Here is a 128,935-nt window from a genome sequence, read left to right on the forward strand (position 1 = left end):
CAACTAAAATTTATTTATTTGTTTACTGGTTTATTTATTTGTTTATTTGATTGTTAGCCGTTAAAATTTTGTTCTCAATATTTAAATAATATAAGTAAAATAAAATAAATAAACAATATATAAATAATATAAATAATATAAAATGAAATAGTAATCAGAAATAGATAAATAATGCCAATTTATTGTGTAGCGTTACATTTTTGTTTCGTAAAGGTGCTTCAATATTTTTCTAGTTTTCGCTTTTATTTTTATTGATTTTTCGCGAAGGAGTTTTTGAATAAATTACAGAATTTTTTTTGACATGACAACTACTATTTGTTTGTTTATTTATTTATATTGTTTTATTTTCTCCAAAACACCAATAAGTGTGGCGCATAAAACAAAAACAAGTTTTCTTTCTTAATATACGTTTAATTGCGAACCCCCCCCCCCCCAATTAACGTCGTTTATTTGCGTTTTGCCGTCTCGGAGACAATTCGCCGGCCGATCTATGTTTATGTTTACAATGTACAATTTTGGCGGTCATGCGTATCGGGTGCGCGCGCGCGCGAGCGTTGTGGACGGATGGCTCAGCGCCGGCCGGACGGACGATGAACGGCGCGGACGCCGCCGCCCAACCCTCTCCACCCTACCCTACCACCCGCACACCCACCAGTCGTTCAACGGCACCACCACGTCCACGTTCAACCCTCATTCGGAATATCGATCTGCGTTCCGTGCGTCCACCGGGAATTTTTGTGTTCGCTCACCATTGTTCAATGTTCAGTTCATTTTGTTAATTTGAAATCGTATTTGTACATAGTTTGTCGTGTATCCGTTAATTAATCCTCGAAAATTTTCTCTTTTTGAACTATTCAAACTTATTTATTAGTTATTTTAAAATAAAACATTATTAGTTATTAGTTATTTTATTTATTTATTTTATTAGTTATTTTATATTTATATTTATTTATATTTTTATGTTTTTCCTATTTTTATTTTTTCTAGATTTTATATTTTTATCTCAATTTTATATTTGAAAAAAAAAATTGGTACTTCTATGGATATAGGTTTAAAAATTATTTTCTAGTGGAAAAAAGTTTCTAATGGTAGAGTTACAAGATTTTCTTATGATGATGATCACAAACGATTTTCAATCCATCAACCATCACCATGGCTTATTTTTACCTTTTTATTTATTTTTATTATTTCAATAATATTTGCATTCGCTATGAAACTCAAGTTCTATAGCATTGTAGCATTTTTTTTCCTTGGTAGCGGTTTGCATTCGTTCTGAGAGTCCAGTTTCCATCACATTTTTTTTTTCGGAGAACTCTTGGAAATGTTCGATAATTCCAGTATTTCAGAAAACCAGTGCTAAGGATACTTTTCCTCTTGGCAATGGGAAATTTTAAGAACGAAGCATTGAAAGGAATTCTAGGCGACGAAAGCGTATTTGTTTCAGAGTGAAAAGAGTTCTAATCGTCTTAATTCCTAAAAAAAAATTATCGGGGCATTGTTTTGATTACTTTGCTAATGTGACGAAAATCGAGTTTTTGTTGTTTCGAGCTTCTCAAATGTTCACTGATAAGCATCATTTGTTATTCACTGACTACATAGACAACAATGGTTTCCATTATTTTTTTTCTTTAAATCTAAATTTTACACGTGAAATATTTTCCTGGAATGAGTTTAATATTAAAAGTTCTGTTACGGACTGGAATTTTGTCGAGAGAAAGAAAAAAAACCGAACTTAGACATACTATTTGGACGCGGTAAATGTTGATATACCAGGTCCTTGTTTTACTTTTCTCCAATATACCTCTTAGATTTTTTAATGAAAGAAGAAGAGAGTAGAGAGAGAGAGAGAAAAAAAATGAAATAAGCGAATTTGTGAGGTACCGTAAGATATTTTTACGTCCAACTTGTGTAACGTACCTGAGGCCTCGCGAAATGAAGCACTTACATTTCTGAGATAGGGAAAAAAGTGAAGGAAATGAGGAAAAACGAAGTAGGTAAAGAGAATGACATTGTAGATCAATGACGAAGAAGAGAATCAGGATAAAGAGAATATTCCTGGAAAGAAGAGGTGATGAGGGAGGGAAAGACAGAGAGAGAGGAATAGAGAGAGAGAGAGGCAGGTCCGGTTCATACATTTTATAGGTGTATATATTGCGTAGCTCCGATATCTCAATTATTTCCATTGATCTATTTCTTTTTTTTGCCCTGTTTTTGGAATATTTTACTTTTTTCATTTTTTTTTTACATTCATCATTTCATCAAGCCATAATAGTCTTAGGGTTACTTGTTTACTTCTTTTTATCTGCGCCAGAATTTTGGAGGCGAACTCATGTAAAAAGAAAAGATTGACAGAAAAATAGGGAGCAAATGTCAGAAAGCGCAAAAAATGGAACTACTCAAAGGGAAATGCTTGAATTGAAAACGAATTGTGTTCAATGCCACTCTTCCTCTCTATTTTTTTCCGTAGGAAAAAAGTAGGATAGAAGAAAGGGGAGAGAAAGAAAATAAAAAAGAAAGAAAGGAAAAGGGAGGAAAATAAAAGAGAAAAGTGAATGAATAGGAAACGCTTCTCGCCTTCTCGTTGAAATGTCCCGATATTACCGAAGCGAGAAAAAAAACCCTGTAGAGAAAAGATTGTGGGGGTACGTGGACTGAAAGAGATACGCGGAGAAAGCGATAATAATCTGCCTATTTGCTGGGGTGCCGGTGCGTAACAAAAGGTTTAGCGCGTTCGCGACGATTTAGCGCGCTCGCATGAAGGCCATCTGTGTGTGTGTGTGTGTGTGCGATGGACGGACGCTCTCCAGTCGCACCATCGCGGATAGAAATCTCCACAATCTCCTTTGGATTCTCGCATCATTCTTTTTTCCGCTGTTTACACGCTTTTTCCCAACGCTTTCTGTGGAAAATTTCCTCTCATTTTCTCGTGAATTTGAATTTTGACTAAGTTTTTTTTTTGAATTTGAAAATTCCCATCAAAAGAAAATGTAGGAAGTGATTGAGAAAGTTCTGAATGTTATCTTAAGCGACATTTTAGACATTGTTTATTATAATTTTATTATTTTATCTAATTATTCTCTTATTTCTACTTTAAATTATTCTCAATATTTTTATTTAAATAACTGTCCGTACTTTTCCGATTCAATTTGTTCTGGAAAGGCGCTAGAAAGCTGGAAAAATCGCGACATTGAAATAGATTCGAAAATTCCTTCACTTTTGCGGATATTTTACTTTTAAATATGATATTGACGTATTTTTCCCCTCAGATGACCTGATGACTCATCAATGCTGCCGATTTTCCAGTCACCACTTACTAGTTCCAGCGCTGGTCCGCCTTTCACTAATCCAACATCGTTGCTTCAACCAATGATTGGACAAAATCGATGGGGAAAAATCGATTGTGCGCGGTTTTTATCGATTTTTAGTCATCTTTATCGATTCCTCCTCTCTCTCCTCGCCATCTTAGTTCTTAATGTGCTTCGTTCGTCGTCCTTGGCTCCTCTCTGAGGACCTTCTCACCTTCTCCTTTTTCATCGTAACGTCTTCTTGACCTCGTTCGGTCCCTCCTCATCCCTCCGGCCTCGCAATAACTCCCCTCGCCCCCCATATGTGCGTACTCGGCAGCTGCACTTTGCCCGTCCGTTACTACTATAGATGATCTATTTATAAGCGTTCGCGTTCGATCGTTACGAATCCGAGCGGTTACGTACGCATCAACATTGGGGAATGGGGTCACCATCGACGCATTAGCCGATTTTCATCGTGATACCATCGTGATATTTCATTATTTTATTTGAAGGCATCTGAGGTGGTGAAGCGGATTTCAGGTGGAGTATTCGTATACGGTATCGTAAATTGTAGAGAGAAGCGTGATTCCGTCTATTTCTTCTTTAAATTGTGGAGAGAAGGATGATTCCGTCTAATTCTTCCTGATTGCCGTAAAAAAAACGGCCCGGAAGATACGGCTTCGAGCGCTCCGGTGCGCTATTTTCTGCGAAGAGTTCGATTGGAGCGCACCAGCCTTGTGCATGCGCCGCATCTTCCGGACCGTTTTTTTACGGCAATTAAGAAGAAATGGACGGAATCATCCTCCTCTCCATAACCTACGATCCCGTTTAAGAATACTCCACCTGAAATTCCCTACCACCTCAGATTCGTAGGGTTAGTGATGTCTTTAATTATTCTCTTATTTTTGCCTTAAATTATTTTCAATGAATTCTTTTAAATTTCTAATAATACTACATGCACTCGTAAGGATCCTTACCATCCCGAGAACGTTTTCGCCTCCTTCATTCTGGAAATTTATTCCTAGCCTATCGATAGGTTTTTCCTGCCCGAAATATGTCTCTGTGCTTTTTGATTCGATATGTTCTAGAGAGACGCGGAGAACAAGGACAAATTGAGAGCATGAATTAAATTTTTGTGATTTTGTACCTATTTTTCGCCGTACTGGATAATATTATTCAGAATCCGGGGTGCTCATAGTGATTCTCTGATTCCTACTACTTCCATTTCTGCTCTCTTCGCTCTCTCTTTCTTTGCCCTCTCTTTGTTAGGAGATTAATATTGAAGATATCGATTAGTTTTATTTAGATTATTTAGTTTTTTCTCTCTAGTTTTAATCGATTTGTAAAAATTTCTCTAAGAATTGTTAAGCTTTGGGAGAAAGACTTACGCTACTTCCTCACCATTGACATAAAAAGTCTTTTTTTTCTCCTCAGCTATCATCCAATGCTAACGTTTTTTGGTTTCTTTTTATGCATATTATTAGTCTTTTCTTTACATCTTTCCTTACAGTTTTTTTTCTTACATCTTTAGTCGGTTCGTGAACATTTTTTAAATTGTTTTTAAGCTGTTTTTTTTTTCGTGAAGAGGGTTATGCTACCTCCTTGCCACTGACAATGAAAAACGACAAAAAGTCAGTGTTTTTCCGAGTTATTGCCTAAAACTAACATTTTTTTGTTTTTCTTCTTCAATTTTTTAATGTTAGCCACTATGAGACTCTTCTCCACTACTACATTACCGTAGTCAACAAATATTACAGTATGCCTATAGATGTAGCTGTACATCTAACCTTTGTATCGTTTCAAGAAGATCTCGTAATCTTTTCGTATCTGATCCATATCCAGCTAATAGTTGGTTGTATAAGTTCAGCTTAACCACACAATCACACATTGAATACATAAAAAGTTTATTCTTTCCAACAAATCGATAATCGATTAGTTGATTACAAGCTCCGGTTGGGCGCCGCATTTCACTACTATACGAGTGATAAAGTTGGCATCGCTCTTTGCTTGGCGAGCAAAATTGTTCACCTTAAAAATTTGTTATATATAAGTTTTAAAAAAAATTATGAGTCCTTCCAAAACAACATTTTTAGTCAAGTTATCGACGTTTCCCGAAGAGAAATGTATAGTTCAGTATCTCTTTACAAAATATTCTCGTTTCAGCTTTAACGTCTTGTTGTTCCTGGGTTTCTATCCACAGTCCGTCCTACTTTTTTCAAACGAAGAGTTACCGTAATAGAGTATTGCCCTAACATCTCTAAATTTAATCATATTATAGTAATTACAAACTCGTGATATTACAAGAGTCGCATATTGATTAACGTAATTCAGAGAAAGATTTTCAATGAGAAAGGGTCCCACAGTTATTAGCTGAATTTTCGAGGAAAAAAAAGAAAAATTCTCGGCACGTACCGCACCGCAGTCGGCGCCCAGCACAGTGTAGACAACGGCGAACTTGCCATCCTCGTTCTTCACAGTTTCATCCACCAAATCCTCATTGAATGTAATTCCACTGGTTTGTGCATAATCGCTGAACTGAAAGTGAATTGTAACATTTCTTTTCGCTACGTTTCGCCTCACTGAAGTTACCCACCATTGCGCTCAACTCTTGCATGTGTGAGTCGTTCATTTCCGGATCGTAATTCATTTTGGTTAACACCGTCACTTCCACACTTTCAACCTCCCTTTTTCTTCTCCCATTGACGGTAGTCGGAGGAGTAGTAGTAGTTGTTGGTGTCGTTGTCGCTGGAGCTGGGGCGCAAGCCTCCAAGAAGTGATGGGTATTATGATGATATCGCTAAAATTTCCTGGAATTACCTCTGCAGAGCTGAGCAGCGCCGCAACGATGAGGAGGAAGAATGCCATGTGGACGGAAGACGATGTCTCGTATCATGTTCAGCCGCCTTTTATATTCGTGTGCAACGATTGTTGTTTGAAAGAAACGCGTTATGGAATAATTTGTCACAGTTATGATTTTTTAGCGTTGAACAAATTTAAGATAACGTCAATACACCGGAGTCTAGCGATCAACAGTAACCTTCTCCGCTTGCAGAGAAGAAAATTTTTCGATTTTTTTTTTCATCAGTTTTCAGGACATCTTTATGGAAACTGGTGGAAAAACCCTCTTCATTTTGCTAGTAATGCAGAACATGCAGAAAAAAAACCGGCTTTCTTCTTTTTCTCCAATACGTCGCACTCAAAATTATGGACACTGTATGAGGAATCCCCTAAATTCTAGCCATGGAACATTGTGGCGTCCTCACAATAATATGATTAATGAGTAAGAAACAGGGGAGGGGGAATATGGACTGAAAGGGCAGAAAAATATCGATTCGAAAGAACCCAATCAATAATGGTTCTATGTTAGCGGTGCACATATTTTTACATGGGTAATAGTGCAAGAATTAGGGCTATAAGTAAATATATGATGATTAAAGGCTCTGTCACCGGAGTTTTTGTTTGATAAACGTGTTTGGTGACATTTTCCACCGGTAAACGACTTCTTAAAGCTAACTACACGAGAATTGATCCTGATGATCTTTACTGATCATTACTTTACTGATCTTTACTGATTTACTGATCATCAAATTTTAATTTTCAATAATTCCGCATTAAATTTGTTCGACACCAAACGCATTATTGTAAGATAGCCATTCGAGTTCAAATTCATGGATACATGCACAGCTTACTGAACCTGCACTACCATTACCGCAATCTCCAACAACCATTACTAGTCTCTCGCAGTGCTAATGACTAGATGGTCAGGCCAGACTAGAAGGTTGGATGCGAGTATAGTCGGGTCAAAACGACGTGAAGCTGAAGCTAGCACAGCTACAGCAATCGGCTGCGCTCGAAGCGGCGCGGTAAGGCTAGCGGTTGTGGTCGTCGAGATGGGACCATCACGAGCTGCAATGCTGAGTGGTGTTAGCAAAGGTCCATCCCCGATATTAACAACTACGCTGCACCGCTTCGTTTCGAGTGTAACCGCGCTTCGTGTCGTTTTGATCCGACTATACTGTGCGCTTCATTGAGCGGGCACAAGGGAAAGAGATTCCGTTGCGCTCGAGCCGTCGTTGGTTCCGAATTGTCTCAGGCCAACCGAGAGCTTCACCCTATTCGAGATTGAGAAAAAGGTACCGTTGACTCGTATGGGAGGTTAAAAACACCTGGGACCTGATGCTAGCCTCCACAATTCATTGTATAGACATGCACTCCAAAGACTCTCTTTATTTAAAGGCATCACCCCACAAATCTAAGGTGGTACGGATTTCAGGTGGAGTATTTGTATAGGAGATCGTAGATTATGCAGAGAAGGGTGATTCCGTCCATTTATTCCTAATTGCCGTAAAAAAAACGGCCCGAAAGATACGGTTTCAGCCGTTCTGGCGCACTATTTTCTACAGGAGTTCGACTGGAGCGCGCCAGCCTTGTGCTGCGCCGCATCTTCCGGGTCGTTTTTTACGGCAATTAAGAAGAAATGGATGGAATCACCTTCCTCTCCATAATCTACTATCCCTTATAAGAATACTCCACCTGAAATCTGCACTACCTCAGATTCGTGGGGTGATGCCTTCAAGTGGTGGAAGGAATAGTGCAGTGGTAAATGATTAAAACGTGTTTGCGTGGCCGTTAGATCGGCTCGGTTCCTAGCTTAAACGCGCTCGAACGCTGAAAACCGCTATTTTCCCTCGCCATGTTTTTAAAAGGTGGATGTAGTGTAGCGGTTAGGGGTTCCCTTACCTGCACGATCGATCGGAGATTCGAATCCACCCTAGTGCTCACCAACCCTTACCCCTACCCCACTTCACTACGTAAGCCGGTAATAGAGTGCAGCGTCATAAGGGATAAAAGGATAAAGTTTTTGGCGTTAGTCAATCCGCTTGCGATGCGCCACCACGTCCACTTCGATTCACAATCGTTCGAGGTTCACAAACGTGTAACTGGCCTATACAATGACTTGCAGGGGCTAGCCGATATGTCAAGTCAGTGTTTTTATCCTCCCAGACAAGTCTGGTACCAATTTATCGACCCCGGAGGGATGAAAGGCTTGGTGAGCACTAGGGTGGATTCGAACTTCCGGTCGATCGTGCAGGAAGCGGAACCTCTAACCGCTACACTACACCCGCCCTGCAGCGTCATAGCGGAGAAGATTTTGAAGTTAAGACCACGATATTGGCACGAAACTAGCGGTGGCGCAAGAGAGGTGCTAGAAGCGTTTTGGATCCACTCTAGAAGCCCAAAGATAAATAGCAAAGAGAAATGCCTTGCCTCCGCCACGGGGAAAACTTGAGATGGGATTGTAGATTGTGGGATTAGAAATGGTTTCGCTCTTTCGTTTTCCCGCTGTTTCTCACTCATTAATCTTAAAATTTATTGTGAGGTCGCCACAATGTTCCAGGGCTAAACTTTAGGGGATTCCTCATACAGTGTCCATAACTTTAAGTGCGACGTATTGGTTAAAAAAAAGAGCCGGTTTTTTTCTGCATTTTCTGCATTACTAGCAAAGTGAGTAGGGTATTTTCCACCAGTTTCCATGAAGATGTCCTAAAAACTGATGAAAAATAAACCGAAAAATTCTCTTCTCTGCAACCGGAGAAGGTTGTTGTCGCTCGCTAGACGGCGGTGTATCGGCGTCATCTTAAATTTGTTCAACACCAAAAAATCGAAACTGACAATTTATTCCATAATGCGTTTCTTTCAAACAACAATCGTTGCACACGAATATAAAAGGCGCCTGAACATGATACGAGACATCGTCTTCCGTCCACATGGCATTCTTCCTCCTCATCGTTGCGGCGCTGCTCAGCTCTGCAGAGGTAATTCCAGGAAATTTTAGCGATATCATCATAATACCCATCACTTCTTGGAGGCTTGCGCCCCAGCTCCAACGACAACGGCACCAACACCTACTACTACTCCTGCCGCCTGCCACCGCTGGGAAAAGAAAAAGGGAGGTTGAAAGTGTGGAAGTGACGGTGTTAACCAAAATGAATTACGATCCGGAAATGAACGACTCACACATGCAAGAGTTGAGCGCAATGGTGGGTAACTTCAGTGAGGCGAAACGTAGCGAAAAGAAATGTTACAATTCACTTTCAGTTCAGCGATTATGCACAAACCAGTGGAATTACATTCAATGAGGATTTGGTGGATGAAACTGTGAAGAACGAGGATGGCAAGTTCGCCGTTGTCTACACTGTGCTCGGCGCCGACTGCGGTGTGGTACGTGCCGAGAATTCTTCTTTTTTTTCCTCGAAAATTCAGCTAATAACTGTGGGACCCTTTCTCATTGAAAATCTTTCTCTGAATTACGTTAATCACTATGCGACTCTTGTAATATCATAAATTTATTATTACTTGACAAAATTTAGAGATATTAGGAAAATAATCTATTATGGTAACTCCCGGTTTGAGAAAAATAAGAGGAACTATGGATAGAAACCCAAGAACAACATGATTTTAAAGCTATAAGCATTTTTGTAAAGAGGACTGGACTACTGGACTGTACATTTCTCTTCGGGAAACTTCGATAACATGATTTACTCGTATAATCTCAAAAGTTTGTATTTCATAATTACTATAAAGTATCTAAATCCAGCAAAATTAGGAATTTAATCTGATGTAGTTACCGCTTCGGAAAGAACCCAACTAAAAATTGCAAATATTGGATATCAGAGCTGAAAACAACAGAACTTCTGAGGTTCCACGAACTCCACTGGATATTTTCTTGGCCATTAGAAATTGAATTAAAACTGAAACGTGAAATGACTGTTTTTTTTTGTAGGAGAAAAAAAAACCTAAGATGTAGAGTAATCATATCGAATATTTAGGTGGACAAATTTGCTCGTGGAGCAAAGAGCAACTTCAACTTTATCACTCGCATAAAAGTGAAATGCGGTGGCCAGCCGGAAATTGTAATCAACTAATCGATTATCGATTTGCCACAAAGAATAAATTTTTTATTTATTCAAAATGTGATTATGTGGTCACGCTGAACTAGAATATAGATCCGATGCGCGAAATCTTCGTTTTTGTCTTTATTTTTGTTCTTCACAATTTTTGAAGCCTGGATCTTGTTATATTGTGAAAATTCGCTCCGATGGCTAGTTGTGGAAGAGGTGAAGAGAAATTTCATAGTGAGTATCGTACGTTTAGGAAACGAATTATAGAAAATGAATGTAAAAGTGAAAAAAAATATTTTTAACACTAGAAAATAGTCGAATAAAGAAATATTTTATTTAATAATATTTTGTAGATATTTGTTTTCTTCGGTTGAGCCGAGCACGACTTGGTAAAATATTTTATTCTTGGCTGATTTTTTTCGGCTAATTCAATAATTATTTAAATAATTTAGAGAGAGAGAGTAGAGCTCATAAAGCTTTGGAGAAAATTCCCTAATTCCCCGGATAACCCCTGGAGTTTCCAGGGAATATGCTGGCTGGAGATAAAAAATTTTTGAATCCTTTATTATTGGCTGATTAGTTTCGGCGAATTCGCCTTCTTCAGAGCCGGAAAAAGTGAAATTAAAGGACCAGAGGATTTTTCGTTCACTCCTGCTGCTAGATATCCGTAGTAGGAAGACTATCGCTATCAAAAAGCACCTTTAGGGAAAATCACGGAATGGTAGAGCATGTTCAGTAAGCTGTTTACGCATCCATGAATATGAAGTCGAACGGTTTCCCCCTACGGCTACAAACGCTACGGTTGATATTTTTGCGAGAGTACGGTAGTACAGTAGTAATTTTTTACAATTAATTTCACTGTTTGACGACACGCTAAGCAGAATCTCTCTTCAATGCCATTCCACAACTTTATTTTACTAAATGTCAATATTTTAAATGGGGCGGGTGTAGTGTAGCGGTTAGAGGCTCCGCTTCTTGCACGATCGATTGTCGGAGGTTCGTTCGAATCCGCCCTAGTGCATCCCAAGCGGATTGATTAACGCCATAAACTTTATCATTTTACTTTGCTAATTTTTTTTTTCAAAATGTTCGCTATAAGTAACCCAGCTAATCAATCTTGTTTTGTTTTTGTTTTTTTTCCCCTTTGTGAGTCATTCTTTTTTTTCTCTCATTGTTTTGGAGGCATTCTGCATAACGGGTAATTATAATCACATTAGGTTTCAGCATGGCTTGTGTCAAAAACTTTAGAATGCACCTAACTCATGAAATAAATGAAAATAAGAATAAAATAGAAATAATAAAATAAAAGTTTGTTCAGGAAATATTTCACTTAAACAACAACGAAAAAACTGTCTTATCCCCCTTTCACCAATCCTTTCTTTCTGTCCGGAGGCGCAAAGAAAAAAAGAAAAACTCACAGAGAAAACTAGAGCGCGGCGATTCCCTGGAAAAGAAATCCGCCGCGCTTTGGTTTTCTCTGTGGACCGTTCGCATCCCTATCAGGAACATTTTCTGAGTTTCTTCGGTTTTTCTTTTCGTGTTAGGTTTTTTACGGACCAATCTATAAAATTACGGATTATTAATTTTAATTTTATTTTACCGATTATTTTTTACGGACCAATCTATGCTATAAGCAATAAGTGGTTCGGGTTCGTTGGCATTCTTAGAAGTGAAATTAGTGAAAATCCAGGAATGAAGAACACCTGAGCCTGTGCCTTTTCGTAACCGCGACCCCTCAATGCGTCTCCGCGTCTGGAACGTCTTAGATTGTTGTGCGGATAGATTAACTCTTTAAAAAAAAGACTAAGAAGAAGCATGTTTTTTAAAATTTACATGTATTTTCGTTGTTTTTGGTCTCCTCACGTTTACTACGATAATTTTGGATCAGCCTATACCGGGGCTCATTGAACGTAACCCAATACACCGGTAGCGAAGCTAGGACCCGATCTTCATCCTAGAAATATTCCAAAAATATTTATTTTCTTCCTCCAAAAAGAATTTAAACTACAGATTCTAATTTATGTAGATATTCCAGTATAAAGTGATTTTTTTTCAAAAATCAGAAAGAATCAAAAAGAAAAAAATCAAAAAGAAGGACATTTTCCCTACAAAACATACATATGGTCCCCGATCGCATATTTCATATTATTCCTGCATATGAAAAGGATTTTTGTGCCTGATTTAATCATCGTCTTCACTTTTCCTCTCAGCCTAACCCTATTGAAGAGAATAAATTAGGCATAAAGTGGAACTTCTTCGCACTTCTCCTCCTCCCTTAATCGTCGAGGCGCGTTTTACGCGCGAACTGGTTACGTGGCGAAACCAGTTTCCCTACGAAGAGGTCAATGTCATCAGCCTCGTTTTGTGCGAGCCCATGCCTCGATCCTCCCGTTTCCTTCGTTTTCTGGGTTTTTGTTCGATGAAGGTCCGTTTTGATGACGTTGCACCTGAAAAGACTGAAACCAGTGATTCTCGAGTGACTGGCAACCGAACAAAAAAAAAACCGACAACGTCAGCTCAACGAGTAAATGATCGTCGTAGTGAGTTGGTCAATGCGTCCTGGAAATGGTGGACGAGATTTGAGACGATTATCGTATTGCATTTAGAATCTTTCCAATTTCATTTCCACCTTTAAATCCCCGGGAAATTTGCCAGATTTGAATATTATGGACCGTACCATTCAGTCTATTTTGGAGAAAAATCCTGCACTAAAAGGAACACTTCTCTATACCTAAAATCCTCAATGGAATAAGCATGGTAGGAAATTCCACAAATAACCCTACGCACCGCCATACGCAAAGCTCTACCCTGAGTGTCTGAAGACTGTTCTTCCTGCGAAGGGAGGTCATAATCAATTTTTAAAAAACCATTAAAAAAACTATTTTTCTTATTGATTAGATTATTAATAGATTATTATTAAAGTTTTTCTGTTTTCTGATCATTTTCGCGTGAATAATTCGTCTTTTATCGATTGACCATAATTGTACCATATTGTATATAGTAGCCTTGTATATAGTCATTTTCTGGACGGACTGTACTAAACACCTCGGATATTTACAAAATAGTGGTTCCCCCCTCCGCCCCGGAATTTTACAAAATCTCTGGTGTTCTCGCTTTTTCTTCGGGGCCATTTCAACGCGGTCGAAGTCCGTTAAAGACACTTTATGGTGTCTGCTCGACGGATCAATGGCCGGCAGGCACTCAGTGATGTGAAAATCCGGTAACCAAACGAAAAATCTGGTCGTTTTTTTTTCTCTCGCTCTGGCAAACAACACCCGTACAAGGATCTCGACAACGTAGAAATATATGTTCTTTGCGTGTGCTGCTCCATACACCTTGTGAGGAAAATGTCCTTTTTTAGTACCCTTGAAAATATTTTTAAAATCAAAAAAAAAACTCAACAACATTCATCAACAATAAAAAATTAGGTTTAAAATCACTTTTTTTTTAGGAATTTCTACACAATTTAAAATTTGGGATTGAAATTTTTTGGTGGCAAAATAAAGCGATAGAAAAAAAAACAAATAAAAACAAAATAATTACTTCGTATTGGAATACCTACACAAATCAACATCAGATTCGAACTCTAAACTTTTTTGTTGGGTTTGTGAGAACGGAGGGATCCATGAGATCGAGGTTTTTTCTTAGAAATGAACGTTTATCCAAAACTGACCGTGTTGATAATAAAAGTGAGGTTCAGAAAACTGGAAATAGAAGTTTAAGATAGGTTAAATACGTTTCATTCAACTATAACCTTAATTAAATAATTTATTAGTAATTAATTATTTAAATTAAGCATTTCTGGGTTTAAATTTATCCACCGAACCCAGGCATCCGGTGTGGACCCAGGATCTGGTCATATGAACGGGTTAGGAAAGGGGAAAGGGAGTCTTCAACTGTGCTATATGTGACCCAGAGGGAAAGCCAAATGCCTGCCCCACACTGATTGAGGAGGAAAGGAGTGTTTGGGGGCTGGGAGGTGAATATATACGTATCTTTGCGTTGTTGTTAGCACACAATAACTCGTCCGGGCCCATACGGACGAGTTTCTGGCTGTTCCAGGTCCAACAAAACTAGTTTTGACTGTACAAAAATTGCGGTCGGTCTGCTAAGTACATAGCTCCCCGTGGTGTGTTAATCTCGTCCGAAGCCCATATAGTGGAACTAGGTGAGTGGTGGTGGCTTGGAGGTGCTTCCCTCGTTTCAAACTGGTTATTGATTGATTTTATTACATATTTTTCAAAAAAAAAAACCGTTCCTGAACCCACAAGTTCCTCTCTTACTTCGGTCGTACCGTAAAAATAATTGAAATTTGCGATCTGTCACTGTTAAATGTGTCCGATGTCCACCTTTGCTATCGTCTGGTGGGGGGTTAGATTATTAACGGATCTGCGCCAAAAAAGAAGAAAAAGGTGAGACTCATTCGAATAACATTCGAATCTTTCGATTTCGAATTCTCGATCAACAGTGGCACTCGAATGTTCGAATGAATAACTGAAAAAACTGTCTCATTGATCAGATATGTACGTGGTAGGGGTATACAAAGAGGACTGTTCTAATAATATATTCGATCTCCGTATCTAAACGGTCGAATATTCGAGTGAATATTTTCGAATAAAACCTGCAATTCGAAGCACTGACTTTAATCTCCCAATTGTCGCTCAACGATCATTTGGATTCAAATGTGCGTAAATTCAGTCCCGTTTGACATAAAATCGGGGAATTGAATTTGAAAATTAAATTGGAAAATTTTTTGATGCAAAGTTGGTTTTAGTGTTCTATTTTATGGAGCAATATAGATTTTTATAAATGTAGATTTAATTTTTGAAATGGAGAAAAAATTAGAACAATAAAGAAAATAAATAATAAAGAAAACACTCTGTTATTCAACACTTTTCTTGATTAAAAACCTGTTCTTTTTCTATTAATTCTTCTTTTTTCAACATTTTTAGTCGTTTAGATTGTTTCATATCGATCCGATATTGATTTACTTCTTCGAATTCGATATTGATCGTAGATCATGGCCGAAGAAACTGTTAATACGGATGGTTTACATTTCTCTGTCATGTTCTCATGTGTTTCCAATATTTTTTCAATTATTCTCCACTTGTATCCTCTCTCTTCCTTTGCTCCCTTAGAGGTTTCCCGGATTTAGACCCTAGAGGATTTAGAGGACGTCGTTTCTTGGACTATTTTTACAATTTCTCTTTTTTTTCCGAATTTTTCGCCACGAATTTTCTGATTTGCCCGGTTTAATTCCTCTATATTTAACGCGAGAGCGTTTTTTTTCTTGAATAATCTATCAATTCACCAGTTTTCTATAAAAATACACACATACAAATACACATGGAATTGCTTATGAACAAGTCTGCAATTGCAGACTTTTTTCTGTGTCCACTTGAACGACAACACTCACGTCCGATTCCGATTGTTGTTTGTTCGATGACCAGCCGCCGTCAATCATTAACGCCTTTTCCCGCGCCGAATATGCACGCATCGGCGAAATGCAACCCATATCTCTTCGCTTCGTAGAGAAAAAAAAATACTGTGCTACATTGAGAGACGTCGTAGACTGAGACGTTCACAGATTGTCACACGATTGTAATTGATATACATATATGTGGTGCTGTGGAGCGCGTTTTATTCCCCATATTTTACGCCAACGTTTCGTTGGCGAGCGGGCGGGCGTGGTCTAAACGAGAACCTATTCCAGGCGCTGGAGCACACAGACCGTGAGACAGTGTGGTGAAGAACGAAAAGTTCGACGACGACGACGACCACGCCCTCAGGTGGTTGCCGCATCCAACAGCAGCAGCAGCATCAGCAGCAGCACGAACAGCAGCACATTTTACTAGACTACTTTACTGTACTGTTACTCGTCGTCGTCTACATTTTCCCCTGATCATCGTGGATTGCCGACGTAGACGACGTTTATACTCGGCGACGATGAACGCTCGCATGTCGCGATTGCGACGTTCCCTATCGCGTTCCGTACATCAGTTGAGCTTATCGCGTTCGAGCAGCCTGAACGGTTTAATCGAATTACCGACAAGCAGTTACACTACGTTAGTGGACAAATTTGCTGTGAGTTACACATTATTCGAATCAATTGATTGATCCGCCGTTCTCCTTTGATTGATTGATTTTTCGCTTCTCATTCTCATTCGACTCATTCTCCTTTGCCTGATTTCTTGATGTTCTTGTGTTTTTTTCGGCGTTCGTTTACAATATGACAAATCTACAGCTGGCGGTTCGCCAGAAAAACCCTACGACCTTAGCAGGTGCTCGGAAATATCGATTTTCCGGATTTCTCGGATTTCCACGGGGAAAAATATTTAGATAACTTTTTTTTCCTGTGATGCTTTAAGTGATGTTTATACTACACGTTCGTTTTAAAAAAATCTTTTCTTGTCACTTGATACGTGCAAGCGTAAAGTGCACACGAACACACACACACACACACACGTTTTTATTTGAGAAATTTCGGATGAGTGATCTGTGTGTGGCGACGGAGAGTGAATTTGTTCAGGATGGACAATTTTTCTAGCCCTTAGGGCAGAAAAAAAGATGGTGTGATTGCAAGAAATTTTTTTAAAAATGGCATTTGTTTATCGAATATTCTATTTTTCTGATCCGACCTTCCCATATTTTTAGCTTATCAGCTTTTGACGAATTTTGCGGGAAATTATCTCCAGAAAAAAGGTTTAAAATTCCCGGAAACCTCGAAAGCAATACTATATATGCTCATGTAAGGATCCGTATCATCCTGGGATCGTTTTTGCCTCCTTTTTCTGAGGAAAAAAATTGAAAATTTCCCCTAAAATTTTTTCCTCGCTTAGTGACAGGTTTTTGTTTCTCCGATGTGATCTCTCGTATCCATTCCACCAATTTATTCAATTAATTCAATTAATTTATTCAATTCAATTTATTCCTCGTCTATTAACAGATTTTCCCCATCCGAAGTTATCTCTCCCAATAACGTTTCATCCTCTATTATTCTTTCATTTACTTCCTTTTCTCTTTCGACTACATAGTTTTTTTTTAATGTTCGAACGATTACGCTATTTTCCTATGAAGTTTTCAGTGACTGTTTACCTTAGAAGTTTGAAAGTAACTTATAAATTAAATTACATTTACAGTAGGTTTCGAAAAAAGACCGAATTTTTCTTTTCTTGAAAAACTTTTGAAAATTCGAAAAACGGAATTTCTCGGATAATTCCGTCCTTTTCATTTAGGAAAACAAAAATCTTAGACAGATTATTTAACTTCCGTCTCCTTAATTAATTCTTTATTACAACTCAACATCTGTGACGGTAATGTTAACGAAATACCTTATCTTGATGAATAGTTGGTCGTAAACAATCTTTGGGAGAAAAAATCCCTGCTATTTGAAGCAATACCCATGCAAATAAATCAATACGTACTACAATATCGATTCAATCATATCTGTCTATGGAATTTTAAGAACTCCACATTCTATCTTAATTTTCTATTCCATGTTGTGGATTACTGAAATATTCCATAAGCTCACCCTTTATGTTACAACAACAACCACACCACCCGTTGAAAATTATCCGCTTCTTGATCTACGGTTTTTCTTCATTGATCCACTTCTTCTCCTATTTCTTCTTCGGCTTCTGAACCTGCTTCTTCTTCTTCTTCTTCACGAAGAACAAGGCATCCTTAGTAAATTTTCCGTTAGTGCTGGAAAATGTAGGTGGAAAAATTTTTAGAGAAATAGTTTATTCGCTAAAAAAAATTATTTATGTAGCCAGCTTTTTGCACAAAATAAGACTCAGATCGCACATTATTTGACTTCTTGGAAGTTTCCCTCAAGAAATCCCAGTGGTTTCTGTCTAAAATTCAAATTTTCTGTCCATCTGTCTCCGTTCATTTGTTTATTTATTTATTTATTTATTGTCATCGCCTCACTAGTTCATTCTATCATCGTTCATAGCATACAGTGCAGTACTGTACGAATATCCATAACAAGGCACTAAAATTTTTCAAATTTACGACATATTTAGTAGAAAGAAGCAGTTCGTGGTAGCGATAAGAATTTGTCAGAACAAAAAAAAAGATATTCCCTGGAAAATTCCAAACCATGTGTTCAAAAAAGGTCCTAACTTGAAAAAAAACTGAAATTGCATAGCGAAGTGCACAATAACATACATTAACATTACATTATACAGTAACGGATTCGAATCACTCGACTTTTTGAATATTCGAAAATTCGAATAGCAAACGGATTTTTGCACTGTTTGAATTCTGTCAGCATCAGAACCTGACAATTCTTAATCGGGGAACATTTCTCGGGAAATAATCGTTCACGTTTCTCGATGTAACAAATATTTGGGCGAGTTTGGAAAAAAAAGCAGAAAGGATAACGACCACTTTCTGTACACCCGGCCTCAGAGAAACGTTTACAAATTGTTCTTCGTGGAGATCGGACACTGACACTTAACAATCAGTTACGCCCTGGATAGAGAAAAAGAAAAAATATATGGTGGAAGAAAAGAAGATTTTCTCGTTTCTCTCACAAAAATTCTAGGATATGTACATTCTAAGATAATTCTAGGATAGAATTCTAGGATTCTAGGGCAAAAAAGAAAAATATGCTTAATTAGCGCGATTTTTTTTTTCGTTTTATCATTAGTCCTAAAGATTTAGCACGACTGTTCTGATTTCAACCACTAAACACACGGGATTTTTAAGGAAATGTAATCTGGAGCCGTAAAAATTAGTGCTAGTTTAATTAATTTAACTAATTAGGTTAATTAGTCCACCTATTATTTTTTTTTAATTTTTAATTATGCCACTATAGAGTCATAGTCTAATTTTTAATTTATCGTTCATTTTTACTTTGTTTTTTTTCTTACATTTCTCCTTTTTTTCCATAACTTTTATTGTTTTGTTATTTGTTGCTATTTTCAATGTTATTTTAATCTATTATTTTATTATTCTATTATATTATTTTATTGTTTTTATTTTTTAGTATTATTTTTACAACATTTTTCACTTATTTATTCTCATTTTGTTTTTTTTTCATCCAGCCTGAGGTTCTTTATCGACAGCCCAAGATAGAGAAAAAAATATAGAGGAAGAAAAGAAGATTTTCGTGGATGACCCTCTGTTAATGGCCCTGGTGCTTGGCTCACCAACCAATCCATTTCATACGTATCGATCGACGCATCTTTGGAGCGTGGCTACTTCTACCGTACCGTTCTCGTGTAAGTACTCGTGAAAACATCGTTAAATCTAACCTAAACGAACGTACACACAAATTTTGATCAGTGGTTCAGATAATGACCGTAACCGGATCGAATCGGATCGGATCGGATTCCATGCGAACTGCAATTTGCAACCACTTACAATTCCGAATGTGTTGCTCGTTAATTCCGAGGTACCAGTCAGTGTCGGAGATGTAGAGAATGGGGAAAAAAACCTCACACCCCGCTTAAAATGAGCATGACCTGTTTCTAATTCCTAATTGAGTTTACGCCGGCCGGTAATTCCGTTCTTTTCCCTTGATTTTCACGGTTTCCTTATTCCATAGCTATCCATCATCTCCACCTATTCGACAACGAGGAAAATGAGCCTCCTACGGGGGAAAAAAACTGCCCGCCGTTGCACCGTCATATACGCAAAAACTACGAGAGAAAGCTTTCGAAAGCGTACTGTGCTTTTTTTACCGTATGCCAGAAAGAATGATATGAAGAAAAATAAAGATGTTTACAAGTTTTTCCTTGACGAGAAACTTAACTAATTCCTCCTTTTTTAAGGTTTTTTTAGCTTTTATTAAATTCATTTTCTTATTTTATTAAAATTTATTTTGATTTTTCTGTTTTTTCTTTTGATTCGGGTAAAATATGGTTTCCTTTTTTTGGGTGGTGTATGTGAGGAGTAAGTAGATGACTAAATAAGTAAATAAATAAATAAATAAAAGTGCATAATCGTATTTTAGCTACTGTCTGTAACAAACTATGTATGTAGGGCAGTAAGGCACTACTTCTTCCCAATTCTGGTAGTTTTCGGATGGAAATCCTGGAAATTCCCAAGTTTGTTCTCGGATGGAAATCCTGCAAAATCCTAGCCATCTATTCGTGCTCAACTAAGAGGTTCGCTGCGCTTCCCTGCTCTCATTGCGCTTTTTTTTCCAGAAACATCTTGACGTGCCTACATTCTACCGTATAAAAAGAGTAAATAGTGCTCTCTAGTGGCGATCGTCGTTTATCATTTGTCGAAACCAGAAATTATCGAAAATTGACAGGATAATTCAATAACTCACGTGCTAAAGTTTAAATATATGATACATCTACAAATATAATAATAATAATAATAATAATAACAATAATAACAATAATAATAACAATAATAAAATAAAAATAATAATAGTCATTTTTATTGACGAGAAACTTAACTAATTTCTCCTTTTTTAAGCTTTTTTTCAAAGACTTTTATTAAGTTTATTTTTTATTTTTCATTTTGTTAAAATTAATTTTGATTTTTCTGTTTTTTCTTTTGATTCGGACAAAATATGGTTTCCTGTTTTTGGTGGTGTATGTGAGGAGTAAAGAGGTGAATAAATAAGTAAATAAATAGACAAATATGTGATTAGAATTAAAGTTTTTGTTTTTATGAAGTTCCAACAGTGGTAATCTATCCTTATCGACATCTGTGGCTTAGAAATTTCTACTTTGGTGGCGACTATAGCGCAGCGGATAGAAGAATTGCTTGCGACTGCACAGTCGATGGTTCGATACCACACTCGGCCAGCAACCAAGCCCTCTTCAGTGCTTTAGGAGGCGATAAATTAGTGCCGGACTCATCTGCCGGAGGATAAAAACATCAGCTGCGCTCCTTCTCGGCGAATCCTCCGTTGCATATGTAGTTCAGGCACGCGTTCGTAAAACCCAAACGATAGTCGAATGCTGCTGGTGCATCCTGAACGGAATGACGGAATGATTACCAAGCGCCAAACACTTTTCCTTCTCTTTTCCGAGCTCGTAAGCACTGATTTTTTTTTCTGAATTGAACTTGGATTAGATCGGCTAGGAAAAGACATCCGATGATATTCTGGACATCCTCTTCCAGTCGAGTTCTAGGCAGACCCATTGATTCTGCAATCAACCACGGCATCAGCAGAAATTTGACGAGAGTTCTTATAATTGCTCGTGTTGTGGTCTTAAGTAGCCTACACATATATTATTATTCTCTTTTATTTAAAAATTTAAACTTTTTTTCTAGGAAATTTTCCACGTAGAAAATTTATTTTTTAGCGTGGGTAAGAATACATACGGCAATTTCTGCCAGAGTGAGTTTTCTTAGACGAGGCATACGCGATCGTAAACGATGTGAACGACGGCTGTCGAAAATTGAGCAAAATTTTCAAGAATCCATGACGAAAGCTCAAAAAAGGGTACGTAATAGAAAAGAGGAATCTGAGAAATAAAGGTGAAATTAGTTTGTATTTTTGCGAATTCTTAATAATCCAAAAAAATTTCTTTTTTAAATTTTCCCATTTATTCGTGTGCAAGGTCAGCCAGCTGAATTTCCAAAAGAATCCACTAAGAAAGTTGCAAATAATGGTGTGTAATAAAAAAAATAGGCATCTAAAGAATAAAACTGAAACTAGTCTATGTTTTTTCGAGGTCTAAATAACTCATTGAGGAGAAATTTTTTAAAAATTTTCTTATTTATTTTTCAGTTAATCCAGGAGGCTTATTTTCAAAATCCATAGTAAAAACGGCAAATACTGCTATCCATAAAAAATAGGCTTTCATGGAGTGGAAAAATAGTTTATGTTTTTCCAGTGGTTGATCTAAATTTTTTTTTCAAATTTTCCATCTATTTTTGCGATAAGCTCCACCATTCTGCTCCACTTCCGCCCGTATTTTCTTGGATTATGGGGCTATTTTTTAATATAATGATGATTTCAGTTACTAGTAAATAAAAAATGCTAATATGTATTTTACTTGAGAATATTCTACTGAATTGATATTCTAAAAAATAAAATAACACGTAATTAAATAAAAAAAAATAGAAATGAAACAAAAATGCAATGATTTTAAAAACTAAATGGGAAATAAAATATAAAATAAAAAAAGCAAAATTTTTTAAAGTTCTTTAAAAAAAAAACTTCGAAAATATTTTGCTCGTTTTCCTGCAAATTCTTCTCTTTTTTTTTCTTTCTGAAATCTCCTGACTCATTCCTCTATGTACATAGGTGTGAGTTGTCTTCTCCTCATATAGATATGTACATCTTAGCGATGAACAATAAAAAAAAGAAATAATATTTGAGTGTGAATAAAGTAAAGTTTTTGCGGAGATTTTTTTAGCTGATTCATTGCCGAACATTAACAGAAACGGGGGGTGTTTTGCTTTCGATTGGACATACTTCGTGTGGTGGTTCGTTTCGTTGTTTAAAGTGCACTACGTCAGTTGTCAGCTGATCCGTCCTCGCCGTTCTCGCGCGACGACAACGCAGTTCCCGCTAATTGTGTTCATTGAACCGTTTGTTTCACCGTTAGAGATGTTATTCACGGGGCGCGGCACGGCACCGCTACTGTAGGAGTCCGGAGAACGGAACGACCGGAGCAGAGCAATATATTACGACCTTAGTTAGAAAGGCGATAACGGGGGAAGAAGAACAGGTGATAGCGACGATGACAAACAGCGTTGCAGTGGTGAACAACAAGAAGAAGAAGAAGAAGAAAAAACTCGCCTATGGAATGTTCTGGAATTCGCCGATTTTTGCTGAAATGAACTTTTCCGTTGGGCATGGGGATTCTAATTCTTCTTGACAACGAACAGAAAACGATGAATCAGGAGATTTCAGAAAGAAATCGGAAAAAATCAGGAGATTTCAGAAAGATTTCAGAAAAAAATAGAAGACGATTTTTTTCTTTTTAATTATTGTCATTATTGTTATCATTTAATTGTAATTTTCCTTATTCTGTTTTCTTTCCTTTTTTCCCGAAATCACAGAAAATTAGCCTTCGATCGCATAATTTGACCTACGTGAATCGATCTATCAGTAGTGGTCATAGAAATTTTCCTCGTTGAAATTCAGACAGCAGCGTCTCCCTGTAGATCAAATGGAGTGGATTCCGAGAAATTCTCGAATTTTGTTTAGATACAGGGTTAATTAAAAGGATATCGCTGTTGCTGTGACTGTGGCGTGCGTAAAATTTTAAAACGTCGCTAATATCTATCTAATTTTAAAATCTCGCTAATATCTATCTAATTTTAAAAATATTAAGGATAAAATATGAAATATAGTTATATCTTTTTTTTAACCTATAGGATATCGCTAATTCAATAATTCTCTTTTTTTTTAATCTAAAAGAAAACGTGAAAATAGACATAAGATAAGAGAAGAAGAAGAGAGAAAAAAGATGAAAATGGAAACGAAAAAAAATGAAAACGGACAAATGGAGGAGAAAAAATCAAGAAATAAATAAAAACAAATTACAGATAATTTCACATTCAGCATTGAGCAGAGAACTTGTTCTGGATTTTCTTGATTTTTTCTCCAGGAGAAAAATCCAAAAGAAGACATAAGAAGTACGAAAGAGGACTAAAATGCTTTTAAAAAATTGTAAAAAAAAAACTTTTATAGAAAATTAACAAAAAAAAAATGAAAAAGGAGTAACAAAAATAAAATCTAAGAAAAATAAAATCCTTTCAAAGTTTTTTCCATTGAATAAAATACATTCTTCCTAAAGTATTAAGTGAAATTGTGTACGCAACCTGATTTTTCTCAAGTTACTATTGGAAATCTTGTAATTTTTGCTGAAAGGAGGGTTTTCCTTTAGTTCCAGCTATTTCTTAGTTACAGCTTGGTTAGTTACAACTTATTTCTTTGAATATTATTCCTTTTTGAAATTCTTTTTGGAAATCTTGAATCCTCCATAAAATTTTTTCCATTTTCCTGGAAGAATCATATCAACCAGTTTCTTGAGAGGACACGATACGTGAAAGGAAAACAAGGACGAGTCATCCGTCGATGCTATTCACACCTCGTCGCTGAGTTTTTTTCGTCGGCGATAATTCCTAAGCTCTTCAACCACCAGCTGTCAAACACAGCCCCGTGTTCAGCCCCGTATTGAGTCATCCGTACCGGAAGACATCGGCAGAGGTGAGTGACGGCGACGCTGGGAGGGGGCGCGCGTTTCGGGAATCCGGGGACCGCGAAACTGTGTCGATAGGGCCACGGTTTTTCATGGAACTCAAGAAGATCGAGGATTTCTTTCTTTCAAGATTTTTGTTTCGATTTCGAGATTCTCGATTTCTCATGGAACTCATAGAGACATGGCGACGAATTTTTTATTATCATTAGATTTTTGGCAGTAAGACAATTCCAAGCTTTTTTTTTTTGCTCAGCATCATAGATTTATTTTTCTTTGATACTTATTTTCTTTTTTTCTTTAGGCTTCTTTTTTAAAACCATTTAAATGTAGTTCTTATCACCATCTGTCCTTTACTTTTTATTTTGTTTTTTATTTTTTGTTTATTTTTATTGGGGGGTGAAAGGTTTGGTTGGCACTGGGGCGGTCTCGAACCATCGATCGATCACGCAGTCCCAGCGGAACCTTTTACCGACTGCGCTACAACCGCTCCTATTCATGATATAAAAAGTAAATTTCTAAGGAGTTTCGTCACATTTTGCGTTTTCACAAAAACTTGCGTTTCAATATTGGATAATTAATTAAGGGCAAGAAATTAAAAAAATAATTCTCGGAAATTATCGCGACCACTAAGCATCGACAGCTTCTGATTTTTTTTAACTCTAATTTTTTATCTTTATTTTATATGTATGCGGTTTATTTATTTACTTAATATTCCCAAGAAAATTCTTAGTCTACAATCAGCAAAGAATTCCTCCCAAAATTATTATCAACAAAGAATTTTTCTTTTTATAAAAGTTATTATCAGCAAAGAGTTTTTCTTTTTCTAAAATTATTATCACCAAAGTATTGTCACCGGGGAATTATGCCTACTCGACAAATTTGATAACGGATAGTGTTCAGTTTTTTTTTTTCTCTTATGAAACGAAATTTGCAAAATTTGTTATCGTGCTATATCGGCTGTAAATTATTTGCATTTTTCTTGAAGAGTCGTGATTGGATTTGTTTTCTGATGCTATGCCGACCGAGCTACCCTCCAACCGCGGTAAAACGCACGCACGCGCGCACGCGGCGCGATAAACGTCGCGATCCGCGATCGTCTCGAGGGGAGTAATGCAAACTTTAATTTTAAAAAATTAAATAATAATAGTAAGAATGCTATGAATGATAGAGAGATCGAAGTATTTGGGAAATTCCTTTTTCATCATCCCCCGTTACGGTACAGGGTTGTGCAGAGTGCAGTTGCAAACTCCTTTTGCGATTACTCTTCAACCACCGGTCATCAATCGATATTCACCAGTTGGATACGGAAGCGGGTTCGCTGATGAAACTCTGCTAGCGGCCTGAAGTTTTTTCTCTTTTTTTATCTGAACGGCTGTAAACAACTTTATACCTCTAAGAAATCTAGTTTTAATGGAATTTTATTCTCAAGAGAGAATATTCCAAGAAGATAAATAATTTAAATAATAATAAAGAAATAAATAAAAATAAATAAATATAATAAATAAATAACAACAGTAAATAGAACGTTTTCTCCTTATATTTATGCTAACCGTTTGAATTTAAGAAAAAAAGATTCGAAAAGTATGGACTCCTGTTTTCTATAACGATGGAATTTTTATATAAAGGAGTTTTATTTTCAAGAGGGAAGATTCCAAGAAGATAAATAATTTAAATAATAATAATAAATAACAACAATAATAAGTAATAATAATAATAAATAATAGTAAATAATAAATAATGATAGTAAATAGAACTTTTTCTCCTTATATTTAATTTAACCGTTTGAATTTAAGAAAAAAAAAGATTTGGAAAGTATGGAAAGTATGGACTGCTGTCTTCTATAACGTGAAGAAAAAAATTGTCGATAAACAAGGTGTCCACCCAAAATGACATTTATATTGCAATATTTTTATTTTTTTCGGGGAAAAATTACGTGTCCGAATTGAGCTTCTGAGAAAATTCTGAGAAAATAAAAATAACAAGGTAGATAGGTTACTGAAAAAATTTCCTATCCAGTTCAACCATGTAAAATCCACTGGAGAAATTAAAAAGTGACTTAGAGCAGAATCAAATCGGTGAACCTCTTCAGATGAGGAAAATGGTCCTCGTTGGTTACGGTAAAGGCAGTTTTTCTAGTTTAACACTCGTTTCTGTTACTCACTTTTCTAAGAGTTCTGTGGAATTTTTGGAGGTGTTCTGGAACAACCAAAAAAGGAAACGATCAATAATAAAATTATTAGTGAGGATCTTTATTAATCAGTCAAATAATAAGCACATTCCTTCATTAATAGACCAATTTCTCTCTCTCTCTCGCTCCTCGATTTTCAATTTCTGGAATTCAAAGAAAAAAAAAGAACCGAACTTTCTAAATGTTAAGGGAATCATCCTCTACTCTTCCGGAATTGCGAAAGTTCGACTTTCCTTGAATCTTTGCATAGAGATTCTACTCTATTTTGACTATTTTGGATTAATGTTTCTATGATTCCCATATGATTAATGTTTCTAAAACTTGCTACAGTAATCCTCCAGAGAGAAGGCACATTTAGTGCAAATATGTATGTGTGGCTGACTAGTTTCAAGTGATTTCAAAGAGAAACTACTATTTTTTCCTGGACTTCAATGTATGTACGTGTGAGAAATGGGATAGAACAGGTAGAACTTGGTCGGTCGGCGGTCGTTATCCATCCTTATTTCCCGTCATTCTTCAACCTTTTTCTTCTCAGGACCTTCAAACGTGTTTTTCCCCACGCCGCAGGAAAACCGTTGCAGATGCAGATCGTTCTTATTATGTTAAATATATTGACTATGTCCAAGTGCATATTTTTACGATTGCGCATCTGTCGGTTGGGAATTCGAAAAATGTTCGCTTTGTGATTAAGAGATATGTATGCAATGGGTCTTGCATGGAAAACTTTAGCTAAGTAAATACTTCAATAGTATGCTTAATATATCTCTTTCCCCAATATCCTTCGTTTTCTGATGAGATTTGAAATTAAGAGCATTGACTCCAAATAAATGGCTTGCTCTGATTTTAATTTTGTAAAAATAAATAATAAAATTAAAAATATAAAACGAAGCAAAAATATGACAAATAATATAAATATAAAATAAAACTAAATAATAAAACTAAAACTATATCTAAATAAACTAACCATATAGAAAGCTTAGGTAGCTATTTTGTTATTGCAATACTCGAAAAAGGCTCTATTTTTATCTTCCCAGACGAATTTTTAATTTTTTTTTGTTCTACAAATAAGTAGGAAAAATTTATGGGACCACTTTTTTGTTCATACTTGTTGAAAAGTTTGAATTAATTAATATTACCAATTATTATTATGAAAGTACTACCATTTCTTTATTTCTCCGCAAACACTATTATTGATTGATCGGCCACTAACATTATCGATTTGTGATCCGGCACCCGCTTGTATCTAATTTTTTCTAATTCTTCTAATTAATTTCTTTTTCTTTTCAAAAGTAATTCTTAGTTTTAAAAAAATAAATTCGGTAAAAAAAATTCAAATTAATCCTTAAGTTTATTTGCTCACATTTCTCATTTTTGGCAAATTTTTGTTGCTCATTTTACCATATGTACTTTGGTTCCTATTGATTACTTTGAAGATTCTCAGCGTCGATTCACTTATTGATTTTTTCGAACATATTGACGGAAGAACAAATTCCCAGATATATCAAACTATTAGGAAATTTATAAAGCATGGCAACGAAGCTACAAGGAAAATAGACGTTGGTAAAAATGGATGCACTGTCTTCAAAAAAAAGAAAAAAAATAAAGTGAGGAGTCAGTATTTGTTCTAATTTTCTCCACAAAAAAACGAATGCTCAGAAAACATCATTTAAGTACTGTATACCTCTGAAATATTCACGTGTTTGCATAATTTTAACTAGTTTATTTTTTCTTAATTTAGTAAAAGTAAAGTAAAGTAAAGTAAATAAATAAATAAACGTAGAACGAAATAAAATATAAAATAAATAAATAAAGTAAAATAAATGAATAAGTAAATGCAGAACGAAATAAAATATTAAATATTAAATAAATAAATAAATAAGCAAACAAATGTAAAATATTTTCTGCTCCTTGTGGTCGAGAAAGCCTCTTCGTTCCGTCTTCATCGTCACACAATCGAACCTACAACAAACAGCTGTTTCCTCTTCACTCGTCCTATTTTTTTTTCTCCTCTGATCTCTCTAATCCTCTTTATCCATAGACTGAGATCCACTCAAACAAAAAATAAATTTTCCATGGACAAATGCTGCTGCTGCCGTGGTGCTGCGTTAGTTAGTGCATGACAAACAACGCTGTAAACTGCGGCTGCGGTTATCTGTATGCTCATCCAAAAAAATCCGGATATCACGCCCTATACAAGTGTCGGACATAAGCGCAAACATATCTCAAGCACTTATGTATGTAGCGGGCGCTCAAAGATGATCCCAAGAAATTCTCAAAAGAATTTCGGGAAGAAAAATTTGCGGAATCCGAAGGGAATATTCGGAATTTCTGACATATCCACGGACATCGGTGTGTTTCTCTGATGGAAGAAGGGAACTAAGAGGATGGATGGAGATTTTTGCGTTGAAAAAAAAATTCTGTTGTATTTCTGCGCCCTTACTGTACTATTACTGTTTTTATTCTCACAAAATTATTATTATGGTCTCATTGTGTCCAAGCGATTTATTGATCAGAAGGAGATCAAATCAATAACACCAACATTTATTTCCTGTTTTATTTCCAATGGGAATTACATGCTTCAGATTTAATTTTAAAACACGGAGCCGAAAATCGGAAGAAGTACACGAATTTGTGAAATCCATAGCTAAACTACACCTGGATGTTCAAGAACGAATTAAAATCAATAAAAATGTAATGTATTCTCGAAAAAGAGAGAAACTTGCTCGTTTTTTCCTTTGTTTTCTCCAATTTTTTCCTCTTTTCTTAATTACTCAAAGTAAAATTAAAATCATGTTGATTTTTCTTCCAAATTTTTTAAATTTAAAACACTTTCTTCTCTCAAAAGTAGTTGGGTCTAGCTACAACTGTCCTCGGATTTTAGGATTTCCTCTTTTCCTCGCATTCCTCAATAGTGTTTCTTTTTTTCTTTCTTTTCCTCAATAGTGTTCAAGCTTGAACGTAATTTCAACATTGTCTTTACATATTTCCTCATTCTCCTCTTTCTATTTCCTTTCTTATTTTTCCCCCTATTTTTTTCCCTAAACTGCCTTCCCAGTTGGTAAATTAATTAGCAAACTATTTTACACTCACGATCTTTTCTTTTTTATTGTTTTTTGTTTATTTCTTTTCCTTTGTGTTTTCTCTTTTCACAGAAAATCTTCCCTACAATTCCGTTCCTTCTTCTTGGCTATCCACAATCGATATTTTTTTTAGTCACCCGCAAATTTCGAACAACTCCGTCACCTCGTACAGCACAACAATGAGATACTTCGAGAGGTTATTGCCGCATTTGAAGAGAAGTATGGGTTTTTTTTTCATTTCCACATCATGGCAGATTTTACAGCCATTGACGCAAAAGTGGACTTTTATGCGTAGTAAAACGAGTTGCTAGTGGTGGATTTAATCTCAGAAAAAAATTGCGCTACAATTTAAAAAAAATCCCCTGAAATATGTATCGGCACATGGATGAAATTTTTGGTTGAAACCGCCAAACATACAGGCCATCTCTAGTCCTTATGTTAGTCTTATTAAATTTAATAAAAACTATTGATCTCCCAATATGTCTTTTTTTTTTACAAATCTTCGGAAGAACTTGGTTTTTTGTAGCGAATAGGTTGTGTTTTGAAGAATTTCATTCGATCCAATTCGTACACGAAGCGGACCACTACTCTTTTTTTCTACCTCTTCACTACTGTTTACTGTATTTGTTTCCCGTTGGGTCATTGCTACATTCTTTTTAGCAGCTCATAAATAAAAGTAAATAAAGTAAGCAAATAAAGCAATAATAAATAAGTAAACAAACTAAGCAATAATAAATAAGTAAATAAAGTAAATAATAGTAATAAATAGATAAATAAATAAATATTCGACTAATTCGAAACACGATTCGAGACGTGCATAGTCGAATATCGTTCGAAGAATTTTGAATGAGAAGGCTTTTATTGCAACGTTACTGATTGTCATTGATTGGTTGATCTATTTCACAAAGAAAATCTTTAAAAATAGCCAGTCAGGAGAGATTATTTTCTGTACACGATCCATCTCACAAAGAAAATCCTTGAAAATGATCTTTCATAAAAAAATTTTCATACTGTAGAACAAAATTGTAAGAGTATTGGAGTAGAAATTTGATAGATCTCCATTTCGACTCTAACTCTTGGACGGAGTGAGGGATAGGAAGGCACAAGCACGTAGGTAGTAGGTTAAATATGAGGAATTCACTCCTGAGGCTCTTCAGAAGGAGAAGTGAAAAAGAATGACTCAGTGAATGTCTTTAAAAACAGCTTTTTTTAGAGATATGAATAAATAAAAAAATGAATAAATTGATTTTATTTTTTTCACTGTAGTATAGAACTGTAATATTCTGTAGCAGGGGAATGCCCTGTCAGATCATCATCCGTTTATGGTTTGAAGAGCCAGTCTTGTTGTCCGAAATTTAGGCGAAATTCTACATAGTGAGCTCTCTTCCATCTTATTTTTGTTTTATTGCACACCTGAAGGTGTTTTCAGTAAATAAATAAACAAATAAATAATAGTGTAGGAGTAGGAATTTCCGTTTTGCTTCTGCTTTCGAATGGAATGAGGAGTAGAAGCTACAAAGTAAAAGGTTAAAAAAGAAGAATTCACTCCTGAGGGTATCCAGAAAGATGAGCGAATAAGAATGATGCGGAGAAAATCCTCAAAAAAAACATCTTTTTAGACATACAAATAAATAAAAAAAATGTGAATATGCAGATTTTTTACCGTAGAATAGAACCGTAATAGTGTAGGAGTAGGAATTTCCATTTCGCCTCTGCCTTCCATGGTCTGAGTCACAAAGCCACAAATAAGTAATAGGTTAAATAAAAAGAATTCACTTCTGAGCCTCTTTGCAAAGGACTGAATAAGAATGAGGAAATAAAGTAACCTTAGCTACGTATTTATGGATGATATCGATCGTTTCCAGAGCCGCACTCGATTTCCACTATTCGAAGATGTTGAAAAAGATCTCAGCAAATCTACATAAGGCCACTCATCAAGCGGAAAGGTATGAGGTTTTTGGAGGAGAAAAACTCGTCTCGTCATACTCGTCCACTTTTTTTTCTCGTCTACTTCTCTGCCACTTTTCTCTACATTTTTTCCTTTTGCTTTTATTTTCCCTTATTTTACTTTTCCTTCTCTATTACATTAATAGATTAAATGGAAGGTATACATAAAAGGCAGATTGGAACGACGGTTTAGAAATTTCACTTTTTCAATTTTTTTCCAATTTTTTCTTCAATTTCAATTTCAAAGTTTGAGAAAATCGCCGCCTAGTTCTACATACAATCCATTTTCTTCAATTTAAAATTTAAAACTCGAGAAAAACACCGGCTACTTCTACATACAATCCTTTCATTCAATTTTAATTTCAATATTTGAGAAAACTGCCAGATTCATAGTTCTAGTACAATCCCATTAAAATTCTTCAAATGTAGCAATTTGGACTTGAATTGGTTCAGTGCGTTCCTGTTTATTCTATTTCTTTCACTCACCACAACCTCAACAATGTTTTCTTCATCCGAGGAAATGAGTGTTTTCATCTGGGAAATTTTCCTTTTTCTTCCATCCACCTAACGACTTGTTTAAAGATCTAATTAGGGTTATGACTGCTGTAAGAAGACGCCGCTCTCGCAAATTCCAACGCTCAAAGATTGCTTCAACCGATGTAAGATAAGAAATTCGGTCTGGAAAAATACAATAAAACAATAAAACATAAATGACTTAAATAATAACATAATAACCCAGTAAAACTAGTAATGGGAATTTCTGTAAGCCAAATCACAGGAAACTTTACATTGGTCAATTTCTAGGTTAGGTTTTCCCATAGGTTTTTTTCCTACAGGTTTCAGAAAACCTGGATATTTTTTTCTGCTCAGAGAGGCAATCTTCCTTAGCTCTTCTTAGTTAATTCCATCAAAATATTGGGTTTTCCCACAAATTTTCTCCCTACTTTCCTGATATTTTTTGTTTATATTTGTTTTTTATTCAACAACGAACGTACATTCCAATCAATAACGTAGTAATCAGAATAATCAATAATCTCCATCCATCGATGCAACCAATTGATGTTGATTCTTTTGGTTCAAACGGTCAGGATGCTGTGAATTAAAAGTTTTGATGAGATTGTGAAAAAAAACTTACGGGACAACCTAAAAAGGACTTTAGAAGAAGGAGCTCTGGAAAAGAAAAGAAAATTTTTCTCTTAAGAGGTTTTAAGCGATCGTAACGTTTCTCGTTAGATAGGATTAATTTTTTGTGTATTTATTTAGGATTTATTTTTGAAAAAAAGAAAGAGTAACTTAACAGAGAACGTATCTTGATAATCGATGGTGGTCATTAAACATTGTTCCTTAATAAATCCACAGGAAAAGTTCATTTGTGGATTTTCACCATATTTTTCGTTATTTTAGTAGCTTGATACTCTTTTTTTGAGCGAATATGATAGTATTTGGCTTTTTTTTCGCCAAACAAACACACAACAAGAAAATACCGAGCTTAAGATTCTTTTCCTAGGTACTGCAAAAAATTTCATTTTTTCCTACAACGTATAAGAATAGATTATGGTGATTGATTAAATATCTCGTGAAATCTAAGCGGTGAGGGAAACATTGTTCATTCTCTAGGATTTCCTGTGATTTCTCCTGAAAATTTCGCCCGTCATCGATGACGTCATGCAGAGAATTTCATTTCAGTGATATCGACAAAGGATGGACGTCCGTAGCCGAACAATTCGATGTGCAGGCCACTATTCATAGGTACTTTACATTAATAAACGTTATTTCAAAAGAAAAAATTGCTGAAATTTTTCTTCTTAAGTAATTATAAAAATAATAATAGTAATAATAATATTATCTTAATAATAACATCTGGTAATAATGATAATAATAATAATAATAATAATAATAATAATAATAATAATAATAATAATAATAATAATAATAATAATAATAATAAAATTTTAATTAAAGTTGATCAAAACTCTATTATAATTATTACTTTATTAAGTTATATTATATTATTTTATTATTATTATTATTATTATTATTATTATTATTATTATTATTATTATTATTATTATTATTATTATTATTATTATTATTATTATTATTATCAATAGTACAATATTAATAAAACTTTATTGTTTATTTGTTTATTTATTTGTTTAGTATCTACGAATCGTTTTCGCTGTTCAACTTTAGCTCTGCTTTTTTAAACATTTGTTGTTTATTATACTTTGGAATTTTATGTTTTGTAATTGTTATTTTTATTATTTTTTATCATTATTTATGTATATTATTCATTTATTTTATTTATATCTTTATTATCATTATTTTATTAATTTTGTATTTTATAATCGTTATTTTTATTATTTTAATTATTGTTTATGTATATCACTTATTTACTTTATTTATGTTATTATTATTATTTTATTAATTTTGTATTTTGCATGCTTTGTAATTTTGTAACTCGTAAGTACCTAATTAATTCGATTCTTTACTGTGTTAGGTTCTCCCATAGCTTCTTTCTAAGTTTTTTGACATTTTTATTTTTTTTATTCAACAACAAGGATAATCCAACCAACAATGTAGACATCAGAATACTCAGTAAACTCCGTCTATCGATTTTATAAAATTATTGATTGTTTTGGACTAGGACTCAAGCTACTATGAATTAAAATATTGACGACCGTGGAAGGAAATTTATGGGACAAATTAATACTTAATTAATTAATTCTCAGTGGCTAATAGATGTGAAACGTGTTATTTGTCGCTGTCCTCCTCTCTGAAATTCGCCATTCTTCATGCGGCATGAAGGGACAAAGGGCCGCCCACTTAGCTGCGGCACATCTCGCAGTTCTCCCAAGCGTTTTCAACATCCAGAAAGCAGTTACAATTCCTATATCCATCATCTTCCTTAACGGAGAATTCTTAACGGCTTGAATTTGCTGAACGCTTCTAATTGGATACGATTAGTTGTTGATGATGAGCGAACTTTTTCGTTACATTACCACAAATACGAGAAGCATGCGGCATTGAAGGACGAAGGACCGCCCACTCGGTTGCGGCACACTTCCCAGATATGTAGAAACCTCGAAATTTTCCGCTTAGTGCCTAAAGCGATTATCCGCATGAGTTGTAGGTAACATAAAATCTCATTATAACTCTATACAGGACCGTTCAATAACAATCGGCATACGGAACTAATCAATAGCCGTTTTTCCATGGTTGCCTCAATTTTTCATTTCTTTTCTCTACGCAAGTGTTGAGAAAATCAGTAGTATTCCAAGAATTTTCTAGGAATATTAAACGAATAATATATAATTACATAAATTCTACGAATATCTACTTCTATTTAGCAACTTGGGATCAGCGCTAACCGATGACGTCATACAACCGCTTCGATCGATACAGATCAGTGAGGCGAAAACGATCAGAGCCGTGAGTTCCGTGGATTATTTTTTCAACCAACTTCTCTCAATGTGTTCATATCATACGTATTGATTGTAGGCTGCAATATTCGTGGAAAGAGAGGCAAGAAAACTAAAAGAACGAAAAGATGCCACGTCTCGTACGAAACGGTTGTTATACGAGTGCAGTAAACAGCTGGAGAAACTCGAGCAGGCGAATGATCAACAACAGACTGGGGAGAGGGTGAGTACGTGATTGCGGACTGTACCACTGCCAAATAGGATCTGGAATTCATTACTGTCGAGTACAGGATAGACAACATTTTTTTTTACTTTACCGTAATATAGCAATGTGGAAAATGGAGCAAGACGTCAGAAAAAAAGTCTCGAATTTCCTCGACGTTCATTATCATTAACTCTTTGATTGAAGAGATTGCATTAGATTAGTTTCATTCCGATTTGAGAGGTATTGATTGATCAGATAGTGTGAACCTATGTGAAAAATAGGAAAAGGGTGCAATTAAGAGCCTTAAACTAGGTTGAAACATTGGTTTACTGAAACGTAAACGGTGATTCTGTTTCGGTAAAACTTTGGAAATGACCGATTAGTTCTTTTCTTTTATTCGTTCGGTGTGTTATGTATCAAATTAGATGTTCCTCTTTCAAAACCAAGAAGAATAATTTGTATATTGATTCTCGGATTTCTGATTTTTCTGATTTCTTTCTTAACCCTTTTAGCTATTTCAAGTCACATTTTGTAATTCCCACTTAAAAATCAATATCTTTGATTCTGCAAACTTTGATGGTGTTCGGATGGATCTTCGTTAGCATCTTTCTCGCTAATTGGAAATCCTGGAACGTGTCTTAGGTCGTTGTTTGCTTTTTAAGACTTCAATTGACGCTTCACTAAGAGTACAAAGGCTAAAACTAACATGAACTAGTTCCCATGTAGGTTGGAAAAATGAATAAGTACGTTTTTATTGATCTGTTGATTGGCCTGCCTGTTCAGAACCAACTCAAGAAGAGACGAATGGAGGAACAAGTTAAGAAGCAAGAAGAAAGTTACATATGGGAGACGGTCGATCTCGAAAAGCAACGCAGGTGGGCTCGAGAAAAAAATATGTATTGATTTTTTTGTGGAATTTGTCCGTGCTTATTTTCCATCAAAATTTCTCTCTTCTTTACAAAGACTTCTTTCTGAGAAAAAAAAAGTTGGATATCTTTCATAAAGGCTGGCATTCGCATTGGTATAGGTGATCAGAAGTTTCCAGAAGAATTCTAAATTTAAATCCTTGGTAAATTGTTCAATTACTAAATTTTCCTAGCAACTAATCCTATTTCATATGTGTTTATACTTTGCGATTCTATCGTCACGCAATCGATTTTTCAGATTAACGGAAGGTGTGTTGCGAAAAGGTGTTGAAAGTTTGGAGGCGGTGGAACGGCAACGTTTGGCTCATTGCCAAACCGCGCTCGGTCGTTATCAGCGGAAAATCGAGCAGCTCGGTCCGAATTTGCAGCAGGTGAGAGCAATGAGTTTTTCTTTCCAGATTTTTCCATAATACCCTAATTTTGCTGCCTTTTGGTAATGTTCTGAAGAAAAGAAACGCCCACGTTTTTTCTCCTGAGCTATCCGCGCTACTAATTTTATATAAACTACCTTTAGTTACATACTTTTCTCGTGAGATTTTTGTTTTTTGGCTGCTTTGATACAAAAAAAGTTAAGTTTGATGAGATTTTTGTTTTTATCGTTGTTTTGATACAGAAAAAAACGTGAAGACTTCAGCGTTTGGGCTATTTTTAAAGGGGTTACGGAGGGCTTTTGGGGCTTTTTGAATAAAGAAAAAAAAAAAAAAAACGATAACGTGGGGTTATGCCTGATTAAAATAGAACGATTCTTGGTTGCTACCTGATAGGCATGTGAAGACGTGTAGTTAGGCGGAGCCTAATTGGGGAAATCGCTACGATCTCGAAACGAAAAACTATGGACCAAGATAAAAACACCCAAAATTTAGGAGAAAAGATTTTTTTAGTGAAAAAAAATATTGCACAACAATAACAACGACGCAACAATCTCATCTCAACAAAAGTCCTACGAAATTCCAGATGTTCGATAGACATACGAATAATCTGGATGTAGCTGTACAAGCCACCGCAAATGATTATATTGCCGGAATTCATCCATCTACAGCGGCTGTAAATCATGTGATGCTCACGGATCTTTATGTGAGTTTTTTTTTCTTTTTTGCCTAATTTTAGTTAATTTACCATAGTTATTAGTTTTTTTTTTCTCTATCCTTTAGCATAATATTTGTCTTTATTTCTTCTCTCTGTAATTTGGAGTCTTTTTTTTCGCTGTTTCAAACTTTTCGTTGCAAAATTGTAGCTGAGCTACTTCTAGTTGTCGAGTTTTTGAGTTTTCAGAGTTTTTCAAATAACTTCATTATTTTTATGATTTATTTTAATGTTTATATTTATTTTCTTATTTGCATACATTAATTTATTTTACTTAATTAGCGCTGTAATTTTTAATAATATTAGTTTTGTTGCTTGATGTCCTGTTTGGGCAGTGTTTGTAAGCGCGGGAGAAAGCGCGCTCCACGGCCAAGATAGGGCGGTTGTGCGGTGCAATAAGTAACTGGAGTTGAACTCAAAACCAATAAAACCGTTTAATTTAAGAAAGCCTGGACTTTCTTCGGTGATGCACCAGATAACCTCAGAATTGAAATAACTATAGAATTATTCGATCGAAATAACAAATTTGAGCCGAACCGTAAAAAGAAGAAGAAAAGAATAAAATAAATAGATAAATAGCTCGAACAATGATCAAACCCGTTTATTTCTCTAGCAAATGTAACTCCGACAACGTTCGATTCACTCGTCGCTCTAACTCGTCCGCAAATCGATCGATACTGTGATCCCTGACAGTATCCTGTTGCAGTTCCGCACACTCCTTTTGTGCCTCTATTGGACACATCGATTTATAGTGGAGTTTGATGCCAAGTCGTTCTGGCACGTACATAGTTCCGGAGACGTTAGGCATAAGACGATGCAGCGCGAAATGATTGAACACAGTGGCCACGGTGGCTGTGCTAAAAATAGCCGAACTAATTTTTGTCATACTGTATTTACGGATTTGTGCAACTCACTTCGTCAGGCTTTTCCCGTAATTACGGTGATCGCTGGTTTTACGTGACCTCATCGCGTTACGTAGCATGTACATATGCGCGGGTCTTGACATGTCCACTGCTTTGGCGGGAAATTTAAACACATTCGAGAAGGACAGCGAACTGATCTGATCGATTGATTTCGTGGATTCGATAGTGGCTAGAAGTTCCGCGTAGTTCTCATGTTGTAGCGGAACAATCAACTCATCAATGTCCAGTATAAGGATGTAACGATGCGTAGCGATATGCCTGAAACACGTGTCCCATAAGTTGTGCATGGGGCAGCGGCGTCGACGTCGGCGTGCCACTGTGCGCTACGTCGGACTACACGATTGTGCGGTCGATGGTTCAAAACGCCCTAGGTCACCAAACCGTACGCGTTTCCGAGTAAATTTCCATATTGGATATTATTAGAGTTGAAAATCCCCTAATTTCGTGTTTATCTCTAAGTATTGACGTAATGTACCTTAGGATCAATCAATATCCTGCAATAATTGATTAATAATTAATAATTGTCAATAACTACTGTCAATAATTCTGTAAATATCTTGGATATGTTAAAATTGTAACTATGTACTAGTCAGTTTATGAAACTAAATTAATTTTTCATAGGAGAAAAAATTTGAAATAAGATCTTGTTAAAAATAAAGTTGGGTTACGGAATTTGTGGGTTTTCTTTTTTTTCGGGAGGACACAGGTCATAAATGGATTTTACGAGTAGAGACGAAATGACCCACCATTTTAGAAAAATCTAAATTTTATTTTGTTCTTTTCTTTTTTCACATTTTTTCTTTAGGAATATCTAAAAATAAAAATTTTACGTCTGCGCTCTTTCCTTCCTTCATTTAAGGATGATGACGCGACATGCGGACGGCTTAGGCGCGGCTACATGACTTATGCGAACCTTTGGCACACGAATAGCTGATTCTACTGAGGTGCCTTAGGTCACTTAGGTTACGGTATTAATAAGTAAGTAATAAGTATTAATAAGTAGGTAATAAGTATCGTCACCAACCTATAAAGACAATCGTTATACGGTATCAGCTCGTGACGTCTCTTTTGCTGCCGATTCCTCGCTATATATTCGCTTCTCAATAGAGGAAGATTAGGCGAATGACCTGGTAAGGTTAAAGGAATCTGTAAAAATCGATATCGACTCCTATTGATTTATCGGGAATCCGCCCGTCTACAAATTACCTGTACAAGTTTCCCTTGCTGTTCATAGTGGTCCAGGACACGTTGCACCTGATTGGATACGGTATATTTGTAAATGGTTACTGTAGATGCACCGAAAAGATATTGTGCTTCTAACCATTCCGCCAACCTCACGGAAATATCTCCCTGGAAACTATTACGGTTATCGATTACTGGCGATCGATCGATACTGATCATGCGCTGTTTTTATTCACCAATTCAATAGAGGCACTAGTCTCAATGGGACCTTAAGTGCCCGGCTATATTTTAATGGGACGTAAACGCCTCGAGATTTTTCTATTCCATTATTTCGCAAGCAATTACCACGTTCTTTCCTGGATGCTAAAATTTAGTATCACCTGAAAATCCATTCCTTTCACGCATACGGCCACCGCGTCTTTCGTGCGCTCCGATCGATCGATATGCACCTGAAGTGCTACGCGTTGCGCGCGACATGGCGCCGAGGTAATCGATACGTAGAGCTCTTTTGACGAACGTAATCGATTAGGTATTGGGCAGGAGATCAGATTAGAGATGTAGAAATGGTCCCTGGAAGAATTTCTCTGATCAGTCTCCAGAGTGGCAGAGTCGCCCTCGCTCTGCTTCCCTACCCATTCTAACAAAAATAACCTTGGGTCCCATGCACGTTGCCAAATCTCGCGTACATAGCCTTCAACCACAGCATATCGTTCACTGTCGAAGATATTACAGTACACTTTATGATGTATACTACGAAAAGATACGGTAAGCACCTGCAATGTGCTGCAATTCTATTTTTCTTCAAGCTATCAGATCCACAATTTGTGTACCTGAATGACGTCATGCCATGGATACAGTGAGTTTTTTCTCGTGTCCAAATAAGCGTTATATAAGTAGAGATTGTCGTTTTCTGTCCATTCATCAGTACTAACATCATTGAATCGATCGATACGACACCACCAATAGTACTCCACAACCGGTTGTTCCTAAATTCAGTAACTGGTGAATTTGTTGCAAACGCGCCACGTATGCATTCTGCGGCATGGTTTTTATCTGACGAGTCCTCCAACCACGTCAAAATTTCCGAGCGGGGGAGGTTTAAAAGCCAATGTATTGTAACAGATGGAGATTTGTAAATTGTAAAAAAAAATATTTGTAAACAAAAAACATCTAAATCAATCAACAACCGACAGAAATCAATAACGATAATAATGATAGCATTATTTAATCCATTTCATTTTTAAAAAATACGCCTAATTAAAAATCAATAATGATAACAATGGTCGCATTAATTAATCCGGTTAATTAAAAAAATACGCTTCGTTGAAAATCAATAATAGTGGTCGTACTAATTAATCCGGTTCATTAAAAAAAACGTACGCTTCATTAAAAAAATGAAAATTATAATAATGGTTAATTAATCCGTTACATTAAAAAAGTACTTTCTCCGATTATGATAAATGCTTTTAGCAATTAATCCAACTGACTGATAGTTGAGAACGTTACAGAAAATCGATAACACACTTCACAATCGATTAGTTGGGAATAGTTTCGACTAGGTTAAATTCCGCAAAAAAAATGCACAATAGCGCAAATAAAGAAGTATTATGATTTATTATTAGCATAATTAATTGCAAAATTATTAATATGATTATTTTAATGCATATTTTTTCCTTTTTTAAAAAAAGACAGTGGACGCTGTAGAACGTTCTGGAACGCGTTTGCGGCACGTTTTTTACCCGTTTCCGTACATTTGAAAATTATCGCACCTGTTCAACAACCGGACGTATCACAGCCTTGCCGGTCTGCATGTCATGCATATATCTCATCGTCTCCAGAGCGTAATCGATATCAGCGAGAAAATCGCTGCTTTGTCCCTGTATAGTGGAGAAGATGCTTATTGATCGATATCTGACGAATTGTCTGACGAATATGCGGGGTGAACTCACGTGTCTTACGGCTTCTTCCATCTCGATCATTTTCCGTTTTCGATAATCAATAGCTATTATTAGTATGGTGACGACAAAACACATTGCTGCCAATTTTCTACGTGAATGCCATGGTCCTTTAGAGCGCGACATGATCGCGGATCGAGGTGAACGGCCTGACGGTGACGGTGGCGAGAACGTTCCTGCGAAGAAATTCCAGGAAAATACAAGAAAATATAGTATATATAATAGTGCTTGCCGATCGATATTTGGGATTCAATACGATAGAAGCGTAGGAACAACAGCAAAGGAGTTGACTATAACCACGGTGATGGCATCGGGGTTACGGTACGTCACATGCAACGCTAATGAACTGGATAGAAGGTGTACTGTTTATCGACCATTCCGCAATTGTTGTGTTCCCGTCGCAGCCACCGTTCGTTCATTCGTGCGTAGTGCGCGATCGACGCGACATGCGACCTTGGCTCGTTTAGTTTAGGCGATTGAGAGGTGCGCGCGCGGTGTGAGGAACCGAATGAGGTCGTGTGGTGGATTGAATAAGGATCTCACACTACCGGTCTTGCAACAATAAGAGAAATTGAGATTTTTCGCGGAGAATTGACGAATTTATTCCAAAATTCCACCATCTGGAAATTCCACCGGAAAATTCCACGATCTTCCATGTTTTTTGTTCCCTTCGGATCAAATACGTTTGCTTCGGGTCTCGGACATCTACAATGCCCTCAAACCCCATTTCTTTCCGCTCAACGACCTTCCTTCACTGTAGACAACGCTGTGGCAGTTATTGATCGCTTCGTTTGTTTTTCTTCACTAAAAGTATACGTTTTGACCATGAACTCATTATTTATCACATTTGCTGCGAATAGAATTCCTTTCGTGAAGATTCTAGAATTCTAAACACCAAGATTCTATGGCTCGAATGTTCTGTGACATACTTTGATGGTCTGGCTGGTGTGCGGACGCTATATACGTGGATTGAGTGTTACTGTAGAAAGACTAGAGATGATGGTATAAATGCATGGTACACCGGTGTATCATACACCATCAGCGAGTGTGCAGTGCACGCGTGCCTCACCGGTGTATCATCGGCTTTTCTATTTATGCACCTAAATGAAAATAATTCAGAATTCCTGTCTAATCCATGCAATCAATATTTAAACTAACACTTTTGTCAGTGATTGACGTGCGTTAGTTATTATTATTATTATTATTATTATTATTATTATTATTATTATTATTATTATTATTATTATTATTATTATTATTATTATTATTATTATTATTATTTTATTATTATTATTATTTCATTATTTTATTATTATTATTATTATTATTATTATTATTATTATTATTATTATTATTATTATTATTATTATTATTATTATTATTATTATTATTATTATTATTATTATTATTATTGTCAATATTTATCGTTATTGTTATTATTATTATTATTGTTATTATTATTATTATTATTATCACTACTACTGTTGTTTCATATTTTTATGATCCTTACTATTCCTTTATACTTATTTATATCTTTCCTTTTTTTCTTATTTTTTTATTTTCTCAAATATTCGAACTCACTGAACTCATTTTTTTCTACCGTAAAATTTTGGATATGCATTCGGCCAATATGCTTCTTCTTCTTCCCATTTTGCGTCGCAGAATCCTCGAAGAATTTATTTTCCTTCTTTTTTTTCCTTCATCTTTCTATTTTCCAAGTTTTACAGTTTCTCCGCTATTTCCCTGATATGAATAGAATTTTTGATGCAATATGAGCATCATTTTATTTTATTCTATTTTTATATTTATTTTTATACTTATATCTTATTTTTTTAAAAATCTATTTCTTGTTTCAAACAAATGTAATGATTTTTGTAGCACTCATATTTGTTTATGAAGTAGATAAATGGATCTGTAAACAAATAATCAAACATCTGTTTCATGTTATCTATAATTTATAAATAGGATGATTTATTGATAAACTATTCCGCCGTTTTGTTTCTTATACTTTGATATTTATTATTTTTAAATGCAATTTAAGTACTGTTTTACTATTAATTTTTTTGTTATTAACTTATTTTTTTTAAAATTATTTTAAAACGGACTACAAACGGACTACAAAACAGGTTTTTTTTTACATAGCATCCCCTGTAAATCCACACTAATCTATTGGATTTAGGCGGAGAATTTCGGTGAAGTGATGTGTGGAGCACGACGGAGAGCGGCATTAATTCGTGTCTCGAATATTCTCGACGCCGAACTACAACGAATGTATTCGCAAGGTCGAGCGGACACCCAAATCTGTAACACTAGGCAAATAGTGAGTTGTGATATATTAGCGCCGCCAAGTGGACGAGTTTACACGACTACTCCCGTGGACGAGTTTCCTCTTCACTAGCTTAACGCCTGACTATCTTTTCAACGCATATAGGGTGAATATCCCGTTAGGGGTAGTGGTGTACACTCTACAGCAACACTTAGATCTCTAATACTAGGCAAACAGTGAGTTGCGACATGTTAACGATGCCAAGTGGACGAGTTTACATGGCTCCTGCCATGGACGAGTTTCCTCCCCACCGAATTGAACACGTTAACGCTTCATTACCTGGTCATTCTAGCATATAAGATGGATATTCCGTTAAGGGTAGTTATGTAAAATATACAACAACACTTAGATCTCTAATACTAGGCAAATAGTGAGTTGTGACATGTAAACGCCGCCAAGAGGACGAGTTTACTCATTGCTGCTGCCATGGACGAGTTTACTCTTATTTGGCTTAACAGCTTGATCCTATTCATTCTAGACATACAAGGTGAAAATGTCGTTAGGAATAGTCGCGTAAAATTTTCATTAAATTTTTTCCTACCAGTCGGATTTGGACGAGTTTCTTATGACGTCACTGCATGCACACGTGACACACATCACAACTCGTCCAAATCCCTAACGAACCACTGAATGGTTCTATTCCGAGTATCGCCTCCAAGCTATTAGATAGTTAACCTCAATATGGTGTGGATAACCCGTTGAATACTCGAAGTCTGCTACCAATTGACCTTGGAGGGAGGTAAAGTGTGGTTGGCATTGGAGCGGATTCGAACCATCGGCGGTGCAGTTGCAGCCGAACATCTTACTGACTGTGCTACGCCCCACCAAAAAGTAGATACCCATCGCGAAGTGATTTCAAAAACGGTGTTGAGGAGGATTTCCTTTAGGGCTACTCGAATAGTTTGTTTCCTTAAAGGGGTCAGAACATCTGAAATGGTAATAATTTATCCAGTAATAATTTTCTAAAAAAAATGACCTCATCTGACCATAACCACAACCTCATCTATTTCAGACCCTGATTGAGTTCATTGAATACCTTTACTACAAGGTAAACGATGCGATCAACTCGTTGGACGGTGGCCAACATCGTGGTTACCATCGATTAGTACGATTCCAACATAAAACCAAAGATAAAGCGGTAAGCGTTAATCCTAACCGAGTTATCCTCAACCGATCACCGGTGACCCCCGGCAACGAAATGATCCGAGATGATTCCAGGGTCTACCTACCACAGTGTTAACGATACCTCTAGCCGGTGAAGATCAATCATTACCACCGCCATCGATCTGTTCGGGGAATATGATCTACGCGGCGCCGGTAACCACATCACCACGCACGAGTGACGAATACGAGGAGTACGATAAGGTGAGTTCGTCTACAGTTCGCAGTGACGTCATCATTTGTGAATAGGGTTCGGCTAGTGACGTCACAGCAGGCATAACAATTTGTACAGATCTCTGACGAGGGCTTCTATAACTCGTCCTCTCGACAGACTACCGTAATCGATGAACCGGCTACGCATACGACACTCTGTCGTGTATTGTACGATTTCGAACCGAAGCATGAGGATGAAATTCAGGTGAACCTACCGTAATCGATTGAAAATAACAACCTGTTTGGGTTTTCTTCTCATTTTTCTCAAGGAAATGTTGTTTTTTTCCGGAAAAAAATCGGGAAAAAAGTGTCATAAATTCTACCGAAGTTCTCATTCCTCCAAATATCCCCAATCACTGACCTCCTTCCTCATTTAGGTCCGTGCCGGCGAATGCGTTGTGGTAGAGGATCGAATAGGTGACGATTGGCTGATTGGTCATGTGATCAGCGAAAATGGAGTCGACTATAAAACTGGCAGATTTCCAACCTCTTATGTAGCATTTTGAGTGGAATCATGTCCGCGTAGGTGATATTTATGACATTTGTCCGGAAAAACAAGGAAACTGTTGCTGCTGTTAGCGTTATGCCCAATTTTTTTGCTTACATTTGTTAGATGGACAAATCAATAATAGTGTTAGTTGTCCATTGATTGCATGTATGCATAATTTTTGAGACTCAATGAGACTGCCTTGTAACGGTCGCAAATACACACACCACACATATAGCTTTGCTCAGCATCGTTCCATACAGGATTGTTTTTATTTACACATTTTTTTTTTGTTTCCTTAGTGTTTATTTCATTCTATAATATTTCACCGTAGACGAATTATTGTGTTCTAGTGTACATTTTTAGGAGAAGAAAAAAACTCGATTTTAAGAGAAGCAAAGAAAAAACAACCATAGCCTTGTTATAGGTGCTATAATTGTGTATGTATATTTCAGTTTTTTTTTTGTCGCATTATTAATTTTTTGAAGTATAAATAGATATCTACTGTCGGATTGTATTCATTTTTCTCGGCTACGGGTGGTACTTGACTCAAAAAGTATGTGAAATCATTTTAAAATATTTGTAGCGAGTTGTTGCGTTAGGTTCCCAAAGTAGCACTGAACACTCGTACCACTCATTACCTATGACTAAAAAATGAACCAATAGGCTCTGTGGTAAACTCCGCCCACACGACAATTTGTGATTCTTGCAGCGCAACGGATTTAGTGAATGGATGGTCTAATAATTAAGTGGAAAATTAATAAAAAAAATATTACTGGATTAATAATGATAGTGATGAATAATGGGGAATAATAAATTAGTTGAAAATCTGATTTTCCTTGAACTTCTTTCTTTTTTCTTCCTTTCCTAGATTTTCCTAGGACTTTTTTCTCAAAACTTCAGCTCAAAATTTCTACAACTGGACGTGATGGCTTCAAATCGGAAAAAAAGAAACGAGGAAATTCACCGCCAGTGGCAATCTTTGATAATTTCTGCGATCTTGCAAGTTTAGCAAGTTTTTTTTTCCGAGTTTTATGGAATAAGAGGTGTACAATTTCCACAGAGGGAAGGAGTGGGATTTTGCTTTTGATCTCACGTCGATGAGACAAATTCTGCTGTGCGAGTGGACGCGATCGATGTATACCACACCATTTGCTATCGATCCTGATTCCTAAGATTTTCACTTATTTTGTCTGAATTTCCTTTATTCTTCTGGTTTTCGCATCGTTTCTTTCCGCATCTCCCACCATTTCTAAAATTGTCTTAGAAAAATTTTGCTAGTGGTGTGCCATGCCATTAGAAATAATAATAAATAAAAATGAAAAAATACAAATAATATAAATATATAGTAATATAATAATGAATATAAACATAAATAAAGAATAATAATATGATATAAAATAAAATAAATAAATATATTATGAATAAAATGTAAATAATATATAGTGATATATAATATAAATAAAAAAGAACACAAATAATTTAATTACTGAATTTTGTCGTTTTTTTAACGTCGTTTGTCAAATATAGTGAGGTGTGCGGTCGTAACAAAGACGAGAATCTCCTTCAGAAGTCACCCAGAAGCCAACTGTCTGGATTGGAGATCAAAGGGAAAAGTTTGAAAAATCAAAGATCTTCCATGATTTTTTTCCTGAAACTTTCGCTGTTAGTTAATACTAAAATTCAAAGTTACAGTCGAGCATAAGCACTTCCATAATCAATTCCACATTTATTTCCCGATCAATCAATATGTATGTACTCTGCGATCTATGGCCACCTCTTCAAATCAATCCTGTTGTTGTTTTCGTTTCGTTCGTTTCGAAAACAACGGATAGATTAAACTACAGCTTCACCTTGTCACTTGGATGTTTTAAATTTCTGTTTCTGGAATCCGTTTTGACATCATGATGATCTTTGATCTGTGTGTAGCTCGTTCGATGAGCGCTCACCATTCCATGAGTCAATGCGACCATCATTTGATGTTAGTTGATCTCTCAAATTTCCATCCAGACATATAGAGGATAAAGGATAAAGTGCATTTTTTCAACACCGCCGATGGAAAAAAACGTTTATTCATGCCAAGGGACAAAAAAAGACCCCTACAGGCATATCACGAGCCTTATATGCCTTTCTAAATGGTGCAGCAGGGCGGGTGTAGCGCAGTCCGTGAGAGGTTCCGCTTCCTGCACGATCGATCGGAGGTTCGAAACCGCCCTCGCGCGCTCACCAAGCCTTCCATCCCTCCGGGGTCGATAAATTGGTACCAGACCTGTCTGGGAGGATAAAAACACTGACCTCACACATCGGCTAGCTCCCCGTAGGTCATTGTGTAGGCCAGTTACACGTTCGTAAATCTCAAACGATTCTGAATTGAAGGGAACGCGGTGGCGCATGGACCGATACGCCTGTGACTTTATCCTTTTTTTTATTCTTTTATATAAAAAGTTATTTTACCTGTTACGTTTTGCAGAGCATTACCAGCAGGATCATTTTGCTTTTTATCTCTTATTATTATTTAATTCCAATTTTTTGAAATTATAACTTTGCTCGCTCCACTGTTTTCAGCGGGGTTTTTCTCGCAGAGGACATGGAAACGTTCGCAAACCTCAAATTCTGAATTGAAATGAACGTAGTCCCAAGCGGATTGATTAACGCCGGACACTTTATCCTTTATTTATCCTTTAAATGCTACAGGTGGAAAACTTAATATCAATAATGACGCTAACACTCCCTTTTGTTCGTTTAAAGATGTATGAATAACAATTGAGGATACAAAAAAATAGAATACATTAGAATGAGCGATTGACGGTCGCTTGTACAGCAGATATCCTGATGACATCCACAACAACGTTAAATGCATCACCCCACGAATCTGCAGTGGTACGGAATTCAGGCGGAGTATTCGTATACAGGACCGTAGATTATGGAGAGGGCGGTGATTCCGTCCATTTCTTCCTAATTTCCGTAAAAAAAACGGCCCGGAAGACACGGCTTCGAGCACTATTTTCCACAACGAGTTCGATTGGAGCGCGCCAGCTGTGTGCACACGCCGCATCTTTCGTGCCGTTTTTTACACCAATTAGCAAGAAATGGACGGAACCATCCACCTCTCCATAATCTACGATCCCGTATCCTAATACTCCACCTGAAATTCATACTACCTCAGATTTGTAAGGTGATCCGTTTAACCAATCCCCTCAGGGGATCCACCCACGCTTTCGACTTCAATTCAGAATCCTTCCAGGTTTATGAAGCCTTACACATCACATGCGGGCGTTGCCGATGTGACTACTTAGTGCTTTTATACTTCCAAACAACTATGGTACCAATTTATTAATCCAGGAGGAATGGAAGGCTTAGTTCGCTCCAGTGCTGCTTCAAACCATCGAATGTGCAATATCACAGTCATACTTCTTATATTCACTGCGCTATACATACACACGATCCTCTTCCTACTTTCTTCGTTACTTTTATCCACTCATTTCATCCATTCATTCATTTTATTACCTTTTCGAATTCCAGTAATCGTTGATCTTTTAAATCGACTTCGTAAGAACAGGAATCCATGCCACTGGAAAAAAAAACCAGTATCCGTCAAAAATGAAATCTTCTTCGTTGTTGATGTTGTTTGTCATAGCCGGCGAACACAGCAGCGAATTCCCTTCGTATGATTCGATTAATACCCGGAAACATTGTGAAAATGATATAATAAATGAGTTTGATGAACCTCAACGATTACGAATTCCAGTAAAACGCGTTGACGCATCCTACGTGGATTGATACGCCAGTGACTTTGACTTTTAAATGAGTTTGATTATGATAACGGAAAGGATGCATGCTCCTCCAATCATATTCGAACCAACGTAAGTTCCATTTCAATGTGATTCCTAGAAATACGTGGTAGGAATTTTGTGAGTGAAATGTCTTTTCTTTGTTCTTCTATTCTACTCAAACTCGTTCTATTAACAATTCTCGCATAACTTTTCACCTAACCTCAGAACCCATAATCCGATTTTTTTTAGTTTAACCGAAACCTAACTTTTAAATTTTAACGGAAATTGCTATCTAACTTTTAGCCGAAATTCCTTAACGGAAATTGCTATCTAACTTTTAGCCGAAATTCCTTAACGGAAATTGCTCAAATTAACTTACGTGATTCTTTCGTCGTTTTAAAGCTATCACCCCACGAATCTGGCGTAGTATGGATCTTGTGAATGAAATGAATTGCCCATTAGGCAGTCCAAATGACGAATCCAAATTTGACGAATCGCAGGCGGGGGCGGGGCGCAAGTGTGGCGCGTTGCAAATAAGGACGTCATAGAGGTGGGCTGATGCCTTAAAGTCGTCTTTGTTACATAAGGATGCCGGAAGGAACTGTCTTGGGTTCTGTAGTTGAAATGACAAATTGATACAATAATAATAATAATAATAATAATAATAATAATAATAATAATAATAATAATAATAATAATAATAATAATAATAATAATAATAATAATAATAATAATAATAATAATAATAATAATAATAATAATAATAATAATATTAATAATAATAATAATAATAATAATAATAATAATAATAATAATAATAATAATAATAATAATAATAATAATAATAATAATAATAATAATAATAATAATAATAATAATAATAATAATAATAATAATAATAATAATAATAATAATAATAATAATAATAATAATAATAATAATAATAATAATAATAATAATAATAATAATAATAATAATAATAATAATAATAATAATAATAATAATAATAATAATAATAATAATAATAATAATAATAATAATAATAATAATAATAATAATAATAATAATAATAATAATAATAATAATAATAATAATAATAATAATAATAATAATAATAATAATAATAATAATAATAATAATAATAATAATAATAATAATAATAATAATAATAATAATAATAATAATAATAATAATAATAATAATAATAATAATAATAATAATAATAATAATAATAATAATAATAATAATAATAATAATAATAATAATAATAATAATAATAATAATAATAATAATAATAATAATAATAATAATAATAATAATAATAATAATAATAATAATAATAATAATAATAATAATAATAATAATAATAATAATAATAATAATAATAATAATAATAATAATAATAATAATAAAATAAGTTCATAGAACAATAATAATAGTAAATAGAATAGATAATTATGACAAGTTTTAGTAGTAATAGTTTTATTACTGTTTATTTCTTCTATTATTATTATTGTTATCATTACTATTATTATTCCATTATTTTTTTTCTACTATTATTGTTATTATTTCTCTATTGTTTTCCTTTTTATTTTTATTATTGATAGACTTTATCCTTTTTAATTTCATAAACCTTTTGATTGGTATGTTCAGTGTTTCTATTTAATGCAGTCCAAGACTCTAATCATCGTCTTCGATACCGTAATACTCCCCTGATTCATGATATTCAACACTAGCAACTTTCAATTTAGAGTGATGGCATCTAGAAAAAACACACCACCACAAAGCACGAGAAAAATGTTCGCCACACCAACACCGAGCACAAGAAGGACGCCCATAGCACGAAGTACGGCACCATCGACCGCTCGAACACCATCCTCATCCAAGGCGAGGACGCCGATGGAAAGAAGTATCATCGCGTCGACGCCCACGCCCAGGACTCCAGGAAAAGATGTGCTTGACGTGGCTGAGGCGGACGCTATGGAGAAAGAACGTCTGAATGTACTCAAACAAATACATCGTCGGCTTAAATGGTCCAGAAGATTTGGAGTGTATGTGAAAAAATTCCCTAAGGATTAGTTTAATTCTCGAAAACAACCGCGAAATCCGACTTTTTATCCTTCAGATGCTGTCGTTTCATGCTCATATTCACACTGGTGTTATTATTTTGTGTTTTTATACTAAGTTCTACACTTTTACTATTTATAAGCGTTGAAAGTGGTAAAGATCAGGTAAGTAAAATTAGTTATTTCTCATCTGATACACTGGTGTGCAAAATTTAAAGGCATCACCCCGCGAATCTGAAGTGGCACGGATTTCAGGTGATGTATTCTTATACGGGATAGTAGATTAAGGAGAACGGGGTAATTCTGCCCATTTCTTCCTAACTGTCGTAAAAAACAGCCCGGAAGATACAACTTCGAGCGTTCCGGCGCGCTCCTTTTTACAGCGAGTTCGATTGGAGCGCGCCAGCCTTGTGCACGCGCCACATTTTCTGGGCCATTTTTTACGGCAATTAGGAAGAAATGGACGGAATCACCCCCGTCTCCATAATCTATTATCCCGTATACGAATACTCTACCTGAAATCCGTACCACCTCAGATTCGTGGAGTGATGCCTTTAAGTGCTGAGTAACAGAACTCGATGAAACTTGAAAAATACATAAAAACAACTCTGCTACAGTACAAGGTAGTCCACATGAAGTGTGATGCAAAAAAATCACCCACAATTTTGCACCAATTAATCCAAACAAAATTTCTATTCAATAATCACAAAATTCCCCGAAAGGTCTCACAGATCACATACAGAATGACCGCCTTTAGCTTCAATACATGCATCCAATCTCTTCCGGGAAATTTTTGTGGATGCTTTTTTTTAGATCAGTTCCCAACCCCCATGCCTCCTCCAGTGCTCCTTTCAGCAAATTCGGTGACTTGTGCTTAAAAGAGCACGCTTTTGCTCTAGAATCTACCAGTCACCAAAATCCAAAGGATTGAGATCGGACGAGTTTGACGGCCAAACACCTTCGTCAAAGAAATCCGAAAGATTGATCTCGCAGCACTCCAGTGTCTTCCTTGCGCTGTGGGCTGGCGGCCAATTCTGATGGGAGGTCCAGTCAATGGCATTACAGTTTTCTTTGTCCTAAGCAATCGTCGCATCCCTGGATATTCCATAGCCCATCACACTTTATGTCATCCTATATAGTACAGAAGAAGGTTACTGAAAAAAAAACGTAATACGAGGAACAGAAATGACATTTTTATTCAAAAATAATAATTACATTGAAATGATCGCGATTTATGATGATAAGCATGGACACTGCAAAAGTAGGGACATGATTCCTAATAGGGCATCCGAACAGCACGGACGGCAAGGTATGCTCGATGCTCCCATGCTGTCTTCCTCCAGTCCCTTCAACTACTTTCGTGTTCCCGGGATAGCCTCATTTGCCGCTGTAGCCACGCTAACTTCATGTCGAGTTGTCGTTGTCGTGATTGTGAGCTTTCTGTGCACTACTGGAAGACCTCTCACAACATTTTCCTGCAGTTTTATCCATTCCCACCGAATTGTCAATATATTTCTATATAAATAAATAAATAAATAAATATATGTATATATAATAATAGCGACGAATGGATTGATTCTGTGCAAGCTCTCGCAGAAGTTCGAGAAGGTTGGGCAGAGCTATGTTCAAAGACGGCACACCTCGGCGAAGATGCGGGTAATCGCTTCAGGCGATGACATCAGCCTGCCGATTAAGTCAATAAAGTCATATGTATATAATGTTGGGGCGGAGTCGGTTACAGGTCCGCTATACCCGCACGGTCGATGGTTCGAAACCGCGCTGGTGCAAACCAAACTTTCATCCCTCCGAGGTCGATAAATTGGTACCAGACTTGTCTGGGAGGATAAAAACACTGACTTGATACATCGGCTAGCCCACGCAAGTCATGGTAAAGGCCAGTTACACGTTCATAAACCTCAAACGATTCTGAATTGAAGTGAACGAGGTGGTGGATCCCGAGCGGATTGATACGTCAGTGACCTCTTCCTTTTTTATCTTTTTATATGTAATGTTAGTTCATCTATTACGTCCTTACCTTCTGCAGAACATTATCAGCAGTATCATTTTGCTTTTTATCTTTTATTATTGTTTTATTTTCAAATTTACCAGTCCGCTCCTTCCATTGTTTTCAAAAAAAAAAAAAAATTTTCTCACAGAGGATATGGAAACTTCATCCACGACCATTATCGTACGAATTTCAAGAATTCGCTGTATCATCCAATTCTGAGACGTGCAATGAACTTGGGAGGTGGGTTTTTCCTGGATTTTTTCTCTGTTTGCTCGTTTATTTAAAATAATGTGCGCTAGTATGAAACAAAATATTGAAATATTGCCGAAAGTATTGAAACCACCTTCATCTAACCACATATTCGGAATATAAACAAAAGCAACGAAATAAAAAAATAACTGATCCGGCTGTTCTCGTATCGATTGGTTCGTTGAAATGGAAAAAATGAGCGATAACTTTGTTTCTTTCCTTAAAATTTTCTATTTTGAGCGAGTGGAGAGGCCACCTTCATAGTTACTTCCAAAAAAATCCATTTCTCTCCAAAATGATGGTAGTAGATATGCGAAACAGTGATCGCAGAGGCGCTAGAAGTGGTTGCAGAAATTCTTCTTCCGAAGCGGTTGGAATCAGGCGGAGCTTAGCAAAAAAAGGTTTAAACAGCTGATGAAAACTTACTCTTTTCCTCATAGGGTTGGTCCCAAAACTTTTTATTTGCTATTATTTACGTTTTACGTATCAACGATAATCGTTCGACTGGAAAAGGGTCTCGAGCAAAAAAGGATATGTCAGAAAAATACTGACCTAATACTAATATAATACTGACCTCCATGGGATCCCCCCACGTTGCATCTACCAACATGAGTCATAGGTGTTCAATTCTAGCGACATGAACATTAGCACTTATTGGTCGTACAAAATGCAAAACATGAGGGGGCACCCGGATTTGAACCGGGGACCTCTCGATCTGCAGTCGAATGCTCTGCCACTGAGCTATACCCCCACATGGTGCTTTCGACCGAGAACTGTTTTATTTGTGCGCACCATTTATTCCGATCCTTCTTCGACTGATCAAACAATTCGCTGCGCACCTCATTGGCTCATTATTTGCATGGAATCAATCCAGACCAGGTCACTGCAAAACAAGCCCTAAAAAAATTTAATCTCAAAACCGAATTTTCACAAATTTCAAGATAAAAAACCTTTTTTCTCCTTCTTTTCCTTCTCTTTTTATCTTGAATGAACTCCGCGTTCGATGTTTTTTTTCAACACATTGAAGACATTTGAGGCTCATGTGAAGTGAGTTGCATACGACAGTACGCAATTACGTACATAATCCAATTCGCGTACTGTTATACCAGAAAAACACCAAAAAGTACCAGATAAATAAATCTATAAATGAATACTAACTATGAAATAACAAAATAACAAACAAATAAATACCAACACCAAAAAATTCAAAAAAAAACTATCGAAAAAAGGAAAAGAACTGATTTTAAAAAAAACCGAGAACAATGTAATCCTCAGATGATCCTCATATATAAGAGATCAGGAACGACCTTCTGGTGTTTCCTAACCCCATGGGTGTATATTTTTTTATTTCAGAGATTTTTTGAACTGCATTTTTTTTCTAGCGGGGCAGCTGTCGGGAAGATTTTTTTCTACGTTATAACTTTCGCTACCGATTCTTGTGCGACTGTGAAAAATTCCATTTCTTAAGTTTGTTATACTAGTTTTTTTTTTTTAATCGGAAGAAACCGAAGGATGGAATTCTTCACACTTTCAAAAATAAAGAACACTTTTCATTCTCATCCTTCTTCAATCATCCTCACTCATTTTTTTCCTCTTTAGATCACTTTTCATCGAAGGACACAGTATATTTGGTGTTGCCGCTGGAATCGCTCGATGCTTGGCGACCACAGAACCATATAAGAACGATATTAATGGATATAATGTTGCTATTTTCCTAAATTTTAGGTATATAAAAGTCAAGTTCACTATTTTTCTTTAATAAATCGTTTTGAAAAAATTCTAGTTATGAGAGAAATTCCACAAATTGCCAACAGAGCGTAAAGCGAACAAAAACGTATGAGATTAGCGGTGAAAATACGACCGTCACGGAGGATTTCTCGTTAGAAGGTGACGTTCATTTGTTTTTTTTTTCGTGCTCCACTGAAATTCTTAGAAATTCCTTTAATGTTATTCAATAATAATATAAGAAACATTACAAAAGTGCTGATTTTTTTTTTTGGGAATGAGATGTAGAAGATATATTTTTACTTTGACGCAATAATTTCCCTTTTTGGGCCGCCTTTAGTGTATTTAACTTACCCTGTGCAAATATCCAATGGTACTAAAAGGGGTGTGTAACGTTAGCGCTAATTGGTTGCGTTGTAATCAATAAAACATAGGTTACTGTAGGTCACAAAATTTCTCCTCCTTTGCTATCACTACGTTTCCTTTTCCTGCTAGAATCTCACGGAAGTTGCACCCCAATTAATGGTGAAATTTTTTGCCGGAGACCGGATATTTTGTCTACTGTAGGCAACAGTTACTGTAACGTACCATTAATATAAGCAATGATTAATTGAGAAGCATTCAGCAGTAAAAAAAAAACACAATTAACAATCAATTTCAGATGCATAACCAATTCCTGTTAAAGTCTTTCTTTTAGGGGCTTACAGGGCTTTACTAGAAAAAATGAACCGCAGCGAGATAGACGTGCTGGACCTAAAATTAAGTAGGTGGGTGTTTTCATCTAGGAAACTTTTCCCGTTCAATTCCATGTCTGAACAGAGCAATTTCCAGAGGTTTACGTACTTATCCTATGAGCAAAAGTTTTGCTGAATATCTCAGCATAATAGGAAGCGAACAGGTGTTACAGGAGGAGTGCAGGTGGGTAGTATTGTTGTCAAATCCTTGAATATTTATCGCTTATTATTTATTTATTTGTTCTAGTACTCTTTATTCCCTTTTAGTCAATGGTTTCAATTTTAGCAATACTTTCGATGAAGATTTTAAATCAGCAACATACGTCGAAGGTGATATTATCCAAGCATTACCATGGCCAAATTTCTCGTCGCTACGAAATGTAACTTCGACTATGTCCACTTCGAGTAGCGAGGAAATCAACAGTAAGTCGCAAACAGATGAAATCCCGCATTTTCACTATGTCTTCATACTGCTTATAGTTATAGTGTTGATTATAGTTGCTCCCAAAACTTCTGTTCCGTTACCCGTCGCATTGCGGCCTCGCTCGAGGCGCAGCCGCAACGCGATCCACTCCAATCGATCGATACGCGGCGTGGTTCAGCTACAACTCTTCCAAACTCACTATTCCAAGTTATATTCGTGTTAAAACGACATAAAGCTCGGTACATAAGGTACATACGTACTCGGTACATACGTTGCATAAGCGGCTGCACTAGCGAATGCGAGCACAGACACGGACTACAGAGACGTGTGGAGCTCACAAGGGTCCCACCACAATCAGAGCCCCCAGCTTTATCGCGCGGCTTACGCGAATGTACGGTGTATTTACGTCCTTTTGACCCGACTTTAACACTGTTTTCCAAAAATAGATACTAATGTGAGAATACAAGTGTGCTTGAAAATACTTGAAGGCATCACCCCACGAATCTGAGGTGGTGCAAATTTCAGGTGGAGTATTCGTATACGGTATGGGAGACTACGGAGAGGGAGGTGATTCCGTCCATTTCCTGCTAATTGCCTGATAAAAAAATTGACGAGATATTAGTCCGTTTACCAAGGGGGGATGCAGGCGTCCAATCAAGACTGGCACGCTCCAATCGAACCTCTTGTACAAAATTGTGCGCCAAAATGAATGAAGCCGTATCTTCCGGGCCGGATGCAGGATCCTAAAAACAATTCCAAAAAACGGGGAGAGAGAGAGGAACGGATTGCGAATGTCGGTATACGGTGGGAAGTGCTTTCAGGCATTTACTGATATTTTTATGTTGAGGTTTTTTGCTTACTTTTATTACTTTATTGCTTTATTTTTGCTATATAGACGCTTTTTATATGCAGCTTTTTTATATGCACTGACTACAACCGGAATTGCGCACGAAACTGATCCGAGCTCGTTGTTTCGTTGTTTTGTGTCTTTTCACGAAGTATTTACTGTATTTCTTCTGTACTTGTCTTTTCTACATCTTTTCGGCAAGTCTTTAAGCGTCATAAAAAAATAAATAGGTTTTTACCATAAAACTTTCGAGATTTCTAGGATAACATAGAGGATTTTTCTAAACGTTCATTTAACTGTTTTATGAGCACGCGTAGCTTTCCCTACATTAATATCAGTGTTAAAAAAAATAGTGACATCAACGCACGAGGCAAACGAAGCAGGAAGCAGCTTGGGACAGTAATAAATTTATTTTTATTTTTTTAAAATTTTCCTTCAGTTACGCGCCGGGCGATACAATAACTATCTTTTTCAGCACAGGAAAACTTCACTACATACTCAATTGAAGAAGATATCATATGGATGGATATACCAGTCATTAAACTTGCAACCAATCAGAGCGTATGTAGACCTAACATTAGTGGAAATACCCCAAATGTTATAGATCTTTTCACGGGCAAAGGTGTGTCCAATTGATTATTGTCGCAAAAAAAGTAGTGCACAACTCTGTTAAATACAACGTAGCACGGAACTGACGATGTTCAGGTCATTATGGGCAAATATAGAATTCGGGGTTTAGATGGCAAGATGAGCAATTTTCTTTTTCTTTATGGGCAAATATAGAATTCGGATTCTGGTTTGTTAGTGCGAGCGTAGACACGCTCAATCTCCTGAAAATCCTCCTAAAAAACAGCGTGGGAAACGGCGTTTTTTCCTACTGGACACTTTAGAACACGCCACCTTTGCGCATGTACCGCGTCCACTAGCGAGCACTCGAAAATCATTGAGGACCTGGTCGTGATCTAAACTCCGAACTCTACAATTGCCCACAAAGATCTCAACATTGTCAGTTTCGTGATACGTTGCCTTTAAGCGCACACTCAACTGCAAGCGGCATAAAACCGCGCCGCACTGAGCGTAACTGCGCAGACTGCGACTATAAACTATGGGTCTTTGACTTTGGACAATAAATTCAAGTTTTTCCAAGTGAACTTCAATCCAATAGGATCGTTGTATTTCTTGCAGTACTAAGAAATATTTAAATGCACAAAATATTCATTTTAGAAGGATCGTCATTGCTAAAATCATCTAATATTGGTCGTGTCACGGGTTCTGAGATGTCAACTACAACATTCTATTTTCAAGCATACAGTCGAATATGGTAAGAGATTGCTAAAAAAAAAGTTCTTGCTCCATTTTATTATTTAGTACATTTTAGTACATTTTCTTTATGAATTTAAAAATTAACTTCCTTTCAAGTGAATTCAGTCCAATTTGCAGTATGGTTTGAGACAAAATATCAGTGTTCGGAAAGATATTCGAAAAAGTCGACCATTCGAATGTTCAATACTTATGTATCGATTATATTCGCTCAATCCATGCTTGTGGATTTATATACTATAAACAAATTTGAACCAAATATTTGAGCATACCCGAACACATTTTGAAAATCTTCAACTGTTCGAACCTAAAAAAGTCCAACAGTCGATCATTCGAGTGTTCGAACTACATTGTCACGAGTATTCAAGTTTAAGTACTTTTATAACATAAAAATCGATTATTTGCTACTCATTCATTCGAATATTTTTCACAATTTCCAATTTCTACTCAAAATCACTCCTCCAATGCCTCTACTTATAAGTTTTAGGTCTTTTCTAAAAGATCATTCTTTTAAAACAACAAAAAAGAAGATGGATGGGATTCGTAAGAAAAAAGTAGGATTTTCGGGAATTTTCCTGAAATTCTCAGCAACAATCACTATTATCACTACTATATTCGAAAACGTTCCAGAACCCTCCATATTCGGGGAATTTCTTCACTGTTTTGGATAAAAGAAATCAATTGGCAATTGCATACAGTGGAATTCCTGGTTTAAGGTTTGATTTTTTCCTCTTTCTTTTTTTTCAAAAAAAAAGCGTGAGTCATCGAAGAAAATATAGCTCCGTCAGTTCGACAAGCTCACAACAGATTAGGATCGATATGGATCAAGTCACACTTCAACCGCTTATACTTTTCGACAATGAGGTTTTTATTTCTTTTTCCGGCATCATATGGAGGAAAATTTGTGCTAATTTTAAGATCAAATTGGTGCTGGCTGGTCCTGGAGGTGACATGACACAATCGTTAGAAATTCCTCGAATCATTCATACACTTCTATACTATTTTGCACATGGAACGTCCTTCATAAGAGCCATAACTACACCAACTTTATTCCCGCATTCATATAACTTAATCTACTACAATGACGGCGTACCGCAGGTAACTAGAGCTCTTTTTTTTTGCTGGCGATTTCAGGATAATAAAAATTGAGACCGTGTTCCAGAGTATAGTCAACGCGTTTGGCCGATTTGAACAAAATGTTGGTAGATATGTGAGGAAGCTTAAAAAGATTGGTCCACTATCTATGAAAGACACATTATCGGGTATTGAAGTTCGTAATGGTGAGCCTCTTCGAAATCGTATGGCGATCTCTCGTAATTGAACTGAAGCGCACGCGATTTTGCGCTTTCTGTTGGAGTTCATGCGTAGGCGATGGGAACACGCCTAGATTCAGGTCGCATGAACTTAGTCGTATGATTACATTTGTGCACATTTCGAAATGTACGGAGATCGGAGACTTGGGCGGCACCGTCTACAGTGATGGAGAGGCTTGATTGCACGGAAAGGAAGCTGCTTAGACCGTTGCTTGGTTACTTTTGGCCTAGGATATGCCACAGTGAAGATCTGTACGCAGAAATTGATGTGATGTACCAGTGAATGAGAGGAGGGTATCAACGTCTTGCACCGTCATAGAAAGTGGCCACAGAGAATCGTCTTCGCATCTTTGGTCATATATTAAGGAGAATAGCAGTCTGTTTCAACGAGTTCTGAGGAGTTTCTCAGGTTTAAGCTGGAAGAGGCCTTCAGGCCCAAAACGGAAGTTCTGGACTGAGGTGGAAAAAGAGGACCGAAGGACACCCTGCGTGGATAGGTGGTCCCAAGCAAGACGTAAGGTTCCGCAGGACACGGAATAACAACGAATGTCTGTGCGAGCTCTTACTGAAGGTCGAGAAAGTTGGTCAGAGCTATTCTCAAGAACGGCACTCTTCGGCGAAGATCTGGGTAACCGCATCAGGCGATAATGTCAGCCCAATAACATCACCGATAAAGTCAAGCAAGTAAATAAGAAGATTTCGCAAATGACTTTTGAAGCCCTCATGCTCCGTTAAACGGCTTAAATACTGCAACAAACCCTAGAAATTAGAAAAGGAAAATTAATATTCCCTTGTTTTGCTACCAGGGTTTTTGTGAAACTTTACTTTTGGCCTGACGTTTCGACAACCTCGTCTTTATCAAAATAATAACTTCTAAGCGATCAAAAAAAATCCTCCTCCGTCCCAATCCCCGATATAATTCCAACTACACCAAATGAATCCATGCCAGTCCTGGATGTTATTTCAACTACACCAAAATGAGTCCCAAACAAACAGATCAGTCTCACCGTGGAGCGGAGATGGTGAACCACCACCTTCTTACAGATTATCATCCAAGGCGAATGAGTTCTACACACTGTATCGTTAAGTACTGGTGTCTGGGTAATATTAAGGAGCTCCGTGTGGGACAATCATGTATTGAAGAACGGAATAAAGAAAAAAAAAGAAGAAAAGAAAGAACAGAATAAAGCCTTTAGTAGTTGATAAGCACTCATTTTTGTTATTCCCGACGGAGATCCAGAACGCTTTTAATGCCGTCCTAGCAGACTTTTCTTTCCCGTGGTTTAAAATCGTACATTTTATTTCAAACTCATTCCCACTGTATTTCTCTTCCTTGTGCCGCCTTAACCTCTTAAGTGGCGCGCGCCTGAACACAAAATGCACTCCACATTGACGGCATGTTGTACGGAAACACGTGCCCGGTGCATCGAAAGACGACGAAAATTAGCACACGTTACCCGCAGGAAGACGTACACCACACTGATCCGATTGAACAATAACCAATGCACATATACAACGCTGCAGGACAAACACAATGAAAACACAAACATAAAACAAATACGGCATTTGCCACTTTTCGCTTTCGCTCACTTTTCTACGATGCGTATAAATACGGTAGGGTCAAAACGACACGAAGCACGGTGCAGTTGCGATGTGCTAGAAGGGGTGCAGTTCAGCGTAGCGGTTAGGATCGAAAGGGAGGACCTTGTTAGCACCATTCCTTGCTGCAGTTCATGATGGTCCCACATCGATTCGAACCCCGAGCTCGACCGCACCGCTTCCAGCGCAGCCGCTTACGCAACTCCACCGCGCTTTATGTGTTTTGGCTCTGCTATAGTCGGGTCAGAACGACATGAAACACGGACATTTGCGCAAGCGGCTGCGCTCAAAGCGGAGCGGTGGAGAGTAGCGGTTGGGATCGTGTAAGGATCCACGCTACCACCACAAACCTCTGCAGTTCGCCGCCACACATCTCTGCAGTTTGGTCCCACCTCGATTCCAACCTCTGTCTCCACCGCACCGCTTCCGAGCGCGGCCGCTTGCGCAACGGTCCGTGCTTCATGTCATTTTGACCCAACTATATACAGTTCTTTAGCACTATCCAGACACCAGTACTTAAGGATACCGGGCGGTGTGCTGCACTCATTCGCCTTGAATGATAATCTGTAAGAAGGTGGTGGTTCACCAGCCCCGCTCCTCGGTGAGACTGATCAGTTTGTTTGGGGTTGTTGTGGTGTTGTAGTAGTTATATTGGGGATTGGTATGGAGGCATGGTTGCCATACTATACGTCATTAGCGCTATGGTAGTCAACTGACCATGATGTATATATATATACGTCATAAGCGCTAAAGGGGTTAACGGTGTCATCAAACTTCCACTTCCTTTCCTAGACGTTCTTTGATTCCCCAAATATTATTCTTGTGTGGACTACTGCCCAAGAACAAGCAAACAAACAAACAACAGAACAAACATATTAATAAAATGTCAAGAATTTCTATGCCCCATTTAAAATCAACTATTTTCTCTGTTAACGTATCATCTACACGGATATGATTTCAGCAATACGATAATGAATACTGACAGGAGTGCGTTTCTATTTTCAGCAAGTGCGATTCCCATTTTGTTCAACCTAGATGGGACCTCTATTGTTACCAATGGATTATGAGTAGGCAAGAAACAGATCTACAAGTATGCGGACTGTACGTGTGAAAGAAAATAATACTAATTGTTTTCCGAACAAACATATTAATAAAATGTTAAACTTCGTTTTAGTGTGTATTCAAATATTTTGGAAAAAAAAGTACCAACTGTTACCATTTTGGCAAATTGTTTCTTCTCGGAACGTATACCTTATGATAGTTGGGTACATAGTTAAAACAAATGTTTTTTCTTCACAATAAATAAATAAACAAATAAGAGAAGGAAGAAACGAGGAAAATCTCCGCTGGAAGCAATCTATGGTAATTCTTGCAAATTTGCAAATGAAGGAAACTGTAACTTCTCGAAAAGTATAATTGATATAATAATTGATTAAGTATTCGGTGTTAAGCAGCCCGTTTGGAATAAGCAAACGCGTTCAACTTCGTTTCAGAACCGTTTGATGGTTATGAACGTGAGTTTTGCCCATAATCTCTTGAATGGGACTTGCTGACGTATTATTTCAGTGTTTTTGTCCCCCTTCCAACTCTCAGACAAGTCTAGCACGAATTCATCGACCCCTAAGGAATGAAGGACTTCGTTGACGGTTTAGAGCACCATCAACTGTGCTGTTACCGCGGAAGTTTTTACAAACCGCGCTAAACTCAGCCCTGTTTTCGAACTGACGACTAAAATGTGCTCAATACCGCGTTTTTTACACGTACATAAGGCTAGATAGTCAAAATTACTGAACAGCGCTTTGCATCATTGCAGCGCTGACCGCTTCGATGACTACTATATGGATATTGCAACGAGACACATGGATACAACAACTGTTTATCAGATGATGAATGATTTTCTTTTTCTCATTGACTTATTTGTTTACGTAATGCCCCTTCATCGAAAGTTCCGCACTTATCTTGCCCTGTGCCAGAAAGTACTGGGCGACTAGAAAAACTCACCGCGAATATCGCGCTGCATTACAACAACATGGATTAAAACAATTAATAAATCTGAGAATAAAATGTGGCGACAATGCTAACGTATTTTTATTCAATAAACTAACAAAGAAAATATACATGCTCTTATCTACATTCTCTACATCCTATGGAGCACCAGCACCAAGCACAGCACCAATACGACTAGAATTTGCTAATTACAAAGTAAAAAAGATTTGAACTTGTAAGACAGTTCTGCTGTCATGCGACGCAGAACTTGTGAGGGAGTTCCTTCAGAAAATGCCAAAAAATATATATATCAAAATAAAAATACGACTAGTGTCTACAGTAGTAATAAATGCGTACAAAAAAAAGGAGTGTAGAGAGCATTTCTAACTCTATAATCAAACTAAAGCTTACAACACCGGTCAACTAAGCGATTTCCCAGCAGGACCATATTCGGTGCAGGAAAAAATCGCAATAAATACATCGATTTTGAGCAAGAAATGACAAAATGAAAAACATCGAACCCATCATTTGTTATATACCTATTGATAACAACTTGCTGGCAAGAATAAACTGACTATAATGAATAAAAAAAAAGAACTGCATCGATGGCGCTTGACTCGTAATCGTTGTCATGAAGGTACAGTAATAAAATGAGCTTCCCACATTTGTTTTTTTTTAATCTTGAGCAACTCATGTGAACAAATTGATCATTGCCTTGATGATGTAATGACTAGTACCATACTCTCCTGCTGGAGCCGAATCGTAGAGATGGCGACAAAGTCCTCGAGCACCATCGCATTGCTTCCCGGAGGCGCAACACTCCAGAACAATGGTACCCATTTCGCGCTGAAAACAATTTGGCGAGCTTTCAAACAACTCTGCTCGAAGTAAACATAAACGTAAGTGAAAACTTTGAAAGAACAATTTTACACCAACGTAAATGACTGAAATACTCACATTGTGCTGGACAAAAAGAGCATTTGCTGCTCTGAGAAGGGCATCGACATCTAGTGGCCGATCTCTAGGAATATTTGGTTCCTCACTTTGTACAAGTTTATCCAGTCTGCCCAGCAACCATAACGCTTCAACCACCTTTGAAAAAACCAGATTTCAGAGATTAAAAAATCTATAGAAGAAAAAATAGCGGATTTCCCACCATTTCCCGATACTCTGGTTCAGCAATTCGATTCAGCGCTTGCTCCACTTCCAAAGCAAATTTCATTTCACGTCGTGTCATTTCTTGCGTCAATCCCCAATGTAGTATAGTGTCATTAATTCGAACCCCGTGAGGTAGACGGTTGACGGTATCCCAAAGCGACTGCAACAAAAACAAACTTCTAATAATCTTTAGAAAGAAAAAGAGCAAACTCACAGCATAGAAATTATTCGGAACTCTGTTAAGTGCCCCGTCAATTCGCCGATGTCGCAACCAGATTCCGAATTGAAAATCATCTTCCGAAAGTTCATCCTCTTCTTCATTCGCTGTACATTCAGGTATTGGTGGTGGTACGTCACCGCTCACGCTGCGTGTTGACTTACGCACCGACTAAAAGAAAGAGGAAAATATGAAAGGATTTCAGAGATAAAAATTTCTTACAAATTACAGTACAACACGAAGCAACTGTGCTTCAACATCTCTAAATATAAAAAAAAAACTAGCTTACTTTTCTTTCCTCAATGTGACGTCTGAAGCTTCCTATACCGGTACGTGTTTCCTTTGCAGCTTCACCATCATCCACAAACCTTAGAAAAAGCAAATTAATCGTAATTGTCACTATTACAACATCAGACACTTAAATCCACTAACTCTTCAAGCAGTCGTCCGCTCAGCAACGAGAAAAGCATCGATTTCAGCTCAAAAGGGCTAATCGTCATCAAATTCTCAGCAGCATCCACCGCTGAGAGTTTTTTGATACGCGCTAATTCCGAAGCAAGCACCTTCAAAGTGGAACAATGTAAAAAGAGTCTTTTTTCCGAAAAAGTTACCGATAGCATCTTTTAAAATAGTCAATACCTGAATAATCAGGCCAATTCTGAGGCGGAACATCTCCACGAATAGTTTGGGCTCTGTTCGAACAAGCGAACCCAACGCAACGATAATTTCCTTGGAGAAAAGAAAGATATAGTAATTTTATTGAAAATATGGAAATAATAAACAATAATTCGGAAACATGGATCTCCTTAGTACCTGACTAAGCATGAAAGCATTCGGATCATCTGAATAAGCGCGGTGCATGATTTCCTTCAATTCTTCATTAGTTTTCGGGCTCGTTATCGCTTCTTCCTTCTTTGAGGGCATTCCAACCTAAGAAAATTATCCAATTACTACTAGCCTATGATACTAGAGAGTACACATACGCACAGTGATCTGTTTTTGTCGCACAAGAAGATGCGTAACTGCCTTTCCTAGCTCCTCCAAGCGCTTGTCCAACAACCCAGCTGTTAATCGTACCAAAGCCCACATACGACCTTCGCACGACTAAAGAATACTTTTTTGACTCATTCACTTCAAAATAACGTTTGAAAATACTTTCGAATACCTTCGTATACACCTCTTCCATGAGCATTTTTACTGTGACATATTGACCATTTAGACTAGTGTTGTACTCTGGTCCGCTGCAATACGGTATATATTATAAAAACTATTATTTTTACTAAAGCGGTGTGTGTGTAGAAAGTTGAATCGCCTAAACAAACCAGTTTAACAGCGAATATTAATTTGCATCTGGTTCTGTTCATCTCAGTCACCCCTCTACTTCTCTTCTCTAACTCCTTAACGAAATGCCTGTAGTCGACCCCCATCACCAACGAAGTCAAACTGCGAGTCTACCTATCCGCAATTCGCCCCGGAGACTTGGGCAGCACCATCAACGGTTATGGAGAGGCTTGATTGCACGGAACGAAAGCTGGTTAGACGGCTACTTGGCTACTTCTGGCCTAGGGTATGCCACAATGATGATTTTTACGCAGAAATTGATGTGGTATACCGGCGGATGACACGTGGAAGATATCAACATCTTGCACCGCCTTCGAAAGCGGCTAAAGTAAATCGTCTTCGCTTTTTTGATCGTATATTGAGGAAACCGGCAGATCGCCTTGTTCAACGAGTTCTGAGGAGTTCGTCGGGTTCGAGCTGGAAGAAGTCACCTGGCCGAAAACGGAAGTTCTGGGCTGAGGTGGTGAAAGAGGACCTGAGGACACTCGGCGTGGATAGGCAGTTCAGGCGAGACGTAAGGTTTCGCAGAATATGGAATAGCGACGAATGGATTAATTCTGTGCAAGTTCTCGCAGAAGATCGAGAAGGTTGGGCAGAGCTATGTTCAAGGTCGGCACACCTCGGCGAAGATGCGGGTAATCGCGTCAGGCGATGACATCAGCCCGCCGATTAAGTCAAGTAAGTCATACGGATCCGGACATTTGAGACGTCATCGCAGGACCTACTTTACAAAACGGGTTTGGTCAGCGCTCTGTGCGTCGCTAGCGAAATATCGTTTCTGTCCTATATCTGTACTCTATTAAAACATCTAAATGAATCAATAAAGAGATAGCTAGTTCCTGTCGCGAAACTAGATGTCATCAAAAGTAACATTATCAACTTCGTTTTGTCGTAGGAACTAAATTAATCTTTGTTGGGTGGACCGGGCGTTTGAGCGGATAAATCACGTTCGTTTTCACCCATCCGTGCTCTGATGATGAAGGTGATCTCGCCGAAACGTTAGTCACAAATAAAGGATTATAACAACTTCAGGTCCGGCTGACTTTAAGAAAGCAAATCCTAAGATAGTTGCACGGTACTAAATAATAAACAACAACTGTTACATCCTACAAGATACAACTCACTGTTTCATCCATAAACAATGTACAATTGATGCTTGTTCCTCGAGTACGGTCGTCTCTAACAACATTTCCACCAAATCATCAACCTTCATCGCATTCATTTGCGAAAGTGTAACATCCTTTCGGCTCGATAAGCTAAAAATTCAACGAAAAAAGAACTCAAGTGGAACAACTCCTCCGTAACTCAAATTCAACCTACTTCGCATCCAAATCGGCGTTCCTACTAATAGTTTTTAACATGTTTCTCGATTGGATTGCGTTGTTTTCTGCTCCTCTTGTAGAGCTACTTGGGCTTACCCCTGGAACAGTGTTGGATGATCCCATGTGTATTATCCGCATATCTGCAGAACTAACCTCTTGCGCTCCCAGCGGGAACATCAAGAGTGTTGGATTTGTAAGCGAGTCGCAGCTGAACAAGGTCTGAAAATAGAAATCCGGTCAAACTGAAAACAAGAGAGAAGATTAAAAAGGGATTTATTGTGTGCCACTCAGAGACAATAATTTCATATAGGATATATTTGCCAGCCGCCTATTTTCAAGGGAACGACAGATGGTAATTTACACGAGGTAACAAACCCGATCACATGTATTAGTGACGAATAACGCGGATGATTGACCTTTTAGGATCTCGAAAGGTGAATTTATGAACACTTGTGATGAAAGAAAAACCAAAAATATCCAAAACATTAAGGGAAATGCCCAAAAACAAACTAACCACTATCGTTGCTATCGAGTGCAATAGATCGATGACGCATAGAAGTCTTGTGGATAATATTATACGAATTGCGATCTCTTACAGATTCACCACGGCGCAATGTGCCTTTTGGTGAGAAGGACATATCTATACATTGTTACTAACAAACATAGACTATTGACTATGAAATACCACAACAAGCACTTACTGAGCTTATCGTTCATGTTAACGTCACTAGGAAGAGAGAATTGAATCTTTGTTTCATGATCACCAAGAAGCAAGTCGCCTGTTTCATCGGTGAACTCCAACTTGCTGACAGCAGTGGTACGAAAAAAATCGGATAAATTTTTCATGACTATCCTGAAAACACGGGGGAATATGTTAAGAGATAAAACATGAGGTAAGCATGTTTTCGGTCTTGAAATGAACATGACTCGCCTTGCGCCACCTAGATATCCTGTATTGATCTTCTTGATAGTTCCTAACACAGTAGATTTCATAAATCGATTGAGAGAAATGTTCGAAAAATTCGATAAACCGTCCTAAAAATAAAATCGGGAGTAATTAAAGTGAGGAAAAAAAGATTCACTAATTGATGTAACATTAAAGCAAATGTACAGCTCATGGCGAATTCAAAAGCGAGAACACTGATGGCCATCAAAAATCCACCAAAGTTCAAATAAAAATGAATACTCATTGAGAGATTTGAAAAATCACGAGAATTCCATAATAAAATGACCGATAGCAAGAATAGCAATTGAGAATTTAATATGATAGTTGTTAAGAGTCTGAGAATTACTACCCCCTACTTAAACATTGAAAAAAAAAACTTTTTTACCCGCCTCAAGATAGTATCAAAGGTAAAATTTCCTGAATTTCTCACCGTCGTGAGCATATCACCGCTGACAACAAGGACCACCAACGGTCGTCCACTTATACTGACAGAATTCCATGACGCGTATATATACTGTAGCTCCGAACTCCATTCATCCATCAATATTCGAATATCGTACATTAGATGAGAACGACGACTATCCATGAACTACAAATTGGAAAAGAATGTAGCTACGTAGAGCAAATTTTCATCTTTGAGAGAACAACCCACCTGAGGAGTAAAAATTACGAATTTCTGTCCTATCTGGTATAGACGACTTGTGCTCAGCAATCCAACATCCCTATCCAAAGGTCGTCCGCTCAAATTAAGTTTTTTAGACTGTCCAATCCTAAAAGATCAATTTGCACAGGACAAAACTGTATCCAGCCAAAGTATTCTGATCACCTTGAATGTATCTCCGCCAAAGATGATGCAGGAAGAATTGTGAAAACTGGATCAACTTCATCTATAAGTTGTACCTCAATCCCATTTAGTCGCAGTTCCCTTTGAACTTCTCTAGTTGCTGCCAAAATAGTAACTAAAATAGTAGAATTTGCTGAATGTTCAGAAGTTTGCAAGGAAATAATTTGTTTTTCTCCACGCAGTCAAGAGGAGCATAAATTACCTTGAACTTCACAAGGTGGACGCTTCTCGTGAGATGACAGTCTTCTACTAAGTGGATCGAGTTCAGCAGGTGTTAAGAATCCTTCGTATAGAAGACAGCAAATGACATACAGCGATTGTGCCCATAGATGTGGCCTGTAACGTTGTCATCGGAGAAGAACTCTAATTTTATAAAAGTGGGGTAGGTAGGTGTTGACGATGAAGCACATGTGTGTGGAACATCTAAGAACTACTGGTCTCGGCGCTTACTGCGCTGCAGTGAAACTTAACAGATGGTAGATGTATACTTAAGCTATTCACTACCGCAGGCGGAGAACACGAAAACTAATGAAATCATACATGGCGTGCATGGAGAAGGCTACTCTGTGAGATACTCTACATATGAAATTGAACTCAGATCGATAAAAAAATAGCACTCAATTCGATCACTGGATAGAACTCAAATCGAAAGAAAAATTAGCATTCAATTTCACCATCGAATGGTGGTAAAAATAGTCCCTGAATCCTTTTTCACAATAAAAAATACAGTAATGTTCAAAGAGAAAACTGTTCCAAAACGGAAAACTCACGTTGCACCTGATGGAACTCTCGGTTGTGATCCTCGTTCGCTTTTTTCACCTGCCACATGTTCTCTTTCAACTTTGTAAAGTTCAGGAATAAGTCGGAATCCTTTCTCAGATAGAACCACTATCTGAAAGGTCATCACTTCGGTGTTGAACAAAGAACAAAAACCAACGACTGTTTGCTCACACTCTCTAACTGTTGCCAGTAATCCTCAACTGCCTCATCATTTTTGTTGTACATGGCGTCCAACATCAAAAAACAAAGGAATAATGGCCATTCGCACTCAATATTTTCAAACTGCTGTAGTTCGGACTTGTTGTAATAAAGTCGGTACGGATCCTAGAACAACGAATGAGGATTAGATCGAGGTTGTCGCCTAGATATTCTTCACAAGAACTTTAATCTATATCGGAAGAAAGTATAAGAACAGAAAATACTTTAGAGTGTCGAGGAAAGCAAGCGCACCAGGAAACCAAGAAAAAAAAAGGAAAAGTGTAAGAAACAATAACAATGAAGTACCGCACCTCTAACGCAGTCTTGTAGCCATCACGTAGGAACCGCCGACACCCATATTTTCCCAATAACATCGAAGTGATCGTATCTCGCGTACGATCAACCAATTCCTGATCTTCGACAGCAAACCCAGGATACGAAATAATGGTCATTAGTGCAGCATCAGTTTCCTAAAGAAAGGCGAACAGTGCAGAGCAATTTTCTCTTTTCCTACTCAATTTTTATACCAACTTTACTGAACGACTCCCTTGGCAACATACTGCTAAGAACAGCAGAACATTGTTCGATTTCATCAGGTAGAACGTGGATGGCTGATCTTCGTGATCCATCTCCGAAAAGGTCGCCGACATCGTTCAAAGCCTAGACGAAGAGAAAAAAAGCAATAGACGAAAAGGTATTTTATGACCATGCAAAGAAAAATCTTTCAACACCTGTAACGCTGCCTTTACCATGCCAATGGAACTGGCGTTAAGTTCCCTAATACCTTGATTTGTTTTGTCACCTCTCTCCCAAATTCCAAAGTCCTAGAAAAGAATTTGTTCGTTAGAAGAAAATGATTTATGTAATCCTATAGCAAATACTCACGGGTGTACGGTAGCCAGTTTCAATGTAGTAAACTAGGTTTTGAATGAACGCTACTTCGTCGATGTTTCGCACGACTTGGAGGCCTTTAAGAAAAAAAGAATTGGAGTGGTTTTCTGAGCAAATAGATGAAAAAAAAAACCGTTGACGAGTAAGCCACTTCAGAATTTCAAAAATTATGATTTTTTGGCGTAAATACTTCAATACGAACGTTTTAAACTGTTTCTCTGCAAACGATACTTTTTCCGACGTTTCGCATAACTTGGTGGCTTTAATACGTCACATGAAATGCAGCAAAGCCCCACATGCAGCACTTCATGTGACTTCCACGTGACTTAAACAAACGTAGAGCCGAAAAATGTCAATCAGTAACTAGAACAAACATTGCTGCTAAGTCACACATCATAAAATTAAAACAACGAATTCATAACCGAACCTGAAGCAGTTATTTGAGCGAGTGTAAGGAGAAATAACGACGTTGCATCTATCTGAAGGTGTCCCCATTCTGTATCACCACACACCTAAAATAGAATAAGAATAAATGGGACAGAAAAGAATAGAATAATAATAATAACAATAACAATAATAGAATGGATGAAATAGCTACTGCTAGATAGGGGATAGAAGTAAGCGATAGAACGCACCGAATTTTTCGTGGATACAGAATATTTCGCATGAAGCGAATCGGCTGGCCGTTGGAACTTCTTGAACATCTCTACCTTATCCGCTTGACGCATCATACATTCCAATAATGACTGCATCATTTTAACACTGTAAGATACTCGGAAAAATTGACACGGGCACGGAAGCGAGTTATAGGGCACTCACCAGGTGAAGCCTAGTTCGTTAGCTTTTGTGAGGTCTTCGTCGAATTCGGCACATTTCATATATGCCCGGTATAAGGCCCAAAGCGAGTGGATCACATAGACATTGTCACGAACCCATGAATGATCTGTAACCAGATTACGGTAGGAAACATCAAACAGAAAACAAACTGACATGTAAGCTAAAGTTACTAAGGAAAAAAAATAAGTTGAAGCATCGAGAAATAAGGGCGCCACTAAGTGTCCCCAACTAAACCATTTTCCCAAAATCTTCTTGTCACTATTCCTTTTTCCTTTTCTTTTTTCTTTGCAATGTTAAAGATCGATAGAGGCAGGAAAGATGTCACTGACTGATGTCGACGATGCAAAGCTACCTGGGAACTCCTTTTTGTTGGGGAATAGTGCCGTAATAGCATTCTGATAGGTGCATATGGTTTGATCTACCATGAAAAGGATCCGATCCAGTCGGACACCGGAGCCAGTCCGTGAGCGCATGTTTCTGTACGCTAGTGTGACACGCTGGAAAGTAACCGAGATATGTAAAATGTTCATAGGAACACCACGAACAGTAGAACCGGAGCGAACCACAATCAAATCAATAAATAGTACACGATATGATAAATTGCATCTAAAATTTGCCTACTAACATCTAAAATCACTAACGAACAAAAAGGAATCCGTGCAGAAGTGCTGAAGGAACCAGGAAATCCTGGCAGGCAAGCTATACTCTCCTGCTATACACTGCAGCTGACACCCAAGTGATCCCCGATCACTGAGGCGTGAACTTCATGGATTTCTACGCGATTACGGACTTGTTAATTAACCGCTTTGGATTTAAGCCAGCGAAAACATCAAATCTATTCTTCAGGAGTGATTCTTACTAGTAAACTTTAGCGAGCACCTGGGATAACCCATCATTTGTGTTCTTCGATAATTAGGGGCTCATCTATCTTAGGGCACGTTGAGGAAATATGTGGAGGACATCTAAGGAATGCTTTTCACGAATTTTTTCAATTTGCTTTGCTTACATTATCTATTGATTTCCATTTTTTAGTATTCCTACGTTGAAACTTCTAGAACATCTCCGATAGTCATTGCTGATAGTTTCTTTACCTGCGTCTCTTTTTCTTTTATTTTCTTTTCTTTTCTATTTTCTGACACTTTCGCTCTGAAACTAAATAAACAACGGGTCGAAGCACTTCTCATACTTTTCTCAACTTGAAAATCGCAACTTAATCTACATATGACTGAAGCAAGATGAAGAATAAGTTTATTGCATAGGACAGAATTCCTTGAAATGGATGGATATAGTGGACTAAACATTTGTTTCCGTAGCTTATCAAATCCTAATCACTTCCATAAGATCCGCAAAGATGCGAATATGAAGTTTTCATCGTAGCGGAAGCGAAATGGAGCGGATTATGAAGTTCTCTTCTATTGCTTTCGATGAAGGTCTCAAGAGCTTTTGGAATTACAATTCCCTAAATTCCAAATAACTTTGAATTTGTAAAGGACAAAGGACTGCACAAATACCAACAAAAAAATCCTCGTGATTTTTTCAAGTGATCTGATAACGTGAGGTTAGTTAGGCCAAATACCAATGATAAATCACTCAGCAACAAGAAATGTAATCGATGAGACCGTGTTGAGCGAAAATGTCGTTGGGGGGAGGGGTGTACTTAGTGGCGCCCTTATTTCACCACTGATCCCCCCGCCCAACGACACTTTACCCCCGTGTTGTTCTATTTCACATCTTCCTCCTAGTTGTCCTTATTCACTTTTTCTTCTTTAAAGGAACAACTATGGGAGCGGAATGGTTCAAAAAGTGTTTACCGTTGGAATTCTATGATCAATTCATAAAGGAAGGAATTTATCCCGATGGTCGATCAATTTCTGCTTTTACACCACTTTCTTTTAAGGTGAGCGAACTTTCCTTGTACCATAATATTGACCTAACTTCCTCATTTAGTTTTGTAGTTAGGTGATTGGGGAGGTGTTGGATCAGCTCTGATCCGACAAGGAGGTGTTGCCGTCTCATGCAGTGTTCAAGCCTCATTGGCACTTGTCCACGATGGACCGCTTATGACTCTGGAAATCGAAGCGTGTTCATCAGTTTCCCAGGTATCCTAGGTATAAACTTCAGTTTTTTCTTTGGCAGCACTGTTTCTGAAGCGAAACCCCATGATGCTATGTTTAGATGGAGATTAACGACATCACAGACATTTTAAACAGATTATTCGCTAATAAAGCGATCTTTCCGCGTTCTGCCTTCGAAGTGAAAGGAACTGAGGACTCTATTCCAATGACATGGGAACTCAAACTTCACATTCAGGTCCGCTTGAATAGTTCGACACTCATTTTTGATGTTTTGCTGTAGCTACTTGTATTGTTCTTGACTTCATAGTATGGGTATAGTCGGGTCAAAACGACATGAAGCAAGGTGCAGCTGCGCTGTGAGACGTAGCGGTTAGGATCGTGCTGGGACCCTTGCTAGCACCACCCTTCGCTTCATTTCCCGATGGTCCCGCCTCGATTCCAACTGCTGTTTCAACCGCGCCGTTTCGAGCGCGTACTCAGATGCACTGTGCTTCATGTCGTTTTGACCTGACTATACGAACACATCCGGCGCCGCCTATAAATATAAAAAGAATAGATAAAAGGAGACACGGTGATCCTCCTTTCGCTATCCTTTGCTAGCTAAGAAATGGAAAGGTTTTTGCGGCAATCAGCAAGAAATGGACGGTGATTCCGTCCATTTCTTGCTGATTGCCGCAAAAAACGGCCCAGAAGACTCGCAAGGCTGGCGCGCTCCAGTTCAACTCCTTGTAGAAGAAAGTGCGCCAGAACGTATCTTCCAGGACGTTTTTTGCGGCAATTAGGAAGAAATGGACGGAATCACTCTCCTCCCCATAATCTACTATGCCGTATACGAATACTCCACTTAAAATCCGTACCACCTCAGATTCGTGGAGTAATGCCTTTAAAGCAGATTTTCTTTTGCCGGGAAGTAAAGCTCTATCTTTCTATTTTTATGACCTCACATTTGAAAAACACATCCATTTCTCGAATTCTGGGCTCACCTTCGTCACTTTCTGTTGTCGGACCCGTTTGCTTTCGTTGGTTTTCTTCCAGCACTCAAAAACCCTCTTGCTCTTGTTTTTCTATTTCTTTTTTTTTCATGCTATGCACAAACTAAAGAACTCTTGGAACCATGTTTTTTTTGAGAACTAGAATTTCATACATCCACTGTGTTATTGCTACATCTACATAGATGTTCTTTACAGATTTTGAATTCTGATGGTTCCATCCCTGAAGCGGTTGTTTGTGCTACTTCAGCTGCTTTATCAAATGTTCGATTACCAGCCGTTAAATTAGCGCATGCGAAAGAAGATGAGTCTCCCATTCAACGGGACGAAATCTCTGTTTTAGAAGAGGTGTGGTGCTCTCATATATACACAACCCTTCTCTTACATATTCAAAATCTATTCAGACAACACCACTAAACTTGGCAACGCTCCCGTTTGCGGTCAGTTTCCATATCTTCCGGAATTCGAAGCAGGATAAGGTAGAATGATACGAATCAGTTATGCTTGCCATCTTTTTTCTTGGTATTCTCTGTGGGCTTGGTTTGTAGACGAAATAACAGTTCCTAGTATTCCAGATACTCGTGGATCCACCGCAAGAGCTTGTACAATATTGTGCTGCAAAAGTTTTTATGGTGGTAGATGGAAAAAATGTGCTCTTTATGCGAACTCGTGGTGTTATCAGAGACGACCAATTTCTTTCTACTATGTCTGCTTTGGCAGAACGGCGACATCAAGACATAGTGGATGCAATCCGTGACGATGGTAGTCGTTCGGCGCTGTAAAATTTCTCGTTGTCTATCTGTTTGTTGTTATTGTTTGAAAGTCTTTGTTATATCCATTGCTTATGGTTCATAAATTGTGATATCTGAAGGATTATATCTTACCAATGTGTACGACGCAGATACCTAGACGTATCGGTAATTAGTATTAGTTTGTGGATTAGCATATTGTTCAGGCTAAGACGAAAATGTCCACTGAGGTGGAGGATATCCTTAAAAATGCTCAAGCGGCTGAGTTCAATCAGGCAGTATTTGAGGAGGATCTGGAGAATTTGTCATTGCTAGAAGATAGCAGAGACAGTTTCGTATTCAACGCTACATTGGATGAGTCGCAACCGGGGTATGCCATATAGTGTTAGTGTTCGGCTACTAATAACTCATCATTATTTCTTGAACTGGAGTGCTCTAGAGTCTAGGACTTTGACTTTGAATTTTGTGACCTCACAGTGTTTTGATGCTTCTGCACTCAGTGGCGCCCTTATTTCTCGAAGTAAATAATCAAATCAATCGTGTACCTAAGGCCTAAGCATTAGTCTTAGAGGATCTATGACATGTAAACTAAAGTTACTAGGAGAAAAAAGTAAGCAAGTAAAAAAGTGGTGAAAAGCGGCGGGAAATAAGGGCGCCACTGAGTGCCCCCCAACTACATTTTTCCCCTACTTCATCTCTTACATATTTCCTTGCATCCGTGTTGAAGATCCCCAACTTTATCAGTGGAGCTGTCTCATATTCTCTAGCCCGGTCAAAGCGTCTTATTTTAAGATAGTATTTGTGAATCTTTTTGAAGTCGTTTTCGGGTCAATCACCATTAGCTTCTCTTCCTTCTACAAAGATGAAATTTCCTCGTGAAATTCACGAAAATTAGAGCAGAAGGTCTATGTGTTGTGCTTAATAAATTGTTCAGGATCTACATATTGGAACCTCTCTTATGCTTGTTTTTCTGTCCTCAGATTCCTTCCTCCGTCCTTTGTTTTTCACGCTTCTAGAAATATCTTTGCATCACATTCCTTCCTTTCCAGAACGTTCATCTACCGGAGATTCTCGCAAAAATATTGAGAGAGTTATGAGTTTAAAAGCGCCTATTTCCAGTTTATTTTTCTAATTTTAACAAGTCCTTGCAGAACTTCCGATCGAGACTCTCCTTACGGTTGTCGAAATATTAGGAGAACGATAAAGTCTGCCAAAGATTTTATGGCTAGTGATGCGTTCAAGACAATTTCCAACGATAAAGTTACTGTTGATGGGAAAAGGGAGAAATTAAACATTTTTTGCACCACACCCGAACGTATGTTTCAATTAACGATATCGAATTTCGCCATAATTTTTTTCGAAGTGCATTGCTTTCTTTTGAAGATTATGCTTTGACGGATGCGGATGGTCTCTCACTTTTGTGCGGGCGCTTATGTTCCATGGATTTAGCGTTGTTAGGCTCCAAGGGCTATCTCATGAATGGTATCATTATTTTCTCAATAGAAACCTTTGTATTAGCCGTAGCCTTCATTTTAGATGTGTTTGAACGGTGTTTGAGAGGTGTCGTTCAAGCAAGAAGAAGCACCAGATCAGAACATAGCGGAGTTGGTCCTGCCATGCATGTTGTGAGATTTTAAGATGCTTTTTTTTTTTAGAAAAATTAAGTTTTCGCAATAGTCGCTCATTTATAGTGTCTTGCTTGGTTATGTCATGCTGCTCAGTGCTCAATTAGAGATGTCGTACCAGGGGGTGAAGTTTTCCCTCACGCGGAAAGTTATATTCGTGAGCGATTAGAACAAAGGAAGCTGCCTACAGTACCTGAAAGCGAGCGTACCGAACTGGCTGTATTGCAGGTTTGATAAAGTTTGAATCCGTTTAGTGATTAATGCAAACTGATGCAAATCATGACGACTATACACTAAAAATAATCGCATAATCTCTTAAATTTCTCAGCTTAGTGCTTCCTGGCGAAATTTATGCACCTGTAGATACATCGAGTGCATTTCAGAGCTTGATTTTAAGGTTTGCCGTGTTCTCGAGTTACTGTCTGTGTGCGATCTACGCTCCCAATCTCCAGTCGACCGTTCGATACTCATATTCGTCATATGCCGCCTAATTCTAGACAAGAACTCGTGTTGTACTATGCATCATAAAGCGAGTTTAGCTATTGAAAATGTTGGTTCACTAGTTTCTCCTTGGTACGGTACGATTATTTTGGATAAGGACGTGTTAAGATTCTTAACGCTTCCTCGCTAACCACAAGGGCAACCTTAGTCGAATTCTCTAACATTTTCTCGCTAATTTCAGGTAAGGTCAACTAGATTGGTTGAATTATTGATGTGTTTGGTGAATTTATTTCGAGTTGTTTCAGATGATCTCCCGAATTTGAAACTATGCCATGATTGCGTTCGCCTTTCGTTTCTTGATCCGTCATGTTGTCTATCATTATTCAGCTCTTTGCTTATTCATCTCTCTGAAAGAGCAGAATGTGAGCCTGCTAACTTGGTAAGCACAATAGGGTCAAAAAGACATGAAGCACGATGCAGCTGCATAAGCGGTTGCGCTCGAAGCGGCGCGGAGCGTAGCGGTTGGGATCGAGGGGGACCCTTACTAGTACCACCCAGCAGTTTGGGATTATCCCACATCGATTCTAACCGCCATCTCTACAGCGCCGCTCCGAGCGCAACCGCTTACGCATTTGCGCTGAGCTTCATGTCGTTTTGACCCGACTATATACAGCTTGAATCTCCAGTGCAGACTGCTAGGAATGGTCCATTTTTAGGACAAACTTTCAGAGAAGGATTTTGTCAATGCTCATCTGGAAGTGGTTGTTGACGTTTTTGAGGATGTTATGGATCTTTACGAAAATGTGAGTTCAAAATGTTCATTTGTTCAAAATGTAAGAAGGAATTTCGAACAAACTTGGCCATTTTCTTGCAATAGCAAATTTCTAGTTGCTTTTATCAATAAAACATTTGTTTACTAATACAGATTATTTGAAGGGTGAATTTGAAAAGTGAAGCAACAAAAAATAAGAATTTGAGTCTGAGGAGAAGCCGACAGAATTTTCTCCTTTTTTTTTTTTTTTGGGGGGGGGGGGGGGGGGGGGCAGAGAACTTGTGGATGACCTAATGATTGATGATTTAGCCAAGATTTTGATTATTCAATCAATGGGAACTGCTTACTTCCTGGATTTTGTGAGGATTCCGACTATAATAATAAAAGCATAGAACTGTTCCGGGTTAAACGTGATTGATGCGGTTACCACCTCTATCATTAATACATTTATCATTAATACTCTTATCTCACACCTTTCGATCAAGTAACCTGCCTTTAAATCTGTCAGCAAGAGTATTTTTTAGGACAATAAACAGAAATGTGTCGTGATTGCAATGCTTGACACGACTCTATGTCCTTTACTGACTAATAAGATCACACCAGAACTGAATGAACAACTCATGGAAATGTTCCGTCGGTTGAAACGAGATATGGTGAGAAAAACACATGTTAAAGTTCCTCCAGAACTTTGTAGTTCAGTTGCACAACCTTTACAATGTTTCTATCTTCTCAGACGTCACTTTTTTTAAAATTACTTCTTGTGACTTATAGGTTGTATATGTTTGCACGTGCATGTTGCAGGGTGCATCCACATGTCCGGATGGGGCGCTCTCCTATCGCCTTCTTCGCAATTTGATCGATCGCTTTGAAATTCAATCCAGTGACAGTGCAGTGGGACTCGCGGATGGCTGAAAATGCACTTTGTTTGATCTCTTTATTCGATATCTGCTCGTGCTATTGATTTGTAAACTGATTACTCACCCGGTCTTGATACTGATTGTTCTTCGGTTATTATTGTTTGTTTTAGCTAGATTCACGGTGTATGAATCGGTTCATACTCACTTACATGGAGAAATTGCTCACTTTGTAGTTGTACATTAGTTCTTATCTTCTATATGTAATCAGTCAAGAACATTTGAAAACCGATCCCATTGAATACTCCGTCTAAGAAGAATGGTAGAAATAGTTGAGAAGTGGAAAATCTCTTGCTTTTGCTTCGTTCGTTTAATCTGGCATTTTATTGTCCAATACAGCAATATTTTACGATATATACTAATAAAAGTAGAACTCAGTCAAGAAAATGTAGGAGTACTCCAACTTTCCAAAACGAAGTGTGAATGATCACTTCATTATCTGCAAATTGTGCTTGACGGAGAAAAGCGTACGGATTCTAAATAGGTTGCTTGGATTAGTATGGTTCCAACAAGAAAATAGATCCCTAACTATCAAAGGTCGCATTCTGATTGTGCTGTATTCAAAGAGAAAGAAATTGACCGCGAAGCAGAGATTTGATTCTGCATTGCAATGGAAATTCCGTTCATTTGCAGTATTTCAACTACTACTATACTTGGGACTTTGGTTTATAGGTTGAGGTTTCCAGAAAGCACCCAACTGACACTAATGGAGCATGGTTATCATCGATTTGTTCGGAGTAACTTAGCTATGAGATCTCATATGTCGTTTCATTCCTTTGTGTCTACTCACATTTTTTTGTTTTGTTCTCTTTTTTGAGGTAAATCCCATAGAAGCACAGAGATTGGAGAATTATGTTTTGCACATCAAATCTCCTTGTTTCTAAGGTTCATTCTGCATTATTTAATCGGTAAAAGCAAAGATTTTAGCTATCCCAGAGATCTTTAAGGGAACCTTATCGAATTACGTGCATAAATACGTGTAAACGATTAATTTCTGTTACTGATATTGCACGGAAAGGATTTTTGTGTTTGTTCAGTTCATCGAAGAGGAGTGATGATGAACGAACGGTGTGACGTCGCACGTGCACAACTTGCTTCTTCCCGTTTGCTTTCTGTTTGTTTTCTGGTACCAGCAAACGTACAGCACATGTCAGCTGCAAAACGACGTATTCTATATAACATAGCCGAAAAGCTATCTCTCTTGCATGTTTCTCTGCATGTGGATAGCAATAAGAGAGCAGTTAATCCGGAAAGAAGTCCGGTCTATGACTTAAATAAGCTGTAAGGGTCTATTACTTAAATGAACTATAAGAATGACTTGAGATTTTTTTACGAATAGTTGGGTTCAAGATCCAATTTGTTTCGTGGATTTTGTTCGAGCAAGCTATCCTGCGTGATTTTATTCCTCCCGAAATCGTCTAATTTCTTCAGTCGTCAGAGCTTTCGCTTGAACATCCATGTATTCACCTGCTACTAGAACGTGGAGCATTTTAAGGCGAAGATTTATTTCTGAGATTATTGTAGGCACTATTTTAGACTTAAATTTGCAGTTTTACGCTGAAAAGAAATAGAAGAGAACGATTCGGAAAGGTTTAGGCGTGACAAACAGGGTTCCAGGGCTCGGATTAGTTGTGTGGGTTATGTTTTCGATGCTTTGATGCGAATTGGAAATAAACGGCTAGTAAATTATGAACTTGTTACGTTCACAGGGAGCCAGTACAGGAGGCTGATGGTAATTTTTAGGAACCAGTAAGGTACGGTTTTTATGGTAAATCCCTTTCACCTTTTGATCCTCTCACTTGTTTTCATCTGACACCGAAACATTCCAACATGTAGAACATATGACTGATCCGGAAACTTCTCAACATTTTTTCAAGCCTCTTCGATGGTGGAAACTGTTCTGGTAAACGCTCGTTTCAACGAGTCTTTCCAAAAAAAAAAATCCACACTGCTGCTGCTGGTGCTTACCACGCTTATATTACAGCTCCTCATATTTATTATTGTTGTTTGTTTATATTACCTCTCCACTGAATGGTCGCATTGTAAATTGTTAGGGTAATAAACTAAACTAATGCACCTCACACGTCAACAAGTCAATAATGCATCCACAAGACAACAAAGTTCCTTTTTTTTCTTCACGAACCACAAAATTAGATGGCTGAGGTTTTTTCCGCCGATTTTTGTTCCTCTCCTGCGAATCTTTGGAATGAATCATAGAAAATCTTTGTCCGCAAAACTATGACGTGTGCGGTTTGGTGTTTGACCAACAACAAATGGTGCCAGTGCGTAGTTTTTTCGCCTTGAACGGTTTCATCTGTCTCCATGGATTCAGCGCTATCTCACGGTCGCTGTAACCAACTGCGTCGCGGTTTCTCTCGTCGATTGCGGACCATTGCGAAAGATTGTGCAATAGTGGGCGTGGCGATACGAGAGGCTCGGGTACGTGTACTCACTCGCATTTTCATCAGCTGCTGTTGTACGTTCTAGTGCCTTCTTTGGTTTTGGCAGTTTAGAATTACTTTAGGAAAGTAGTACACCCAACGTACGGTAATTTGGTAGATGGAAACCGCTCTAAACGAACTCTTTCTGCGCTCATTTCGTCGCTACACGTATGTTCGGATGGTTACGTGACCCATAGTCTTCCCTTTTCTGTCCCTGGATACATCCCAGCCATCCTGAGTACTGGCGTTTAGCACACTTTAGGGACTAAACCCACTATTTCTTTCCATTTCTGTGCCCAAACTTTTAACAAATTTTGGAAATTACCGCTGCCTCTCAGGTGCGCCTTATTCCATTGGGGTTTTTTTTTTGTAAAAGTCTAAGAACATCCAAAAAATGTGGCATAGTTGCAAACTTTGTTTGGAATTTATTCACCTTTTATGTTCAAATTGTTGGGAAATATTGGAAATTACTTTTGGTGTTCAGGTGCACCTCGTTACCATGGTTTTCGATGAAAAATGGAGAACAGCAGAAAAAGGTCGCGTAGTAACGAGCTTTGATGGGATCTATTCACCGTTCCTACTTTATACTAACGTCCGGAAGTTGAAGTACTTTCTTCGCTAAAGGTTGAGACTTGTTTTCAGCTAGTTACAATAGCCAGCTAACTACGTTAAATAATAGGGCTCGTCTGAAGTTTACCAGCGAACGTTGGGGTAAAATTAGTTGAGAAGGGGGGTGGGATAGTGAACCTCAATGGCGCCTATATTTCTGGAAGTAAAGAACCAAATCAATCGAGGCCCTAAGACCTAAGCATTAGTCTTAGAGGATCTATGACATGTAAGCTACAATTACAAAGAGAAAAAAGTAAGATAGAGCATCCAGAAATAAGGGCGCCAGTGCCGAACCCTCCCCCCCCAATCCCAAGTGGATGGATTATTCCCGAGTTCAACGATTTATGCCTCGAAAACTAAGATCTAGTCAGGAATTCATCTATCGAAAACAAGCAAAATCTTCTTAGTGCGAGTTTTTATGTGTTTTCGTGAATGATTCACAAAGCGCTTTCACGCTTTCAGATTTATGAGACGATTTCCATTTATCGTTTAACTTTTTTTTGCACCTATTCGTCAAAGTGCGCCAGCGCGGATCGATAGGAGGCAGGGCAGCCGGCGACGAGTTCGTTGAGTCATTCACTCGCTATCTTCTTTCTGAGCGTCGTTCGTTTATCGGCGCTCTTAAATCGGAAGGTTTCTGCGTGCGTATCGCATCACTCGTTCTTTGCAGGTACATTTGTATCATGGAAACTTGAAAGTTCCTTTTGCAGGTTTTTGGGATCGCCTTTAAGGTCCCGAGTTATCGAGTAACTTTCAAAGGTCGTAGGTTCGCCTTCGAGCGCACCGTATCGTCGCGTACCGCTAACCAGGTTAGTGATGGTTCGAGACTTGTTCAAAGGGCCACGATATCTAGATCTAGCATTAGAGGATAAAATCGCAGCTGTAGTTGACTTAGTTAAGTAGTGTGGGGTGTAGAGGTGTGGAGAATCTGTCTGTCAAAATCTCTTCTCCATTCTTTTAGTTGTGATAAATCGGTAGCGTTAAGAGATAACGCGAATTTAAATCGGGAGATGGTAAGAGTAGTGGGAATCCTACTATTCAGTCCCTTCCTTTATATTGCAGTCGCCAACAGGATCTTCGTTCCCTAAGGAAGAGGGTTGACTCGAGGTGGAAACTGTCAAACTGCAGTAGTTATGGGGTATTTATCTGAGATGGGTGGGTTAGCGCCAGGCTCGACAGTGATTGCACAATCGATCGATGGTTCAAAACTGCCCCAGTCCCAACTAAGCTCATCACCCCCGTGGAGTCGATAAATTGGTGCCAGGCTCGTCCGGGAGGATGAAAACACTGGGGCACATCGGCTCAGCAATTCATTATAAGGGTGTGCTCGCGTTCATAAACCTCATACTATTCTGAAGAGCAACATGTAGATGCACCCCGAGCGGTTTCCATGGGATTTCGGACCAATACGTCGTTTTAGCCGCCCTAACCTGACTATAACTCTTTAGTTTGGATTTTCTACATATTACCCCTACATATTACCAAGGTTGGTTCATTTAGTCATAACAGTTCTAAGCTAGGGTCGCTGACAGTTAAAAAGTAGGTGCAATTGCAATAAACATGATAGTCTTACTAATGAACATTTTTCAGGTACTTTAGCTGTTCGCGTAGCCGCAAGCGCGCGTTTTGTCCTACGAACCAACCGAGGATCAGTTCTTCGTCTATCCTTCAGAATGTACAATATGGTCTCCGTCAGACGTCAGTTCACCACATCCGCCCTCGTGGCGGATGTCTTCCAATCTGGCGACTCCTGTCGCCTTTTCGACCGGGCATCCTTCAACGGATCCTGCAGTCCATATTTGCGAGTTGCAAGAAGACACGCAAATAGAAAAGCACCAGCCAAAGCCTCCGTACGACAAGCATCACAGGTTAGTGTTTTAAGGGTGATGCATTCTACCTATTTCGGAAGTCGTAAGAGGAGGCATTGGTGGATGTTTAGTTGTATCTGTCGCTGCGAACAGTGGACAGATCTGTCAAGTATCGAGTTAATTGTGAGCTCGACGAACTTGGTGACAATGAACGAATCTTCAGACCACACGTCGAAAATGAACGGTGAGTGGGGAAGAAAAATTAGTGTATCGATAGCTATCCCTGCTCTTTGGGTTTTTTTTTTGTAAAGAAAGAGCTAGAAAGGTTGAAAAAAAGATTATTCAAATATCTTCAGTTCTGCATAACGTATTTTTAGACGATGTGGCAGCGAACTTCTTTCCGGATGCGGACTGGCAGTTTGATGCAACAGACTGGCCGCATGCCGAAAATCGCACTTACGAATCGCCTCCGTACTCCCACGATATTTATGCCGGCTGCTCGCCGAGCATTGGTTATCCTATTGATCTTAACGATATAGACGCGGCATTTGACTGCGACATAAGTACGCTGGACGCGTATCTGCACACCCCGCCTTCCTGCTCCGCTAGTACCGAACTACCGCCGCACTCGCAGCCAAGCACAAATAGTCCGACTACCACCGAACCGCCTGTTCATCAGCCCTCTTCAACGCTGGACACTGGTCCGATTGAGGAGTTCTTCCCTGATCTTTGCGATGTCCCTGTACCATCCACCTCTCGGAGAGAAAATCGGCGACGTAATGTCTCAGCTGGTGAGTTTTTTCTCCCGTACATCATTTTGTTCTGAACTGCTGCCCCTCGGAGCTATCGAAAAAAAGACTTTTCGCTTTTAGGTAGTACTCGCTCGTCGTCCTCTCGTTACTCACCATACTCCATCGACTCATCTACGCTAGACGCAGATGTTGCTTATAGTGAGTATCGTATCAGGCGCGACAAGAACAACCTCGCATCGCAACGATCACGGCAAAAACGCGTCGAGAAAGTCCGACAAATGAAAGATGAGAAAGAAACTTTGGAACGACGGAACATAGAATTGAAAACGCTGTTGAGCTCACTTGAGGTTCAAGTTGCTGATTACAAACGTATGGTTCTGATGGTAGTATCTAAATCGGCTAATTAATTGAATGTGCTGGCTATGTTCGGTGTAAATATGTAACGATTTGCGGGGTCCATTGTTATTCTCACGTGTTGTAAACGGTTTGGTATTTATTTGTACATTTATTCCTTTGTATTGTTAGGTTTTAGTTTGTATATGTGTGTGTTTCCATGTAGATTGTATAATATTATATATATGTAGGAATTAGATGGGAAACGAATAAAAGTTATTAAAAAAAATTGACAAATTCTTGGTAAGGTGTGGTGTAGTACGTCTTATTGTACTTTGTCCGCAAACACACTTTATCGACTCATCTACGCCAGACGCAGATGCTGATTACGGTGTGTGCACCAAAATTTTCGCTAATAATGAAACACATGATGCTATGTAGAAAAAGGTATGCAGAACTCTTGAATGAGAGCCCAGTGGATTTTTCTTGTGGTTAATTTTCCCACACTTTTCTTAAGCTTCGCTTTCTCAGGAAAGGAAAAATATAGAATTGACAGACATCAAATTAGATTCCTATCCTGTTTGTCAAGTTCAAAGGGGGGTTGAATAATTATTTCAGAGAAACTACAAGCTGGAACCCCATCGTTGTAGGAGGATTAGTTGTGGCTTTGACTTATACTGAGCTACACCCGCTCTTGACTTAAACCATGGTGGACCAATCTAAGGTAGTAGGATTAAAACGACTTCATGCTTGGTGCGGTTGCGTACTGCGGTCGGTGCGGAGAGAGTGGAATTCAACCGTGCCATCGAGGTGGAACCACCGCTAAATTCAATCCGACTGCGGAGATGAGTGATACTACAAGGGGTCCTGCCCCGGTGGCAACCGCTGGTTTCACCGCGTCCCTCGGATCGCAGCCGCCTACCAGATGCACCAGGCTTCGGGTCGTTCGGACATAGTAACAATATTATTGTTAGTCCCAAAGGATTTATAATAGCATGCTAGAGTTCCTCATAATACAGTTGAATCCAAACTACTCGACTTGTGGTGCATTTGCGTACGCGGTTGAAGTGCGCAGTGAGACTCCGCCCACCCTCCCACTCCGATTGGAGCTAGAGACGGTCCCAATGCGAGCCGAAGCGCTTAAGCAGTTACACCACAGGTGAGTTGGTCATGATCCAACTGTAGTTGCGTTCATGTTGGGACCATCGTGAACTGGCTCGGTGAATGATGCTAGGCAGGATCCTTCCTCAGACCTAACCTCTTCGCTCCACCGTACTGCCTTGAGCGCAGCCGCTTAAAGGCATAACCCCACGAATCTGAGGTGGTACGGATTTCAGGTGGAGTATTCGTATATCGTAGATTAAGGAGAGGGGAGTGATTCCGTCCATTTCTTCCTAATTGCAGTAAAAAACGGCCCGGAAGATGCGTTCGAGCGTTCCGGCGCGTTATTTTCTACAACGAGTTCCATTGGAGCGTTAAAAAAACGAAAAAAACGTAAGCGCAGGTGACACAGGTGAATGCTGCAGAGGAAGATATTGGTCCCTATGTAGGCCCTGAAGAGTTTTGTGAGTGGAATCACTTCGGTTGGAGAATGGCAGACCGCAGTTAAAGTGCTGGGAGGGAAAAGTGCTAGAGTTACTGCGAAAGCGTCGTTCTCTCTTCCAAAGCTGAGTGAGAAGTGACTACACCAGCGTATAGTCGGAAACGGCCTGAAACACGGAGCAATTGCGTAAGCAACTGCGCTCGAAGTGGTGCGCTGGAGTGCAGCGGATAAGATAGAGGGGAAACGATTGCTAACACCACTAGTCGATGACAGTTGGCGACGGTCCCACCTGGATCCTACCCGGTTCGCCCAATTAGAGAGCCGCTTTAAGCGCATCCGCTTGCGCAACTTCACCGGGTTTCACGACGTTTTGACCAAACTATACATCAGGGTGAACTTGAGACGTAAGCTAATAGGTTTAGCTGTCTGCACGATCGATCGGAGGTTCAAATCCGCCGAGGCGCTCACCAAGCCTTTCATCCCTCTGGGGTCGATAAATTGATAGCGGACTGTCTGGGAGGATAAAAACACTGACTTGACACGTCGGCTAGCCACCACAAGTGATTGTGTAGGCTAGTTACACGTCCGTAAACCCCAAGCGATTCAGAATTGAAGTGAACGTGGTGGCGCATCCCAAGTGGATTTATTAACGCCAGACACTTTATCCTCTATCCTTTTGTGCACTTTACAGTCGCTTTTGATCCGATTTTGAAATATAGGAGCTCCGACGATTACCGCACTTGGTATCCAACACAAGTGCAGTTGCACCGACGTCTGCGATAGTTGTATAGCGTTTGAGCGCCGTATGTTACGGACGCTGTGGTTGCACGGTTACTATGGTTTGGAAATGAGAGTAAATCATTGACTTTTGTAGGTAACCGTAGCCATAGCAACTGGAGAAAAAAAATTCGATGGCAAACGCTAATGAGATCGGTTAAAGCTTGCTGGAGGGAAATTCTATATTCGATTGTAACGTGAGTTGCACTTTACTTTACGCTAAAAAGAACTGTGTTCGTACTCGAGGAAAATGAATCATTTTCCTATAGGAACTCGGTCAGTAAAGGAAGAAATCTGGTCGTGTTTACCGGTACATAATACTAAATCGAGAAGAAAACTCGAAACAAGCACTTCAAAAATAAGAAAGTGAGCATAGTCGGGTCAAAACGACATCAAGCACTGACCGTTGCGTAAGCGGCTGCGCTCGAAGCGGCGTGGTGGAGCGTAGCGGTTGGGGTCGCGTAACGACCCTCGTTACCGCCACGCATCTCTGCAGTTCGCCATGCTCCCACCACGATTCCAACCGCTGTATCCATCGCACCGCTTCGAGCGCAGCCGCTTACGCAACTGGAGCGTGCTTAATGTCGTTCTGACCCAACTATAGCCGTTGGAATCGAGGTATGACCATCGCAACTGCAACGAAAAATGATCTTAGCGAAGGTCCTCCCTCGATCCTAACCGCTACGCTCCACCGCACTGCTTCGAGCGCAGCCGTTTACGCAACTGGAGCATGCTTCACGTTGTTTTGACCGTACAATGGTACAACTTGACGGCGAGCGTGATCAGATAATAAGAATGGAAGGGTCTATGTGTGTCATCTGTTCATATTTTTCTTTATTCCTTCTTTCTTTTCTTCATTCGCTTAACTTCACATCATAGTTCAGCCGAGTCAAAACAACCTGACTTGTGGTGCAGTTATGTAAGAGGCTTTCGTTTGGACCATTACTGACACTGGCTCTAGATATAGTGAAGAGCTGAGCAAGGGTTCCATTGTGTCACTTCAAGCGCAACCGCTTACAGACTTGAACCAGAAGTAAGGTTGTTTGGTTAGACTCTAAATACAGTTTCGAAAAATAAGGTTCAGAATCTTCTGATAATCCAGGTAATTCTTAGGAAAGCCAATGGGTCCGGAAAGTAACATATCGGTAACATTTAGAGTTAGAATCTATACTCATTCGCAACGGTTAAAGGCATTACCCCAATCTGAAGTGAGGAATCTGAGGTGGTGCGGATTTCAGGTGGAGTATCCGTATACTGGGTCGTAGATCATGGAGACGGGGGTAGTTCCGCTCATCTGTCCCTACATCACTCCAAACAGCCGCCTTCAGAATGCTGTTTTGTACGACGCCATCTATTGCAACGCTCCACCCCTTGCGCCGCCTCCGCCCTGCGATTCGTCGAAAATCAATTCGGACTGCCCCGATAGGCAGTAAGGATCGCTACGAGTGCAAGGGTGGCGCGCTGCAACTGAAGGCATTGTACAAAACAGCATTCAGGGGCCGGCTGTCTCCAGTGATTCAGGGAGGGATGAGCGGAACCACTCCGGTCTCCATAATCTACGACCCCATATACGGATACTTCGCCTGAAATCCATACCACCTCAGATTCCTAGTATGCTGCCTTTAACACTGACGAAATTCACACTTTTACGCCTCAAATAGAGTAAGCGTTATGCATTCGACCATTGTTTAACGATAAATTGCGCGGCATTGATCAGTCCCTGAGGGAATGCGCATACACGTACGACTCAAGTTTCAGAATCCTTTGTGGTTTGTGAATATCAGTACAGCCTTCTAGTGACTTCCAGCTGCGAGTCAATTGGTCAGATCAGTGTTTCCAGCCTCTCAGACAAGTCCGGCACCGATTTGTAGGTACCCCAGTGAGATGGCATGGCTTAGTTGGGATTTGGTACCGTGCAGTTGAATCCGAAACTCATGCGGACTGGGCTGCACCTTCACCTACTTCGACTATTAACGGGAATAAAGTGGAGACTATTTTTTCAGAACTTTCTCACCAACTAACTGAATGCTTTTTTCACATTATGGGGACACTTTTGATCTTCTTAAAGGATAAAGGATAAAAAGTCTCTGGCGTTAATCAATCCGCTTGGCGTGGATGTGCCCCCACGTTCATCTCAATTCAGAATCGTTTGAGGTTTACGAACATGTGACTGGCCTATAGAATGACTTCTGGGGGCTAGTCGATGTGCCAATCCAGTGTTTTTATCCTTCCAGACGAATCTGGTACCAATTCATCGACCTCGGAGTGTTGAAAGTCTTGGTGAGCACTAGGCCGGATTCGAACCTCCGATCGATTGTGCAGGCAGCGGAACCTCTAACCGCTACACTACACCCGCCCCTTGATCTTTCTTAGCCATTTATTTTACAAAAAGCTTTGGAAGCTGCGGTAGTGTTGGATACGCCCCTTTAGTACGAATGATTTTTCATATAAGAGGTGAGAAAGTCCATAATATTGACATTACGAATGATAACTGTATTTCCTTTATCCTTATAAGTCGGTGGATCTTAACCACCGTTGCTAAGAGTTAATTTCAAAAAAAGCCCGACAATTTACGCATATGTGAAAGAAGCGCATTTTCAAGTGTAACAATTAGTTATTACACAGGGGAAAATTCAATAAAAACAAATCATCTTGCAAAAAGCGCTAACGTCACCAAGACATAAGACATGATTATAAGTCTTGAAGTTGAAGAGTGTTTTCCCTCTGCAACCAAGTCAAATAACGGGAAAATCATCACATATTGATTGTCAACAGTCCAGTTGTTTGTAACAGGGCAATGTTTGGTCCTCTTTGATTCTTTTATTAGTAATTAGTTTGAAATTCTCTTGATAGGATGTTTTGGAAGTCGATTAAGTTGTCACAAAATAATCCCTTTTTTTCTGAGTTATTTTCAGAGCCTAAGGGCTCAGTTCTTTGAAAACTCTTGAGATTGGCCAAGATCAGCGAGGATGAAAACGAGGAACTCGGATTCGCCGAAATAAGCAGACAAAAACGAACTTCCCGAAGGTATAGTCGGGTCAAAACGATCCGGAGCTCGATCTAGGTGCGTAAGCGGTTACGCTCGAAGCGGTGCGGTGGAGTGTAGTCCTTGGCATCAAGGAGGGACTTTCGCCAGCGGCACACATCGTTGCAGTTCATCCTGGTCCCAACCGCTAGTTTCATCTCGCCGCTTCGAACTCATCCGCTGAACTTTAGGTCGTTTTGATCCGACTATATCATATGATGGATTCCTAATCTGTCTTTTCGATACTTCAGTAGCCAAGGTTTCATGGAGCTCAGTAAATGTTGCATACAAGTCATTTTCTGAAAACAGCCATAATCGTCCTCATGTTTATCATATTCGTAGTCAGAGTATCCTAGAATCCTGGTTGAGGAGTCTCTAGAGCATCCAACTATAGTAGATTCAATACGACATGAAGCACCGTGCAATTGCGTAAGTGGTTACGCTCGAAGCGGTGCGGTGAAACACACCGGTTGCGATCGAGTGAAGACCCCTGCTACCACCGCTCATTGCGGCGGTTCACGATGGTCCCATCTCGATTCACACCGCTGTCTTCAATGCTCCGCTTCGAGCGCACTCGCTTACGCAACTGCACCGTGCTTCATATCGTTTTGACCCTACTATAAAACAAAAATACGAACAAACAAATAAACGAATTAGTTATGCAGGAGGATGTAATGCGCAACCACGTCACAATGTCCCCAATAAGGTGATGCATGGTGCTATGCAATTAATAACATAACAGACATGGATTCCGGCCGATAGAGTAGTGTTGGAGCATTTGATCCGTTCGTTCGATGCTTTCCGCCTATAGCGAACAAGAACTTTTTGGGTTAAGGCGATTTTGAACGAACGACCATGCAGTGGGAAGACTTTTACAAATACTTTTAGGACGCCACAAGAATGAAAAAAAATGATGGACATACATGATGGTTTGTAATAAAATGTGCGATATTAGCCCACGGGAAAGATATATCTGCTGGGAAAACACAGGAAGCATTCTGGATTTCCGGCGAGAATCCACTAATGAATAATAGAAATGAGTGCTTATTAATTGCCAATGACTTCACGCCGTTCGTAACACTCTGTGAGCTATAAGATATAAGATTGTTCCCCATGCAGTTTCTTAACGTTATCCAGACATTAGTACTTAAGGTTGCTGGGCAGTGCGTAGATCTCATTCGCCTTAGTGACAATCTTTAAGAATGTGGTGGCTCCCCAGACCCGTCAGTCGGTGAAACACTCGTTTCCTAATTTTCCTCTCTCCTTTCAAAGCTTCGACATCACTACTCAGAACGATATCGAGGATATGCAAGGAGAGAGGAAAATTAAGAAGAGGAACTGGGAAGTGCCCACATCTGAGATCCGCAGGAAACACTTACTTTTTAAAATTTAAATCCTAGTGCTAGAAAAGGTACTAACAATAGAAAGAAGTTAGGACGACTATTTCCCTAACGATCTTTAGTATCCATAGATTTTCGATTAGCAACGAAGTCTCAGTGCTTGGATAAAACCATCATTAGCATGAGAGTATATTTAAAAAGCTTTAAAAAGGTAAACAACAAGAGCAATTGTATTCTTGTTGTCCCAACGAGGTTTTGGTGAAACGTTATTCGTGGTCTGACGTTCCGACAGCTCCGTCTTTATGGCCACTAGAGACTTTATGGCCACGTGAGACTTATCACTAGCACTCACTTATCACTTATTTCCCTTTTGAAGGTCTTGTGTGGTGTACTTACAACAATATCGAGGCTTGGCAAGGGGAGAGGAGGAGTTTGATGGGATATACATAACATCAAAGACCTCGATCCATTTTCAGGCCTTCGATAAAGACGAGTTTGTCGAAACGTCAGGCGAATAATAGAGCTTTTTGAATAAACTCTCATGTTAATGACGATTTTATCCAAGCAGACTAAGACTTTGTAGCTAATCGGGAAACGACGGATACTAAAGATCGTCAGAGATATAGTCGTTACAACTTCTTTCTATTGTTAATACGTTTTTTTAGTACTTGAACTTAAATTTTAATGAGTAGGTGTTTCCTGCTGATCACAGATGTACGCTTTTCCTACTTCCACTTCACAATTTTCTAGATATACCAGCGTTTTTGGATCTTCAACTTTTCGAAATCTTTTGAGTTTGGAGCAAAAATTGGACGATTTCACAAATTTTGAGTATATTGAAAAGCATCTGCGGATGATTTCCTTAGGTTTGCCTTTGGAATATAACGAAAATGGAAGTCTTTTACCCCTAAGTGCTGTAAACCTATAAAAAAGTCTTTATTTATCTTTAAGTTATAATCAAGGAACATATGTTAGGATTTTTTTCTTCGTTTCAAGATACGAGAACGTAGATTCGAGAAGATCTATCAGGAATTTTGGAAGACATGTTCAAGTACTACAAAAAAAGGGAACAGAACAGTAGAGTAGGGAAGACCTTTGCCTCTCCTGCTCACCCTTAAAAACCCACTATTTTGAACTCAGGTCTATAGCGAAGACGTCCTTTATGATCGTTGTTATATATTACTGTACTTTACTGTAGTCTGGTCAAAATGACCTCAAGCTCGCTGCAATTGCTTAAGCGGCTGTACTCGTTGCGTGCGGAGAAGTGTAGCGGTTAGGATCAAGCAAGGACTATTGCTAGCACCACTCATCGTTGCAGTCCGCGATGGTCCCACCTTGATCTCAACCGCTTCGCTTCACTGCATCGCTTCAAGCGCAGCTGCTTACGCATCTGCGCCAAGTCTCATGTCTTTTTCACCCGACTGTGGTCACTTCCCTACTTTTTAAGTGCTTCTTCCGTGTTTTCTGTTCGACTATGGTATTGTATCTTGTGAGAAATTTGCCACTTTCAAAAAACGATATACAGATTCCCTCTGTTTATAGAATATAGGATAGTTTTGTTTGTAGAATTCCACTTAAAGGATAAAAGGTTAAAGTGACCGGCGTTAATCAATCCGCTTGCGATGCGCCACCATGTTCATTTCAATTCAAAATCGTTTGAGGTTAACGAATGTGTAACTGGGCTATACAATGACTTCCTGTGGCTAGCCGATGAGTCAAGTTAGTGGTTTTATCCTCAGAGACAAGTCTGATACCAATTTATCGACTACGAATGGCTGAAAGGCTTGGTGAGCACTAGGGCGGATTCGAACCTCCGCTCGATCGTGCAGACAGCGGAACCTCTAACCGACAGCGCTACATCCGCCCAGAATTTATTTATTTATTTATTTATTTGTTTATTTATTCAAATACCTGCAGGTGTGTCATAAAACAGAAAAAAAGAACAAGAGGAACAGAATTCACTAGAATTTCGCCTGAATTTTACACAACAAGGCTGGCCCTTTAAAGCATGAGGAGTGGTGGGTTGGGTGGGTCATTCTCCTGCTACAGAGGGTGAGAAATCCTCACGCGAATTCCCCATAATATTTTAAAAAAGTATGCACCTGCCCAGAATTCCCCCTAATATTTAAAAAAAAGCACAGTTGCGGAACGTCTCGACGCTTTTTCTGGAGTTTACTGCCATGTTTTTTTTTAAACGAATTTCTTTTAGCAATAGCTCATAATTCCGGATATTCCATCTTCGTCACAATGAATTTCCCGTGGGAATTTCAACATCTAATCCGGCACTCTCTTTCTCAGCGGAAGGACGATGTCGACCGATTCAGCAGCGATCAGGTGGAGGGTAACAATGCCACGCGTACACACGTACACACACCATAACTCACATTCACGTCGTTCTCCACCCTCTGCAATTAGCGTCTCCGTCGACACGGTCGTGTTGAGGGAGCGAGCGAGCGAGCGAGCGGGCGGGGTCAGAGTAACGTTGTAGCTGTGTGCTGCACGCGTCTACGGCACATAGTAACTCATCAAACGCAAGGTCGTCGGCAAGTGTTGCTGTCATCGGTGTGTCATCATCATCGTGTGGATTTGCACGAATCTACGCCTCATTCCAAGTGCCTGTCCACGGTTTCACAGTGATCACTTCCTTCATGAAGTGTGACTACGTTATATTTTTACTTTGGATGTACTCGGCACAATGTTCCGGACAGTATGTGACCCCGGAAGTGGCCGCTATTCGAGGTAATTCGACTTTCATCACTTCGTTAAACCGAAAACAACGACCGGATGGTTTGAAGATCTTGGAGTAGCGAACCCACGTTACCCGGTGACCCCGGTGCGGGTTTCCTCGTAAATCTGAGCAAATCATGGATCAACTCCCGTATTTAGTTAATCCCCACGAAATGTGTCATGATCCTATTGTGTCTAAGTCATTCGTAAGTAGGTTAGGCGGATTTGCCGGCCATATGCGATAGATAGACCTTCAAAATGTGCAATGGGACCGTGATCCTAATTTGTCAAATTAGTGTGTGATTTATTACTAGATTATTGCGAATTACTTAACTACACTTTAATGACAGCCATGAATCATATGGGACCCGAATTCCCCACATTTTTGCCTCTTTGTTCGGTCGTTGCTGGTCTGATCGTGGTTTTTGGCTTACTGCCTTCTTCAGGAAATACGATCCATAAAAATTTTTGTAAAATCTTCAATCCTGAAATCTTCTGTGGAAGTATTTCTAGTTGTATATGATAATTCCCTGCCGTTTATTATAATTTCCGAAATTTTCGGTCTGCTTACTCTGTCCCAGGTCCATTTTATCAGTAAGTACGTCTTTTGTAACTGTATTTTCCTTAAAATGATTGGAACGGTAAGGTATTTTCTAGAAAAATTATTGAAACAGTCATTATATAACTGTAAGCTGTAATTCTACGTCAAGGTACCATTATGAATGAATTTCATCGTTAGACGATGATTAATTCTATTAAATTGGAGCTGTATAAATAAATGTTTAAATTTATTCATAAACGGTATGTTACGGTTGGGAAAATTCTCATGCCATCTAAATTATTCGCTTGAATCGCTTATTACAAGCATAGTATTCTAATTCCACGGATTAACGATTACGTTACCGTTGGGTTTCTTTCTTTGGATGTGGTGATGCATGATGTGTTATCACGAATTGTGGACTAATAGTGAAAATTATGTAATTATGAGATAATTATGGAATGGAATGGCTCACGCTATAATTACTCGATAGGCGTTTCACACACCCATGCAATCACTAGTTTTGCTCAAAATCACGAATGTGACCGAATTCAAAGCTCTCGACGAGAAAAAATTGTGGATACACTTAATTTCTAACGAAAACGGATATTTACTGAACTTTAATGGCACATTTTAAAAAATTTTCACTTTAATAACAACAGGAAACATCATTATGAAATTATCAAAAAAAAAAATCAAATAATGAAATCAAAAAAATCAGTCATATATCAAAAAATCATCATTAATATAAAAATCAATCATCAATGAATATAATGTTCTAAGTCACACAAATGTGTTTTGTTTTGTCTCATTTTTTTTTCTTTTAGTGCACAATTGGTGAATATGAATAAATAAATAAGTAAATAAATAAATAAATAAATAAATAGATAAAACTTTGTAACTCCTCTCGTCAAAAATTTTTATCGATAGATATGTAGAATAAAATATAAGAATAAAATATAAAAATGAATTTATATCTGAAACTTAACACCAATTAAAAACTTCCAATTTTCAACGGACCATGATTTCAGATGTCGCTGCAATGTGTAGCAGTGAAGGAATCACTGCATCCGTAACCTTTGATCGAGCATTTAACGGGAAAATTTACTCCTACAACTATGCAACTGTACACGAATGTATCTACTATAATGGTATGGATCTCGATACCGTGCTGTTCTCCATTCCTGCTCATCGTTGTGGGACTCGGTTGAGTCGAACCAGTAGAAATGTGAGTGTGTTTCGTCGATCAGTTTTTTTTTTCTTTGCATTTTTTCGCTTAAATTTGGCAATGCGTTCCGGTTTTGAGTCACAACTTGAAAGGAAGAAGATGTATAGAAGCTAAGCGTATGAAAATTCCCGTAGATAGATAGATTTTTTTGTCAATTTTCCCATATTCTTTGATTTTTACATAGCACTGCAAAGAGGTACACCTTATGATTTTCTAATTTTCCAGAGATTTTATTCTTTTTTCTTGTCCCTCTTTTCAAGTTTTCTAATTCATGTTTTAAATTGTGGTCCCAGCACGACGTATTCCCGTCATATATTACTGTAGGTAAGTTATTATGCACAAATTAGGCACCAGTTCTTGTTTAGAAGTGAGGAGAAGTTCTCTTTTTCTTCTTCTTCTTCTTCTTACCACCTCGTCGTCGCTTATTTCCTGTCACGATCCACTTTTTTTGTGCCTTTTGTGTGCGTGTGTATGTCTTCGTTGAAGTAGAAACCACCACGATCACTTCTGTTTTTTTTTGCTTGTGAAGTTTACAGCGAGTTCACCTCAACGAGAATATGTTTTCTTCTTTTTATATTCTTACAGTATTTTTCCCCGTATGGATCTTGTTGTATGATAATTTGTTGTTTCCTTCTCCGGTTCCTTCTTTGTGTGATGACACTGACACTGGCACTCACTCGGTGACCTTCCCAGTTCCAGCTTGCTATGTTGAGGTAATTGTGGTGGCATGACAGTGTGTACGGAAAAGAAGGGAAATCGAAAGACGATCCTCCTCCTTTTTTTTTGTTTCTTTACATTACGCAATTTCATGTAATTTACACAAAGAGAAAAAGTAGAGAAGTTTGCATGAAATGCGCGCTACCTGTTTCCCTCACTTCCCTGGTACGAAAGTGATGGTTGTAAGTAGTCGGGAACCGATTAGAAGACATTAAAAAAATTATGTGGTTCACCTATAAAAGTACCAGAATGCGTGAAATTATTGGATCGGAAGGGAATTGAACCGGGTTACGAAGAAATATGTGACTTTATTGGGTACTGGTATTTCCTTGAAATCTTACGAAGGACAAAGAACTCTTTCAGAGTCTGTTTCTTCATCGTGTGAAGTTCTTCTAAAGTGGTAATTTCACATAATGAGTGGATTATGTAGTTGTAATATGATTACACCATTCCAGTTTTTTTTCTTTTATTTTATTGTTTTTTTTTTAAATTTTATTGTCCCTATTTTCTCTTTTTGTGGTTTTATGGTTTCATACAGGACACTTTAATCATCATTCACTCAGGGTCCCATCCGTAACTTCGTTTTCTTCACTTTCACCTTACTTATTTACTTTTTTAACCTTACACTTTCACCAATCGAAGAAATAGTAGTTTTGAATCATTACCGAATCAACATTTGCTCAGGGTCCCATCCGTAACTTTGTTTTTTGTTCCTCTTTTTGTGTATGCCATCGGGTAAATGTCATTTCTGTCGTAATTAAAAGTAAGACAATTTCTGGCTTTTCACTCCTGTTTTGGGGTTTCGAGAAATGCTGCACTGCAGCTTTGGTTCTGGATTTTTTGATTAGTTCCGTTGATTGTTAGGTTACTGATTTGCGCAGAAATTCGTAGATGATGCTAGAAGATGAAGATTAGAATTTATTTAGATTTTAGTTTTTTTTTTAAATTTATGATTTATAAGATAAGATTATAAAGATTATTTATGATTTATAAGGTTTATAAGATTTTTTTTTAAATTTATGATTTATAAGATGAATTTTGAACCCTCTAAACTCCAAAATCTCCAGGACTACCTGTATTTCTTCCAAATTAACAGTGATTTCTGTTTTTTTTACTCTTTTCTTATACATTCTTATTTTAAAGACCGGAAAAAACACTTTCGCTCTGATTTTTTTTTCATGATCAGGTATAGCTCCTACAAAACTGATAGTTTGATCCAGAAATAAAAATCATAATATTGAACATAGAGATCTTTACTTAGTAACAGCATACGTCTATAGGAACATATTTGATTTGGTTGACATTAGCACTTGACCTGTGCCGATGCACCTCCGAAGCGTAGAGCTAATTAAAGGGCTAACATACGTATTACGGTAATTCTGAGTGTATTCGTAGAAGATTGAACAATATTTTTTTATCGTAAATCGATTTGAATTGAATAGGGGATATCGATTGTCAATAAATAGTCGATGTTTTCGGTGGATCATAAAAGAATAGTAATGGATGTGGATTGATAGTGAATTATCGATCGAAACGTTGATATACATCAACAGCATATCCATATCCGTACATGGATCGATTGATTGATTTTATCTTATTTTTCTTCCAATAGTTTGAAATAAACGAATGTTCCCGTCTCGATCAATAATGTCCGTCTATGAGGTTGCTAATAATTGACACCTGGTACGAGATGGGTAAGGCAAGGACGTACGCGTGTTACGTTATTATCCGCTACCGCCGGTACCGTAGTTGGAGTCTCGATAAATTAGGAAAATGTTGCCAATCCGTTACTTTTTGCATATGGATCTCTGAACACGAACAAACGACAACTAGTCGACGAGTGCCGTTTGAGCATCATTTATCGATTGGTTCATATTTTCCGACAAAATCGAACGTTCATTTACTGTGATTAGAAATCTTTTTTCCCCTTCGATAATGGAAAGTGATGGAAGGGTTTTGAGCGAAACCTAATGCTGACACTGGCCCATCCTGAAATTCTGGCATTTTTAAAGGGTACAGAATTCAGTGCTGATGTCAGTAGGTTCGGGGAAAACGATTTGATTTGGTAGGGAACGTAGGTGCGATAGGGAGGAGCCGGACCCACCTCAGGTGAAAGGGGTCCAGCACATGGGGTACAGCTTAAATGGTGAGGATCTCTTCGCCAACCGTACAAAAGTGAAGAGGGTCCCGTCGGCAACCGTACAAAAGTGAAACGGGTCGGAGCACTAGGTCCGACTATGGCATATGTATATGGTAGGTAATCCTAATTTCTCGAAAGAAATATGTGGTTTGAAACATTTCTGTAGACAGATTTAGTACGGCGGATCGTAAATGCAGGTCATGACCGAGATCTTTTGTCGATTCTACAATACAATAGTAATTGCGGTTCTTCTTCGTTTCGGGATTCGGCAGCATAATAATCATAGGTTCGCGCCCGCTAATATGAACCCACCCTTCTTCTTTTGACTGTCGGTGGGAACACCGCTTCCTTTCCTTCCTTCGTTCGGATGTTTCGAAACGAACTTCAAGGTTACAGAAATAATTGAAGCGTCATCTAATCGTGAAAAGTCACACACCGAAAGTTTTTCCAGCGGAAGACAAGAAATTCGACCTCCTCCATGAGTCAAAAGATGACAATAAGTCTCTAGTAGGGTGTATGGATGCGTGCGTAGAGGTCATTATTACCAATTGACATTCACGTACTTACCAAAGTAGGGGAGGATTGAAAGAAAATGGTTGTGAAAAGGGTTCTAATTGCATATAAGATGCTGTTGAGTCAAAATACGTCTTGAATTCACTATCGATTGAAGACCCAATCGTTTTTCCAGGAGAAAAATCGAGTGAAAATCCATCCAATCACAGGTACAAAGAAGAAAATCGAAAATCTGGGAGTAGTTGGAAGTGAGTTAAAATTAAATTTTAAAGTTCACGAAGTAAATGAGCTGTATTCAAAATATTCGGAATTACTTTTGACAAATGTGTTTGAAAACATAGTTTGGAACTTCCTATTTCTATTTGGATAAAAGGTAAATTAATCTGGGTTAATTCACCTCATTCGAAAGTGTTTAAAATAAGCATAATCAAATTTTCAAACAACTTGTCTCAATAGTTTTTGATTTATCTACATGGATTTTGTTGTAGTTGAAGTGTTTAAGAACTTTTATTAAAAATAAATTACTAATGTACAACGACTGATTAAATGAGTAGTCAAAATATGGAACTAGATCTAAGATTGCATAAATTATGCATTTTAGAAGGACCGGCCACCATTAATATTACTTAATATTTATAGTATTAGTATTATTAATTACTAGTAGTGACGCTAGTACTACTCGTGTTCTCTTCCGTAGTTAATCCGTGGATGATTACCAATGAATTAGCTATAGACGAGATACTTATTTTTGTTATTTTTTTCACGTTCGATTTCACCCCCCCCGTTCGAAGGCGATATCGCCCTTAGCCACCTTAGAAACGTTAGCCATGAATAAAGGATTGTAACAACCTCATGTCCGGCTCAATTAAAGAAAACAATAATTTTATTTTTGTTTTATTCTTATTTCATTTTTATTTTTTTATCTCTATTGTTTTCATTTTTATTTATTTTTATTTTTGTGCAATCTTCGAATGATTGCAGATATGTATTTTCTTGTTGATTGTTTATCAAGAGAGTACTTGTCTTGTTTACCGTTACTTTATTATTACTTATGCAAGGTGAACGCGAGGTTTCTAACCTAACTTCCCCCAAAAACAAAATACTGGATCCTTGGAAATTTCCGACCAGGAACTACTGTGGACGTTATAGCCTTCTTTTTTTAAAACGGCATAATATTAGAACTGTGCTTAGTTTTTGAAAACTCTTTAATTTTTTGGAAATGTAAACAGTTTTTGAAAACTTTTTCTTACACGTACGAGTAATTATTGATGTAGTTAATAACAAGTTTAGTAGGAATGGTAAAAAAAAAATACAAAATTTAATGGTGTTGATGTCAAAAATTTCGGAAAAACAGATCTAATGTGATAGGGAATCGTAATTTCTGGAGAAATATGGTTTGAAACATTTATTTAGACTATTATTGTCCTAGTTAATTACAAGTTCAGTTGGAATGGCAAAAAAAAACAAAATTTAATGATGTTTATATAAGAAGGTTCAGGGGAAAAAAACGGGATAATAAATCTGATTTCAAATTTGTGCGTGGTTTTTTTTTTCCTTGCGGAGTGGAAATAGCAAGAATTTAGGCGGTTTTTATAAGGAAAACGTAGCGATGAATGATAAATGCATTGCATCGTCTTCGTTTTATAAACGATTCCTTGCACAGATGGTGGATCAAATGGAAAATCGGGTTTATGTGCAAATGGAGAAGGACGCTCAAACGGCGGCAGATCGTCAGTTTTTGTTCGTTTGCCAGCTGGCCGATGCGAAAGATGAGAAGGAGAAGAGGTACGGACTGGTTGGATACTCAGAGTTATGCCAACTTCTTTATCTTCTTCACTTCCAGTGATTCCGCGGTTCGACGTCATCCTGTTAGCCCAACATCGGATGCCTCGGGATCTTATGTTATCCCTCCCGACGACCCGGATCATCTGCCATTTTTGAATCATAACAGTATAGAACCTGTGAAAAGCGTAAGCTGCACGGATTTATTGCGTCGATCGATAAAAGCAATTACGTTTTGCGTTTTTTTACGTTCAGAACACAGTTCCACGCGTTTCGGCCTTCTCTTCAGACGGTCATCTGGGGAACTGGCCGATTCCAGGAGCACATCCGTACACGCCAGGCGTTTCGCCAGTGGCCAGCTGGCCTCGACAACCGTTACCGGATCCTATAATCCCGGCGAATCATCCAGGTGCTGTTTCTAAGAGAGAGAAAAAAAACTATGTGACATTAGAGATTCATTAGGGAATTGAAACGGTTTCGGTCCTTCTCTGAAAGGTTTGAATTTTGAATCTCTAGGGGATTCTATTTTTTTTTTTCGCTAATAAAAACTATAAACAACCATCTATTTAAAGGATTCTATTGTTTTTTTTTGCTAATAAAAACTATAAACAACCATTTATTTTCAAAGATTAGTTTTTTGTAGGACTACATAATTAGGAAAGATCATACCATCGGTAGAATGTTGGATTTACTTCAAGTTATGCTTACCATATTAGGGAAGGATTAAGACAAATTCTGCGAAATTTCGTTTGTAGATGACATATTTTTTTAAATTATTATTTTTATTTATTTATTATTATTACTTGGTACTATTTTCGGATGTGTTTAGGGGCAGGATATCATAAAATTGACGTAGTACGGAAACCCTAGGGGGAAGTTTAGGTTGTAGATTACGGAAATCAGCGTAGCTTCTTTCATCCTCCCCTAATCGTAGTAAAAAAAAAGTCGTGGAAGACAACGCGCTTTCCTACGAAGTCAGTTGCAACACGTCACCATTGCGCATGCGCCGCGTCCTCAGGTGAGCGGTCGAAGATCAGTTATACATTCTCAGCAACCTATTCAAGTAAAAAATTGATATGTTGCTGAGAGGAGCAGAGAGCGCTCAAGGGAAGTTGTTCTAGCGTACTTCGTAGAAAAAAAACGTCGTTCCCACGCCATTTTCACGACGATTAAGGGGAAATTGAGCGGAGCCACGGTGGTTTCCGATATTTACTATCTAAACTCTATGTTTTCCCTGGAATTTATGCACTTCGTCAGTTTCTTGCCATGCTGTCATTAACGACGTAAACACATTTAAAGCAATATAGTTCCAAACGCGACCTAACTCACTGGACAACTGCCACAATGCTTTTTCATTAAGCGTAGAACCATTATGCAGCCAAAATTTCTTATCTACGTTTTTTTCTTCGATTTCCTCTGGGTATTTGCGATATAGGTTGACCTTTCTCTCGATTTCTAGAGAAATACAACCTCCTAGGGTCCCAAGGAGGATGAGAGATAAGATATTTTTGGATTTTTTTTGTTTTAAAAGGATCTACAGATGATGTTAGGCTTCATCGCTTCTATTTATTTCAGCATACCATAGTACTAGGATTGCACTCTCCGAAGGTGGAGGTGCACGAATTGCGGAGGAGTATGCCACAGCACCTTCGATCAAAGTTCTATCCGGAACGACACCACGAAATCCATTCCTACCACCGTCGCCGGCCTCCTCCACCGGTCCCATTGTACCCGCACGTGATTTGCCTCGCCCGGCTTCCGAATTCCTCGACAAACCGACGATTCGAGTCACCACTCAACGACCGATTGAACCAGTGCCGAACTTTTTCACTATGCGCACACCAATAGAGGTGTTTCATCCTGCGGGCGGCGTTGTACCGTTGATCCCTGCGCTGCCACCGACCATCACAACCACGTCCACCACAATGTCACCGAATGCGTACGTGTTGCCTGATGCAGTGATGGCACGGAACGAAATCGACACCATCTCTGGTGGTACAGGTCCACGGATCGTTTATAGAGGGAAGGCTACGGAGGTTAGTAGAAGTTATCGTCCATGATTTACTGTACTTCAGAAGGTTACGTCGGATTCTTTAGATTCCTGCCTACCCATGGAACAAACCGTATCCTCCATCGTCAACGACCGCTCAACCAGAAACAGCATCAACTCCCCAGGATGATATTTTCAAGAAAACAGCCATAAAAATGAACAAACATATTGTTCATGGTGGTCAGGACAACGCAAAAGTGTTCAAAGAAGAGCCGCCAAGGATCGGTGTTGAATTTCGTACGGATGGCGGCAACAAAATCACATCTACAGAGACTGGAGAGTGAGTTTTGTGGTGTACCCTTCTGAAAATGTGAATATTTTTTGTGGTTTCGAAGCGTTTATTTTTGTAGTTTTTCCCCGTCTCGCCTCGTTTCCACGCAGGAATACCTTGCTCCTCCAGCAGAGATGACGTTGGAGATACAACATGGTATCGGACCGTTTGCACCGATTGTAAGTTCGCCAGTAAAAATTGGCGACAACATTACGTTGGTGGTTCGATCGAAAAGTCAGATAAAAGGTGAGTTTGAATTGGAATTTTTGTGAAGCTTTTATTTTTTTCCATAGTAACTGTTGGATTTCCATGCAATTTTACAAATTATAGTTTTTTTCTGAATTATTTGGCTGAATCATAAATAATTAATTAAAAATTAGGAACAAATAGACGAAATCACCCTCCTCCTCATAATTTACGGCCATAGGCCTAGGATAGGCATAACCCACCTGAAACCCGCACCCCCCTCTCCCCTCCCCCCATTCTTGGGGTGATGCCTTTAAAGGTGACATACCGCGAAACTAACGTGATGAAGGAATCCTAGGAAAAATCTAGAGTTAGGGTTGTAGATTGCCGGATAAAGGTTGATTCTGCTTATCTCTCCCTCACTGTCGTGAGAAACGGCGTGGTAGATGACGTTTTCTAAGGTAACTTCTGTCGCATCGCGCCACCCTTGTGCACGCGCCGCATCCACATGCGAGCGGTCGAAGATCAATGAGGTCACTTTGCGCGCCTATTCAAGTAAAACCAATGAATAGGCTTCTGACCGGGCTGGAACGTATATATATAGAGGAGCGTTCTAACGTACCTCGTAACAACCAAAGTGGTTCCCACGCGGCGTTTTTTATGGCAATAAGAGAAAATGAGCGGAACCACTCTTCATTCAGGAATCCACAATCCCATCTCTGGCTTTTCCCGCGGATTTCCTCACCACGTCAGATGCGTGGTATGCTGCCTTTAACCGTACATCTTACCGTACTGCTGTTTTTTGAGCCGCCGCCTAATCACTATTATTTTGCTCAAATTCTCAAAATTTAACATGGCTTAAGTGCTTTTGTGATTCTTCATTTTTAAGGTAAACAAAAAAAAAATAACGTGCGCAAACACTAGGCTGCTGTCTAAAGAGTAAGCGAAGTTCTAATGGTAGCAAAAATCACTTGTTTGGGTAAAACATTGTATATGTAAACAACAACAATATGTACGATATACCTGGGCTAAGGTTATTTTTGACTCAACCTAATATTTTGGTAAGCACTTTTGGTTTTTAGCATTTCTCAGCGTGTTATTGATCCAGTGGAGTCATTTCGTGGTGCTCAGAAACGAACTCCATGAACATCCTAAAATGTAAATAACGCGCGTATATCCAAGCGGAACAGATACTAAAAGAAAACCGAAAAAAAAATCCAGACATTGTTTTCTATTGTATGAAAAATGAAAAATTTAAACGCACACACACACAATTTACCTACGTAAATTTGTCAAACTCGTTCTCAGTCACGGTTGAGCAAAATTTCTGGGTTTTCCTGATCAGTGCAACAGTAGCTCTCCTTCAGTTTCCTCCGGGATGCTGTCACAAATTTTTTTCAGGTGAAAATGTATACGACATGTTTGTGCATTCATGCTTCGCTTCTGATGGACCAGGTGCAACCAAGGTGGATCTCATCGACAAGAATGGGTAATCCCTGGCCGAATACCGTATATTTTTGCCGTATATTTAGCTTCACTTCTGGTTTTTTTCGTGGATAATTCGTTTCGCTTAGTAAAATCGCGAAAAAAAAAACAAGTAAACAACATAGGAAGCGTTTTCAGCTGCGTCATACGTCCACAATTTGTCTCACCGCTTAACAGAACCAGAGATCCATCTGGAATGATGTACTACTTCTTTCGAATAATTGCATTCAAGTTCCCTGGCCCGGATGATGTGTACTTTTCATGTTCCATTGAGATAACACCGTTTAGGAATGCGCCGGTATGATTTTATTATTTTATTTTATTTCACTTTATTCTTTTTTCTTTTGAAATTTCCTTTGTTTGCGCCAGAATTTCAGTTATGGGACCTCGAAAACTGTAGAATACTACAGTTCACCAGGAACTATTGACAATAAAATTTGTTTTATAGAATTCCTGTCTCTTTAATAGATCCTAATTTTTATATAAATAAAGTGTATAATCGTTTCACACGCTTCTGACCGTCGAATGTCGTTGTTGGAGCATTACAATAGGAAATTTCGATCAATTTCTTTGGTTTTTCATGCCCCAGTGACTAATTTTAGTTACAACAATTTTTTTTCATCCTTGTTGGTCATGAAGATAATTCTTCATGAAAACTCTCTTGAAAAGTTACTTGGAGTTTTTTTCTTGGTGGTTTTTGTTTTGTCTAGGTTGACTGGCTTGGCGAGGCGTTTTCGAGGGTTTAAGGGCATCATCCCACAAATCTGGCGTGGTATGGATTTTCGTTGGAGTATACCTGTATCGGGTCGTAGATTATGTATACAGGGTTGGTTCTGCCCATCTCTCCCTGCATCACTGTAAACAGACGGTTTCGGAATGCGGTTTCTTACGCCGTCCCCTATTGCCACACGCCACCCTTGCGCCCCACCTCCGCCTGCGATTCGTCGAATGAAATGAATTCTCTGCCGGGGCGTCCGGATGGATTTTTGACAAATCGCAGGCGAGGGCGGGGCGCAAGGGTGGCGCATTGCAATAGAGGACGTCGTAAGGAACCGCGTTCCGCAGCAATTTGTTTACAGTGATGCAGGGAGAGATGAGCGGAACCACCCGTGTACACATAATCTACGACCCGATATAGGTATAATCCAACGAAAATCCATACCACGCCAGATTCATGGGGTGATGCCTTTAAAGTGCTTTTACAAAACTTTCGTATTTACTTATCATTGACTTTATGTCGGATTTCTTTGCCTGTGTTTTCCTTTATGAATTCTTTGATGAGGTTGTTCTAATTGGATAAAAAATAAAATAAAATAAAAACCATAAAAATGAAAAAGAAAATCTAAGGAAAGAGAAAAGAAAAAGGAGGTTAATAAAAGAAGAAAAAGCCATCTGTTTTTCTCCACCTCCAGGAAATCTGTTCCCCGTCTCGTCGATTCAATCGAGATGTGTCACCGGGAAATGACATGCGTCTTTTTGACAGCGTAAAAGTGGAGCTAGAGGACCAATATGAGACTCAACGAAGAGCAAGTGGTAAGGTGTTTTTTTTCGCTTATTTTGTTGTTCATTTTATTTTCTTTCCATTCTTTCTCATTTTTTTTTTTCGTTTTAGAACTAAATGAAGACGTATGTCTGTCAAAATCGTTATCTGGTGTGGTGGCTATAGTATTCGCAACATTGCTCATCGCATTTATTGGTTCGTCATTTCTTGCCATGTCTTTCTACTTGAAATTATCCGATCATACAAAACCTGTATATGCGACATAGTTGATCGGAGTTTGGTTGCGTTGATTTCTACCGTACCGCGTCGCCGCCTGAAACGACGGTTGTGTGTGGTGTGTGTGTGTGAAGATTTGCGTTTGTGTGATCGAATAGGATTTTTTTTCCTACTACGGACGTTACCGTTCTATGTACCTATTCATGTAAAACCCGGTGCATTGTTTGTATTTGATCGATCCATCGACCAGAACTCTATTGGTCTCGTTTGTGCGTAGAAATGGTTAGACAGCTTCAAGTGTGATATTCAGATTCTATTCTAGCTTTCTACGATATTGTACAGAATAAAGAATTGCTAAATAAGAAGAATACTGTATCTCAAGCCACCTACTGTAGTTACCTGATAGCTAAATGAGAAAAATACTGTACTGCACACCACTTACTGTAGTTACCTGATAGCTAAATGGGGACAATACTGTATTTTAGGCCGCCTACTGTAGTTAAATGATATAAAAGTAAGGACACTACTGTATTGTAAACCACCTACTGTAATTACTTGCTCAGTTCCTTCAACGATAGACTTGTGAAAATCGTATTTCCAGACCTTTTCCCCCATTTTCCCACACCTCATCCAACTCACAGATAATTTCAATCAATATTTATTCCCAAATATTTGAGAAATATCTCCAGACGCTGGTGTAGTAAGCGAACAAGCAAGAATCACATGAAAATATTCGAGTGAACCCGTGAATCAGTAAGAAATTCATCTATTACAGCGATAAGTAAAACTACAAGAAAGGGAATTGAGGAAGGCGAGAACTGGCCCCGCACACTACTGTATTTTTAGATTGCAATGGCGTAGGACCTGTTCTCGCGGTGGCACAGTACTTCACAGTACATCTGGCAACTAAAACGAATTGGGCAAAAAAGTGCAATTCTATGAAAATCTTTGTGGATTCGTTGTGAAATCTAAAAAAAAAATCTAAAATTTAAAAACATATGAAATATCTGAAATTCCCTAGAATGCTTGAAATTTTAGCGTAAAGACGTACTACCCATTTCTATACTCGTGTAAAAAAACCCAAAATCAAAGTGGAACTGAATGGTTTTTCTGTGAATTTCCATTCATTTTTTTTTAGTTTCCTAAAAGCTTTGATATTTTTAGGATCTTGACAGAACGTCAAAATCCTAATAAAGCTAGATGGGACCCTTGTACCCTTGTAATTTCACCAGCAATAGTAGATATCCTCACAGTCAACTTCTAATTCTGGAACAGCTATGTTCAGACGTTTCTGCAATTCGATGTGGGCTTTGTTCTGGAAAATAAACTGTAATGGACATTTTTTCCCGAAATTGTTAGAAGCTGATCACCTGAAGAAATTGTAGACCGCGTAGTGTGCATTGACCGGCTATTTCCAATTTTTTGATGAACGGTTTCTTTCGTCTTTTAACCACTTTTCTTACCTTAACAGTAGTACTTTTTACTGAGCGAAGAAAAAAAACATTTTTCATCACAATTAAGTATTTGAACGGTATATATGGGAATTTTTTACGTACACAGATAAATGGATATTAGGCCACTACTATAAACGGGCCCAAAATGGATAACTGAATGGAGTGTGTATAGAGTGAGGATAGAATTTTCGGTGGGTGATTCACGTTCCCTCTCATGAGTCTCTTTCTGTTCACCAAAATACAGTGCCGCATTTCCCATTCTCAAATATTAGAAAAAAGAAAGAACAGAAAATAAGATAGAAAAGAATTTTCTATCGATTTGTCCGTGAATTCTGAAGTCATTTCATTTCTTAGATTGAAATTCCCTAATCTCCAGTCGGTCTCACATTATGCTTGCAGAGAAATATCATAATACAAGATAGAAATTTCGTTCTATTCGTAATCGTTCGCTTCATCATTTTTGTTTCGATGTCGTTGGCCGATTGCCAACTCGTCCCGCTACTGCGCGCAGCGTTCAGCGCCAAGTCACAGCCATCGTTGGTGTTGCTGGTTCTGTGAAGTTCTATAAAGTTCTGTGACGGCGCCATACACTTAAAATCCAAGTTTCTGGGGAACAGTTCTCGCACGGAGCGTGACGTTGTATTTCTACGAAAGAAAAAAATATGTGAGAGAAACCGTTTTGAAGTATTCCATATTTCAGAGTGAAACAAGTAAATCCTGATAGGTTCTTCTGGTTCTAGGTGCATAACTATCCGTTTTAATAACGAATGTTTGATTCATCTAGGCATTTTTCCGTAGCTTTGGAAATCCAGAAAAATAGCAGAAAAATTATTACATAAACCAACAATTTTCGTTCAATATTGATTTTTTTGTTTCCTCTGGATGTCGAGAAACCTTGAAACATTGCGAAAAATTATGCTTATGAATCTCTCACAAGTAACACAACAGGTAGAAGGGAAAGGATGTTTGATATTGATCGATCTCGTTTGGCGCTGAACTTCCTTCGATTTCTCTCCAGGATGGTAAAAATTTATGAAATGTATGAGTGGTCGATCGACATATCAGATCAGTGCCCTCATTCCCTAATACAAATTGATCGACCATGGAGGAATTGAAGGCTTGGTTGGCCTTGAGAGGGTGTTGAACCATCGACTTGCAAGGGCTATGCGGAAACCTCTTACCAGTGAGTCAAACGCGCCATAATCGAGGACGTAATGGAAGTAGGAAACTGTAGACTATATCATGTACTAGATGACCGTTTCACTTTGTTTTGAAACAATTGATGGGGACGAAATGATTCCCCAGAATTTTGCTCAAAAACTAACAGAGCAACAAAACAATTATCAGGTTTTCCAAGGTATTCTAGAAGTTTCAACTCGGCATAAATTCAACACTCACAATTTTCCTTGTCGTATCTTTTTTCTCGACTTCAACAGCGGCAACAGTCTTGCTTCTCTTCACTTTTTTCTTTCCATCTGATGGTAATTGCTGGAGAAAAAAAAAACGTTGAACAAGCAATAATTGGCTTGGAAACTCGAAAACCACAAGCTGATGCTTAGTTAAACCTGTTGTACTGTAAGTTGGATGCTTTTTATAAGGTCGTCAACAGAATCAATTGTACAACTGCTGATCCTCAATGTATCGATAGGATTGGCGGTGATAGGCGTGCAACCACTGATGAACAATGTCCAGTCCCTAAAAAAAGAAGTGAGATATATGCGAGAACTGGTCCTCGGGAGGAGATTTTATGACAAAACGCAGCCAATGTCAAAGGGTATTCAGCTCATATCAGCAATAATACATTTTAAAAAACATTGAAAAGTTTTCGAACTAGTTTTTAACGCTTTTTCAGGCTTTCCTTTCTCATTTTAAAGGACACAGTAGTAAAGAGTTAGGTAGAGCCATAATTATGGACGAGAGTGGAAGAGTTTCTCAACTTATCGCGCCACAACGGGGATCAGTTTTCGCGCCGCTCGACGGATAAACTCACCTCAAAGCAATATTTTTCGCCAATAACTCTCGTTTTCGCATCACTTCATACAGCTGATCCAAACGTAGAGTTGGCAGATCGAAATCCGTACAAATCACTTTGATCCGATCGATGGAAAGCGCTTCCAGCTCATGTAGTTGTGTAATAATCTGGAAGTGATCCTGATTTTGACGATAAAATTTACTCATGTAATTTTACTAACATTTTCCGCTAATTTTTCACTGTTTCCGTTTTCGCTCCAATTTTTTCTTTCCACTCCAACATGAGCAAGTTCCTTCACTTCGTCTCAAATATGTACCATAATCTCAGGTTTTTTTTCTCAAATTTTACAGGAAACTCCCCAATTCCTCTTTTTTTCAAAGGAAAAGACACGAAACTAATGCATAGGATTATTAACCAGAGATTGTTCTCAGAATTTTGGGACGTATTGCAATCTTTTTTTGGCAAAAGATCTGGATTTTTTTTCTCGAAAGAAAAGGAGTTGGTCAAGGCGTTCAGTGTGGACTTAAAAAAAGCGGTTCGTAATTGAACCCAGTGAAATAACGAAAAATCGTGGGTCCCACCATAGAGCTACCGTCAGCATGCAATTCCAGATGTATGGACGCTTTCGGATGACGCAACGAAAACGCACGCACTACGGTTGCGACGTTTTTGCAGTGATTGGTTGTCACGTGTACTTGAATCGTCAACTTGGTGATTTCCTTAATCAAAGCGCAGTTTTTCGTGACTCCTTCGAAGGCGTGAGTGAAATGAAATATCGATTTTTTTTGCTAGTAATCGATAACTCACACTGAATAGCATTTCCTCTATATGTAAGAAACGTTCCGTGATATCGTCGGTGCACGAAATCACAAGCAGCCAAAGTTCTTCGACATTCGAAAAGTATTTACGTCTTTCGTCTTTGTTTACATAAACCTGTCAAATAATGTTGCGTTTTGTTGCGTTCGCTGAACAACGAAACTCGTCCACCTTAGCTAACAGAGGCGGAGGCGGAAAAAAACAGAAAAAATTAAAAAATCTCACTCACATACTGTAAATTAGAAAGGAATTGAATATCGGTCGTAAGTCGCACCAAAGTCAGTCGAGACCTTAATTTTTTTCTTCGTTAGAAACAGTTCTTAACTGTACGATCAAGTAAATTTCACATTACAGTAATAAAACGTATCAAGGATTAAGTCCCTGGCATATCAATCCGCTTGGGACCCGCCCACGCGTTTGACTTGCAGTTTGACCGAATCGCTGAGGTTTAGGAATGCGTGCTGACCTATACAATGACTTGTGAGTGCGAGTCGACGTATCAAGTCAGTCTTTTCATCCACCCAGACAAGAATGGTACCAACTTATCGACCCCGGAGGGATAAAAGGCTTGGCTGGCAAGAGGGAGGTCTCGAACCATCGATCGATCGTGCAGTCACTGTGGAACCTCTTACCGACTGCGTTACACCCGCTCCCCATACAGTAATAAAATTACTATTAAAACTGTATAGCAAGCTCATTGCAGTTATACTAGTGATAAAATTTACTTATTCTACATTTTACAGTTCAGAATCTTACAGTTGAAGTAATAATAGTCAAAAATGATTATTATTATTATATATTATATGTATTATATTATAATTAGGAATTATTTTTTTGCCTGAAGACATGAACAGTAGGTAAACGTTAATGATGTTGCGGAAAAAAATTAGCTAATGAGATTAGCGTTAATCCAAAAAATGTGGACATTTTTTGAAGAAAATCAGTTAGAAAAAGGGAAAGGAAAGAAAATGAAAGTAATAGATTGATAGTTATAAAAAAAGGCGAGAATTTTCCAGAAAGAAATCCCGAATATAAAATGCATGAATATGTTAGATATTCTGCCCTAATTCTTCATTACATATTATTGATTGGCCTCTATTATAAACGATAAATGCATTGTTAAATGTTTCGATATCTTTAGTTCCGTTCTCCAAAAACAAGTCCGATTTTCCAAATAACCATATTAAAGGTTTTGATGCGCTTCTGCAAGTCCATTTTTCCCAAAAAAAAATCATCTCAAAAAATTTTTCTGAAAAAAAATGATTTTCAGTAGTCTTGATATGCTTCTACAATTTCGTTTTTTTCTAAAAAAAAAAAGACTGAAAGAAAAAGACTCAGTAGTTAAAAAAAATCTGGGTGGTATCTTCATAGAATTCCAATCCGATTCCCTCCTCACCTCTTCAATGGGGTTAGGTATTTACGTAAGGTTTGCTAAGCGCAGCTCCGAGAAGAACATCACTACATATTGTATATGTACAAAGAAGAATCGGGTTTCAACCGAAAAAATCCTTAACCGATATGTATCCACAAGTGCGTCGTGCTTAAATAAAACCCACCCTGTTCGATCACAATACCTCATCAGAAAACCCAAATAAAAAACCACTTGTGGATAAGTTTACCTGGATTAGGGGAGTCGCTGTAGTGTTTGATTTCTTCCATTCATCATTGGCGCCAGTAACAATGTAAACGAACTAACCTTCGTATGATACCGGCTTGAAAGTCGAAAGCGTTGGCGGGACATGTCACCGTTAAACGACGAAGCGGTACAAGTTGCTCGGCGGATATTGTGGATGCGCCGAACTGAACTGGGCGGAAAAAACGTATAAATCAAAAATAAAAACTTATAATGTGGAAAAAATAAAAATAAACCGCGATTTTTTTTTTGCAAATTACCGTCAGAATCGCACAGCTACGCACCTGTTCTATCGTAATCTCATGAATATTTCGTCGCATCAACATCAGGACAATGTTCTGCCATCGTCTGCATACACATTCCGCTTTGCATAGTTCACGATAGGTTAAGCATTGGAACATACGTCGAAGAAACACGTCCGGAAGATTTGGAAGGATACGTCGAGGTGGACGCATTCTGTGAAATTCTGAAACCGTGGTGAAGGCGTCAGCGGACGGAAACGGCGACGAATGCGACGAGGATGGCGACGAAAATAGACACACATATATCGTTGACCATAGAAAAATGATGTCAGCTGAAGTGAGTGACGATCCGATGGATGGATGGATGGATAGATGGATGGATGGATGATTCGCCCGACGAGCGTTGGTTGCCGTACTTCACGACAACCATTAGATATGTTTATCAATATGATTCATTCTATTTTATTTTTTATTTTTCCATCTATTTTTCTTTTTCTTTCCATATCCGTTTTCTATGTATCCATATTTTTCTACCTATATCTATTTTTCTATCTATATCTACTATTTCCTTCTTTCATTTTTTTATGATTCTGCAAAAAAAAAGAAAAGGCATTGTTGGCTAAGGAACTATATTCTGTTATTTATTTGTTTACTTTAATACGCACAAAATGCATCATTTGAAAAAATGAAGTCAAAAATAAACCAAACTGCAATTCCACACAAAACTAAAAACGAACAGGGTGTTGTGATGTGTTTCCGGCCCGTTTTTTTCTCTTCCAGGAAAGCAGAAAAATTCATATGAAATGTATATAAATTTTTAATACATCAAATAAACTTTACATGTTTTATTGATTTTAGAGAAATTTGCATAGAATATCGTGCGTTAATACTGGAGTATCGAATCGAATCCGTCGAGATCCAACCAACTAGAAAAAGTCGGGAAGCAGCCGAACATGAGGAAATGAAAAAGAAAGAAAAACGATTTTTATGAAAGTTAAAAAAGAAAATAATTGAATAAAAAGCAAAGAAGTGAAGGTGAACTTCCTGCTTCGAATTTCAGAAAATACGTAGATATTTTATAGCTATTAAAATACTATTTTCAGGCTAATGTTCAGGAGTTGGTGAAATTTTACAAATCTTTCGAAGGCAACGAATTTGTTCTCTGATGCGGTTTATTTATATCTTTTATATTTCCAACGGTACTGCCTCAAAAACGGGAAGACCTACGTTTCGTCTGAGTACATTTTAGAATTTTCCAAACGCATCGTTAACCGATGAAATTGTGTTCTGAAATTTTATCTGCAAGAAAGAAATTTCTCTACAACCTGTTCTCTAAGGAAATAGTTATGAAGTAATGATTTAGTATCTAGAAATGCTTTGTATTTCAAGATTGCTATGTATTATATTGGTCATATATTTTCATTATATATTCATTATATTTTCAAGTAAGCTTTGTATTATATTTGTCAACGTGGGTACTTTATGAGTTATAAGGGGGGTGATGCTGAGAAAAATTGCAAAAATCTGATAACTTTCACATTTTCTCAGAAATGGTTCCTCTTTCGCAGGAAGACTGGAAAACCGGAACAAAAATTTGCGATCCTCGTCTCCTCTCTGCTTTGTGTAAAGGATCATGAAACGGGAAAATGAAATACAATGTAACTACATTAAATGAATGAAAAAAGTGACTGTAAAAATGTAGAAGTTGAAGAAAATTTCCTAAGAACAGCTGATAAAAATCAATTTGAAAAAAATTTTTTGCATTTCACCTCTGTGAACAGTTGCCGTCACTCAATGAAAGTATCTGTCGGCTAACGTAACTGTTAAAACAAACGTTTCTCGCTGTCAAAAGTGCATAGGAACGTTCTCACACGCAATTCACACATTAATTCGAATTTGCTGATAAAAAATACATTGCGGTAATTTGTTGTCAGCGATAAACCTAGGTAAAAATCTAAAAAAAAAATTAAATTGAAATGAGCTCAGCTGGGAACAAATTCATGTCGATGTCGATGAACAGCTGTTTGCGAATGAGCAAAAGAATGAATGAGCACGATGCCTCATCATTCATCTCATCTCTCTGTTTCTCTTAGATAAAAGCAGCTCGCTCGCATACACACACACACACTCATTCACTTCACTGCTGCGCTGCATGGGAAGTGGGTGGCAAACAGAGGAAGCGGAACCCAATATGACTGCACATAGATCTCTTTAGAACACGAATAGCTCGTTTACGGTATCTATTACCGTATTTTATTAAGTATTGGAGCGGATGTAGTGTAGTGAAGTCGTTAAGAGGCTCCACTCTCTTCCCACAAATCGATCGATGGTTCGATACCGCCCCAGTGCCAACAAAGCCACACAGCTTCATCACTCGGAAAACTGGTACCAGAGTTGTCTGAGAGGATAAAAACACTGACTTAAGATACATCGGCCAGCTCCGCTAGTCACCGTATAGGCAGGCTAGACACTAATTCGTAAATCTCAAACGATTCTGAATTGAAGTGAACCTATTGGTGCATCCCAAACGGATTAATTAGTCTTATTTACTATTTATTATTATTTACTAGTATTTAACAGTTATTATTATTTATATTTACTAGTTACTTATTTACTAGTATAGAATATGGCTAATAGTAACTATTACAATAACTAGTTTACTTGGGCCGGTGTGGCGCAGTCGGTTAGAGGTCCGTTGTAGTCACACGGTCGAAGGTTCGAAACCGTCCCGGTGCAAACCAAGCCCTTCATCCCTCCGGGGTCGATAAATTGGCGCCAGACTTGTCTGGGAGGATAAAAACACTGACTTGACACATCGGCTGGCCCTCGCAAATCATTGTATGGGCTAACACACGTTCCAAAACCTCAACGATTACGAATTCCAGTAAAACTCGTTGGCGCATCCCAAGTGGATTGGTACGCCAGTGACTTTGACAGTGACTGTTACTGTATGTTACAACGATACGATTTAATAGATCACTTCGCCACTTTTCATATCATGTAAAGGACAGAACAAATTAGTGGAAATTTCGAGAAAAAAAAATCGCGGAACTCAGATCAATTCTCATAATTTATTTTACTAGATAAATAAATAATTAATCGCATTATAACGCATAAATCTGACGTGATATCGATTTCCGATAATTTCAAAGATTATACGGGATCGTAGATTCCAGAAACGGATGGGATCCTGCTTATTTGTTCCTAATCTCCGGGAAAAAAAGCTGCACCCGGAAGATGCAACTTCGATACCATTGTGGTGGTAATGCTAGCGGACTGTCATACAGTAGAACTGTCCCACTTATTCCTTATATAGGCAACATATGCGTCCCATAAATTTGAATCGATTCTGAATTGATGTCGAACGCATTGGCGCATCCGAAAGCGACTGATTAACGCCCACATTTTATCGTTTATTCTTTATCGTCGTTAACTGTCCAGATATATTTCTTACAAATATTTTAAATCCCAAATGTTGAGATATTATAGGCAAAATCCTAGTAAGCTCTGTTCCCCTAGTGTTTTTTTTCGTTTTATGGGACATATGTAGGTGTTTTCAAGTAAATAAATAAATAAATCTAGTATGTTTAGATCCGTATTAATACTTATAAATATATGTTCTAAGTAACGCGTTCAACGGATTTACTGCAAAGGAGGAAATGAAGAACAAATCAAAAACGACCCCGTATAGGCATAACGCACCTAAAACCTGCACTACCCCAGATTCCGGATGGGACCTGACGCCTTCAAATCAAAGTTTTCACACATACATAATGCAATTGAGCGGTTCATTTGTTCATTCGATTTATTTTTTATTTATTTCTTTCTATTTCGAATTGCTTTTCGATTTCTAGAAACTGGGTTTTTTTCAGGGAATGTCCTCGTTACAGATGAAACTATAAAACTAGCAAAAAAAAATTCCTACTACTATTTCAAATAGCAAATGATACTTATTATGCACAAATACATACACGAAAAGAAAACTAGTAGTGATTAAATCCTCATAAGCGTAAAAGTTCGACCTTCCTTGAATCTTCGCATAGAGTTTTATGACACGAAGGTCCACTAATATCACGGCAACGCAGCTACTTAAAGGAATCACCTCACGAATCTGAGGTGGTACGGATTTCAGGTAAAGTATTCGTATACGGGTTCGTAGATTATGGAGAGGGAGGTGATTCCGTCCATTTATTGCTAATTGCCGTAAAAAACGGCCCGGAATATACGGCTTCGAGCGTTCCAGCACGCTATTTTCTACAACGAGTTCGATTAGAGCGCGCCATCCGTGTGCACACGCCGTATCTTCCCGGACGTTTCTTACGGCAATTGGGAAAAAATGGACGGAATCACCCTCCTCTTCATAATCTACTATCCCGTATACCAATACTCCACCTAAAATCCGTACCACCTCAGATTCGTTGGGTGATGCCTTTAAGTAAGCACCTTTAAGCATTTGGGTTTCCGTGATGGATGTAGCATCTTATGGAATGATGACTTGTTCTGGATGAAGTGTTCGAGGGGATATATTACAAATGATCTGGCTTTCCAGGCTCAGACGAAGGTAATGACGCGGAGAAGTTACACGTAATAAAGTTTTTTTTTTTTTTACCAATCTTAGCTTTTGCTTCAATTTGACAATCGAGAAGTTGAATCCTCATAAATTAGAGTCAAAAAGGACCCGTAGGAGGAAAACGAGCGACGAAGCTCATAGAAAAAGACTGATGGGATTATCTTAGTCTATCCATGCACACCATTAATAGATAATTATTTAAATTCATGGTTTAAACAAGGTTCTGCAATACCTATGCTAGGCTCAGATCCCCTATTCCCCTCTCTTCGCCCGCTCCCATCCCCCTTCCTCTCTTCTCGGGGACGGACGGAGGAAGAAGTAAGTTCTCCCGTCGAGTAGGCAAAAGGTACTAAGGCACGGCGTGAAGATACTAAGCTACGGTGTGCATCCACTAAGGTCGTAACTTCAATAACCTAAGCATTGGTTTTAGGATCCATTCTAGAACCTTGTAGGCTAAAGCTACTAAGATGTGGTGCAGGTTGACCTCTCTCCTCCCTCAGATTCATATAGCTCCCGTATTTGTGCCTTTGCGGCATCCCTAGGTGAGATTTGATGTTGTTATTTGTTCGACTTAACAACTACACGACATTTAGGATATTTCAACGATGTTAATGTATTTTTTAACGCTACAGGAACAAAAAAGGGGAATACGCGTGTTGCAATGTGCATCTGTGATGCATTTACTACATTTCGTACACTTTTTTTTGCTGGATTTTCCTTTGCCTCTCTAGCGCACACTGCTGTCTGGCTGACCACAACGTCAACGACCGCAACGCATGCTGGGCCTGCGTTGCGGTCATTGACGTTGTGGTCGCCTACAGCGACAAGTGCGTGGTACGATCGAAACGACATAAAGTATGGCGCGGTGAAGAAGGCGGTTGGAATCGAGGTGGGACCCTTGCTGACACCACTCGTCGCTGTAGTTTGCGATGGTCCCACACCTCGATTCCAACCGCTTTCTTCACCACACCGCTTAAAGGCATTACCCCACGAATCTTAGGTGGTACGGATTTCAGGTGGAGTATTCGTATACGGGAGCATAGATTATGAAGAGAAGGGTGATTCCGCCCATTTTTTCCTGATTGCCAGGAAAAAGGCTCGGAAGATGCGAGCGTTCCGGGGCGCTATTTTTTTTACGACGAGTTCGATTGGGGCGCGCCAGCCTTGTGCACGCACCGTATCTTCTGAGCCGTTTTTTACTGCAGTTAGGAAGAAATGGACGTGCGCAAGGCTGGTTCCGTCCATTTCTTCCTAACTGCCGTAAAAAGCGGCCCGAAACTCCTTGTAGAAAATATTGTGCCGGAACGGTCGAAGCCGTATCTTCCAGGCGTTTTCTACGGCAATTAGGAAGAAATGGACGGAATCGCCCCCTGCTCCATAATCTACTATGCCGTATATGAATACTCCACCGGAAATCCGTACCACTCCAGATTCATGGGGTGATGTCTTTAAAGAAAACTATAGTTCTAACCATAGTTCACGTCATTTTATTTGTACTATAGATTTTCGCATAAAAACTAAAACAATTCCATGTTCTTTGTAACATAACACGTATTTATGCGAAACGTTTTGAATTCAAATGCGAACAACGACGTTTATTCTGAAAAGAATTTATTCCAAGCTTTTTTTTGCCGCAAAACTTATCCAACAGATTTGAATGAATACCTTCTGAATTCTGGTAGAGTTAATTTACCCATTTCGTTAATATCAAGATGTTCGAACATTTTTCGTTTATTTAACGCTTGTTGAGCCAGCAATGACTTCGAATCAGTTTCTCCTGGATAGAATGGTTCTGGATGTGTGTGGGGATTAAATTTTTGATGTTGACTGCTGTCCATCTTTCCCGGATCATTTCCATATTGTTGATTTTTCATGTTGTTCATACCGTTTCGAGTCAACTGTTGTTGGTACAAGGTTCTGTGCGAATTGGTATCGATAGGGTTAAAATATTGATATCCTTGCTGCTGGGAACCTTGCCGGTTATAATCACTGTACATTCCATGATTGTACTGTAGAGATTTGTAATTTCGAATAGTCTTTCCACGGTTCAAACTCTGATTCCCTCGATTTTGAACATTTTCCTGCTCGGCGACGGATGTTGTGACATAGTTGGACGCCGTCGACGATGACGGTACATGCGAATCGATGGCGCCCATCTTTTGTGTATTTTTTGTTGGTGTACATTTTTCCATGAATTTATCAAATGTTCCTTCTTCTAGAGGTATGTAGATGGTGTTCGTTGATGTATAATATTCTACCGTCACGTGTTTTATTCCATTTTTATCGTAACCCTAAACACATGAAAGCTACGATATTTTCTTGAAGCTTTTTCTACTGACATACTTATATAAAATGTTCACTTACTGAAATTCACCCACCGTTAATCGTTTAACAGCAATATCTCCTTCTTCATTCTTCGGTTCATTATCTCCTTTTTGAACACGCTTGATCTCTAGTTTCAGTTTGTAGTGTGTCGGATCCTGAATCGTACTAGATTTATTTAATCTATGGATTTAATTGTGTAGTGTAACGGTTAGCGGTTCCGCTTCCTGCACGATCAATCGAAGGTTCGAATCCGCCTTTGTGCCCGCCTTCTTTTTGTTTACATTTTTATTGTTTATTATTATTAGTCCGTATAAAAGTGTTTATTATTATTAGTCCGTATAAAACTGCACGGTTAGCGGTTCCGCTTCCTGCACGATCAATCGTATGGTTCTAGTGAAGTGCTTTTCCGAATGTAACATCTGAAAAAAGCGGGTGTAGCGCAGTTGGTAACAGATTCCAGTGTCCACGCGATCAATCGGAGGTTCGAATCCGTCCTAGTGTCCACCGAGCCTTTCAGCACTCCAGGGTTGATAAATTGGTACCAGACTTGTCTGGGAGGATAAAAACACTGACTTGACACATCGGCTGTATCCTTAAGACTTTAGGTTCGTGAACTCGTATGCAGCCTACAGTGACCATCACTAGCTCTACTAGGCCGGTGCAGAGATGAGTGATGCTAACGTGAGGTCTACCTCGATCGCTGCTGCCACCAGCTCCATCACGCTGCTGCTTCGACCGCAGTCATCCATGCAACTGCATTCGGCTCAGATCGTTTTCGTCCGCTCATACGATTCTGCACAAATCGGATAGCCAATTTTTGACTACGGGACGATGAGAAGGTTGAGGTAAAGTGTAGTTGGTGTAAATTTTCAATTTTAGATCCGTAGAATGAGCTACCTTTGGAAGAATCGAAATTGGGTTGCGTAAAAACGATGCCATTTCCTGGACACCACACTACCTGCGGTTCAACTGAACCAACTTGGAACTCGCGCAAATGGTTGTGGTTTGACGAAACTGGCACTTACACTTGGACATGGGTGAAGTGTAATCACCTCGATCACCTTGACTCCCGTTGATCTTCGAAATGGTCGAGCGGGCGCCAGTAATTCTTCCATTTTTCCCGTTCGCGTGCCAAAGTCGCCCAGTTGTTCCTCCTTTCGCGTGGGCACACGAAGAGCATCAAAATTTTCTTTGAAGGACTTCGTGAAGAAGTCTGACAATCAAGTCGGCGGTCTTCCTGTAGTGCGCTTAATATCGCGGGGAACCCAGTCGCTCACGGCTCTGGTCCAACGGTTGTCATCAAAGCGCATCACGTGTCCGGCCCACCTTATTTTACTTTCCTTGGCAAACGCGGCGGCGTCTCTAATATTCGATCGCTGACGTAAGACGGAAACGGGATTTCTCCTAGTATCACTCTCTCAATTGCCCGTTCAATGACGCTCACCACGTTTTCTTCCTGCTTGCGAAATGCCCAGGTTTCCGAAGCATAGGTCAAAGCAGGAAGTACGGTGGTGTTGAAGAGGTGAGCACGGAGCCGGGTGTTCCTGGTCTTCTTCACTACATCCTCGATGCTCTTATACGTTCCCCAAGCCGCTCGTCTCCTCCTGCCCAGCTCGGGGGTCAGGTCGTTCATCACGTTCAATTCCAGACCCAGATAAACGTAGCTGACGCATTCGGGTATGTTCGTTCCGTTGAGCGTGAACGCACATATCCGAATTTTACGCATGCCACAGTGAAGTGTAATAGGGGAGAGATTGGAGGTGGGAGGGTCGTGGGGACTCAACCGGGCTCTTATTTCAGCAAGCGAATAACTAAGTCAGTCGATGTCCTAAAACCGTTAATCTTAGAGGATCTGTGACATGTAGGCTAAAGCTACCAAGAGAAATAGGGAAAAAGAGCTTCCAGAAATAAGGGCGAAGTTGAATTCTCTCGCCCTCCACCCCTTCTTCTCCCTTCACTCCAACTACTTTTTTCATCCAAAGATTAATTGGCTTGAAACGGTTTCGAACCATTAACCGTGCAAGCGATGTGGAATCTATTATATTAGCATCGCGCCAACGCGACAATCTATTGAAGTGTGTATGTATGGATATGGAAATGGTATGTATGGACAAACGTACCCCTCCGTAATGCAAAACTAATGGATTTCTCAACGGATTCGCTTCGAACGCTTTCCTTAGCGCAACGATTTCCGCCTTGTGCTCATCGATAAGTGAAGTGGCATTGTCGTATTCATGTTCTTTAACGGTCAACGTCAATCTCGTGCACTCCCCGTTCGTCGTGAGAGTATTGTTGGTGCACAGTACACATTGTATAATTAATGCAAGACCAATAATTAGTCTCATCCCTAAAATGACAGATATGACAACATTACGATAAAGAACGTGACTGCATACATACTCATTAAAAATAATTAAAGAACTGGATGCGTTATGGAGGAGAAAGGGGCTATCCGGGGTTTTCCTTATTGTTTTCCTCCCGCGAATACATATCCCTCTCTTTGTCAATATAAAAAAGAATGGTTTCGTGGGATTCATTTTGATTTGTGTAGGTATATTTACGCAATATCTAACCAAATAAAATATGATAAACGATTTTCCGTTGAATGCAGGAAAAACGCTCTCGAATTGACCACGTTGAAAATTCCCAACGCCTACCTTTCGACACAAAATATTCTCAAAATAAACAATATTGACAATCTTCGTTTGAAATTTTGACAATGACAAGAACTGCTAAGCGTTCTCAGATAGCAAATAATTTCATCGAACAAACAACTGGAAATTATGATCGGCAACAATTTTTCACGAGAATTTATAGTTATCCTTGCATTTTCGTTGCTTCAGACGGTGCAGCAGAAGAGAAATTTGGAAAAAAAATGAAAAATCCAAGAACGTTTAGTATATAGAAGTGTTGGTCGAATCGAAGACGTTAAACAACCTCCTCCGAACCAAATCTTTTTTTTTTCTTGTGGATTGAAAATTCAAAAAAGCAAAAATGTACGTCTAGAAAAGTCCGCTCGATTTCCGAGCATTCTAGTGCATCATTTAGGATTCTCACGTTAATAATTACTCATAAAAATTGAAAAGTCAAGAATTGTTTGGTAAAAGAATCAGGGAAATGCTGGGATGATTTCCTTGCTGAGATTCTTAGTGGAGAGCAGATGAAACGGCGATGGGAAACGACCGACGACATGAACGTTCTGAATGGTTCCAATGATTCTTTTTGTTGTTAGATTTGACTATTTACATTAATGTAGTTTAAAAGCACAACATTATTCTAATCGTATCGATGTTAGCGAGAAAAAAAAACCGGCAAAAAGTCCATTAGAAGAAAAATTGCATTTACTTTCAATATCCATAAAACAGAGTCATGGATTATTATGCAAAAGATCAAAAAGCAATAAATGACTGGGGACGGTGACGATTTGCAAGTCTATTCCAATTAAAATGAATGAAAATCATCAGAAATAGCGCATAGCGTGCAATTTCTTTGACAAGAGCCTATCACGAAATTGATGTGGTACAAAAAACCCACGGGGAAAACGTAGAGTTCAGGTTGTCGATTACGAAAACGAGCGCGTAGCTCCGCTCCTCTCCCGCTAATCGTCGTAGAAAACGGCGTGGAAAACGGGGTTCTTTCCTACGAATTGCAACACGTGCCATCACCGTGCTCGCGCTGCTTCCACGTTTTGAGCGTGCGGTCAAAGATGAATGAGATTCTCTCACCAGTCTATTCAAGTAAGAGCAATGAATACGCTGCTTTGTAAGTGTGTTCTATCGCAACTCGTTGGAAGTAAAGTGCTTCCCACGGTGCTTTTTTTAGAGTGACGAGAAGAAAACGAGCAGTGCCACACTCGTTTTCGTAATCCACAATTCCAACTAAGGGTAGTGACAAATATTTCAGCTCAGGTTGTGTTACCATTCCCTTTGACATTCCTTACTGAAATATTTTCTTTTTGTCCTAAACTGGTCTATAGATAAAGTATGGAAGTCGCTCTCTTTCGGAAATCTTCATAACACTTCAACGATAACGTGTATTTCAAGTTTGTGGTCACGTGGTACCTATTTGCTTTCATCTTTTACGGACAATACAGGACTACCAAAGTAAATCCCGATTTTATTTATTTCTTAGGGATGGAAGTTGACGTGTGTGAAGTGGAAGACGAGAGGTTCCGTTGCAACTTCTCGATGGTTCGAATCCGCCCTAGAGCAACCAAGCTTTGCAACCCTCTGGGATGGATAAATTAGTGCTAGAACTGACACCTTGGTTGAGCTCTACAGATCACTCATTCCTTTGACGAGACCGCATGTTGACGGACTTCAGGACGACGTGGTGTTTTAGACAGCGATGGAGAATGTGGATGGACTGCCTTTCTGAGATGTTTCTTTGCTTCATAGAAAGGACTTCGTCGACGAGTTGAACGCAGCCCGCTGGCACATTCGTTAAAGGATAAAGCAGAAGGTGTCTGGCTTCAATCAATCCGCTAGGGACCAGCTAACGCGTTCACTTCAACTCAAAATCGTTGAAGATTTACACGAATTCGTGTCTAGCCTAGACAAGTGACTTACGGAGGCTTGTCGATAAAATTGAGTGAGTGTTTATCCTCCCGTCTGGTACCAATTTATGTACCCCGAAGGGGTAAAAGGTTTGGTTGTCTCTACGGTGGTGCCGAACGAACAACCGAGCATCCATCATCAGTGCGGAAATTCTTACCGTACGCCCTGCACCCACCCGCCCCTGGCGCCTTTCTTAGCAGTCCAGAAATAGTTCGACTTTGCTTGAATCTTGGCATAGCAATTTCTTTTCTTTTTTTTTGCTTCAAGTGGAGCACAGAACCAATGTGGCTAAATCATTTCATCCTTCATTTTGACGCTGGTTTCGGCCGGCATAGTCCGGCCTTCTTCTGAACCTGGATCGGTCAGTGGCTTGGGCAATGTGTCCCCTCAAATACCTCATCACAACTAAAGTTACCATTCAACAAGAGAGCATATAAAGTAAGAACCGAATCAAAGAATTACAAAACCGTCAACATTACTTTCATACCATTGTGGCAGTGATGCTAGCGGACTCACATACAGTAGAACTGTCCCACTCATTCACTGTATAGGCCGCATATGTGTTCCATAAATTTGAATCGATTCTGAATTGAAGTCGAACGCATTGGCGCATCCGAAAGCGGTTGATTAACGCCGACATTTTGCAGCTTTTCTTTATCGTCGTTAACTGTCCAGATATATTTCTTACAAATATTTTAAATCCCAAATGCTGAGATAATATAGGCGAAATCCAAGTAAGCTCTGTTCCCGTAGTGTTTTTTTTTTTCGTTTTATGGGACACATGTAGGTGCTTTCAAATAAATAAATAAATAAATAAATCTTCAAATAAATAAATAAATCTATGTATAGTAGTATAGTATGGTTAGATCTGTACGAATACGTATAATTATATGTCCTAAGTAAAACGTTCAACGGATTTACTACAAAGGAGGAAATGAGGAACAAATCGAAAACCTGATCTGGTCACAAGGGAAACACAAATCACGCTCGATTCAGAACTAAACTTAAAAATTAATTAGAAAATAATTAATTAAACAGTTGAAGTTGAAATTTTAGTGTTGTTCTTCCTCTCCATCATTTTGTTTTGAAAAGTCTTGTTTTCCCAAACATTATAGTTATATCTTTTATTTACACAACAATTTTATTTGATATCTTTTTTTTATTATTTTTATTTTTCTGGGATTTATTCCAGCCATTTTTCTCTGAAGGTTACAAAGCGTTTACAAAGGTTACAAGACTGAAATAAAAGATGAATTTCTTTTCTTTTCAGTTTTATTCTTTACGACGATTAAAACAAAGTACGAAAATATTATAAACCGTCCCCATATTAATAAATGTTTCGTTGTGTTGTGAAACGAACAGAATATATCGAAAAACATACTTTTCTAGTTGAGGAAATCCTTTAATCTGGGGTTTCTAACATAAAATAAATACGACGGACAGCCACAATTTATGCTGAACACCTGACACAGGAAGTAGAGGAGAAAGGCTGTAATCAGATTCTCTTCGAGCGCCATCGAGAAGGAAGTCCTGTTTCGATGCCCAACGATCGTAGTTCCTTCCGTTCCTTGTTATCCATATCCGAACACGTACACAAACCCTTAGTAGTAAGTGCTAAAAAAAAATGGAAACAATTCAAGCATTTTTTCCGTGAAATGAGAGGATTTTAGTTATGAACGTCAAAATAATATCTTTTCATTATTTTCTAGCTGTTAAAAAGTTGGAAGGGGACATAAGACGGACCAAAGTCAGTCGAGACCTTGAATTTCTCATCTTAAGAAACTGTCCACAATTGCAAGATCATTAAAATTTTTCGAACAGTAACAAAAAGGATAAAGTATAAAGTCCATGGCATAACAATCCGCCTGGGACCCGCCCACGCGTTTGACTACAGTTCGGAATCGTTGGGGTTTTGGAACCGGCGGTTGATCTATAGAATGGCTTGCGGGACGAGCCAATGTATCAAGTCAGTGTTTTCATCCTCGAACGCAAGTCTGGCACCAATTTATCGACCCTGAATAGATGATGGGCTTGGTTGGCACCAGGGCGGTCTCGAACCATCGATCGATCGTGCAGTTACAACAGAACTTCTTACCGACTACACTACACTTCTACACCTGCTCCCCTTACAGTAATAACAATGGTAAAATTGTCCGAGATTCGACAGATCGAGAAAAGATCGTAGTTCCTGCATCACTGTTTTTTTTTTTGTCTGAAGACATGAATGAAGCAGGTGAGCGTTAGTGATCCTGCGGAAGAAAAAAAACGTAGCTACGAGAGAAATTGACCCAAAAAAATCGATATTTTGTGGATATAAAGTCAGTTAGGAAATGAAAATAGGAGTAATAGATTGATGGTTATTTCTTTTAAAAAAGGCAAGAAAGAAATCCATGGAAAATTCATGAATAAAGTTAGATATTCTACCCTCATTCTTGATTATTATTGATTGATGGGGATTTCTTACAAACGACAAATACATTGTAGAAGGTTTTGATTAGCTTTCCGTTTTTTTTTTTCGTTTTTCAATTCCGTTTTTTCCAACAAAAAAACCCATTAATTTTTAGTAGCAAAAAAAGAACCGGTTAGTATCTCTCTATTATATTTGCCCCCCGGAAATTAGGATTTTGAATTCTTTGCACAGCAAACATAAAGAAGTATTGGTGATCTGGGCGTAATCCACACAACACTTTTTATTTTGATTTTCATTAGTTATTATTTATTTATTATTTACTAGATTTCCATAGACAAACTATCGGTACTTATGTTTACGTGAACAGCCGCTCCGCATTCGCAGTTATTCACACGTCTTTGCTGTCTGTCATATACTTCCTTCGTCATCGTCCCTCTATCATCTTCGCCCATTGCGATCCTCCATCCAAACTTAGATGCTGACGTCTGCGTCTGTGGAGAGCATGGGACGACCCTGTAATTAGATAAAAATTATATAGATCATTAAATGAGTGCATTAATCAAGAAATGAAAAGTCATGTGTTCAGAAGAAAGACGTCTTTGTCTTCTTTCTTTTTTCGTTTTTTTTCCCCTTCATTTTCATCATTTCCCTAATTTTCAATTATTATGATCCTAACCACAGCTAGGTTCAAAGAAAACAAACAATTCAAAGAAGGCAAGATGAAGATTTGAAAACATGGAAATACAATACACATCCTAACGAGTTGTTACTCCGGTAACGAAATCATCGACGAAAAAGACAAGAGACATTGATGTGATTGTTTTCAAAAACTTTCCCTGTATTTATGCGCTATTGTGTCGAAAAGCAGGGATTTCAGGTACCAAACCAAACATTCAGGTATCAGGCGCCAACTTCATGTACCAACCAAAACCAAGTTTGTATTTCAAAGTCACCTTTTCTGGAAACCTCGGATTGAAGTGTATTGTTTTCTTGTTATGCCAACGAGGTTTATAGGTGAAATTTTGTTATTGGCCTGACGTTTCGACAAACTGGTCCTTATCAAAGGCCTGAAAATGGTTCGAGGTGTTTGATCCCATGCATATCTCATCAAACTCCTCCTCTCTCCTTGCCAAGTCTCGATATTGTTCCAAGTACACCACGCAAAACCTCCAAAAGGGCAACAAACTGACCAGTTTCACCAATTAGTGGGGCTGGTGAACCGCCGCGTTCTTATAGATTGTCGCCAATCTCAACCAGATCTACGCACTGTGCAATATCCTTAAAGACATCACTCCACGAATCTGAGGTGGTACGGATTTCCGGTGGAGTATTCGTATACGGGATCGTAGATTATGGAGAGGTGGGTGATTCCGTCCATTTCTTGCTAATTGCCGTAAAAAAAAACGGCCTGGG

The 128,935-nt window shown here is 38.5% G+C and overlaps 13 protein-coding genes across 22 annotated transcripts; 7 read left to right on the forward strand and 6 right to left on the reverse strand.

The window, feature by feature from the left end:
* Nucleotides 1-5,219: 5,219 nt before the first annotated feature.
* On the reverse strand, nucleotides 5,220-6,152 carry RB195_012084 (uncharacterized protein; the record flags this gene model as incomplete). Its single annotated transcript, XM_064193774.1, has 4 exons — nucleotides 5,220-5,315; nucleotides 5,700-5,822; nucleotides 5,881-6,051; nucleotides 6,105-6,152. The coding sequence occupies 4 exons, from the start codon at nucleotides 6,150-6,152 to the stop codon at nucleotides 5,220-5,222; spliced, it is 438 nt and encodes a 145-aa protein (XP_064051357.1).
* Nucleotides 6,153-7,036: 884 nt separating this feature from the next.
* Nucleotides 7,037-10,213, forward strand: RB195_012085 (uncharacterized protein; the record flags this gene model as incomplete). Of its 3 annotated transcripts, XM_064193777.1 has the most annotated exons (5): nucleotides 7,037-7,210; nucleotides 9,018-9,103; nucleotides 9,157-9,328; nucleotides 9,387-9,509; nucleotides 10,118-10,213. In XM_064193777.1, the coding sequence occupies 5 exons, from the start codon at nucleotides 7,037-7,039 to the stop codon at nucleotides 10,211-10,213; spliced, it is 651 nt and encodes a 216-aa protein (XP_064051358.1). The 3 variants fall into 3 exon arrangements, with proteins under 3 accessions (XP_064051358.1, XP_064051359.1, XP_064051360.1); XM_064193776.1 differs by lacking the exon at nucleotides 7,037-7,210 and having other exon boundaries at nucleotides 9,056-9,328; XM_064193775.1 differs by lacking the exons at nucleotides 9,018-9,103; nucleotides 9,157-9,328; nucleotides 9,387-9,509; nucleotides 10,118-10,213 and having other exon boundaries at nucleotides 7,037-7,318.
* Nucleotides 10,214-16,147: 5,934 nt separating this feature from the next.
* RB195_012086 (uncharacterized protein) lies at nucleotides 16,148-45,438 on the forward strand (the record flags this gene model as incomplete). 4 transcript variants are annotated; one of them, XM_064193780.1, is made up of 14 exons in its annotated part: nucleotides 16,148-16,273; nucleotides 29,723-29,808; nucleotides 31,455-31,535; nucleotides 33,223-33,285; nucleotides 34,887-34,968; nucleotides 35,038-35,181; nucleotides 35,947-36,038; nucleotides 36,328-36,460; nucleotides 37,044-37,163; nucleotides 43,412-43,552; nucleotides 44,571-44,696; nucleotides 44,777-44,923; nucleotides 45,012-45,137; nucleotides 45,310-45,438. In XM_064193780.1, the coding sequence occupies 14 exons, from the start codon at nucleotides 16,148-16,150 to the stop codon at nucleotides 45,436-45,438; spliced, it is 1,596 nt and encodes a 531-aa protein (XP_064051361.1). The 4 variants fall into 4 exon arrangements, with proteins under 4 accessions (XP_064051361.1, XP_064051362.1, XP_064051363.1 ...); XM_064193779.1 differs by having other exon boundaries at nucleotides 45,051-45,137; XM_064193778.1 differs by lacking the exons at nucleotides 16,148-16,273; nucleotides 43,412-43,552; nucleotides 44,571-44,696; ... (1 more) ...; nucleotides 45,012-45,137; nucleotides 45,310-45,438 and adding exons at nucleotides 19,326-19,419; nucleotides 19,492-19,592; nucleotides 37,617-37,739.
* RB195_012087 (uncharacterized protein) lies at nucleotides 37,774-41,358 on the reverse strand (the record flags this gene model as incomplete). Its single annotated transcript, XM_064193781.1, has 9 exons — nucleotides 37,774-38,029; nucleotides 38,087-38,353; nucleotides 39,120-39,241; nucleotides 39,302-39,445; nucleotides 39,658-39,847; nucleotides 39,929-40,050; nucleotides 40,108-40,263; nucleotides 41,047-41,154; nucleotides 41,227-41,358. The coding sequence occupies 9 exons, from the start codon at nucleotides 41,356-41,358 to the stop codon at nucleotides 37,774-37,776; spliced, it is 1,497 nt and encodes a 498-aa protein (XP_064051364.1).
* A 4,332-nt stretch (nucleotides 45,439-49,770) lies between the features above and the next one.
* Nucleotides 49,771-50,715, reverse strand: RB195_012088 (uncharacterized protein; the record flags this gene model as incomplete). Its single annotated transcript, XM_064193782.1, has 1 exon — nucleotides 49,771-50,715. The coding sequence occupies one exon, from the start codon at nucleotides 50,713-50,715 to the stop codon at nucleotides 49,771-49,773; it is 945 nt and encodes a 314-aa protein (XP_064051365.1).
* A 232-nt stretch (nucleotides 50,716-50,947) lies between these two features.
* RB195_012089 (uncharacterized protein) lies at nucleotides 50,948-62,544 on the forward strand (the record flags this gene model as incomplete). The annotated part of the gene is made up of 16 exons (XM_064193783.1): nucleotides 50,948-51,243; nucleotides 51,318-51,423; nucleotides 53,415-53,506; nucleotides 55,115-55,240; nucleotides 55,299-55,402; nucleotides 55,938-56,007; nucleotides 56,072-56,158; nucleotides 56,261-56,397; nucleotides 57,721-57,867; nucleotides 58,470-58,566; nucleotides 59,053-59,119; nucleotides 59,196-59,281; nucleotides 59,345-59,429; nucleotides 59,484-59,663; nucleotides 59,728-59,845; nucleotides 62,483-62,544. 16 exons carry the CDS (start codon nucleotides 50,948-50,950, stop codon nucleotides 62,542-62,544), a joined length of 1,860 nt encoding a protein of 619 aa, XP_064051366.1.
* Nucleotides 62,545-64,153: 1,609 nt separating this feature from the next.
* Nucleotides 64,154-72,470, reverse strand: RB195_012090 (uncharacterized protein; the record flags this gene model as incomplete). Its single annotated transcript, XM_064193784.1, has 30 exons — nucleotides 64,154-64,309; nucleotides 64,421-64,555; nucleotides 64,620-64,781; nucleotides 64,836-65,009; nucleotides 65,128-65,206; nucleotides 65,271-65,401; nucleotides 65,478-65,567; nucleotides 65,652-65,768; nucleotides 65,826-65,942; nucleotides 66,004-66,079; nucleotides 67,304-67,435; nucleotides 67,500-67,599; nucleotides 67,655-67,720; nucleotides 68,016-68,141; nucleotides 68,203-68,354; nucleotides 68,433-68,536; nucleotides 68,878-69,036; nucleotides 69,100-69,217; nucleotides 69,274-69,406; nucleotides 69,494-69,627; nucleotides 70,062-70,183; nucleotides 70,243-70,395; nucleotides 70,581-70,739; nucleotides 70,801-70,929; nucleotides 71,001-71,093; nucleotides 71,155-71,237; nucleotides 71,588-71,672; nucleotides 71,796-71,922; nucleotides 71,980-72,103; nucleotides 72,350-72,470. 30 exons carry the CDS (start codon nucleotides 72,468-72,470, stop codon nucleotides 64,154-64,156), a joined length of 3,657 nt encoding a protein of 1,218 aa, XP_064051367.1.
* A 1,307-nt stretch (nucleotides 72,471-73,777) lies between these two features.
* RB195_012091 (uncharacterized protein) lies at nucleotides 73,778-79,560 on the forward strand (the record flags this gene model as incomplete). Of its 3 annotated transcripts, XM_064193787.1 has the most annotated exons (17): nucleotides 73,778-73,894; nucleotides 73,953-74,096; nucleotides 74,173-74,307; nucleotides 75,260-75,409; nucleotides 75,466-75,540; nucleotides 75,637-75,801; nucleotides 76,017-76,180; nucleotides 76,962-77,125; nucleotides 77,194-77,292; nucleotides 77,347-77,435; nucleotides 77,502-77,663; nucleotides 77,833-77,985; nucleotides 78,045-78,117; nucleotides 78,182-78,315; nucleotides 78,593-78,679; nucleotides 79,173-79,301; nucleotides 79,450-79,560. In XM_064193787.1, 17 exons carry the CDS (start codon nucleotides 73,778-73,780, stop codon nucleotides 79,558-79,560), a joined length of 2,151 nt encoding a protein of 716 aa, XP_064051368.1. The 3 variants fall into 3 exon arrangements, with proteins under 3 accessions (XP_064051368.1, XP_064051369.1, XP_064051370.1); XM_064193786.1 differs by lacking the exons at nucleotides 73,778-73,894; nucleotides 73,953-74,096; nucleotides 74,173-74,307; ... (1 more) ...; nucleotides 75,466-75,540; nucleotides 75,637-75,801 and having other exon boundaries at nucleotides 76,029-76,180; XM_064193785.1 differs by lacking the exons at nucleotides 76,017-76,180; nucleotides 76,962-77,125; nucleotides 77,194-77,292; ... (6 more) ...; nucleotides 79,173-79,301; nucleotides 79,450-79,560 and having other exon boundaries at nucleotides 75,637-75,843.
* A 2,324-nt stretch (nucleotides 79,561-81,884) lies between these two features.
* On the forward strand, nucleotides 81,885-84,211 carry RB195_012092 (uncharacterized protein; the record flags this gene model as incomplete). Its single annotated transcript, XM_064193788.1, has 7 exons — nucleotides 81,885-82,001; nucleotides 82,076-82,171; nucleotides 82,266-82,341; nucleotides 82,488-82,505; nucleotides 83,132-83,253; nucleotides 83,323-83,421; nucleotides 84,203-84,211. The coding sequence occupies 7 exons, from the start codon at nucleotides 81,885-81,887 to the stop codon at nucleotides 84,209-84,211; spliced, it is 537 nt and encodes a 178-aa protein (XP_064051371.1).
* Nucleotides 84,212-84,340: 129 nt separating this feature from the next.
* Nucleotides 84,341-96,531, forward strand: RB195_012093 (uncharacterized protein; the record flags this gene model as incomplete). 2 transcript variants are annotated; one of them, XM_064193789.1, is made up of 7 exons in its annotated part: nucleotides 84,341-84,480; nucleotides 84,552-84,664; nucleotides 84,798-85,211; nucleotides 85,293-85,555; nucleotides 86,525-86,664; nucleotides 87,989-88,022; nucleotides 96,487-96,531. In XM_064193789.1, 7 exons carry the CDS (start codon nucleotides 84,341-84,343, stop codon nucleotides 96,529-96,531), a joined length of 1,149 nt encoding a protein of 382 aa, XP_064051372.1. The 2 variants fall into 2 exon arrangements, with proteins under 2 accessions (XP_064051372.1, XP_013308790.2); XM_013453336.2 differs by lacking the exons at nucleotides 86,525-86,664; nucleotides 87,989-88,022; nucleotides 96,487-96,531 and having other exon boundaries at nucleotides 85,293-85,579.
* RB195_012094 (uncharacterized protein) lies at nucleotides 94,872-107,594 on the forward strand (the record flags this gene model as incomplete). 2 transcript variants are annotated; one of them, XM_064193790.1, is made up of 12 exons in its annotated part: nucleotides 94,872-94,929; nucleotides 96,487-96,683; nucleotides 101,717-101,838; nucleotides 101,897-102,023; nucleotides 102,091-102,244; nucleotides 103,411-103,871; nucleotides 103,933-104,165; nucleotides 104,236-104,402; nucleotides 105,744-105,831; nucleotides 105,966-106,125; nucleotides 107,240-107,360; nucleotides 107,440-107,594. In XM_064193790.1, the coding sequence occupies 12 exons, from the start codon at nucleotides 94,872-94,874 to the stop codon at nucleotides 107,592-107,594; spliced, it is 2,043 nt and encodes a 680-aa protein (XP_064051373.1). The 2 variants fall into 2 exon arrangements, with proteins under 2 accessions (XP_064051373.1, XP_064051374.1); XM_064193791.1 differs by lacking the exon at nucleotides 94,872-94,929 and having other exon boundaries at nucleotides 96,609-96,683.
* A 1,175-nt stretch (nucleotides 107,595-108,769) lies between these two features.
* Nucleotides 108,770-113,874, reverse strand: RB195_012095 (uncharacterized protein; the record flags this gene model as incomplete). Its single annotated transcript, XM_064193792.1, has 10 exons — nucleotides 108,770-108,859; nucleotides 108,915-109,007; nucleotides 110,397-110,486; nucleotides 110,564-110,693; nucleotides 110,989-111,137; nucleotides 111,552-111,689; nucleotides 111,778-111,903; nucleotides 112,016-112,076; nucleotides 113,483-113,586; nucleotides 113,704-113,874. The coding sequence occupies 10 exons, from the start codon at nucleotides 113,872-113,874 to the stop codon at nucleotides 108,770-108,772; spliced, it is 1,152 nt and encodes a 383-aa protein (XP_064051375.1).
* Nucleotides 113,875-119,871: 5,997 nt separating this feature from the next.
* RB195_012096 (uncharacterized protein) lies at nucleotides 119,872-122,901 on the reverse strand (the record flags this gene model as incomplete). The annotated part of the gene is made up of 3 exons (XM_013453340.2): nucleotides 119,872-120,522; nucleotides 120,610-120,711; nucleotides 122,677-122,901. The coding sequence occupies 3 exons, from the start codon at nucleotides 122,899-122,901 to the stop codon at nucleotides 119,872-119,874; spliced, it is 978 nt and encodes a 325-aa protein (XP_013308794.2).
* Nucleotides 122,902-128,935: the final 6,034 nt, after the last annotated feature.

This window comes from Necator americanus, chromosome III, assembly GCF_031761385.1.
Source record: "Necator americanus strain Aroian chromosome III, whole genome shotgun sequence".
Lineage (NCBI taxonomy): Eukaryota > Metazoa > Nematoda > Chromadorea > Rhabditida > Ancylostomatidae > Necator > Necator americanus.